Genomic DNA, 128,280 nt, shown 5'->3' on the forward strand with positions numbered 1-128,280 from the left:
ATATAGGTGATCAATCGTCTAGGATATGATGAACAGGTATATAGGTCACCAATCGTCCAGGACATAGTGAACAGGTAAATAGGTCATCAATCGTCTAGGATATGATGAACAGGTATATAGGTCATCAATCGTCCGGGACATAGTGAACAGGCATATAGGTGATCAATCGTCTAGGATATGATGAACAGGTATATAGGTCACCAATCGTCCAGGACAGATGAACAGGTATATAGGTCATCAATCGTCTACGACAGATGAACAGGTATATAGGTCATCAATCGTCCATGACAGATGAACAGGTATATAGGTCACCAATCGTCTAGGACAGATGAACAGGTATATAGGTCATCAATCGTCCAGGATATGATAATCAGGTATATAGGTCACCAATCGTCTAGGACAGATGAACAGGTATATAGGTCATCAATCGTCCAGGACATAGTAAACAGGTATATAGGTCACCAATCGTCCAGGATATGATGAACAGGTATATAGTTCATCAATCGTCTAGGATATGATGAACAGGTATATAGGTCATCAATCGTCTAGGACATAGTGAACAGGTATATAGGTCATCAATCGTCTAGGACAGATGAACAGGTATATAGGTCATCAATCGTCCAGGACAGATGGACAGGTATATAGGTCACCAATCGTCCAGGATATGATGAACAGGTATATAGGTCACCAATCGTCTAGGATATGATGAACAGGTATATAGGTCATCAATCGTCTAGGACAGATGAACAGGTATATAGGTCACCAATCGTCTAGGATATGAACAGGTATATAGGTCATCAATCGTCTAGGACAGATGAACAGGTATATAGGTCATCAATCGCCCAGGACATGATGAACAGGTATATAGGTCATCAGTCGTCTAGGATATGATGAACAGGTATATAGGTCATCAATCGTCTAGGACAGATGAACAAGTATATAGGTCATCAATCGCCCAGGATATGATGAACAGGTATATAGGTCACCAATCGTCTAGGATATGATGAACAGGTATATAGGTCACCAATCGTCTAGGACAGATGAACAGGTATATAGGTCATCAATCGTCTAGGACAGATGAACAGGTATATAGGTCATCAATCGTCCATGACAGATGAACAGGTATATAGGTCACCAATCGTCTAGGACAGATGAACAGGTATATAGGTCATCAATCGTCCAGGATATGATAATCAGGTATATAGGTCACCAATCGTCTAGGACAGATGAACAGGTATATAGGTCATCAATCGTCCAGGACATAGTAAACAGGTATATAGGTCACCAATCGTCCAGGATATGATGAACAGGTATATAGTTCATCAATCGTCTAGGATATGATGAACAGGTATATAGGTCATCAATCGTCTAGGACATAGTGAACAGGTATATAGGTCATCAATCGTCTAGGACAGATGAACAGGTATATAGGTCATCAATAGTCCAGGACAGATGGACAGGTATATAGGTCACCAATCGTCCAGGATATGATGAACAGTTACATAGGTCACCAATCGTCTAGGATATGATGAACAGGTATATAGGTCATCATTCGTCTAGGACAGATGAACAGGTATATAGGTCACCAATCGTCTAGGATATGAACAGGTATATAGGTCATCAATCGTCTATGACAGATGAACAGGTATATAGGTCATCAATCGCCCAGGACATGATGAACAGGTATATAGGTCATCAGTCGTCTAGGATATGATGAACAGGTATATAGGTCATCAATCGTCTAGGACAGATGAACAAGTATATAGGTCATCAATCGCCCAGGACATGATGAACAGGTATATAGGTCACCAATCGTCTAGGATATGATGAACAGGTATATAGGTCACCAATCGTCTAGGACAGAAGAACAGGTATATAGGTCATCAATCGTCTAGGATATGATGAACAGGTATATAGGTCATCAATCGTCCAAGACATAGTGAACAGGTATATAGGTCATCAATCGTCTAGGATATGATGAAGAGATATATACGTCATCAATCGTCTAGGATATGAACAAGTATATAGGTCATCAATCGTCTAGGATATGATAAACATGTATATAGGTCACCAATCGTCTAGGACAGATGAACAGGTATATAGGTCACCAATCGTCTAGGATATGAACAGGTATATAGGTCATCAATCGTCTAGGATATGATGAACAGGTATATAGGTCATCAATCGTCCAGGATATGATGGACAGGTATATAGGTCACCAATCGTCTAGGATATGATGAACAGTTATATAGGTCATCAATCGTCTAGGATATGATGAACAGGTATATAGGTCATCAATCGTCTAGGACATAGTGAACAGGTATATAGGTCATCAATCGTCTAGGATATGATGAACAGGTATATAGGTCATCAATCGTCCAGGACATAGTAAACAGGTATATAGGTCATCAATCGTCCAGGACATGGTAAACATGTCATGATAATGACAAAGCAAATCCCGGTCATTTGCCTTTTCATCTAAGCATTATGCCACATTCGCATTTAGAACCAAGATTCGGTTGGCTTGTTTTAACATATCCTTTACACGAGTCCGTTTTATTTAGTCCTCACCACCTGCATGTGCCGCAATCTTATTGATTGTAATTTGCCCAATACAGCCTTGAGACATACTGTACGTGGCATAACATGTATTGTCAGATTTACACAATGTTTTGCCCATAGAAATGTTAAGAAATACAGCTGTGTTGCAAAATCCCATTGCATGTCTCAGCATTCAAATATTGTAATCATATCTAATCAGACTGGAATGTGTTTTTATTAAATCAATTAATGATTGAATGCCTGTGTTAAGCAATATCAACAACTGTCGATTTCAAAATGGCACTTGATCTCATTTCCACAGCCATGGTATGCAAATTCAAGCAAAATATGATATAAACAAAATGCTAAATGTTATACAAATTCGTTGAGTAACAATTGGAATACCAAAATAACTTATAAATAGTTTAAAATGAAGACAAGAGTAGCATGGTATATGCTAATTGAACCTAAGAGAGAAGATTCATTCAGCGTACCAAAGGGTAGTCGTCATTTCATCGAAAATGAAACACTCGTAACATAATATCACCCGAAAAAAAATGCCCAGTTTAACGTCAGGCCTACGTTCGAGTACATATATAAGAGTTATCCTCCCTGTTAGCGCTGACATATATTAGATGCAGTCAGAGAACTGCGACGGACACAAGGATAACGACAGATCTACGAGATGAACTATATAAATAGATAGATAACTCACCTTGTGTGATAACAAAAAACCACAATAATAGTTATTTTGTTTCATGACCAATTCCATAGTAAGGTCATGTTTTTATTCTTCTATAATCTTATATCAATCGTCATATTTCCAAATCAAATTTCCATACTTTTTCAGGAATAAAAAGTTTTCCCAAAATCAAATTTCTAATACAAGTAGTAGTTAAAATTTCACAACTAAGTATTATTCTACCTGTAACCACTCAACAGAGAATTGTGGCATTTTTTATTCTTATTTGGAAAAAGTAGCCTTTCAATTTTTTTTCCCTCCAAATTGGTGGCGCATTGATCACTAAAGTCAGTTTTCATGACAATCAATTCATTATTGCCTGGCCGTGTCGTATTCCCTGAAATGAATGTCATTGTTGGTAGCAGGTGGACTGCTAAGTACCACTTTGAACCTGCACCTTTACGAGTGTCTATGAGACAAACGTATATGGATTGACTAAACGTTAAGAAAAGAAAAATTAATTGTAAAAAAAGAAAGTTTCTAGAAGGGTTTAGAGTGGTCTTAGATACATTTAGCAACTGCTTTTCGGTCATACATATGGCAAGTTAATTTACAATTCAATTTACATCATTTCAAATTTGATATTAGTTTTTAAACGCTGTGTATGAATTATTGAACTTGATATTTTTTTTTTCCAAATGCTTTGTCCTGTTTCTTACCTAGAAAAAGAAAAAGAAAATAAATTCAACCAGAAAATTTCAATATACGGCGGTTTGCTATTCTTTAAAGTATTTGCAGTTTTCACAAATTAATAAATCTTTTCATATTTCTATTCATACAACAGGACGAAACAATGCGTTGAGAATCTTTAGATGACTATGATGGATTTTTACATAAGTGATTGGAAAAATATCTCTTCAACACAGAGCGCTGTAAAATATCACATTGAAGTCAAGTCTGCACTAGAATACGTAATCCCTTTTATGTGTAATGTATATTCGTATTGTTCATCCGAGTTGAATGAGAATGCCGTTATAGGAATATCTAATTTGAACACTAATATGAGATAATACACGAGGTTACCGTTTTTTGTATACAAAAAAAAACTGATTAGGTGAAAGAAATGAGATAACTTAAAATGTACTGATGTGAACTATGTTTACTGTCAATGAAGCACCAATATAAGGGATAATGATATTGCAAAATGCAACTGGCTGGTATTCAATCTAATTTGTATATACGATATTTAAAGAAAAGCACTTGGATACAAATTTTACATACTAGATGTTTGAATCAAATAGTTTAACACTGTAATACTGCATACTGGGTATAATTTAGACAAGCCTGTAAATTATTACTGTTTCATTTTGTATAAAACAACTTACATGACAAACAAACTAGTATATGTATATGCATGAACAAACAAGTGCCCTGTGCTACAGTAACAGGATATCTATAATACTGTTTCCGTTATTTCGACAATTTCTAGGGAAAATACTGTCAAAACATTTAAAGCATATGAATATAGGAACGTGCTAAATTTAATTCAATGAGGAAGTTTGAATCAAACACTTACAAATCGCTATATATACGGATAAGAACAGTTTATGCTTTACTCATGGAAAGTAAAGTATCTACTTTTAAGATAGAAGAACGTAACACATGTGTGTTGTGTGACAGTAAAGATGACGTGAAGTGGTTCTGTAATGACTGTCAAGAGGCTTTGTGTGACCGCTGTAAAGAAGGTCATCAACGAGGAAAGAAGACACGGAACGATGACGTCGTACACATACAACAGGCAAACAAACATAGCGGGGCGGTACTGCAAGAGGTTTGTAAGATACATCCAGGGAAATCAAGCGATCTGTTCTGTACAGAGTGTAATGTCGTGATGTGTTCATTGTGTTTTACCCAAAAACATAAGCAACATGCATTCAAACATTTTGAAGACGAAGTTGCCTCACAGCAACAGTTATTGTGTAACCAGTTACAAACCCTGAAACAAACATTAGACCAGTTCAAAAAACATATAGCAAACCGTCAGAAAGCGAGGCAACAGTTCGAAGACAGTGCAGATATTATCCAGAAAGACGTCAAAGAACATGGGTCGAGATTGAAAGCAGAGATTGATTCTATTGTCACCACCATTCTGGAAGAATTATCATCAATAGTTGATGAAGAAGACAACATTTTCAAACAGGATGGTCTGCCTGATGAGAACAAAGTAAAAGAGATTGAAAAACTTATCATAGAAGTGGAGCAGAATTCGGAACCCGTGTCCGGTAAAGCTTTGTTTAACCTGACGGGGAGGCTCAGGGCAATTATTCCGCGTTTTGTTTTTGTTCAGAGGAGTGTTACACCGTCCCCGCCATTCTTTGTAACCGGTCAGCCTGATTCCAAACGATTAAAGGCAATGATCGGTCATTTTCAGCACGAGAATGAGAATGAATTAGAGTTATGTTACGAGAGAAAGGAAATAAAAAGTCAATGTGTGCAACTACTTGCCACATTCCGAGTCCCTGAACAAAACAGCATATTATCAATTTGTACTTCGGACGACGCTCATGCATGGTTATCAGTCAATAGATCCAGGGAAGTTGATCAAAGTCGATAAAATGGGAGAAGTCCATCAGTCCGTTCAACTAGATTTCGAACCATGGAGTCTCGCTTTGACCAACACACAAGAGCTACTTATGACGCGCAATGATGTTTCACCACTGATTCATAAACTATCCGAGGACAGACGAGTAACGACATTTGCTAGCACAAGCCCAGCAAAAGCCTGGAACATCAGTGTTAGTGACAGTGATGAGGTATTCGTAAGTACCAACTCTAGAGAAATATTGGTGCTGAACATGTCCGGGGACAGGGTCAAACAACTCTCGTGTGGTCAGGACTGGTGCCGTATTGCGTGCTTGACTACTGGAATTGTTGCAGTTATCACCGATGGTGTTTACTGGCAAAAACCGAAAATCATTGATAAATCTGATCAGGTCATACACACGTGGAGTGGAAAGCTGGACAGTGGTAAATCCATTTTACGGAAGGGACAGAATAGTATAGCGTGTGATAACTTTGGCAGAGTGTTTGTACCTGACACTTACAATAACCAGGTATACGTCCTTCCCCCGCGTAATGATACAATGGCTCTATTGGACAAGAAACATGGGATAACATCCCCAACAGCTGTTTGTGTAGACAAATGCGGGGATGTTTGGCTCGGCTGTATTGATGGCACAGTACATGTGATGCAGCTGTGAACTAACGAGAGTCAAAGACTGACAAATCAAAATCGGCGTTACAAACTGCGATGTCAAAGTTACAAGACTTTTTAAGCCAATAAAAATGCTTGTTACAAGCAGTTTTAACATATTTCAAGAGATGAAAACAATTAATGATATAGATACTATTCGGCGAGATATATGTTATTACTATATCATGAGTAGCACCAGTGACTATGCTTAATATGATTATTATTTATATTTTGATAGCTTTTTTTTCTTCTTACTAATTAAAATACTTTGAAATTGTGATTTCTGGATTTTGCAATTTTAGAAATGAATTGTATTCATGGTATTTTTTGTAAATACATTACTACTTAAAGGTCAGAATACAGGCTTCAACGTTGAATGGTTTTATTATGGAAACATGATATACGTAAATTTTGATACGGCTTCTGTTATGGACCAACATACTGTAAAATCAGTTATTTTGGCGTACACAATGTTCAGCGTTTAACCGATGAACAAATTAGTGCAATGAGGAATTACCTCACCACAAATGCTTGCTGTAGAAAATAATATAAACAAAGTGAACAAACATAAATTTATCTTATGTTATCAGTACGAAAAATGCTAGAATATAATAACCGTTGGACTTTTACAATCATTTGTTAAGCTTTTATTTTACAAAATAAATTATATATAGTTATATGAGTTGTCATGTTATGATTGACAGTATATATAGTACATGTATCATGAAAATCCTTAACTGTGTGCAAATATATGCATTTTGGTCCTAATGAGCTTTAATCGGCAACATTGTATTTTTTGATTGTATACTATCTGGTAACGGCTGAAAAATCTTTTCATATTGGCCATTTTGAGAACAGTACTAATGACGAAAATCGTAATCTCTCTCTTGTTGAACGCAATTCAATGAAACATACAATGTATATCGAATTAAATCAGTCAGACTTTGTTATCTCGAATATTTTGATAATTATAATACCCTGCTTAACTCGAAATTCAGTTTCAACACTAAACATTATTATGAAATATACTCAGTATCCCAATATCATCGTTTCAAAGTTTTGTCATGGCCCAACTGTCTTCGAGATAACGGGCTTCTACATAAGTATTATCTATTTACAATGGGGACACAAAGTAAATGATATCATCTCTTAGGAGAGTTTAGCATAGCAAGAAAAACAAAGTAGTATTATGCTATATTCATAATAAAATATAGAAATATAAAAACATAATATCAATTTTTCAGCACCGTGCTAAAATGACATTATCAAGGGACCAAAAACCGATATTCTGGTTTGAGTCCTTTTGTAGCTTTTTTCAAAACCAACCATGCCTACAATAAACATTAGACGATGATGTTTGCAAGCAAAATAACTCATATGGACACCGATTAAACAAACATATAATATATATGCTTTCCGGAAATAAACTATTATCGGGACGTGTATTACTGTGGGACAGGAAGACACCATAGTGTGTGTGTAACCGGGGCACACTTGACTTGATAGTCATACGTTTCTGATAACATTCACTGTATTAGATTATTATCTCTTTTTTTCCGGGCTCGTTCTATTAACCCTGACCTCTATTCTTGTATTCGTATGTCGTCATTCAGTTTAAACTTTCTTTTATTCAGACATTTCAAAAAAATGTATAGTTACAAAATTGAATGTACAGAAAAGGAAATAGAAACAGGTGTCTCGGACACTTATGTAAATCTATCACCTTATCATAAACAGCAAATATAATGAGGATGGACAACATATTATTGGCATATAAGACCATATATTAACATTGAATAACAAAAGTTTAAGCAAGGACTACCAGAACTACTGATGACGCGCAAGGATGTTTCATTACTGCCTGAGGACAGACGAGTGACGACATTTGCTGACATTAGTCCATTAAAAATCTGGGATATCAGTGTTAATGAAAATGACGAGGCATTCGTTAGCATTACAACAATATGTGTGCTGAGCATGTCAAGGGACAGGGTAAGAAAACTCTGGTGTAGATAGGGAGGAGGCTGTATCGTATGTTTGACTGACGGGAAGATTGCTGTGACCACTGGCGGTGTTATAAACTGTAAGTGACTGACCATCACCAACAACTTAGATCAGATGATACACACATTGAATGGAGAACTAGACGATGGTCAGAAATTACTAGAGTTATAGTATAACATGTGATGGATGTGATAAGGTGTTCGTCCCTGATCACAATTCTAACCAGATTATGTCATATATCATATGGACAAAAAACATTTATATACCCATCAGCTGTGTGTGTCGACAGTTGTGGACATGTCTGGATCGGATGTGAAAATAGTGCACTACATGTGATTCAGTTGTGAACACAAAATCAGGACATATTGGAATGTCTGAACTAATTAAAGAAAATGGAAAAGGTATTGCAAGAGTTTTATGGGCATTCTTGTTTTCGTTTTTGTTTTCGTTATATAAATCAAAATAAATAAAACAAAATAAGAGAGAAATTTAAAAATAATAAATTGTATTATAAACGTACATATTTCCGTTAACCCTAGAAAGTCTTCCGTTAAACAATGGTGGCGCATAATGGCAGTTTCCGTATATTGTTTTGCGAGGCAGCTGCGTCAATTTTCATGATTGCGCGGATCTTTTCAGTTCATATCTTCAGTCAGGCACAAAACATTGAGCAAAATAAATACGTCTACAGTATCTTTGATAAAATAAATGTATTTAGATCGCTGGAAGAGCTGTATCCTCGGAAATGTCCAGTTCTAAGCATGCGGAACTCACATGTACTTTTTTGTTTGTAAAGAAATTGCTGATTTATAATAAAATGATTTCTACACATTTGTGAAGAGTGATACATTATTATTGCGTTATATAACCTGTGGTGTTTAACTTTATTGGATGCATATTTACGAAAAATGTAAATTACTGTGAAAAGAAATAATTATAATTCATCTCTGTAGCATCTTTTCTATTCATGTAAATCTTCTAGAATCTTGAACCTGGTGCTATGATTACCTTGTTTTTGAACATCGTTATTGAAATGTTTTGTTGTTGTTTTTTTTTTAATATAATGCTAATCTTAGCATGTTCGTTGAACTTTAAATCACAACAGTTGAAATTTCAATCCAAAGTTTTTAATAAAAGTTAACTTCCATTTGTTTCTTTTTCTTTGATAAAGTTCCTGGACGTAATCAGGAAGTATTTCACTGATTTCATCAAATGATTATCTACTATAATCTTTTGATACTCTTTTCGTGTCGTATCTCCAAATAGTATGTGACAGTCGCAGAACAGGTAAAATAAACGAGCATCATTCTGATCTCAGACAAGGTAGTTTTACGTAAATAGACCCCGGTTTCTTTTACTTAAAGAAATTCGTCAACTTAATTATTTCCACAAAAATTACTAGAATTAAGAAAATATCTGTGACAATTAACCTTCCTTTCATCAGGTACCGGTCCTATGATAAGAATTTATGTAAAAGATTTTCCTAAAGCAGTTTTTTATGAAACAGATGCCAGAGAACAGAGAGTAAATCACGTTCAACAATTAAGTAAATCATATGCAACAATTAGCGATAAACAGGCCCAAACTACAGCAAAAACATATATCACATACATTTGTATGTGTTTTTGTATTACGAGGAATTAAAAAATCTGCAAAATCAAAATATTCATAAAAAGTGCACAAATAAAAATGTCTATAACAACGTGCAACAGAAATTATATTCACATTACCCATGGTTTGAGTAGGACAAGAAACACATGCCTTGTAATCAACTCCCTTTGCCAGCGCAAAGATCAATGCATTTTTTCAAAGTCTTCATTATATATAAATCAATATTTGTTTTGTCGATTGTCGAAATTGGGTACGACATTTTGTTTACCATGTCAGTAAATTATAAATATATTTTACATTGGTTTTGGAAAGGTTCACTAACGCAAAGAATAAATTTATACCAAATGCATTTGTATCCTTAGAGGCGACTAATGTGTGATCATACAGTATCGAACTCCTTCTGTCTTCAACCTAGGTCATTCAAAGATGAAATTTCTATTCTACTTGCTTTAAAGAGTTATTATCACAAAAACAAATTAAGATATTAATGGTATTGGTATGATTTTTATATCTTATCTTATAATAGTCTCACAATATGATTTATATTCAAGAGCCGATATGTATGGCGTCCACAATATCTTTCCGGAATATCATCACGTTTTCAAAGTTTTTATTTGTAATACAAGCTACCCCATTGGATATTTTTTTTTCTAAATATGATTATTTCAATTGTCATACTTTATGTATTTGCTCTATAAAACTCATGTTAGAAAAGTGTTTTTGAAGTAAGTGCTGAATTCAAGTTTGTGCGTGTAGGAATGTAATAGCCCTGATACAGCGTATTGCATACCGAGATGGAAATAAGAGAGCATTGTCGTATTGCCCAATTTTAATTCGGACGAACCAGATATTAGATATTTGAAAATAAAGCACCATTTTTAAATGTTGAACTATGAAATATCGTGATAAAGTCAAGTTGTGAATAATTGCTTTAAATGTATTGGTTGCTTTAAAGTGTTGAGGTACATCGTTTATTTCATTAATACCTTAATACTGATCTCTCGGTTTTAGTAACGTTTTCTATCAGGTATTGACCATGTCAAATATCTTTTACCATTTAAAATGAGGGCACTTCTGAGTATTTTGTGGTTTTATAACTTTAATAACATCACCATTATTCATCGATTACATTTAGCATGCATCACGTCATTTCAACATTTTTTTTTAGAAAAACGTATTCGTTGAATACTAGCATTATTTTCAGTTATAAAGCAAAGTACGGCATGTATAGAAAAAAAACAAGGCGTTTCGCTTTCTTTTAGGCATCTGAAACTATCAATAGGTCCAAAACTGTAGAGTGCACGGTAACGACGTATTGGTTTAGCGAACTTTTTAATTGTTCATTAATTCGAGTTTTGACTTGTATACTTTATACTCAGACTATGCTTTTATAAAAGACTACAGTGGCTAATATATAGTTATACATATTATTTTATTAATAAATAAAGATAACATTTCAAGGAGACAAACATGTATTGTATGCAAATGAGAAACAAGAGACACGGAAATAAGGTCACCTATTGTTTATTCAGACCTCCTTCCGTGACAGGTTAGGAAAACAGCTACATGATAATATATATCAATCCGAAATTATGCTCCTCTAGTGTTGATTTGATTCTATACGGTGGTCCTAGAGCATGCCTTTGTGTTTCTATTACTGACAATGGTTGTTTCACAGGTGTCTGGTTTCTATTGTATGGCTAGGTACACTTTACTCGTTGTTGTTCCTGCCGTGCTTGCACTTGTGGCGGATATGGTTAAGGAATGGGCTCCTGCTGACTGGGATACGAGCCTCAAACTGCTCGTGCATGACTTGTTGCTCCAACATCTGGTTTCTGGAAGCAAGGACACGGGCCTGGAGACGGCTGTAAATAGAACAATTAGGAAAAATTAGAAACAGGCAATCGTGAATTATAATTTGTTTGAATGCATGCCCATACAAATATCTAGACTTGTTTTCATTTTGTGTATTATGAAATTCACAATGAAGTGTTTATCAAAATTCAAAATCCTCGAACATGCTCCTACTAGGACAACTGTGCTATGACAGCACCATGAAATTTAACAATTAAACAGTAATAAAAGTATATCAAGCATGTAAATTTACTACTTACGCGTGCATGAGATCGGTGAGAAGCTCGTGAACGGCCTCCTCAGACACAGCACCGTGGCTGATTCCCTGTTGAACAGTCATGACGTGACGGACAACCTCCTGGTCATCACCATAAGCGTGCATGAGAGCATCCTCAGCGCCTCTAAGGTAGGCAGGGAAGGCATTTGGTGGCCTCTGGGTGTTCTGGCCATCAATGTTGATCTCAAAGTTCATGTTCATTGGCACTGCGATCAAAAGAAACTTTGAATTAGTACAAGAACGACATATTATTTACTTTTCTTTATGGGGAATATTTCCAATACATAATTATGTTTTGGTTTGTAAATACAATCTATCATTATTATTATCACATTGATTGTGACCTTGTCTGATTGAAACGATGATAATAATCCCGTTTCTAATAATTTTGCAGAAAATATGTCATCTTTATTTGGATGATCACAAGGTTATGTCATCAAATAATATGGAATATAAATAAATAAACTTGAAGTATCCTTACTTGGTCTTCTCTGCTGCATCATCATCTGCCTTTGCATCATCATTTGTCTCTGCATCATGATCTCTTGAGGAGGAATCTCCATCATGGGCTGTTGCTGTTCCATTTGGTTTCCACCCATTACCAATCCACTGACACCCTGGAGTCCCTTCATGAGCATGGGCAAGTATTGCATGGGGTTTTCCATGATTCCGGAGTTCTTTACCTTGGTCATAATAGCCTCCTTGATCTCATCCAGAGAAGATTCTGTTGGAATATGATAATATGATATGATTATGTGAAATTTATAATATTACGCTAAATATTTACATTATTTTCAATTATAAATTATATTTTGACAATGTTCTTATTGTATAACAACCTTTTCTGTTAACTTGAAACAGCGTTAAAAATATCAATAAAAATAAACACAAAAGCAGAACAAAATACGACCTAATTGAGAGAGTGTACAACGTCTTACCATCCTTGAATTCAAATCCGTATTCATTGGCAGTGTTAAGGAACTTCTTCTTGAGCGCATTCATAGCTTTCTCTGGTGTCTCTGTAAAAGAAATAACCAAAATTAAAATCTAGATGATGGTAAAAGAGCTATGGGTTGTGCTATTTCAACAAGAAATTAAGTTTAAAAGTTTAAATGTAAACCCTATGTAGCTGTATTGTACAATACATTTCAGTTCCTGACCAAAACGATGCTTTTTTGTGTGTTTTTTTACCCTGTATAGACTGTAACTTACCCATATCCTCATCAGCTACTTCGAGTCCGAGGGTATCCATGTATCCCCTCATCTTTTCCATGACCTTGGCTCTCATCTCTTCTGGAGAAGCATCCTCTGTAAGACAAGGATACAGATAATATATGGCCACCTGCATTTAATGTTTGGTCATTTTTTTTATCCGAGAGTATGCAATACTTTATTCATAATACTAGATACAGATTGGCAATTCGTACCTGTTTTTTTTACTGGATCTTTTGTGATAGGCATGTGATAGTTGTAAAAAGCTTTTAATTAAGGTAGAGATAGGAGACCTTACAGTTTTATGATAAAACTCAGACAATATTGTCATGTTTTATGTGCCGAACTCACTTTAATAGTTATCAATAAATATACCTGACGTAAAGCGTTTATTAGCATACCAACCTGGAAGTTCGAAATGTTGTCTGAGCAGAGCCTCAAGCTGGGTCTTCATGGCTTCTGGGTTCTCTGTAAAGAAAGATATGTGTTAGTCAAGAAACGACATTAAGTTAAAGTCATAAACTTAAGTTATTTTACAACTGTTATTCACTGCGTTTAAAAATCTGTATTTTGAGCTTATATTTAGCTGGACGGTTGAGTGAAATGGAGGTTTTGATAGGAGAAACAGCCAACGTGCAATGGATGGTAGGCCAGAGAAGGGGATCAACATTATCATCGACGTTGTAAACGAACCTCCATGGTATTATATAATTTTTGAAAAAATCTATGCAGCAAACCAAACACAAACATACCAGGATCGATTTCAATTCCTTCCTCCTTCAGCTGGTCTTTCAGGAGGTTTATTACTTTTGGTAGGGCAGACTTGATATCTGTGATGAATAAAAAACATAGATTTAATAATTCATGTCAACTGTTTAAATCCAAATCAAACTTTAGCTCTTTTTTGTTTCAATCTACATTAACATTGAATTAAGATTGATAAAGGAAGTAGTATAAAATATTTAAGAACCATGGAAGTCTTCGACGTCAAGGCCGAATTCTGACAACATATCCTTTGCTTGGGTGGTAAGGGTGCCCATGATGCTTGACATATCATCCTCATTTGGAACCTCCATTCCCATATTTGCGAGCTCAGCCTTCATCATCTTCTGTATACCTCCTGTCGATTAAGAGGTTTTGGTCAAAATCTACACAACAACTTCATTTATTTTTGCATCTTGTAGAGAGAGATTCTTTAATACATCGCGAGGAAAATAATAACTTGCTGTTGAAAGTAACTTCCGCGAAGAATATTAATTTGGTGTATATAAAGTAACATGCTCTCTACTCTAAAAGGATAAAAAAAACTAATGTGTATATATTTATATAAGTAAAACAATATACTATCCGCCGTGATTATATAAATTTCAATACAGATAACCGAGTTAACGATTGATTTTGCTAGTACAATATTTAGAATAACAGGGCACGAATGTTTTCTCTTATTGACTCTTAATAGTTAACTACCGTTTTGTACGCCTCCGATCATATCCTTGATTTCGTCCATGTGCTCTGGCAAATGCTTGGCGGCATCAGTGATATCCTCCTTGGAAAGACCTGAAAGCAGATCAGAATCATGATCACCGAGAAACACAGAAAACATCAGCGTAAAACCATGGAATTTTCGCCCACAAAAATAGCTAAATGAAAAATAAAACAGTTCCTAGGGGAACCTTCTTATTCAAAACAGATATAAGGTGAATAAGCGTCCTTAAATGACGATGACTGTTGATAGGACATTAAACAAAACAACAAAAACATAACAGAAACAAAATAAGGAGAAATAAAAAATGTTTTTAAGTTTGAATATGGATTTATCCAGTATTTATATGGCTTGTTAAATAACGATCATTTTGTGTTAACCTTCACTAAAAGAAATGTTACGTATTGCAGGACACCTGCCATTGAACATGTGTTCATGTGACTTACCCATTCCCTCGACCATCTCCATCATTTGTGGGGGCATGTGCTCGATGATCCCCTTCAACTCATCGGGGTCGACATCCTTAATAAGAGATGCTGAGGAAAAGATGCATCAAATGAGTTGAAATAATGTTAGAAAGCGCATGTTATTAAATGTAATTCAACATTCAATTATCAGAAGAAACACTAATTATTATCAATATTATTTTCATATAACGAACATATGGCTTAGATTTCCGTAACAAAAGGATACAACACTTTGCATCCATTCGCAATGACAAACTGGTTATTACAACCTGACTGCTATTCTTTTACTCAAAACTACTGGATGAAATAATAATATTTCTCAACATTAGGACATGAGTATGCAGAATAATATTTATTTACTTACAAATATCGTCCATGTTGAGTCCAGACATTAAGCTCTTAGCTTGTCCCATCAAGTTGCCAATGTTTCCCATTCCGCTGAGACCTCCAATCATACCCTGGATATTCTTCACTACAAACAAATATATATATATGTTTACAAATTGGTGGTGATTGGATCTGTTTGGTATTGCATCTTACTTTGTCGATTTCATGAAACTAGTGTTTCTTTTTGTATTTTGCTTGTCATTTCATACTGAAATAAACTGTGCATATATGATTAAAGATATTTAATTTAATTTTTCTCGATACCAACTTAATCTAGCAGATCGGGAGATCGAAATAAATATATTTTTTTATTTTATTAAATAAATTTAAAAGGATGTAAATATAAAACATTTTATTTTTTTTAGCTTTTATTTCTACTAATCATGATCCTCAACTGCAGTTTGCTTAGAATTATTTATCAAAACTAGTTTTAATACACTACAACAAACACATTCAAGCTCCATTTAAATCTAATGAGAAATGTGAAATTTTTGTTTAAATAAAAAAAAAGTACAAATTCATGTTTTATTTCCCTCTATGTTGAAAAATGTAAAAAAAAATTAATATTTTCAAAATTTTGAGTTAACTTTAAGGATCATTGTTTATGAAAATTAAATCGATTTATATTATTTGTTTCGTACTGGATATCAACGATTAGAGTAATGATTCACACATAGGAGTGAGAAGTCACAGTTGATTGATCAAGCCACGTGATGATCAATCATGCTGAACGAAATGTGACAGACTCCAGGAAGTGGGTTGCATACCCGGAAGTGGATACAAATGATACCGACCGCAGGCCAGGGAGATCTTAATACTTGTTAGCGCCGTCTTTAACAGTTATAATATGAATTGATATCACTGTATCAAAGCTTTTTTGGGAAATTATATATATTTATAATCAGCTGAATTAGTAAATCTGCCAGAAATAATATCAGTGCATCAGCTTCAGTTATAATAGATCTAAGAGAGGATTAAGATTTTAATCAATCTTAATTTTCAAAAAACTACATTTTGACCATTGCATATGATAAAAATAAACAGGGGATAATAATGGAGATATATGGTGCAGCAAGAGGCATTAAACATGAAATTCATAATAAAATGTTACTTACGGTCGAAATCCATGCCCATGGCACAGGCCACCAAAACGGTCAGTATAACGATTCTCATTTTGGGTTTCTGCAGGGGAAAAAATCACATTGTTATTACTAGACGACATTTCATACACAATACATAGAAATGAAACTCCATGAAAGTCAGTGTTTCATTATAAAGACATAAATTTTCCTTGTAAAGTGCTATTATAAATACCAATTGCAATTGTAAAATATATAAATATAAATAAAAATATATATATATTCGTATTTATCACAAATTTTTTAACATTACTGTTGTAGGCCACACACGAAATTAATTCCTTTGGACGAACAGAACACTCACTTAATGTGGACTTCAGTAGCTGCTCCTTAAGTCTGAGGATTGAAGGAGAAACCGCACGATTTATAGTCAGAAAGTCACGTGACGTTTGACCATCAATCATTACCGGGTACCACGGCCGGGTATACGTGTCGCTCGTTTAGACCTGTCTCTGCCTCACGCGGAAGGAGAAGGGTTTGGGAGCCCCCCAGGCAGGCTCATGTGATGTTACTCCATAGTACCGCAATGCAGTAAAGTATCACAATATTACGACGGGCCGGCGTTTTGTTTTTATTTGAAGATCGTGTATGATATAACAAACTGTAAAACTTGTCGACAATATTCCGGGTATGATATTAGTGTCAGCTTGTACCGAGAAAAGTCGTTATTTTGATAAGAGATAGTTTTCCTTAAACGGAATTTATGTAAGAAGAAAGGCTGATTGCTATTCGCGGCTATATCGCCAAGAATGGGGAAGTCGGTCTTAAGTATATTGCATTTTAAATATCGTTTTTTAACATGAAAACATAGGAAAGTCAAATCATATTCTCTTCGGTTTATGTTTTATCATGAGCTGTAATATATTCAGGATGTTTGTGAATAATTGCGCCAGTATGACAAATGCATACGGAGAATTAAAAGAAATTAAAAAAGTTAAGAAATAACATGTAATGGAAAACATGGATATTATTTACACATTACATTGTATCAAATCTCCCTTCATTTATTTTAATATGATATAAAGCATAAAAGATTAAAAGATAATGAGAAGAATTATGTATGCTATCAATATATTTTATATAGGTTGATTCAACTACCAATATAGTAGTCAATTGAATACATACATGAATACATGGAATGAAACATTTAGAGAGTCAAGGTATTAGCGTAAACAAAAACCACCCCATGAATATAATATATGTATGAAACTGCTTCTAGTTTTACAAGTATAACATTTAATTTGATAAGATTGTTTAATATGAGTCCATTACAAGAACTTTGTCACATTTCTATTTATATATTGTGCAATAATTAACAGGTGATCTTTCAAAGAACATTCACGAATTAATCTCTGAAAGGACATGTAAATAGGAAATCTAGTGATATTAGTGATAGTTTACAAGCCTATAAACCCCTACTATTGTACAATTTGACAGAACTAACTTGATCAATTCCCATGCCTCATGGGTAACCGTGGGCTTTGCTTTTGATATGTTATTTGTTACGCTGTTTGTAAAATTCAACAACAACAAAAATGAGAAAAAGGCATGCTTCGGGGGGACACAATTAGCTCAGTTGTATCTCATATATTGAGCAAAAGAGGGTTTTGCCACAAGTGTCTATTGCACACAATAGGAGCATCGGTTTAGCCAGAATTGACTTTATAATATGTATAATTACTGATTCCATTTTGACCTTGAAATGCAAATGGCGATTGTGAACAATATTACACAAATATGGCATATAAGGAGGCATTTCAAACTTCTAAAATGCTCTTATTAGACGCTATCAAGAACTCTACATATGGCAAGCAGACTGTTTAAGGAAAAAATGGTGAATATTTTGAGGGTAATGTACGCATATTTCTAAAAAAACAAAATAAGGCCCCAACTAGTTTAACAAAATGTCTTTTAAAACGTCCTTATTAGTATGATCAGATGTCTTAAAAGTATGATAAAGGAGCATTTTTATTGATTGAAATGCCTCCCTTTAAGCCAAATTTGTGTAAAATTCCTCCTTGGAAGCTTTTTAAGGTGCATGTCGGTTAAAAACAAATCCGGTCAAACGAATGTTCCTATCATATGCTAGTCACTTGTGCGTACAACAGCTAGGCTATTTTTCAGGTTTGTGTGCCTTTGAATTATTCCCTGCTACATCTTACCACATAGAAACTCTTCAGATGAAGCTGTTACCATCTACAGCAAATATTTTTAAGAAACTACATGCCCAAACAGTCATTTTTATATATCACATGACTTGTTTTGTTCAATTTCATATATTTAGTCGTGTATTGAATTCAACATTTTTCTCCTATAAAGATGGCCGTTAATAAAAACAGAAAGAGATCCCATATCGATTTTTTTATGTATTTCTAAATGCTATTATCCTCTCTGCAAGTAGCAGGTTTCAAAACACAGTTAGGTACAATCCTGTTCAGTTATGAATCACAAATAAATTGTGTTGCACTAACTGTACAATAAACTGTCATATTTCCCTTCGAAATCCGACGAAAAACATTAACTTCTCTCTATGACAATATTTGTAAGAGATTTCTGCATAGAGTCAATACCCTTTTGCAAAGTTGATGCGTTGACGGGATTCTAGAAAAACAATTATGTTATTGTATATAACCTTGTGATGAATGTTTGATACCTAACTAAAAACGTTGAACTTTTATACATGACATGAATTACTTATGGCATTATTTAGATTGTTTTTTGACACAAAAATATATTTTAAGAAAATTTGATCAGATCAACAAAACCTGTAAATATTTAACCAGTTGACCCTTTTACAAGCTACCGATAAGAGTGTCAGACTAATTTCTTTAATTACGCATGATGTAAACTTATCTGGCTATTTTTAGATCTGCTATGGCCGCATTTTGATTAAAGTAAAATATTTGGAACAATGCATGTGACATCATATAAATGTGATTTGAAAACGACACGTCATGGTTAGATTAGCACCATAATTTATATGAGTGTTTCGACATTAATTGTACAGGAAATACTTTATTTGCCCCCCGATGGGATTTTTTTTCATTAAGTTCAGAAAGCATTCGTTCATAATTAAATGGGTAATACGTTACCTTGTGGTGATGTCATATAAAAATGTGTTACCGAAATCTTGAGAGATTTTGTTTTATTTCTTTGAAGTTGCAAAAATTGTAACGAATTTTTTCATTGACATCTAATATTTTCATTGAAGTAAATGAAAACAAAATGCAAAACTATGTCAGATTTTGTTGAGATGATCATGAATCACATATGTTATGCAACGGTACTGTCGGAATTTAGTTTCCCATTGAATAAATGAAGTATATACAACTCATTGAATAGTGTCCAGTATGAGGTATAATCTCAAGAATTTTTGAGAGAAAATATTTGAACATACAAATAAATATTTCAATGTGTCTTCTTGGGGTCTCGGTAACCTGGTTAGGTAACCTATTTAGTGATGAAACATTAGCTGCCACCTGATTTGACTTCAGGCAGTAAACAAGAGCATACTATGAATGAACTGTACTCGTTACTGTACGGTAATGATAGGTTATCAGTGCTTACGGTGTGCTCGGGACCAAAGTCCCCGAGGTAGAACGAATGTTGTCACCAGGAAGTATGCTATTTTTCACAGAGAACGTCACGACAACTTCTCCATCGTTATCAACACGGACATCATACATAGATTCATTGGTGAATATCTTTCCTTCCCGGGATCAAGTACATAAGATATATGTATACATATACTGAGTTGTATTTCCATATTACTACATGAAAGTCTGCTGTATATAATTATCAAAGGGTGTCCACATCTGTTTTTAATTATTTATTTAATATATTTTATCTTTATTTTATATGTATATATATATATATATATATATAAGTATATATTAATAACCTATAAACAGCCAGATTTGAACAGAATATATTTGTTTTTACATTATATGGCATTCATTATAGCGGGTTCACAGAAATACAATGTATAACTAAGTGTTATAACTACATGGATATAGACTCCTTTGAGAACATTGGGCATGGACAGCCATAAACGAGGAACGATGGTATGTGATATTACAATGTGGTGACTAAATCCATTTACCTTAGATGAAAAGTAATAGATTGCTGTTCAGGAAAAATTGGTATAAAAATGTTATACTCTTCGGACCATTCTTAAGTGCATTCATAAATATTGTTAAAATTGTGTGCTAGTAATACATGTATTTGTGTAAGTATGTATTTTGCTTAATCAATTAATATGCAATATAATTCGGTGTTATAACATTTGGTCTACATATGCGAACTGTAAGTATTATACACTAGTGTGCGCTTCAAACTACATATGTATATTATAGTATATGTTTTCCATATGAAGTAGGCCGTGAAATAGTCCTATGCGCCATAGTATGACAGAAGTATGCACCAATAAATTTGATATGCTATATTTAAATTACAACAACGATATATTATATCCAAGGTCATACAGTAGATATGACAACATTAAATACAAATTAGAGATGCTGCATAGTCAACAAAATTATAATTATGGTCGATTATGGAACAAGAGTTTATGCAATTGTATATTTTATGCAATACCAAAAATTACATATTTACGATATCACCACCTTTTAAAAGTTTGAGTTTCTTTTTTACATTTTAAATTAAAAGCTAATACATAATTTCATCCTGAAGAAGCTAAATTGTACTCCGCTTTTACATTTACATGTATCATTATAGGGCGCTGTTATTTAAGTTTTTATTTATTGGTGTTTGATCATAACTCTTGGTTTTACAAGCAGTGTATACGTGATATACATTACACACTACATCATACAGTTGTTTCGAACTTCTAGGACGCGATGATGCTGGTGGCTAAATGTGTAGAAACCGCAAAGGAAAATGGATACAAATAATGCATATATAGCATTTTTCGTTGTAAGTCGGTTACTTTAGGGACAGGTGGTGAAAGACAAATTTTAATGTATATATGCTGGATATTAAACCATTTGATGTTTGTGATTTGTTTTTATCTAATAAATAAGATTATATAACCTTGGTTTTGATAAATATTTTCAAAGTGGGTTTATGGTTTTTGAATTTTTTTTATAAGATAGCCCGCTACATCAGATAGTCTGCAGAATGCCCATTTTAAGGTTTCAATCCTACAGCCCCCGGGGCAATATGCAAGAAATTACGGACAGTATACTGGTATTCAATGATGTCTGCAATGATTAAAAAAAGACAGGCAAAGTGAATAGCGAAATAATAATTAAGTAGATACAGTAAGTAATGAATACTACATATGGAACCGCGTCATACAGCTGTTTCGTAAAGACTCGTCAGCGATGTTAGGGGGGAATTTAGAATAAATAAAATGGACTTAAAAAAAATGTTGGGTTTTTTTTCGCCCTTTTCTCTCAAGATTATCAATACTCCACAATTTAATCAATTACAATTTTTATTGAATAATTTAAAGGAAAGAGAAGCGCATATCCATATTCCCAAACAGAACCACTATTCGGAAGAATGTAAACAATCTTGCACAATTATCTAACTCCCTTGTTTTATACATCCCGATTACGTTATCTATATTTTTCTCATTTAACAACAAAGAACATATACGTTGTATCAACTTTTGTCAACAATAAACATGCAATATAAATAATGTCCATGTGATAAATCCGGTTTTAAAACAAGTGATCACTCGAGCAAAATGCTTTGATACTTTTAGATAGCAGGATATCTTAATTCATTTTTCATATTTCGTTATACGAGAGAATTTGTTTTTCATGTTGTCGTTTATGTGGTAAATGCGGTCGATGTTTTGATTAAATATCACTTGTATTCTTTTGTTTTAATTGCTGTTGTTGTTGTTGTTGTTGTTGTTGTTACAAACGGAAGGTACACGCTTCATACATAAATAAAGTATGCAAATGGAGTCGACGTTCACGACATGGAATGCCACCTTCGCGAGGCTGTCATAGCATGAAGTTGTATCAAGGGTTTTATTCGAATATCATTCTATTCTTCGAACGCGGCATGTGTTGATTATAGAATATCTACGACGATGTTTTATCTTCCTCTTAATATGTCTATTCATTAATGTTCAATTGGAAACATGACGGTAATTATGTCAATACATAACCATCATGGTTGGTCAATAATTAATTTGTACAAACCCCGACATGAGGATGGACAGTATCATGCTAATAACTCAATGAGCATTGCTGTACAAGGGGAATTAAAATAGTGAGCAAAGTTTCATCCTTGAAATACGAATGACTGGCAAAATGTTTGCTGTTTATCAGGGCCACAGGCAATGACTCCCAATAATGTCTAAGGCGAAAAGAGTACAAAATATATTTTAGAATGATCTTTAAAGCATGTACTGCCAACTTAGTCGACCGACATGTGGCGACGTGAGGGGCAGACCGACATGAGGACGACTTGCTCACGGGGGAAAATACGGCGGTTTTGGTAACCTTAAGTTCATGTAAAGTGTACACTTACATCGCGGACATTCCACTATTCTAATACGTGATATGGTAAGAACATACATGTAAATAATTCTTAGCATGCATGTGTCCTCTGAAATCACTAAAGCAAAAATTGCGAAGAAAAGTGGTTACCTATCAAGAATGAAGTGCATAATAAATCAATGTTGCAGATTTTGTTATTTCCATAGCGCTTTTTTTGTGTATCCCTGTGGTTCATATGATGTCATTTTCTTTTTTAGTTATGTCAAATTTCAGTTAACCACATTGAAAATATGGCCGGATTTCAAGTATCATAAGCAGCTACTAAAATCATGCAATTAGCGTTCCCGTGATTCTAATTTTGACTATATATCTAGTGAGTTATACCCTTATGAGGGCTACCACTGCAGCAAATGGTAAGGAAAATGACCAGGGTATGAATTGAGATAAAAATATATAGAACTAATTCATCCATTGTACAAAATCCAGGTAAATGCTCAATATATAGCAAATTTCACTGATGTTTGGGGTCAAATACCGAATGCATCATCGCATTGTATGCATGTCATTCCTACCGGAGATGTAATGATCGTGCATGATCGTATGGCCATGTAATGCATAATTTATATATATATGTCATTTTCTGACATTAATATCTTGTACAGAAGGGTCAAATGTATTTTACCATCCTTTAAAATTGACCACCAGAATGTGGCCAGGTTTGGAAATTGGTGTTGTGATACTATGGTGTCAGTAAGAAACAAATCTACTCTGTGGTTCTAAAGATGTATCATCGATTATGAGTGGGATGCGTAGCGACGAACTGACATCGTTAACACTTCATGTCCTCTTTTATCCCCGATAAAAGGATCACATAAAAAGTACGTGGATTATTTATCAAAATAATCCCCTAAAATATAAATACAAAGCCAAGGTCAGATCTATCAATGTAGATTTATTGCATTGCTGTAACATCATATGGGAGACAAATGACAACGGTATGTATAACATATATATATATAGCATACACATGTATTATTATGATAAACGTGCAACACTGGACACGGCCAATATCACTGGGACTTACAATGTAGGTGTTGTTAATATAGGGTAAGGTTCTCATCGATCATTAACCTAGCTAAGCAGTCTTACCGTAAATATAAAGCATTCAAAATTAATAAAGATATTGCCTTTCAAAACATTTTGATCTCAAAATTTATTAATATGTGAAATAAGTAATGCAACAGCTAAAATTGTTCTCGTGTGAAAACATTGTAAATGTACCTATTTGAGCAGTATTATTATTTTAGAGATGTTTGCCTTGGAGCATCCGCTAAATGACAATTGCTCTAATTGCAAGAACTGTTGTTGTGTTAGCTATTAATCCGCTTATCTGTCCGATTTTGATTGGGCGTAAAAAAATAGGTACATTTACATTTCATTGTCGACTTGAATGAATCAGTCAGGGAGGCACGGTTTTCGAAGGGAACATTTTTAACGATTTCATTATTTACTGACTCATTTCATTTTAAAGGAAAGTTAATTTTCATTTCAGAAAACTCTTACATCGAATACCTGTGTAAGCGATGAATATAAATAAAAACTAAAAATCACCTATATCAGTATGGTACCTATCTGAAGTATGACGATTCGGGGAAAAATCAGTAGAGCTGTTAACTATAAATAGTAAAATATGGAAGATAAGGGAGATAAATTCCCTTATTTACGAAATGGAGCATCTGTAGAACAGTCACGAAGCTTTACATGTGTACAACGTGGTACAGTATGTAAACATTACAAGATGTTAGCATTAGAAATGTAAACACTCTAATCTTGTTGTTAAATATGCAGCCTTCAAAACTATATACTGTATATATACCTCCCGTTCACTTTTATATATTGTTGATTTTCTCGAAAACTAATTTTTTATAGAAAATCTTCCTTTGTAATTCGTCATAACATATTTCATATGAATTTGTTTCAGATGCTAAAATAAAGGAAGGCAAAGCGTTGAACAAATCATCTCCAGCAGTTCTGAAAGGCATCGTGACCGTGCTTTCAGGAGACAATGCAAAAAGGAACAATGAAGGCATTGTGAGAAGTTATGTATATTATCAATATTTTATCAGTATTTATAAAATATGTATATGATAAATTAAATAGTTTATGTTTATAAGTTATGAAGATGTAACGTATTGACATGTAGGTTATGTACCAATTCCCTCTACAAATATCTACCCATATTCTTGTCCTAAAAATATAATGCTTGTTCTATGTTACCATTGATTAAATAAATTATCTATCTACTTAAAACTTAAAATAAACTATCCGTCAACATGAAGTTCCTAAAATGGTTGCTATAACATCAAATTGAAGAAAAAAGATCATTTAATTTATACATGATGTTAACACTTCACTAAGCGAACATAGATATGTATAGTTTTTATAAGATAGACAATTGGGAGTCATTTTGATGATGATAACGTTAACCTTATAAACAGTATCTACTTAAAATGTACTGTTCACAGTTGGGAAGAGAACATGAAATAAGATGTCTCGTATCAATATTTATAATCAAAACCAATGGACTTGCATTTCAATTCTAACACAATTTCAAGTTTTCGAGGCAGAAAATCAAACCCCTTACTTCCAAAGAAAATTACCTGAGCTGGCACTTTTGATGTGGTAGATTTCGAATCATGTCATATAAACATCCTTATCAGTAATAGAAAGAACTTGAAAGTTATTTACTTTAATCATTCTTGTTTATCGTGGAAACAAAATCATTAACTATGGAGACAGTATAACTGCTGTTTCGGCGACCGACAGCTTACCGCGACTTGTTTATTCCCTTGGGGCGTTCACACCATACCCGGTATATCCTATATCAGAGCCAGAGTTACATGTGTATAGCTTGTAATCCTGGGGCTGACAAGTATATAATATGTGTACCTGCCCGCGGGGTCGTCACCAGGAACCACTGGTATAAATTCTTGTAAGCGCGACAGGACCTTAAACTAAAAGTAGGCGCCCCATCCCTTAATAGCACGCTCTATCATTTTCTGTTGCAATCCATCTCCTCACAAAAACTAGCTTACTTGAACCGTTTATGTCATCATAGTGCTAGCAACTTTTTTTTTCAAAACTGCTTGAGCGTCAGGGACGGTGAAAGGCTGGGTCAGTGGGTCAAGTGCGATTTAAACAGGTAAAACCATACATGTTCCCCTTCCGAGATCCAAAAATGTTATATTTTAAACTTATCCTCAGTTTCACACATTTATCCGTTTTAATATTTTCATTTATTTATTTTTTTAATTATTATTTGTTAATTAGATGCTATATCGCCGCCTTAACAGACATCATGATTAACTGAAAACAACAAAATGGTGCTGAATATTTTATACAATACCAAACGTTACATACTTTAGCTTTTACTACCTTCCAAAAGGTTGAGTTTTTTTTTTAATTCAAAGCGAATTCATAAAAAGTTGCGTCACGAAGATTTGTTACGTAACTTTCGGTCTAACGAGCGATACTTTTTTGGTTTGATTTTTATTTACACAATCTGTGTTTACACTGTCGGCGCTATAGCATCTTTGACAGTACCCGGAAGAATATATCAATCAAAACATTATAAACAGGAAGTTACAAGCTGAAATATTTCAGATTTGTATCAATTCACGTAACAACAGTACATCTTAAAGCATCGGGCAGCATATAGATTCTATATAAGTATATAGACGAACACCAATATACGCAATACTAGTGATATAACAGATAAAACTCACTCGATTTGACACATGAACAAATTAGATAATATCTCGATAATAATAAATGGTTAAAACCAGAATTAAATATGAAAATGATTGCACTAAACAACAGGTAAATATGTAAACAACGGTAAAATAATAGTAGTGAACCCAGTAAAATCATTGTCATCACACATCGACAGATTACTTTAAAAAACAAAACAAAAGTCGCCAAAATACAATAAAAAATGACTACTTCTCACATACATAAAAATTTTAATTTGAAACAATGAACGACGACCAATCATTCTTTCAATCAGATGAGGAAGGTGCATTTGACACTTTCAGTCTAATTTTGAAAAAAAATCTTTCAAACTAGAGTTAATGATCTTCGATATGTTGCAAGATATTTTTCTAACAGATTTATTCAGTTAATAACTTATGGTACAGTTTTGTATTTGTTTCAAATATTCTATATTACTGCCAATTTCGCAGTGTTTTTCTTGTTTGTACAGCCAGTCTGTTGCTTAATGTGTGCTAATTAATACAGTAAATAATTAAGTGTCGTATTAGTTTAATAAGAGCAGGAATAAGAATATGCTATTTTGAAATATCTTGATATCATCATACACTAACTACAACTGTATATGGCGAAGTCATTAAATCACATCAAGAGCAAAAATTAAAAAAAAAAAACATTCCTTTTGAACAGAAACAGCTAGGCCGTCAAAAACTGTAATTATAACGTTTCATTGTTGACTAGTTGAACAAATTTTACAAATAAATGCCCATGTTATACCAAAATCATTTCCTCTTTGTATATATATGCACATGTAGATGATAAGCTCATTAACCATATCGAATCATCACTTTTCAAATCACCACTTTTCAATCACATTTGGTATTTGCAGCTAAAATGAGGTATAAAAAGAATATTTGACGATATGTATCTTACATAATATCTTCAACGAAACAATGACCACATAATTCCTTATTAAATTTATATATCACTCGGTGATTAATTATACTAAACTGTTAATCTACTTTTGTGTGTCATATTTGGCACGTTTTCCTGATGTTCATTTTTGTTGATATATGTGATTGGTTGATATGCTAACAAAAAACTTCGCCCCATTAAAAAGTGAATAACTTAAAACAACCCAAAGTATATGTTTTATCAACAAAGTGAAAATATTATCTTAATAATAACATTACGATACTGTAAACATATACAATTTAGCAATAATCTTATGATACTTGAAACGTCCCCCGAACTTACGATTACAGTTTCTGTACATTGTTTTGTGTGAAAAGCATTGCGGTAGCACCAACTCATCATGACACAAATCTGTTTTAATTTGGTTTGTGCTATAATGTGAGTGCGCCAAATTGGGTATGCTTATAGTATATAACTATATAAGTGTTGTTCGCTGGGGTCCAGACAACACCGAATCTTTATGAATAAATAACAACAAACCGGGGTACATATGTCAGTAAGTTATACTTAAACAAAATATAAAATATAAGTTATACTTTAACAAAATATAAAATATAATAATTTATGTTTTTTATCAGATTTCAAAATAAAAATTGATCAAAGAAGCATTCTGAGATTTGCCGAAGCCGTTTAAAAATTCTTTACTTCGCCTCCCGTTTTTTATTGCAACACTTTTGGCCTATAGATATACATGTAGTGTATTTCACAAGTATCATTAAATTCATACCCAAACCTGGTATTCGCTTATGTTTTTATAATGTAATTAGTGTCTTCTCTGTAGTATTCCTATGTCTGTAGATAATCTTACAAAATCCGTTGTCTGAATATATATAAGTCGCTGAATTTAGGTACAGAAATATGATTTTTCATATATTTGTACTTTACTGGATAATATCGTCTAGGTATACGCAATCAGGAACGTCTCACTGAGACAACTGATGATCTGGATAACCGAACGGGGTCATTGTAAATAATATTCAGTTTGGGATGTTTTTAAAATAATTACATGTACTATATTAATCTGTAGGAAAATACAGCACATCTTATACACATACAATGTTTATATATGTATGAATTATACTATAAATGGTAAACAGCAAATTGTACTTCACAGACTAGATTTGTACTGAAAAAATCCCTTTATATTTTGGCAAATAGTGCGCTTCATTAAATTTGCCTTTGTCCAGTTGGCATTCATCAGCCCATAACTTCCAACTAAGAGCATTTCAATGCTTAAATAAATTCAGAAAATGCATTAAATCTATGTACTTTTCAGTAAAATTTATAAATAACTTTTGATAGAACTGTTCTCGTTAAGAAAATTTGAATTCTTTAAAATTCCAGTTTTCTAAAGGAAAATTGCTTTTTACACATTTGGCAAAATCAAATTAGCAAAAACTCTCTACAAAATCTTGTGCACGAGAGTGTTACATTAAATACATATATTTTATTTCATAATTTGGGTTTGAATTAGAATTTTACATCATTCCAGCTGAATTAAACGCAGTGTAATAAGTCTTTCTAAACGTTTGCTTTTACTCAATAACAGAATTAATTAACAAATAGTAAAGTAAAACGTTTTTAGAAAGACCTCAATATTCTACAGAGGAAAACAATCCAACTTTAAATCCATTTCACAAATTGCCCATTGTACTATTTCAGTGCCTATACTTAAGTTTGTAACACTTGTAAAGGTGATCATACATTTATGAAATGAAATATATTCAAGAATCATAAACTTTCCCTGAAAGGTTGGTAGCTTCAACTGGAACAACAAAAACACAAATTCCAATAAGATACCCATTTCATAAAATATGAAACGAACAACAGAAATTAACCTCGCCATAAGAAACAGTTGCATGTCGATACAAGTGTAGCGCCTAAAATGAGATTCACTTCGGTCACCTGCATGTATTTGAAAACCAAATTCCATTCATACCTTTATGGAGACGTCAGAAAATCTTGTAAATATTTTTTACATTATTTACCATGCTAAGAAGAAAATAAACGTTCCTAAAATGGTGGTATAGTAGTGTGAAATGAAAGATGGCATGATTGCAATTAATCCTGAAACTTTTAAGATTAGATACATTCAATGATTCATCGATACTTGGAATTTAAGAAAGATTTTTGGAATATAGGTAAAAGTGGAATGGCGGATCACCGGTTCAAGAAATCAGGCAGCACACATCACAGAATGCATGTAACAATTAAACTGACCCCAGCGATACTGGTCTCTCTCTGGACTATGTAGTTGTGTTGCACACTAAATGTTCTTTCTGTACATCACAATCAGAAATTCCATATACATGTATGTGCATTGCAACAATGATTAATATTAACTGTTCAAGGCTGATTAGATACAGGGTCACCCTGGTCTGATGGAGAATCAGGTGTGTGTTAAGGAAGAGTTTATTCAGCTGGAAGCTCACTACAACACGGTGGGGATCTACAGTGGTAGATTTATCATAAATTCCTGAAACAAAATATCCACGTTTCACTTCTAACATTCGCTGGTCCAGTAAAATGGTTGATTGTTTGAGCTCCTAATAGCACTTTTCTTCACTTGACAGCCATCTTCTCTGTAAAAATGTTATCAAATCAATGGTTCAAAGAATTTAAAAAATAAATACAAACGGATTCTTCCAGAACAAGAAAGCCATAGATTTTGATTTTCCCCCACTCATTTCGTTTAGTATATTTATCTGTCATCATGACTCTAGGGTTTTGGAACTGCGGAAGGTATCATTTAACTTTTTTTACACATTTAAACCCTGTTCTTTTAACCATGAAATGTACGTAGTTCTTAAAGGTTAACTAAATGATATATTCACAAATATGACAGACACTTGTGAGCGTCAACAGCATTGCCAATGGTTGGCTGTAGTACATACATTTTTGTACTAACAATTGATCAAGGTACACTGTAATTCAATCTGTTAAAGTGCAACTACATGTATAGGCTTGTAAAATATCACTAGATTTGCTATTCAGATGACCCCAAAACCTTACAAACTTGAATACAATTATAGTGTAGATAACAACATTTCAGATAATTTGTTTCAACAACCAGTAAGCAAATCAATGAAGCTGGTTTAAAACAAATATCAACAACATAATAATAATGTGATAATTTTCAAAGAGTTGTATTTATTTTTCTTTTATCGAATTTGTCCAAGAAGTTTAGAATAAAATCGTTAAAATATGTAACTACTTTCATCTGCCAGTGAACAAATAGAACAAGCTGGCTCAAATTTTTAAATGGCTTTATTTTTCATTTATTTTTATTTTATCATTGTTTTTCTTGAAGGATAGAATAAAATCGTGAAAATAGATACCTTGTTAATAAAATCAGCAAATTTTTTCATAACTTAAAAAGTACTGCTTTAAACATTTTTGAAAACATGGATTTTATTTTTTATTGTTAAAAGACGTATACAGTATTCCAAGTACACATAGGAAGTACCCTATTACAATTTGTTACATTTTTGATTTATTTGTCTTAATTCATGACGAAAAGCTTGCTCTTATCTATGTGAAGGTCTTGGTCTTCTCTTCACAGCCATTAATCATGCCTATTTCTTCTGTTAAAGCATTCTAGTGACTTACCTACAATATTGAGTTTACAGAGTGGACAGGTGCGGTTTTTGACAAGCCATGGGTCAACACATTTTGTGTGGAACTCATGACCACAAGGAAGAACTCGTAATTTCTGAAAAAAAAGTAGAAATAAATGTGGTTAAAAATTACACTAAAATCTTTGGTCTACGACTTCCATCCTTGATGTATATGTTCCAAAGTATTCTTAACTTTCATGAAAATTTAAATTGTTGTGATCTAAGTAATATAAAACAGCAATCTCGTCCTGCAGGTATTTGATTTTAGGTAACATCAACTCAATTAAGTCTCATTATTTTATCTTTGTCACATTATTAGATGACCTTAAATGTTTTCGTAAAATTTGTTTTAAAGATAAGGAACCAAATCTTAGTATACCTGTGAGGACTTACCACTTTAACAATATAAGAACTCTAGTAGATCCTCGCAGATGTACAGAAATAGATCCAAGAAGTTGGGGAAACAAATACTGCCTTTCCCATTAAATATACTATTTCTTAACAATTTTCTAACAGATTTATTAAATTTCTCTTGAACTATATACGTTCTAAAAAAAAGTAGAACAAAATGGCATCAAAATGTGTATAGTACTGATAAAAAGTCCTATATTTTACCATTAATATTGTAGCAGTGGGTTAACTTTACCTTTACCTAGCTGAAAAGGAACCTTCAAACCAGAATATTTCTTTCTAGATCTCACTAAATGTTAAAATATGTTTCTTATGTATTGAACATAGGATTTCCCAAGTGGTAGTGTGTCAGATTGTCATACCTGTTTGGCACACACTGCTACAGGGTAGAGTTTTACCTGCTTTGGTGTGAAGTAGTCCAAACAGATGGCACATATTTCCTGGTCCTGACTCCGCGGCCATTTCCTTGTCATCATCCTAGACAGGGCTTGGTGGGCAAGCTTTCTTAAGGCAATCTATGGATGACATGTAAGTGGATTTTTTTGTCAACACTTTACATTATCATCTTTTATCATAATAATTATCAATTTATACAATTGAAGATTTTATTTGAAATAATTAAATTTTTATTAGCTAGTCTTACAATGTTGGAATTAATGGCGAAATAGTAAATATCGTAGATTAAAGATTTTAATACATGAAAAAATATAAATTATTTCACCAATGTAAAATACCTCTTACTGCATAAATTAAAAACATTTTGGAATTACGACATAATAAAAATATAACAGGCATTGAAGTCAATAGAAGTCTGATCCTACTCTCACAATATGCAGATGATACATCTTTGGCATTAAAAGGCTCCGAGATATCTCTTAAAGAATCAGTTAATGCACTTAATTTATACGCTAAAATTTCTGGTCTTAAAATTAATGTTTCAAGAACACAGGTAATCTGGATAGGTAGTAAAAAGTTCAGCGATGATACCTTCCTACCAGATCTTAATTTGCAATGGGGCAAACACAAATTCACTCTATTGGAGATTGAATTCCATATGTCAACTTACATGAGATACCAAAACTGAATTTTGACAAAAAACTTATTAAAGTCACTACTTAAAACCTGGAAAAGAAGAGTTTTGACTCCTATCGGTAGAATCCATATTATTAAATCGCTTCTCATTTCACAATTTAACCATCTTTATATTTCACTCCCTAGTCCTGACGAACAGTTTACTTCAACCCTTAAATTCCATTCTTTTTTAATTTTTGTGGAATAGCAAAACAGATCAAGTAAAAAGAGAAATGATTTTTTCAAGATTATCTAAATGGTGGTTTAAAAAATGATCAATATAAAAGCTTTTATAGATTCATTAAAATTATCTTGGGTGAGAAGATTCTGAAATTGAAACTATCACACCCAGTACATATCTTGTGGGAATGTTGTGAACTTCAGAACTTATTAGAAAGTCTTAGAATTTTATTAGATGCTCTTTTTATCCCATTTAATTTCAATAAGCAATCTTTTATTTTTGGATTACTATCTCAAAATTTTAATAACTGTAAAGTTGACAATGAAATTCTCCTTGTTATCAAACAATATATTTATAAAATGTGATGTTTTCACAAGTCTTTAAACATCAATGGTCTGATTAGTGCTCTTAAACAATTTTATGAGTCACAAAAATTTATTGCAAATAGTAAAGGAGAAGCCTGTAGGAAAAAGTTTGAAAAAGAGTGGAAAAACTGGGGGAAAATCTCGTCACTTATAATTACCATATCTCTTTCTTCTCCAATGCTGTGGTGCTGATACCCATTAAATAAGCAGTTAATAATTACTTCCCATCTCCTATCATACAATGTATAATTTAATTTTATGTATTAAATGGTCCCATCCTTCTTTGTCTATCCCCCTCCACTAAACCTCACGCCCTTTCCCTGTTTCCCAACTGTGTGTATGTGTGTGCATGTAAGTGGTATTTATCATGGCTAGAGTTGATATGACCAACACAGAAACTGAGCCCTCGACAGGATTGATCAGGCTACCAGGAAACTGAATATGTACGTGTGTGTGAGGGTGTATGTATGTTTATCAGAATATATACACAGTTATAGGAATTTGTATGGTTTTCTATGTATTTATCTTTGTAGTTGATGATGATGATATTATGATGAAATTATGAAGATGATTAGTATGATGATAAAATTATGAAGATGATTAGTTTGATGATGAAATTATGATGTTGTTAAGTATGATGATGAAATTATGATGATGAGAGTATGATGATGAGAGTATGCTGATTTGTAAGATGATGTGATTATGATGGTGATGATGTGATTATGATGATGATGATATGATGATGATGATGATGATGAGGATGCTATTAGGATGATGAAAGATCTTAAGGATATTATGATCACGATGATAATTGCAAACCATACATTCTGGAACTGATGTGTGTGTGTGAGGGTGCGAGTGAGGTTATTATCTATTTATGTATTAAAAATGTCTTCAAAAATTAAAAATTAAAAATGCAAAAACATTTTGGAACCATTATCTCCTCAAAGTCATTTTTTGAAAAGCAGCTAAAACAATACAGATTGAAGTTTCTTCCCTATTTCTTTTTCTTTTTCACACACCTCCACATCGTCAGTCCCATTGAGGTGTCCATCTCTCATTCGTGCTTTCATCACAAGTAATAACAAAAGCAAAAAAGCCGCTGTGTAGAAAAAGTTCCAGAACTGCGCTGGATCCGCCTAGGGAGAAGAATGAACATAATCAATAAAAAAATCTTACTATATATATATATATATAATATGTATATATATGTCATAATGTCCTAAGGTATGCCTAAAAGTCATCTTGTGCATGTTTTTCTCCCCAAAAATGCATGAAAGTCTTATATTCCCAAACTATACCTGAATTTCTTATTCCTGGGTGCTTTAGTCCTAAGATCTTATTCGAGTCCATCACAGAGGTTTGAAATATCTATTTGTTACTACCGTATTTTCCTTACTTCATGCCTGAATATCTTATTGCAGCGTGTGCTATTCTTTTACTCAATCAATTTTTTGTTCCTGTTATTTTAGATAATGATTTTGATCATACTGCACAACACATTATAACATCACTATTTCCATTATAGATTTGATGTAACTTTCACTTTTAAAAAACAATGTTTAAAGCTGAAATGTGATTTCTGGATAAAGAAACAAAGTGAACAGTTTTCTTCATTCAATAAACATTTGGTAATAGTTAACATTTTTTAAACCTAGTTGTCTGAATTGTCATAAATAAAATATTTTTACAAACCTTGCCTTGGTCTCCAGCTTCTTCTTTAGTACCAAGGCAGATAACTCCATCCCACTCATGAAAGCTGCGTCCATTTGGCCGGCCGCATGTGGCCCAGAGAGTCAATGTGGGGAATTTCTGCAACAGAGATGTAGGCATTTTTCAGTTACACATACTTGAATTGACATGTTTAATCATCTGCATTATCAAAAGTTTTGATATTGGTATCATTGGTATGGGGCAGTCACAGTTTATGTTACTCGATTATACTATATTTTGTTTAGATTATTTCATAGTCAAACCCAGGTCTCATCAACCCTGAGGCTACTTCTCTTATCCAAAGATAAGATAAGTACATATATATATGTTAGCAGCAAAAATGAAATCAAAAGGCCTGAATCAACAACCATTAGTAAGAATACTTATACTTAATATGTCAATATTATTAATACATATATATATATCAATATCCAATCAAATATGAATTTTGAGCTATTTTGGGGCTGTGTGGTGGCACAGTGGTCACACACAAGCTGTCACCAAGGCCGCCAGGGTTTGATTCCCCAATCAGACATCAGAGTAGGTATATGGGGTCACCTGCCCGACCAAGTGGGTCTTCCAAGGGCACTCCAGTTCCCTCCCCCAATAAGATCCCTGGCGGGCTTCCATCCCAGCCAACATTAGTGATTAATATTAGTTGATATAACTTGTTTCTCAATTTTGTAAAATAAATAAAGTGTACAATATTCATTGACTACTACAGTGTGTGAACTGTTTTACCTGCCAATAAGCCAGTACTTTGTGAATGGTCACCTTGGCCCGGGTCTTCACCTTGCTGCAACAACATAATTATGATAGAATGATGAAACAGACTCAAATACTGTACCGCCCACAGGGGCTTGGCACAATTTTATCGACACTATAATACATACCGGTATATATATGGACTATCATTTATAAAATCATGCCACTTAAGCCCCTGTGGTACCGCCCTGCGTAAATGTGGAAATTTACACAAGGGGAAAATTTATGCTAACTATGCAAATTACATTTGGCTTTGAAATTTCTCTCACATGCACTGTTGTTGTTTTTTTTTATATATATATGTGGTATTTATGGAACATGTGCAAAAAACAAGCATGTTGGGTGTTGCTAAAGCAGTATGTCCCCTACCAGCCCCCACTAAAAAAAATACTAACAGTGACCTTGACTTTGCCCTAAAACCCTGAAATTTGATTTGTAGCTTTTTATACTGAAAAAAAAGGTGTGGTAAACTGACTGGACAGATGGACTGGTGTACGGAAGAGGACTAAACAAGAGTCCCAGAGGGCCTGTATCGCTCACCTTATTATTGTTGTTATTATTATGTTGTGGGGATCTCAACTGCTTCAAAGATATAACCAAGAAACAAAGTCAAGATTCAACATGATTGTAGATTCAACATGATTGTATTTAAATAAGTTATAAGTCCCTTGGGGTGAGGAAAGAACGGCTCAACCTGGGCCTATTTTTACATCAGGATTGTGTTCATCTCTTGATGCCCAGCAAGGCTATGTGGGGATCTGAATGGTTTCACAGATAAAACAACAGTAATAAGTCTTTAAGGGTGGGTAAAGACCCCAAACCCCAAGGGAGAGGTGTCAGCTCCATTATTTGTATAAATTTGAATCCCAGCCTCCTGGGGATGTTACCACTGAAATATCAATGTCATACATTGCTTAGTTCCAAAGAAGAAGTCATTAACATTGTTGCCAAATAGTTATAGAGGAGTCGTTTATATATCTTTAGCCGAATTGAACCATTTAGACCCACCCTTCAGCTCACCGAGGTCAGCTGGACCGTTTATAGTTTTTTGAATCCCCACCCCTAGGGATGCTACCAGTCAAATATGATAGACATTCTTCGCTTTCTTCCAGACGATTAATTATTTATATCAATTTAGCCAAATTGACCCCTTTTTGCCCTGCCCCTCAGGACCCCCAGGGGGTCAGTCCCACCATTTGTACAATTTTGTATCCCTAGCCCATAAGAATGCTACCAGTCAAATATGATAGATATTCATCGCTTTCTTCCAGGCGATTAATTATTTATATCAATTTAGCCAAATTGACCCCTTTTGCCCCTGCCCATCAGCCTCCAGGGGATCAGCCTCATCATATGTACAATTTTGAATCCCCACCCCATAAAAATGCTACCAGACAAATATGAGCGATATCCAACATTTGAGTTCCAGAGAAGAAGTCGTTTATATCAATTAAGCCAAATTGACCATTTTTTGCCCCGCTCCTCAGCCCTCAGGAGGGTCAGCCCCACCATTTGTACAATTTCAAGTCCCCCACCCAATAATGATCCTACCAGTCAAATTTTGTTCAATTCCAATCAGCGGTTATGAAGAAGAAGTCTTGTTGACGGACGGACGGACAGACGGATGACAGACGCCAGACAAAGGATGCAGGACTTCACGGTATGGCATAAGCTCACCTTGGTCCTTTAGACCAGGTGAGCTAAAAATGATACATCAATCTCAGAAATACCCTCCACATGTATAGTTTACCCATCAAATTAAGCTCTAATGGAAACAGCCACATTTCGATATGCTGTTAAAACAAGCTATACAAATTTGTAAAGTATTCCTTGTACCACATCAATGTTTATGTGTTCGTGGGAAAAGTCAATCAGTTTTTCTAATCGATGATAAACATGTTATTTGTTTCAATCGAAAAAAAATTGTTTTCAAACACAAAGCAAACTGGGATAAAATGTTTGGAATATGTCAGTCATAACTATATCTGACATAATATTCAGATATTGTGTATGAATATTAGCAACTATGAACCACAAATCTCACACTACCGGCCAGTCAAGACATGTAAATACAATACTCTAGACCCTGCTTCACTGCTGACCATGGAGAGTAGTTATCCTTGGATCCCTGTGGAGCCCGCCCCATAAAATATTTCAGGATTCAGTGGGATCTTGATATACATTTTCTTTTGAATCATAAAATATCTATCAGTTTTACCTGTACTGTCAACCTTTAGAGTTTAAATATTATGTACAGATCTTTTCATAATATTTCACATCTATCCACGTCTAACTCACCTCCTTAACACAGCCACAAAGTTAGTGATGTTTTCCAGGGACTCCACTACCACCACAGGGTAGGCCAGTAACTGCTTCACCTCAAGCTGACAATACCAAACACAATTTGTATATTATTATAAATAGTATATATCACACATTTAACAGACATCTTGCCACTTAATAACATCAAATAATAAATCGGCCTTTGTTTTTTGCTGTTGGATGTTACATGTTATAATGTTATAATTGCTGAACAAAAGGAAATATTTTCCAGTGATTATACAATTTGTTTTATAAGTTTCCAAGCTCTCATGGACTGTTAGGAATTTGTAAAGTCTCATCTTGTTTTAGTATTCAAATTTCATAAGGTAAATCTTATTTAAACACAGATAACCATTATACACTATGTACAAGTGAGCATAATTTTGATCTTTTTTGTATCACAGTGTATATGGTGATCTGCATTTTAATCAGATTGATTAAGTTGATATATTGGTTCAATCTAATCATGTGGGGGGAATTCTGAATACAATTATATCACAAAAATTATATTTCTAAAAGTAAATGATACATTCTGGTCAAAGTTTTGTTTTATTGATCATTTATTAACTTAAATCTATTCTAAATTAAATGCCAATATTCCACAGCCAAATGTACATGTACTCATCATGCGGTCTAATATCATGTCAACTGAATTGAGTTTGTTCATCATATACAGACTTTCTGGTTCCCACATTTACATACCTCTTTAATAATTTTGGGGTTCAAAGTCAAGATTATTATTGCTGAAGCTCCAAACATCAAAGCCTTCTGCATCTAAATAACAATAAAAAATGTTAGATCATTATTGTATTTTGTACATATTAGAATCTTCTGAACAGTTGTATTGACTGTTTCTCATCCCAACAGTTTGTTATTTTAAGGATTATAACTTAAAATTATTATTTTTATGACACAAAAAACAGAGGATATACTCTCAATAAATGATGACAATGAAGTTTTTTTTGTTTTTGTGTTTTATTAAATAGCTGTACAAAATCTTTATGGAAATCCATTTTTATTGACAAACTCTTTTCTCTTCGAAGTTATTAGGCTGCTGTATCAGCCAGTCAAAAGCAACATTACAAACCACGACATCATTTTATGATATGAGTTGATAACGTCAAATCAACGAAAAATGCTTAAGCAAGATTAAATCATTTATAAGCATTTTTCAGTGTCATTGATGTACAAACAAAAACGAAATCAGATATAGAGAGTCCGAACTCTTCAGAATAAGTGTTACTATTATTTTATCAGGACACATGGTTACATTTGCATACAAATCATCAATCTTTGACCCTTGAAAAAATATTTCTATATCAAAGATAAGAATAAAATGGGTGTTATATTTTTATTAGCTGATTATTTCAGCCTTGATGTAATATATGTCATGCTACTAACGTAGTATGGCTTTTCATTTATCCCTGTTACCAATGGTCATTTTTGAATTTCAATAATGTTGCATTCTTGATGCATTTTCATAGAAGTGATCTTCTCTGAATGTTACCCTTAAGCTTGGAATTTTCAAGGATGATGAATTACTTGTACTATATACAGTTTTAATACTTGGATTTTAACTATGGCACATTGTATATATATAACATCATGTAGCTCAACCTTGCATGTATGTGTGGATAACTCTACATCTACATGTACATGCATGATGCAATGTTTTGTATACTTTGCCTAGTAGCTATAGACATTTCAGAATTAGACGATGACGATGATGATGATGATGATGATGATTACTGTAGATCATAATGGAGCAGCAATACGTACCCTGTCTATGACAGAGGGACAGCCCCTTGTTGCATTGTCAGAGGTAACACTTCTCTCAGAGTAGTGGAAAACTGCAATCCAATCCCCAGGGAGACGAGCATACTCTTTCTCGTCATCCTCACCACAATCTGATGATAGCTACGCATACAGGCAAAGAAAATATACAAAACTCTAGAGATCTGTATAGCAAGTACATAATGAAATGTTTGCATGAACCATATTGTGTAATATGTAAGACTTCCGTCAAACAACATTATCCTTCCTCTGACGTTACACATAAGATTTGCACAACCAAACACTGACACATAAAATTTATGAGCGAATATATGCATCTTTTTCTCCCAAGAAAGGGTATGCGTGACACTGAAGAGTAGCAGGATATAACCAGAGTTTCCTCTGGCCCTGACACCATGTCTGGTGTAGGACATGGTGTTAGGGCCAGAGGAAACTCGGGCTAAGTAGGATGTGGCTGCGATAACGTAGCCGTAGCTATGGACGATGGACGGACAATTTCTGACAGATGGTCGTCGTAGCAGTGTAGGCAGGGTATGAACATTCGTTCTAAGTAGGGCATACAGCTGTTTACTGTTATGTTAAATATAACAAGATTAATATAACCCACGTATATTAAGAAGTCGAAATGCTCACCATATGTAGCCTTCCATCAGCCTGTTTCTTCTGTCCGACAGTTGCAAATTTACCCTGAATGTTTTCAGCAATAACATCAGACGAGTCAATAGACACAGCTGATGACGATGAGCTGTCAGATTTTGACAGCTTAGGTTGGTGACTTAGTTTATCACAAAGTCTCACTTCTATTGAAGCCGAACTGTCAGAAGCAGCAATGGCTGGAGCCAGCAGCACCATGCATATATTTATGAGCGCCCATAAAGGGTGTCGTTTGCTGTGTTTCACAAAAAACAGGAACAGCTGGAGAATGACCCAGGCCACAGCGGCCATATTTTTTGTTTTGGTTTGTATCACAACCATACCTCCACCATTAGAGAGTTCCACATTTTCCCACTTATACGTTGAATGATGAAGTGATTGGCTCTATCTGCAGTAAGTATTTGATCGAAATAGTTTTGCAGGTTATTTCTGCACGTATGCGAAATTCTATGAACATATTGCACGAATAAGCTCTGATCCGTGTTGGGCCATACAGTCTGACGTAAGTACAGTATACACCAGACATCTATCTGTCAAAATGTCCAAGTCTGCTGTGGTGTCGGGGGCCAGAGGAAATTCGGGACAGTTTTTAGGAGTCCGTAGCGAGACTTATGTCTTATTAGGTCATCTGAGTGACCCGAAGGGTCTGGATGACCTATAGTCATCATGCTTCGTCCGTCGTTGTGCGCCGTGCGTTAAACTTTTCACATTTCAAACTTGCCTGGAATGATCCTGGGATGGTCCTGACCAAGCTTAAGTGTTGTTATTTTTCGGATCGGTCCGAAATCCAAGATGGCCGCCATGGCAGCTATCTTGAAAAAAATTATTTTAAACTTCTTCTCCAGTTCCACTGGTGCCTTGAGCTGAAATGATCCTGAGAAGGTCCTGATCATGACCATGTGTTGTTATTTTTCGGGTCGGTCTGAAATCCCAAGATTGCTGCCATGGCCGCCATCTTGAAAAACACATTTTATACTTCTTCTCCTGTTCCACTGGTGCCATTGAACTGGAAATTGGTGAGGATGTTAAGGAAGGGGAACCAACAACTGTTGTTATTTTTTCTGGCCTCATAAAAATTTTGAAATGGCAGCATGCATGGTGGCCATTTTGTAACATGATTGCACAATCATGGTTTTCCTGAACAACATCTATTTCAAACTTCTTCTCAAGTTCCACCACTGGGACTCAGCACTCACTTATCTGAAATGATCCTGAGATGGTCCTTACCGGTTAAGTGTTGTTTATTTTCTGGTCGGTCTGACAAAATCCCCTGGCCTGAATTCCCCACTGAAATGAAAAAAAAAATCATACCGTATTTGACCTAATAATATAAGGGCGCCCCTACCTTTTTTTCAAGGAAATAAATCTTTGACTGAGTGTCAAAATGGTGTTCAAAAGTAAAAATTCATGTGAAATGTTTTGCTACTTTATGTGTTCAGTTTTCTTCAGCAAATGAAGTGACTGGAACACAAGTTTTCGCCACATTTTGTCTATTCCTACAGATGACATGTCAGTGCAAAACGTACCTGAAACTAAACACACATACAAATGATAACTTACCATCTTTATTTGAAGATAAAGTAAAAGACTTCATTCTTGTTGATAAATAACTTTTGTTCAGAACAGAAAGCTAGTAAAAGACATCGTAAATCAATTATTAGGTCAAAGAAAACGATGTCTGATATGATCTGGGAAATCACCTGTGTCTATAAATAGAACACAAAAGAGTTGCATTTGAACATAAATGGTGGAACACACGTTCTCTGGTCTAAAGATCAGCTGGCATGGTTTACAAGTTTACAGGAATATTCAAGTGATGTTTAAGCTTAATATTATATGATAATGAATAGATATCTTCATCTTGAATATTTTTATGACTGAATATCTTACCGTTTCCACAGCCTTGGGCATTCTGCTATAAGGTATAGTCTGTTTCATAAACTTCAGAATAACTAATCTTAATAAGGGCGCCCCCACTGTCAATTACCCGCGCCCTGCGCCCTTATTAGCTCACCTGGTGCGAAGGACCAAGGTGAGCTTATGCCATACCGTTGCGTCCGTCGTCCGTCCGTCCGTCAACAATTGACTTCTTCTTCATAACCACACATCAGAATTTGACCAAATTTGGTCAGAAGCATCCCTATGGGTAGGGGACTCAGAATTGTACAAATGAAGGGGCTGACCCCCTGGGGGCCTCTGGGGCGGGGCCAAACAGGGTCATTTTTGCGCTATTGATATAAATGACTTCTTCTCTGAAACCAAGCAATGGCTATCACTCATATTTGCCTGGTAGCATCACTATGGAGTGGGGATTCAAAATTGTACAAATGATGAGGCTGACCCCCCAGGGGCCTGAGGGACGGGGCCAAATGTGGTCAATTTGGCTATATTGATATAAACGACTTCTTCTCTGAAACCAAGCAATGGCTATCACTCATATTTGCCTGGTAGCATCACTATGGGGTGGGGATTCAAAATTGTACAAATGATGGGGCTGACCCCCCAGGGGCCTGAGGGGCGGGGCCAAATTTGGTCAATATGGCTATATTGATATAAACGACTTCTTCTCTGAAACCAAGCAATGGCTATCGCTCATATGTGCCTGGTAGCATCATTATGGGGTGGGGATTCAAAATTGTACAAATGATGGGGCTGACCCCCAGGGGCCTGAGGGGTTGGCCGAATGTGGTCAATTTGGCTATATTGATATAAACGACTTCTTCTCTGAAACCGAGCAATGCCTGTCACTCATATTTGCCTGGTAGTATCACTATGGGGTTGGGATTTAAAATTGTACAAATGATGGGACTGACCCCCCAAGGGCGTGAGGGGCGGGGCCAAATGTGGTCTATCGGTTATATTCATATAATTGACTTCTTCTCTGGAACCAAACAATGGATATCTCTCATATTTTACTGGTAGCATCACCTTGGGGTAGGAATTTGAAATTGTACAAATGACAGGGCTGACCCCCTGGGGTCTTGAGGGGTGGGGCCAAAAGGGGTCAGTTTTACAGAATTGATATAAACGACTTCTGCTCTGAAACTAAGCAATGGATATCACTCATATTTACCTGGTAGCATCCCTATGGAGTGGGGATTCAAAACTGTACAAATGACAGGGCTGACCCCCTGGGGTCTGAGGGGCGGGGCCAAAAGGGGTCAGTTTTACAGAATTGATATAAACGACTTCTGCTCTGAAACTAAGCAATGGATATCACTCATATTTACCTGGTAGCATCCCTATGGAGTGGGGATTCAAAACTGTACAAATGGTGGGGCTGACCCCCAAGGGGTCTGAGGGGCGGGGCCAAAAGGGGTCAATTTGGCTCTCTTAATATAAATGACTTCTTCTCTGAAACCAAGCGATGGATATCGCTCATATTTGCCTGGTAGCATCACTATGGGGTGGGGATTCAAAATTGTACAAATGATGGGGCTGACCCCCAGGGGCCTGAGGGGTGGGGCCAAATGTGGTCAATTTGGCTATATTGATATAAACGACTTCTCTGAAACCGAGCAATGCCTGTCACTCATATTTGCCTGGTAGTATCACTATGGGGTTGGGATTTAAAATTGTACAAATGATGGGACTGACCCCCCAAGGGCGTGAGGGGCGGGGCCAAATGTGGTCTATCGGTTATATTCATATAATTGACTTCTTCTCTGGAACCAAACAATGGATATCTCTCATATTTTACTGGTAGCATCACCTTGGGGTAGGAATTTGAAATTGTACAAATGACAGGGCTGACCCCTTGGGGTCTGAGGGGCGGGGCCAAAAGGGGTCAGTTTTACAGAATTGATATAAACGACTTCTGCTCTGAAACTAAGCAATGGATATCACTCATATTTACCTGGTAGCATCCCTATGGAGTGGGGATTCAAAACTGTACAAATGGTGGGGCTGACCCCCAAGGGGTCTGAGGGGCGGGGCCAAAAGGGGTCAATTTGGCTCTCTTAATATAAATGACTTCTTCTCTGAAACCAAGCGATGGATATCGCTCATATTTGCCTGGTAGCATCACTATGGGGTGGGGATTCAAAATTGTACAAATGATGGGGCTGACCCCCAGGGGCCTGAGGGGTGGGGCCGAATGTGGTCAATTTGGCTATATTGATATAAACGACTTCTTCTCTGAAACCGAGCAATGCCTGTCACTCATATTTGCCTGGTAGTATCACTATGGGGTTGGGATTTAAAATTGTACAAATGATGGGACTGACCCCCCAAGGGCGTGAGGGGCGGGGCCAAATGTGGTCTATCGGTTATATTCATATAATTGACTTCTTCTTTGGAACCAAACAATGGATATCTCTCATATTTTACTGGTAGCATCACCTTGGGGTAGGAATTTGAAATTGTACAAATGACAGGGCTGACCCCCTGGGGTCTGAGGGGCGGGGCCAAAAGGGGTAAGTTTTACAGAATTGATATAAACGACTTCTGCTCTGAAACTAAGCAATGGATATCACTCATATTTACCTGGTAGCATCCCTATGGAGTGGGGATTCAAAACTGTACAAATGGTGGGGCTGACCCCCAAGGGGTCTGAGGGGCGGGGCCAAAAGGGGTCAATTTGGCTCTCTTAATATAAATGACTTCTTCTCTGAAACCAAGCGATGGATATCGCTCATATTTGCCTGGTAGCATCACTATGAGGTGGGGATTAAAAATTGTACAAATGATGGAGCTGACCCCCCTCGGGGTCCTTAGGGGCGGGGCCAAATGTGGTCATTTGGGCTATATTGATATTAGCGACTTCTTCTCTGAAACCAAGGAATGGATATTGCTCATATTTGCCTGGTAGCATCACTATTGGGTGGGCATTCAAAATTGTACAAATGGTGAGGCTGACCCCCCGGGGGCCTGAGGGGCGGGGCCAAGAGGGGTTAATTTGGCTGAATTGATATGAACAACTTCTTCTTTGAAACTAAGCATGAGATATCGCTCATATTTGCCTGGTAGCATCCTTTTGGGTAGGGATTCAAAATTTTATAAAGGAAGGAACTGACCCTCACTCCCCCCGGAGTGCAGAAGGCGGGGTCAAAACTAAAAGGGGTCAATTGGTTTAAACAACTTCTTTTCTGAAACTAAGCAATGGCTATCACTCACATTTGTGTGGTAGCATCCCTATGGGGTTGTGCCAAAAGTTAATTTTATTTCATGGATTAATGCATTTTGTGACATCAAATCCTTACGTACCCATATAAAATGCCTATGATATATTGACATAGCAATACCAGTGACAAATATACTTAATCATCATTCTTGTTTCATATCTCATGAAATCCAGGTGAGCGATACAGGCCCTCTGGGCCTCTTGTTAGGTCAAATACGGTATTTATGCAATATTCCAAAAATTTTGCAGTTTACATGTACATGTACTCCTGAAAAATCTTTAATCTTTCACAATTCACCAGTTTTCTTCCCAACATGAGACAAAATCCAATCAAATGACAGCTATACATCTATACTGTAATTGTAGCAGAAAAGCATATATGTCACTTTTGAAAAGTAGTCAAAAGTGTCATTTGCTTTTCCGCTACAACAGTAGCTTATAAATATACGTATATCTGAACCTTCTTTTAACAAATTGCCATAGTTGCTATCTAATTTGAAAAGAATGATATATATACATGTATATATAATTATCGAAGTTTCATTAAGATGAGTTTATAATTTATATATTTTCTTTTATTTTCAAGTTCTGGAGAAAAAACCTATGTCAAGATCAGAAATGGAAGTCAGAGCTGTTACCTCTAATGCCAGTTCCACTGCCTTTAAGTTGCAATTGGTGTCCAACCCGGGCTATCCCAAAGCTTTACTGAAGTCACTGTACAAGTCATGGCAAGAGGGCGAGTTCTGCGACATCACACTGCACGTTGGTGATAAGAGTATCCGGGCCCACAAGAATGTATTAGCATCACTGCCCGAGTACTTCAAAGTCCTTCTTCACATGGATGTTCAGAACAGGTCTGATGTAAAACTACATGATGTAGACTTCGGCAGTCTTGAACTTCTGCTCAAGTTTGCCTACACAGGTTCAGTGGAGGTCACTGGTGAAAATGTACAGAACCTGTTTATTGTTGCTGACTATCTCCAGGTTGAGTTTGTGAGGAGGTCATGTGAAAGACTATTGCTTAAAAGTGTTGACAAAAATAACTGTGTATCGATGCTATTATTTGCTCTAAAATTTTATTTAGAAAATATCAAAAACAGATGTTTGGATTTGATTGGGCGGAATCTGGAAGAACTTAGCCAATCAGAAGAGTTTTTGTCCATTCCCTACGACTGTGTTCTTGACTTGATCAGTAATGATACTTTGATTGTGTTTCGAGGTGGTTACCCTCTCCCAAATGGCCTTAATGAATTGGCAATACTCAAAACTGCAATTTGTTATATTATGGGCCAGAATGAGAAAAGCAAAATTAATGGAGAACAAACCTATTCCCTAATTGTTGCTGCTCGTTTGATCTACATTGACTACTGTGAGTGGGAAAAAACGGTCGAAAGTCACTCTGATATCCTGTTGGCGGAAAACTTAAGTACAGTGAGGCAATACCTCCTAGATCATAAAGATGTGAATAATAAAACATTTTTGATGTCTTTACAAAACAGTAGATCACCACCTTTCTGCTGGGATGTTCGGCAAGATGAAGAAAACATAAAGATTGTTCCTGATAGAAAGAAATACAGTTTCAAATCTGAATGCAGTACCCATGCTCTTGGATACTTTCGATGATGGAACTGTTGAGACATCCGACAAACGATCACAGATTTCCAAGATAGTCATTGTCACACGATACAATGAGAGTCAGAAGGAGAACGTCATTGTAGGATTACATGTGTTTGATGGCTACTGGCATCACCATGGCTTAGAAAAAAACTCATCTGATGTGGCCGGTGTTTACGAGGTAGAACTAGAAAAAGGAGAAGTGATCGTCCAAGTAAAACTAAGGAGTCAGTCTATGATGATACATTGTTTAACATTCATCACCAATCAGGGGAGAAGCCTTGGACATTTTGGAGGAATTCTCCCGCCAAATGTTACGCTAGTACCACCTCCTAATTTCAGTGGGTATTTACACAGTTTTTCAGGGAGGGAGACAGAATATTGGAGTAATAAAGCTATTGTCTGTTTCAATGTTAACTGGGCGTGTCACAGGAACATTGACGATCCTGACTGCATAGGAAATTGGGATATGGTCTGGCAGGAATTAGATAAAGAGGAATGCGAGGACGATGAATATAGATATACATCAAGTGACGAGTACCCATATTACTTTGGAGAGGAAAGTGATGATGAATCAGGAGAGGAAAGAGAAGAGGAAGAGGAGGATGAAGATGTTGATAATGAGGAGGAGCTCGAGGAGGACAGTGATCATGATGAACAAGTGTGATGTTAGCTCAATGTTTCAGTGCTGATGTAGTGTATAGGACAGGCATTTATGCTTCTACCTTCTTGCAATTGCTGGATAATACTTTTTTGGGGGGCAAGATGGTGAAGATAACTCATTGTGTTGACTGTTGATAGCATGTGATCATGACCACCTTTAGCTGGCTACCTACTAAAATTGAAGGCCAGTGTCAAACAATGAGTGCAGGCTCATTTGGTCTATCTTCCATTTTGTGGTATCCATCAGTCATCCATACATTTTCTCTAGCCATTTCTCCTGATTGCATAACACTCCACGAACATTCGTGAAGTGTAATGAAATCAGAAGCCTAGACTAGTGGAGATGTTCATACAAATGTAGGGGGATAATATTTGCCAGTAGCATGTATGCTTGCTTGGATGATTATTTTGTTTGTTCAGATAGATCAACAACCTCGACCAACTTCACAGCAATCCTTGGGTGAAATGTTTTAGAAATTTACTTTTTATGACTTCAGAATATAAAAGATATGGTCATGATGTTTGTATATTTTTACTTTGGATAAAGGTTGTCATGTTTGTTGATATGACCTACTGTTAATGATAGGAATTATAGGGGGTTAGTCTTGTGCCACACTAAACATGTGTACTGTTGACCTTAACTCCTTTCTCCAAATTCCTCTTGATGACACTATGATGCATCTGCCAATGCCAACCAGTAGACATATACATCCTTATGTACTATGGGGAAAGAGATAAAATACTTATGATAGAGAAGACAGTTAAATTTAAACTGCCGTATTTACAATTACTTAAATAAATAAATTTGACTTATTTCCAACATATAACCCACTTGAGGGAGCAAAATATAGATTTTTTTTTTGTAATCTTTATTAATGTTTAATTAGAGATAATCTACATTGGCAGATAACTTGCATTTTACATGCTATAATTACTTCTACAGAACTGACAATTGGCAATCGTTATTGGGTGTCCAAAGTTATATTGCTCGCATTGGTAGTTAATAACTTTATACTGTACTTTGTATACATGTTGTGCGAACTGTCTTAATACGAAGTAATATACAGTAATTAGAAGAAGATAAAATATGTTATGCTGTTGTATTTACATATACGCATGTATCTTAAGTAAAAATCATATACACTAAGGAATTAAAAAGACAACACATGTTCAAATCTTTGTATGTAAAAGAAAATGCTGATAGTCTTGCTTCTTCACGAGATAGCAGGCAAACGGCATCTTCACTGAATCATAAGTAACAAACTATTTATCCTGTTGGGTATACATACAGGAAATGGCAGTAGGTATATGTTGACACCTGTTATTACACCGTCACACAGGAAATTGAGGTAAATATATATTTAATTTAGTTGATTAGTTATTATAAAGAATCAGAATCCAAGGGTTACATTCTTGATAAATATATATAAGTTATATCAACTTCTGTAGATAATATATACAATACCTGGAATTTCCCAGGAAGCCCTCGGCATATTTATCTATAAATTAGCCAGTGCCCACAAATAAGCCTCGGCATTCACCAATGTAGAATACAAAATCATTAATGTTTAAATAGTAAGCTAAAAGTGGTTCACAAGTAAGTCCTCCCCAAACTTTACACTGAAGGGAGAGGCTTATACATGTATATATAATTATCTGATACAAGGTATACAACATAAATTAAGTTATCAATATTGTAACACTATGTCATAGTATATCTTGTGATGTTGTAATGCAAGTCTAATTAAGAAAGCTTTTATTTGTGCTGCTTTAATTCTTTGATGATATAAGGATGATTTTTGACATTGTTTGCTTGTTTACATTATGTGTTACTGTTTAACTACAGTAAATGTATTCACAGTTGGATCAGACATAAAAAAAAAGTACACTTATGTACACTGTATAAGGTTTTTAGCTCACCTGAACTGAAGGTCCGGTGAGCTTATGTCATGGCGCGGCGTCCGTCGTCGTTCGTCCGTCAACATTTGCTTCAAATCGCTACTAGTTTTTATTTCCATTAATAAAAAAAATGAAGGCGTAACATATGTTTTATTATCTATCATATTATTGCACTCTTTCAATTTTGGAACAAGGTATTGCTGTACAATACACTCTGGTCAGTTAATTGTTCTTTAAAACTGGTAGTTTTGATTTTCTATTTGAAGTTATAGTGACCTTGATCTACGACCTTTTGATCTATTGATGAGGAAGCAGCGTATGAAGTTATGAAGTTTGATCGTGCCCTACTTATCTTGTTATCTAGAGACCAAATTTCTATTTGTAGTAAACATGACCTTGACCTTTGAACCTTAAAATAAATTCCATGCAAGCACTTTGAACAAAGGAAGCATTCTGTAAAGATTGAGCTAGATATAGGTTCACTTGAACTTCAATTATTGTCTGAAAAACAATTTTCTATTTATAGCTAGTGACCTTGATCTTTAAACCTTTTACCCCAGACAAGCACTGCGATGAGGAAGTGCAAGTTGGAATAGACCACTTGAACTCTAGTTAATTGTCAATTACTATAAATAGAAACTTGGTTTCTAGACATACTAATTGTAACCTTTGACCTCAAAAAATCCAAAGCAAGTACTCCTAACAAGAAACTTTGATAGGTCCACTTAATATCAGTTAATGTCCTGCAGAAAGCATTTACCATAACTTTTGCCTTTTGACCCAAGAAGAATTAACCCCTTAATCACGCAATCTTGAGAAAACATTGTGATTAGTTTGACCTTGATGTTGTAAATGGTGATCAGCAAGACAGCATTATATTGACAATATCACCTTCACATCTTTGACGGGATGAAAAGTAAGTTACTCTATATTTTCAGTGTCTAACCATATCAAAAAATGACCAGTTCTCTTCAAGTTTTCATCACAGTGCATTATCGTAATTGTTCTACTCCTTTCCTTGATGATATTGATAACAATGGAGATTTGACTTAAAATTTCACAGTAAATGTCGCTTACCAGGTGTTTTCACCATTGAAATTCAAGGGTTATGTTCTCGATGGTTATCTCCCCTTCACCCCTGAAATATGCCATGACAAAACCAAGACAGACTTCCACATTCTGATTATATATACAGCTTTCAGGAAAACAAGAGGTCCAATGGGCCTGCATGATTTGTCTATTCAGTATTTTGATGACTATTTGCCTTTAATTATGAAAAGAAATTGAGTGTTTTAACAAAATTGAATCCTATAACCTTGAGTATATATAGGTCATGGTCATTTCTATTCACAAATTTTGTCAGGTGACATCACAGGAATCCTTTGATATGGGTCAAGGCCATTTTATTTCAAACAAATCAACCAGCCAAATATGATTATAAGATTTTTGGTTTTGGAGAAGTTGTATATGTTCAAAGGAAAAAAAACAACATGGTTTGCAATTTTCAGTCAGAACAAACATAAGGGCTGCCTTGTATGTTTTGATTGTGTAGGGCTACTTTACCAGAAAAGGAGGAGATTGAGTGGTCGTAATGCTATTTTTGCATGTGCAGAATACGAACACAGCCACTGGAATTATGAGGATGAGGTATTTTATGTTAATAAAAAAGAATGGACAATTTTTATTTTGAGGAATGATTTATTTATATATTGGCACATGATGGATACAAGTATATACATATATATATATATATTAAAAGCAATAGGAAAGACTGATACAAATCCTGATATTCCTAAACTGACTAAAATCAGGAATGAACATTTTACAATATATTGAGTGGAAGTAAATATCTCATTTTAATCAAGATTGCATATTTTGATGCATTAAATGAGAAGACTCCTATAAAAATTCCCATTGTTAACATCAGCAATCAACAGTCAGTCATAATAATATATTTACTTACATGAACATAATTTTCATATATAAATCCATGAAAAATGAAATATGTACTTCATTATCATATGTTGCAATTTTATAGAATTGCACTTTGACACCAAAAGAAGTTTCTATTTAAATCCCAAACACCTTTATCATTGCACATCACTGTTTTATATGGCCTAGCAGGTCCATTCTAGGTCTATAGAACTCATTAAGCAAATACAGAATGTGGATCCTCATTATACTTGGTGATACTTATATAACTTATCATCTCTTACTTATCTGATTCCTTCCTATCTTCGCTATCTTTCTGTGTCTCTTTTTCCTTTTGTGGGCGTTTTCTTGATATTTGTCCTCATAATACCCTGGCTGTTGCAAGAATATACTTATAAACAGATACCATATTTCTATTTAGCTGGTAGCTTCAATCAACCATGAAATTCGAAATTATTTAATGCAAAAACCAATGACTGATTGGGTGGTTAGGTGGTAGAGTGGTCACATACCTAGGAGGCTGGAGTTCGATTCCCTGAATGGACATGATGGTATGGGGATAACCTGTTTGGCCATTGACTACATGGGTTTGTCCTGGTACTTCTGTTTCACCCCATATTAAGACCCCTTGTTCACTTCCATCCAGGCCAACAAGAGTGACTAATGCAAGTTTTTTATAACTTGCCTTGCAATTTTTTGTAAAATAGATAAAGTTTACATTGATATATTTGCAACAAATGACCACAATCACATTAATTTTTTAAATGTTTGTCCAGATATGAAATATGGTAAAGGTTTTTAAACATTTACCTTCCGTGCATCAAGAGGCATAAGAATACAGGAGATTTAAAAGACACCGAAGTGAAAAGGATGGAAGGGGACTACAATTGGTGAATTTGAGTAAATCCTTTATTCCATCCTTTAAAATCCTTCATTCCATCCTTCATTCCATCCTTTAAAATCCTTCACTCCATCCTTTAACAAAGACTTAAGCAAAGTTTTTAATCAGTATACAGTAACATCTGACATTTCAAATAATGAGGAACATTTTGTGGTATTTCAAAGATTTACACATGCAAAGCAGATAAATCAATATGAAAGACAAAACAGTTAGAAAACGTATCACATGCTTTTCTACTAAAGCCATTAGAACTATATTAACACTATCACATGTATATTCTTAATCTCTGTTGATATTCTGTCAAAAAAGACCATAATTCGAAAGACACACCACCTTTTGCCTCTTTTAAACTCTGCACTTCCCATACATACAGTACTGTATAGTACAGTGCTTGTATTAAGTCCAATAATAAGTTCTGTTCAAAAGGGCATTCCTTCGTTAAGAGATCAGAAACATGCACAATTTCTATTGATGAAATCTACATATGAACGATGATTATATGAGTGTTTGTTCCAACAAGCAATGAAATTTGCCCCAAAACGTACAGGGAAAAGACGTCCCAGGTATACAAATATCGTATGTCTTTGCATTAATTAGTGATACTTTGGGCTTAAATCTCGAAGAACTTTGGTTTATCTTGAGAGTAAAACTGCTGTATTAATGTGATTAAAAATTTTGCTACTTGGAAAAAATACCTATTTTCCAGTAAGTTTTATTTTGAAGACCTAAACTTTATTCAAAAAAAGGAATGCCCTTTAAATTTGACGTAGTCTTTGCATTTAGGCATGGAATCTTACCAGGCATACCTATGCTGGTGACAACATGCACTTCACAGTTTTGAAACAAAATATTAAGGAAATGAACATATGCATACAGTATATTTATAAGATATGAATAAACAAAGTGACCAATATTCACCCTCTAAATGCAGAGAAGTAAGAAAAAAAACCTGTCAAAATTGTTAATCTTATGTACTTTGAAAGACATAATGGATGAAAAACTACTAGTATGACAATAACACTTCCAACTGATAAACAGATATGAATACAAGGGCAATGTTACAGCCTGGTAACAAAAAAAAAGAAAGAAAAAGGAATCATTATAATGACATAAAAATAGACATGTGTTTTGTAGTATTCGTTACTTACTGCAGACCCAAAGCAGTATAAATCATAATCAACATTGTATAAAGCTCAAGATATATCTCAACATGACATGATATTACCGCTAGTAATAGCAGATCTACAGCATGTCCTTAAACAATTTCATGCTTTGATGATTAGAAAATAAATCCCTATACCAACTTAATGAAGCGCTCTATTGGAACAGACTTGCTTACGCCTGTCTGAAGGGGGATAACTTCTTTTATTGTTACGAGATTATTGTTTTCAAAATGAAAAAAGATACATTTTGATATTGTTTGATTCTAACAAGGCTTGAACAGCTACATAGGAATATATAGTGTCACCGATATTAAATATATTAATATTTTTCCTGATTAGTTTTAAGATCTAATATTTAACAAAGGAGTTGCTACATGATAAATATATATAACACAGCCAGAAGTAGTTTATATAGGAATATCACAGAACCACTGGTCTAGACTAGTTAGCATTATCCATAAGTGGGGATTGTTTGCATGGAGTAGTGCTGTCTGGTGATTGACGACCTGGAATCTGAGCCAGTGGGGATATCTTATGACGTGGCGACGGAGATCCATCCATCGAATCATCACTGGAGGAGCGGCTATCATTTGCAAACTGAAATATGAAGTATAAATGTAAAGAGTTTAGAATAAGGAAATAGCCATGTTTAGATGTCAGATGTATTCTTAAATGTTGAGTGCTTCATATACCTCAACAGTGTGAAGAAAGCAGATTTTAAATCCAGGGCATCCAGTTAATCCTTGAGTTTAGTAATTAAGTAATCACTATTTCTAAGAAATCTGAAGGGTCAAAACATATCAAATACACAGCTCCCTTCAAACCAAAGAGTCAAATCTCATATTGGAGAATCAAAAATACCAACAAGGGCTTTAATATTGGATGTCTTGAAAATTTCCTTAATTCCCCAAAATGTTAAAGTTTCTTGTGCTCAACTTTACACAACTGATAATATTTCACGAGTTTACACTATTGTGAAAGTCTTCACAAATGTGATTTTTTTTCTTGGTCCAAAATAAGGTCAGAAAAAAAAAGAAAATATTTAATTCTATGTTAAAATTATTCTATTATGGTAAAGCACAAAGATTCCTGTTGATATCATATCTAGGTTTGGATATACATAGGTGAGATGGTATTAGTGATAATACAATAGTACAAATCTATCCTTAGAAGAGAGACTTTGCTACAACATTAACATGGTACAAAATCATGTCCAAGATCAAGGCGCACATGTACACTAGATAATATAGCTAAAAAATCTAAAATATACTCACAACAAACTTTTTCTTCAATGCTGTAGCCATCATGGGAGTTAAGCCCTTTCCTGTTGGCCGTTTGCGTTTCACTATAGGGGTACCCCCTGGGCTTCTGTAAAAAATAAAAGTGAAATAATAATACCGGTATTGTTTTGGAGAATAAAAATGCAAAAACATTATATGTTTTGTCACCAACCAGACAAATTCATTATTCATTACAAACTTGAGTGTCAGTCAGTTTCGCTTCACATTAATGTTATAACAAAATATCTATACAATTCAATTAAAACTATTGTTAGATCATATTTTTAGTTAATGACCTTTAAAGTTTATCAGTTATCTAAATGTGATGTATATCAACATAAAGTTGTAACAAGACAACAGTAAATAAATATGTCAAAGTTACTGGTAGAATAATATCACAAAGAAAATTTTGCATTAAATTTATTTTATTTTTGACATTGGGATAAAGGTCACAGTAATATAATTGCAATACAACGAATACTGTCTGTGCGAAAATATCCACACCGTGAACAGTTTTTGGAGGCTGACTAAGCGAAAATTTCAATGCACGAAAATATCCACTTTTACAGTATCAAGATGCGAATTTACCAGTAGAACCAGTACTGTACCACAGGAATTATGCTGAGGGATATTTTGGGGCCCATAGTATGTTCCATACCCAACTGAAATTATTTTATGCTAATCAATAATTCAATATACCTCTTCTTTTAAAGAGGAGATTGATAATATTAGACATGTTCTGCTTCAGTGACAGTCATAAATTGTTTTCCTAAGATTTTTGAATACTCAAATCCTGGTATAACCAGGTATGTGGGAAATAAATATAATTGTTTACAACAAGTGCAATATGACAGGAAGAGTTTTCTTGATTTTTTCTAAGCTTGAAGTTATACAAATATTATCATTTTTACAAAAAAAAAAGTGTCAATTCAAATATGAATTATTATCAGTAATTTCCAGTTTGGCGCAAATGGAGATGAAAACACCAAAGGGCATATAAACTTGATGGAAAAAATAATAACAGCTTACCTCTTTATAGTGGTTTTCTTCAGACTGCCTTTAAAACCTAGCACTTCACTTGCAATCCTACAAAATAAAATTCTAATGCTAAATACTAAATATTACTTAATTAACAGACACTACTAATATGTGTAACCAGCTGATAAGGGGAAAAAGAGAAAATTGCAAAATGTATTTCAAGAATTTTTTTAAACCTTTTTCATCTGCAAGTACATATAATATTAATATGCAACAAGTGCACAGACTTCATACACTGAATGATATAAATGCTGAATATTGAATTTATATTTTTCTGAGAGTCTGCATTACAGTATTCAATTTTGTTATTTACCAAGTAATACTTCAGGTATCACTAGCTAGTGGCCTAACTTTCTTTCTCTATCAATCGAACATAAAAATCATTAAAATATGTCCTCTACTTAAACTTCCAGACTAAGAACATTATTTCTATCACCATGCTCACCTATCTTGAATATTTTCCTTGCCCTGGCTTATCGCTGTCTTCAGTACCCGTTGTCTTAAGTCAAATTCAGGAGACAAAGGCGTACTCTGTCTCTGGTTGTTTTCTGCTCTCTGAAAAAGAGATAGAGTGACATTCGTAGGTCCGCACTCTTGAGTCTCAATTATATTATTAAAACAAAATCCATACAATATTTTCATCAATATTAATACATACATTGAAGTCTCCCATGTCAGTTTCACTTTAAGAAAATGATTTTAAAGATTTAAATGCATTAATAAAAATCCATTCATTTCTTACTATATTTTTTTTTATTGAGAACATTGGCCTTAATAGACGTGGTATCATACCAGTGGTGGTCTAGGCTCAGCTCTCCTCAGCTTCACCTGCTGTAGCTGTTCCAAGGTCACAGAAGGTCTAGTATTGCTCTCCTCCTTAAATTGGAAAAGGCCTATTTATTTATTTTTTTCCAATGTGTAAAACTTCCAATTTATATTTAACATTAAAAAAGAGAAAAAAAGAGAATAAAATACATTTATTGGTTTTTGGTGTATGGCTGTTAAAATTAAATCTAAATGAATTCTGTATGAAATGTCAGTAACTCATTTTCTTCACTGAAGTTGTAATAATGTTTAGAAGTATCAGATCACATTTGAATGCTCTTAACTATATAGAAATAAACATTAAACATATGCAAGTGAGCAACTGCTGACGCTAAATTCCTAACAGTTTGTACCGTGTATAGAAGTTACATTAATTGGGTCTTGTTGATTACCTTGGAGCTGATTCTTCGCTTCCTTGTCCTGATGTATGTCGGGGTTGGGGTGTGTACTGGAGGAGGGGGAGGGGGAGGGGGTGGAGGTGGGGGTGGTGGAACACCAGCTAGTGGTATGGGAGCAACTGATGCCATGGGCACCGCAGAGACTGACTTCCCACACTGAGGACACCGACATCCTGAGCAGGTTCCAGGGGATAAAACTGTAGTTTTGTCTGCAGACTGAAATTATACATGCAAACCTGGTTTTCTTACAACAATACTTATGATATATGAATTACTTATCAAAGTCAATGTTACATCTGCTTTATATATATAAATATATCCAATCATGTTTTTTTCAAGACAATTTCAAGATGGCAATTTTACTTCAAGTATTTTGCAATTTTGCCAACAAAATCTTCAAATTTAAATGTTATTTCCAAGGACAAGGAGTGAAAAATCCTTTAACAACGAATTTGATTGTGTAATGTGTACCTGTTCTGGTCTAGATTCTCTCAGCTGCTGAAGTTCTCTTTCCAGGTCATCCAGCCGCTCGAACATCTTCTGGAGTTCCTCCTGGTACCAATGATGGGGAAACACCTTGTTGCGTGCTACATTTAAACTCTGGAATACACATACTCAATGTCTGAAGCATTATCTTAAAACATCAGCATTTTGCATGTATGTTGTGATAACTTCAGAATACTGACCGAAAACAAACAAATCGGTTTGTTTATATGTATGACATTACAGGTCTTTTTCTCACTGGTTTGGGATGGGGCCATTTTGTCTCAGTTTGGGAAGATTTAGAAAATTGGTGAACTGGGAAAGACTTTTCAGTAGTAAGCTGAACATTTTGGGAATTTGGCTAAGATATGAAATAATTTCAATTGGGAATGGGGCCCATTTATGACCCAAAAAAGCCCTCAGAAAAGCCCTGCTAGTAATTTATAATGTTTGGCAAAATAAATATAGCTGTTCTGGAATTAATATTATGACAACAGAACATTGATAGTTTAAAGAGGAAACTTTGCAATAGGTAGCAAACCTGTTACAATGTTATCAAATTTAGAAATTGTTTCAGATGAAACTACATTATTTGTATTGCATCTTTGTCAACTCAATTTTAAGTCTTTAAAATTTGACCATGCATATTAGGATCAAAGGCATTCTGATAATGTTTAGTGACATCTTAAACAGACATGCTATTTAGTATTTACACAACTTATACTAAGTTGTCCCTTAAAACTTTACTAGTTATCTCCCTTTTATCTGTCACAACTAGTGAAGATCATTTGCTGAAATAAAATTTGCTCACAATCATGAGCTTAACATATAAATTTTATAAATTTTAAACTTCAGATATTTTGTTGAAACTCTGTCTTTGGCATCTGTTTCATTTATAATAAAAATATGAATCAAGAGCTCAAAAGCAATGCACTGTACATAATACACTAAAATTGAATTGAACTGTTGATCATGTAAACAAATCAAACATTAATTGTCTGATTTAGTATAATAAATAAAAAAAAAAACTTCAATAATAATCAGCTGCCTGATAATTATAATAGAGTAACAAAATTAAGAGATCAAATCCCAACTGCCCTTTCAAGATAGCAGTTAATAATAGTCCAGACAATATTAAATTATAAAATTAAATAAAAATCATTGTAAAGGTTATATATAATTCATGTGACTCACCTTTCCTAGACACCGACTGCACCAGGTCAAAAGCTTACTGACACCAGTGGCTGCAGCCACAAGCTGTCCCGTCCTAAACCATGCTATTGGGTCAGGGCCGGACACGTCCACCTTGTTCCTGTATGGACTCAGACTGAAGGGCTCAAGCTCCATTTCACTGTAAATTTGTAATTGTACATATCATATGTAGATTATGCTTTAAGTTATTTAGACAATTAATTGCAATATGATGAACTGTCCATTATATCTTTTACTAAAGATTGCCTATTTTTAAATATTGTAACTGTTCCATGTTCTATGTCTATATGTGATCGTATGCAATTTACCTGTGTCTTGATAAAGGGGCAGATTGCCTCGAAAATTCGACAATTTACTTGTCTGTACTGTCGTTATTACTACTTGACATACATATATCTATTTCTAGTAATACGCATCCAACATTTGTTTGTTAGGATCCAGTACCTATATTGGTTTATACCGTTGTTATTACTTACTAGACCCTATATATATATATATTTGTTACAATTTCAACACACTGTCATAACTGGTTGAAAGTATATTTAAATCTTAGACCAGGCCTAGGTCATCCTTGATGAATCTATCATTCATAACAAATCCTATTTTTAATGATCCAATATATATGTTGATATATGTCTGGATTGTCTGTGCCTTCTAATTTTCAAATATTTATCTGCACATGATTCATTTTCTTTTTCATTGCACTCTTCATTATTTTGGAGAATTCGAAATAAAGAATTAAATGAATGAACTGCAACTTCACCAATTTGGGGATCAAGCAGTATAACAGATACAGATACTGTGATAATTAGTATTACCAATTGACTATCATGAAAAAAACATAGAGATGAGTAAATAATGAGTTATCAGCTTTGAATCCATTTATTTCAAATTCATGTTTTGCATCAGGTGCCCTTATATATAATTATCAAATTACAATACAAATCTATTAACGTAACAGTGGAGAGTATAAAGTCACCACCTAGCTCAGGCTTCGGGGAATTTCCCTTCAGAGTCTAGTGGCCATGGTAGGATGCTAGTCTTGAGAGCAAAGGTTGTTAGTTTGAGGCCCAGCACAAGCAGCGTATTTTTCATTAGTCTGTGACAGATTTTGAAAGCTATAGGAGCTCGAGATTGAAAGACATCCTTAAAGTGCGCTATATATAGAACCTGGGCTTGAAAGTTCCAAAATATTGACTCAAGACACCAGGTTTATGCTGTGGTCTCTCTTTCTATTTATTTTATGTTGTAAATATCTATATTATAATTGATTGTTAATTGGAAGTTCAGGGCATTTGGTTTCCCTACCAGTATATACAACAGATACAAATTATACCTATCGAACCTAATCCACAGGGAGAGTTGGTTGCAGTTTGACACGTGCACTGTACATGTATCACAAAATGAGCCTAACATGCTCCTGTTACAATCACAGGGGCTTTACATGTTCCTATGACCCAGAATGAAAAATTAAGCCATGAGACGGACCCTTAGATCATTAAGTATATATAATTCTTCTTAAATAAGTGATCTACAGATCTAGATCTAGTTTGGACCCTAAGGTTAATTTTGCATTCTGGATCATATAGGAAGGTCCCTGCAGTTACATGTATAATAGGAGTAGAACCAGAGACATATATAGATATCTTGATATTATGTAAACTTTGTACAGCTTATTATTACAATTTATTACATACTATACCAACTACCACTTTAAAGTAGCAGAGGTGTATCATCGACTCATATTATTGTATAGATGTATATTACATCTCGATGGTATTGGTTTTAAACCCTGGATAATGGATGTTCATTACCAAATACCGGGCCGCAAAATACCTGTGCTTATATTATGTTCTTGACACTTGTGGCTCATTATCATGACCACGGACAAACCAAGCAGTAGTTTTTCATCGATTACAGCAATCGTCAAATGATCCTATTCGAATAACATGCACCGTATGTCAAACTCGAATTTAATACATTTCATTTTACCTGTTGAAATCTTGTTTTTTAACATATCATTTTCCTATTTCGCACAGGATCTGTCTCTTCAGCTCTTCAAACCTCGCGCCTGAGATGGACGAATCAAAGCAATCGTAACAAAATGTATCAGCCAACCAAATTCGTCATAACAAAAAGCGGAAGTTGAGGTAAAATTCAAGATGGAGCAGACTGTGAACTCGTTGGAGTCGATGGTACTGATAACTTTATTTTCTCTGAAGTGTTTCCGTATTTTTATCTAACCAGTGCTTGCTTATTGATTAATGTATGTTGCGATATTCCACTGCCCTCTCATCGTGATTATATTCCGTGCTTATTAACCAATTTAACGATCGTATGTTTACAAGTTTTACTTTCATTTTCACCAAAATAAATACATGGATCGATATCGATATGAACACTGGTCCTATCCTCGTCTGTCAATACATCCAATATATAATCATGTATTGACAGACGAGGCTAGGACCTCTGATATGAACAAGTTAGATTTAAAGGCGATATTAACATCAGAACCCTTCGGATTATACAAGCCCATTAAAAATATTTGTATTTTTTTGGTCGGATTGTCGTAGTCGAATAACCGAAAAATACGACTTTTCCAACCCAATTAAATGATTTTTTAACACATGATTCAAGAGAAAATAATTTTGGTTTTTGAATTTTTACCCGAATAAACGAAATACCCTATTAAGCGTTACCTGGAATACCCTATTAAGCGTTGCCTGATTCAGTGGAATGTACTGTATATATATGGCAATAGACTGATAGAATGAATATATTATTCATATATATACAGTACCTACTCCTATACGTATATGAGGTCTTATTCCACCTGATTACATTGGTGGAAAAGTTTCCTGTCGTGTAAACCTCTAATATTATTGGAGTAATACAGTACCCTGCTTATATGTCATCCATAGCTACCTACATTATCGCAATTAATACGACAAGGAAAGTATATGACTGTGCATTTTGTTTGTAGTTCCAGAAGGCAGAATCAGATTTGAACTACTTATCGAGGAAGATAGACTTTGAGCTTGGACAGAAAAATAAGGTATATAATGGAAACACATAACATGTGATTCACAATCACATTATGTTGTGTGTAGCCTTTAGCTTGTGTGTGCAAATGTAATGTAATGTTGGTCAGTAAATGCCACATGTACTATATATACAACTGACAACATGCATATGTATACAGTCACTGCCTCCCCATTTATTCTTACAAACCCAAAACATTCAGAGACCACCTCACAACATATTTAGAGGATGAATGTGCATAGAACAGCAGAGGACTGGTCACCAGATTATGCCTTAGTACAAACATTCAACTTTGTTTAATTGACTCATGCATTCACTGGAGCCATCTACCAGACTCATGCATGCAGTAACTGTAGAAGGCAAAGAATTCAGGGATAACTTTTTCCAATTTTTGTATGTTACGTAGTCTTTACTCCAAAATTTGGGGGGTACTCATTTAGAATTAATAGAATGCACATGTATGGAAACATACTAAGACAACTGTGCAGGTAAGTTTATGTCTGCTTTCAACCTCAAATGTATTTTTAAAACCTAACACTGCTTTAGTTATGCTTTTATAGAATATTATAATGCATCCATTCATATGATATGAATGATCAAACTCTGTAAGACTTTGATATGTTATATTATGATAATGCATTGTGTATCTAATATATGTCTGTGATATGATTATAATTGCTGTATGGTACACAGATGCAAGTAACTTGTTTCATTTTAGGCAAATCCTGCTCAATTGATTGAAAAAATCTCAGAAATCAAGAAGGAATATGGTGATTTGGTTAAGGAAGCAGCATCTATACAGGAAGCTCAAAAGGTATTTATATTAGGCTTTCCTTTTGGGTTCTTTTTTTCATGGTGGATTGGACATACTGACTCCCAAACATATATATAGGCCAATGAAACAATGTGAAAAAATGGTAAGAGGGGTACTTATTTCGAATTTCGATCATAAGCTTACCCAGTAAAATACTGTATATGATTATGAATTAAAGGTGGTAATTGAATATTGGACAACTGTCAAATTTCACTCATAGACAGTTTTGGCCTCGCCTTTAGATGTCCATTCCTACTTTCACTGATTGACTCTATACTAGCCTATAAATAGCCCAGAATACAAGTTATATTTGAGGGATTGATGACATATGAAAAGTGAGGAGACATATACATCAACACAGTGATGTAAGAATGGTTGTGGTGAAGTTGTATACGCTGGTCCTGTCATGTTGTTTAACATCAGAACACATGTTTTTTCAGTCATTATGGATTTTGATGCCTGAAGGAGCTTTGCTCATTTGCATATTATCTCAACAGGTGTCAATTTTGATCCGACAGGGTTTTTTGCTTATAGTTATTTGATTACACTTTTTTTCAGAACCCAGTGTTACTTTAAATTTAATGACGAATTTAGACAAGTATGCAATCTTCCGATTTGCACTTAATTCACATTTATCAGAAAATTGTTACTTACTTCGGCCATATTATTAGCACTTTTATCAAACATTTAAGTTTACTTTAATTTATATTCTTCCTTGCAATAAGCATTTTCATAGGCTTAAAAAATTGTTATCAGTCCAAAACATCACTCAGACCGATACATGCATGTTAATGATTTAAGTATGATATCCAGCTCTCACCTGTTGTAGGATGGAATGGCCTCTTTTACTTACTTTGGTTTGAATTTGATGAGAAAACTTTAGAGTACAGTGTCAGTGTAACTGTTTTACAGGAAGCGGTGGAGTATTTCAGAACACAGTTGATGGCAGCGTGTCAGTTACTCCAAGCTCTGCAGCAACAGACTGGAAAACAGGTATAATGAAACAAGCTTCACAATCTTTAAGACCCAACAATAACAAATATTATATTATAGTCGATTGTTAAAACCTTTTGATACAAACTTACGGTTACACCTGCATGCTAATTATCATCCAGTATTAATGTTCAGCTACGTCTTAACCTATTGATCCAGTAAACCAACTCTCTGATTGTGATAATGATGTCATTTCATACTGTAATTATCATTATCTGCCCATTTCACCAATAAAAAGTTCACCATTAGGAATGTTGTTGTCGTTCAGGATGGGGAGAGACCAGAGGAGCTTGACAGATTAGAAGCCATTCTAGGTATCAAGTTACCTAGTAGTGCTGACAAACCGCTGGCTGATGGTGGAGGGGACACGGAGGAGGAGGATTCATCTGGCACAAGTACCACATCTCCTGATGTACAAGTGGAACAATCTAAACCAACAGTTTGTAAAGGTGAGTATAACACTTGTGTTAGTGTTAATCTGTACACTGCAGGTTCATGTATAAAATGTGTGTACCTATAATATGCAACAGTATAAACATGGTATGCACCACCCTGGCTTGTGCTTATGTGTACCTGTGCAATCCTGCATGTACAGGTGTGTACATTTACAGTAGTGTATAGGGGTACCCAACACATAACTTGTGTGAATGTCTCCCTGTTGTACCCAACACATAACTTGTGTGAATGTCTCCCCGTTATACCCAACACATAACTTGTGTGAATGTCTCCCCGGTATACCCAACACATAACTTGCGTGAATGTCTCCCCGGTATACCCAGCACATAACTTGTATGAATGTCTCCCTGTTATAACCAACACATAACTTGTGTGAATATCTCCCCGTTATACCCAACACATAACTTGTGTGAATATCTCCCCGTTATACCCAACAAATAACTTGTGTGAATATCTCCCTGTTATAACCAACACATAACTTGTGTGAATATCTCCCCGTTATACCCAACACATAACTTGTGTGAATATCTCCCCGTTATACCCAACAAATAATTTGTGTGAATATCTCCCTGTTGTACCCAACACATAACTTGTGTGAATATCTCCCCGTTATACCCAACACATAACTTGTGTGAATATCTCCCCGTTATACCCAACACATAACTTGTGTGAATATCTCCCCGTTATACCCAACACATAACTTGTGTGAATGTCTCCCTGTTGTACCCAACACATAACTTGTGTGAATGTCTCCCCGTTATACCCAACACATAACTTGTGTGAATGTCTCCCCGTTATACCCAACACATAACTTGTGTGAATGTCTCCCCGTTGTACCTAACACATAACTTGTGTGAATGTCTCCCCGTTATACCCAACACATAACTTGTGTGAATATCTCCCCGTTATACCCAACAAATAACTTGTGTGAATATCTCCCCATTGTACCCAACACATAACTTGTGTGAATGTCTCCCCGTTATACCCAACATATAATTTGTGTGAATGTCTCCCTGTTTGTCTCCCTGTTGTACCCAACACATAACTTGTGTGAATGTCTCCCTGTTATACCCAACACATAACTTGTGTGAATGTCTCCCCGTTATACCCAACACATAACTTGTGTGAATGTCTCCCTGTTGTACCCAACACATAACTTGTGTGAATGTCTCCCTGTTATACCCAACACATAACTTGTGTGAATGTCTCCCCGTTATACCCAACACATAACTTGTATGAATATCTCCCCGTTATACCCAACACATAACTTGTGTGAATGTCTTCCCGTTATACCCAACACATAACTTGTGTGAATGTCTCCCTGTTGTACCCAACACATAACTTGTGTGAATGTCTCCCTGTTTGTCTCCCTGTTGTACCCAACACATAACTTGTGTGAATGTCTCCCTGTTATACCCAACACATAACTTGTGTGAATGTCTCCCTGTTGTACCCAACACATAACTTGTGTGAATGTCTCCCTGTTATACCCAACACATAACTTGTGTGAATGTCTCCCTGTTATACCCAACACATAACTTGTGTGAATGTCTCCCCGTTATACCCAACACATAACTTGTGTGAATGTCTCCCTGTTATACCCAACATATAATTTGTGTGAATGTCTCCCTGTTGTACCTAACACATATAATATAACCTGTGTGAATGTCTCCCAGTTATACCCAACACATAACTTGTGTGAATGTCTCCCCGTTATACCCAACACATAACTTGTGTGAATGTCTCCCCGTTATACCCAACACATAACTTGTGTGAATGTCTCCCCGGTATACCCAACACATAACTTGTGTGAATATCTCCCCGTTATACCCAACACATAACTTGTGTGAATGTCTCCCCGTTATACCCAACACATAACTTGTGTGAATATCTCTCCGTTATACCCAACAAATAACTTCTGTGAATATCTCCCCGTTATACCCAACACATAACTTGTGTGAATATCTCCCCGTTATACCCAACACATAACTTGTGTGAATGTCTCCCTGTTATACCCAACACATAACTTGTGTGAATATCTCCCCGTTGTACTCAACACATTACTTGTGTGAATGTCTCCCTGTTTGTCTCCCTGTTGTACCCAACACATAACTTGTGTGAATGTCTCCCTGTTATACCCAACACATAACTTGTGTGAATATCTCCCCGTTGTACTCAACACATAACTTGTGTGAATGTCTCCCTGTTTGTCTCCCTGTTGTACCCAACACATAACTTGTGTGAATGTCTCCCCGTTATACCCAACACATAACTTGTGTGAATGTCTCCCTGTTGTACCCAACACATAACTTGTGTGAATGTCTCCCTGTTTGTCTCCCTGTTGTACCCAACACATAACTTGTGTGAATATCTCCCTGTTGTACCTAACACATAACTTGTGTGAATGTCTCCCTGTTTGTCTCTCTGTTATACCCAACACATAACTTGTGTGAATGTCTCCCCGTTATACCCAACACATAACTTGTGTGAATGTCTCCCCGTTATACCCAACACATAACTTGTGTGAATGTCTCCCCGTTATATACCCAACAAATAACTTGTGTGATTGTCTCCCCGTTATATACCCAATAAATAACTTGTGTGATTGTCTCCCCGTTATATACCCAACAAATAACTTGTGTGAATGTCTCCCCGTTATACCCAGCACATAACTTGTATGAATGTCTCCCCGTTATACCCAACACATAACTTGTGTGAATGTCTCCCCGTTATACCCAGCACATAACTTGTGTGAATGTCTCCCCGTTATACCCAACACATAACTTGTGTGAATGTCTCCCTGTTGTACCCAATACATAACTTGTGTGAATGTCTCCCTTTTTGTCTCCCTGTTGTACCCAACACATAACTTGTGTGAATGTCTCCCAGTTATACCCAACACATAACTTGTGTGAATGTCTCCTCGTTATACCCAACACATAACTTGTGTGAATGTCTCCCAGTTATACCCAGCACATAACTGTGCTGTGAATGCGAGTTTCAACCTTAACAGGTGAAACTCTTTAGGTGTTTGTTTGTGAATATGACTTCAGATACAAATTGTAATATCTAGTACATGTAATAGAAATTTCAGATGTGTGTAACAGACAGGGTTTTGAAAATAATCTGTTTTAATACAGTTAGCTAGCTATGATGGGTTAGAGTTCTATACTTCGAATCGATACAGAGTAGTGCTTTATTTTTATTTTTTTATTTTTTTTTGGGGGAGGGGGAGTGTCAATCTTCTACCATTTTGTTACTGGTGTTCGAACAGGTTTCTTGGTACTAAGATTTCAAAAATACCCTTTAATAGTGTCTAGCAATGTTATTTTAATGTCATTATTCAGAATTGTTTGTTTACATTTTGCATTCCATAAAAAGCAGTTTCAGAACCACAGTTGTCACCAGCATCACGGCGTGCAGATTGTTCAGAGTGTCAAGATATCACACAAGAGGAATTTGAATCTGTGTCAGAACTTGTCAGGGGCCGATGTAAACTAGCTGATGTCAATGTTGTAAGTGTATTAGAAACTCCGTTCATTATATATATCATTTGTGTTCCTACATCCCATCATGCTTGACGACACAGGCCATAACTTAAATATGTCATTTCTGTATGTCTTTAGTTTTCCTCTCTGATCTGTCTGTAGCAACAAAACAGTAAAAAAAAAAAAAAATCTCATACGTTGGTCATTCAATTCTTCATCATCATGTACAGGGCTTTTTCTGAGGGCTTTTGAGGCCGTTAATTGGCCCCATTCTAAATTGAAATTATTTCATTTTAAAGCCAAATTCCCAAAATTTTCTGTTTACTGAATACTCATGAAAAAATCTTTCCGAATTTACTAATTTTCTTCCAAGAAAAAAGACCCCATCCCAAACCAGTAAGAAAAAGCCCGAATGTTATGTGGATCAGCCTCTCTTTCTTTTTCCCATTGGCGTTCATCACAGTGATGTTTCATGTTTCTAGATAAGATTATATTGATTAGCTGCTATTTTTACGAGACACATGTTCAATTATTTTAGTTTGTTAAGTCTTTTTTGGAATACATGGACATTTTAATAAGCTTGATGATTATTTGTAGGTATATCGTGTACTCTGGAGGCATTTTAAAGAAGAAAATAACAGGTAAATACATATAACATTCTGGAAATAAATGCAAATTTAGTCTTATATATAGGTCAAGTTGAAATAAAAATCTTTCGTTTGTCTTTTGAAAATTGAAAACATATTATATCCTGTGTAAACTTGCACTATTCAGATCAGGATCTCTGCCTAACACATAATTCAAAATTGGATACATGTAATACCTGGGGTATTCACCTATACATGTATTTTATTATGAACATTATAATTACTGTTGGTCAAGATAAACCCCGCAAATAATTATACCATCAATAATGATCACCATCAATGTACATTGTATATATACATGTAAAAGACACAAATTTCTCATTTGATAGGCCTGATAAATTAGCCTTATACACAGTTACCGGTAGTTGATGACTACTCCCTTGGTATCAAACTCTGTTTCTGATTTTGTAGTAAGCCACTTAATCCGGGAGAGATGTTCAAAATGGGTTTGAAGGTGTCCGGTACGACAGGAGAGGCAAAGCTGAAGGTACTTTGATAGTTTATTAATCACAGACCAAATATGGAAATTTATTTTGGAATTGTAAGGTTTACACAGGGAGTTATTGAGTTATCTTCGACCTGGTTAATTCTGTTTGTCAGATGGAGTATAAAGTACACTGTTCACCCAATTAAACAAGAAGAGAGAAAATTTAACAATGTTTCATTACTGTTTATATCTTCCGTTTAACAAAAAAAGTTTTCTTTTGTCAGAGGAAAAATTGTAAACTATAAGATAAAGTTTGAATTTAAAAATTTCTTGGTGTCCAATTTAGTTTGAATGATATCTTTTGTATCCAAAGTAACTATATAATTTTTATATAGGGTAATCACTTTACTGTTGAACAGGTTCTACGGGCATTGAAACTCTGCACCATATCAGCAAAGAAGGAAGTCAAGCTAACATGAACAATTTAATATGTTGAATGGGGCCGACTTTTATGTCAGTGTGAAACAAACTCAAATCTGTGAGAATTCTATTTAATGAGATCTTTGGTGAACCTGGAGGTTCAGCGGTGTGATGTGAGTAAGTTCAGCCAATATTGGGTTAAACAACTCCCAATTGCAATAGCATTCAGCAGTGGATTTGAACTACAGCAAACAAAATGTTTGGCCAAGATGTTTTGTGATATTGAAATAACATTATTTTAGTTGGAACTGGGTTATCAGTTTGAAAGAGGCATGTAGTGTAGATGGATTTTAAAGTTTGCATTTTGGGAAAATTTATACATATACATATACAGTATATGATGTTCATAACAGATCATTTGCATATTTATATACGCATCCAAACATACTTTACAATAGAACAAGATTTGTCGTCACCTGTGTGAGTATTGGAGGTAAGATCATTATACATGTCTGATGAAACGGACTGGAGCAATATGTGCCAGTTTTTCTGATACTTTCAGAAGAATTTGAAGCTGGTAGACATGAACCCTTTCTAAGCAGATGTTACAGGGTATATATGGATGTTCATTGGTGCAGAATAAAATGCACCAGCGGTACCTGATAGTCATGATGTGTTCAGGCATATTTGAATGAGGGACCATCAATTGAGAGTGCTGGACATTTGAAGAAAAAAAAACAAAAAAAGTACTTAATATATTAATCAAATTCATTATTGGTGAGTTTTACATCTACATACTTCTACCTGTCAAAGGTCCCTGTAGAGTTAAATGGCGATCTAGTTTGATGAAATATTGGAGTCAATAAACATTTCATTATTAAAACCTATCCTCCTTTCCAATACATACTACACAATATTTTCTTTGCTATATTTTGTAATTAACTGATCTGCCCTCTCTCTGAACTTATATTTACACTGTAGGTTAAGTGCTAATATTGTGCAATATGGGTTACCTACACAAACACTCAGTTACATGCAGCTACCATCCCTTACATCAGCTACCATCCCTGACATCAGCTACCATCCCTGACATCTTCTAGATACAACTGTTAGTACAGCAATACATTAGCACAATATATATATGTATATCTATTTTCTTTGTGCATATGTGCTGTCAGAATTTGCAATTATCACCAGGAACAGAGATAGGCATCTGTTCATAGAGGAAATAAATTTTACTTTGAAATGTAATTAATTTTGTAATTACTTTTAATGTTGTTTTACTTAATGTTGACTTGTACATACCGGTAATAATGTTTTAATATTTTTGTATACATCGAGTTGATACTAAACTTAGTGGATGAGAATAGCTCAGTGTGTATATATCATCAAACACTATCAGTATTGTTGTTGTATGGAGTAGTCTGGTATTGTGTGAGCAGTAGTGTTTTATTAAACTATTATGAACATTGAATGCCTATAATTATACATTATACTGCCATCCATAAAAAGATATATACACAATCTTTTGACTTGTTGAAATATTATGAGCGCATCACTTGACTTTAATTTTACAAATTCTTAAAGATAATTGATTTGTCAATGACAATTGCAGATTTTTATGAAAGTAACCCACCTCACTGAAGTTTCAGGGAGGGTCAAGTTAGGAATCTATACTCCAAAAATGCATTTTCATTTAGCTGTACCACAACAATACACTAGAAATATCCCTCCCAAAATTTTTGTTCAGTGCATAGTGTATAAGAACTAATGGATGGCAGTGTAAGTATGAAAATGATCATTTAATATAGGCATACTCGTGCATTATACGGTGTACTTGAAAAAGGAATAAATGACAGAAAAAACAACCTTACTTGTGTGTTGCATTTAATTTCTTGAATTATGACAGGAAACCAATGTTGCTGCTGTTATAATAGTTATTTCCTAAGCTCTATTATCGGATGGTAGTATCTGCCTCTCCCTCTCCCCGACGCATGATGATTATTTCCTCAAAAAAAACCTGATCATCACATGCTGGAAGATGAAGTGAGCTATGCCATGTTGCTGGTCTGTCGGTCTGTCCTGGTTCAACTTTTTACTTCTTAAAACCATAGTGAATTCTCGGGTTTGGTTTGGTTTGTTTTATTTTACGTCCTATTAACAGCCAGGGTCATTTAAGGACGTGCCAGGTTTTGGAGGTGGAGGAAAGCTGGAGTACTCGAAGAAAAACCAACGGCCTATGGTCAGTACCTGGCAACTGCCCCACGTAGGTCTCGAACATTTCTCGGGGCTGGGCAGGTATGGTGGTTGATATATAAAAGTTGGTAGACGTTTCATTGCGATGTACACTGGACCCAGTAGTTCCTCTGTAGATGTACCATTGTACACTGTATATCAATGGGTGCTCCAATGAGTCAGAAAAGGATTTTCAGCATCAAACAAATATATATATAGCCTAGAATTGTGATAAATTTGTTTTACACTGGTAGTTGTTTGGAATTGGTCAAAGTTTGAAAAACAATTACCTCTACCCATATTCAAGGTCATCGGGGTCAAATACAAGGAGGTATGTTAAAAATTCAAACCACTTCAGTTTAACCAAAGGCTTGATTCATGATATTTTGAAGGTGGATCTCGGGGACAATACTGAACAAAATTTTGAAATGACCTTGACCTTAATTCAAGGTCAGAAGTAGTCGGATTTGTTAAACAAGAGGCTCATAGACCTTATTATTCACCCGAGGTCTGATATGCATATGCAGATAAGAGATATGCTTTTAAACTAACGTTTAACACATCTCACTCCTGTGACCTTGACAGAAGATAAAGGTTCTTTTATCAAAACTAGAACACTAACAGGTCAGCAAGTCCCACACTAATTGAGAAACCATCTGCCATATTGCTGAGTAAGAAAAATGTACATTTTAAAATTGTGTATAGCACTCAATTTGTTATCTGCAATTTGTTTTATCTGAACTCCAATAACAGCTAGAGTTCTATACATATATCAAACTTGACCTTGACCTTTGATTCAGTGATCTCGACCTTTGGTTAACTGGCTACTTGTTTTATTACAACCAATTTAGCTTCATAATGCCATAACAAAATGTTCATCAGTGAAAAGATAAAAATTTCGACTTTTACCCAGTGTCCTGGACCTCTTTGAACCAACAGTCTTAACCATTTTCAGTTTGCATCATGTTTAATTGTGACTGAATTTGCTTTGTCATGTCATAACAAAATGTTTTATCAGTAAAATCTTACAAAAGATACCATTTGACTTCAACCTTTGGGCCTTATTACCTTGACCTTTGAGTTTGATTTTTGACATCTGCATATGTTTTTGGTGTACTGAACAAATAATCATGACCCTTGGCCTCATGGTTATTGAGAACTTGAATGCATGTCCAGGACATTTAATTTAACGAACTTGGTACGCTTCATCCCAGCATGCTACAGGTCTAATATCATGACACTTGGCCTCTGGGTTTTTGAGAAGTTGTTTAAAATTTTTAACTTATTCCACTCCTGTGAACTTGAAAGTAGGTCTTATCAAGGTCGTTCATTTGAACAAACTTGGTATCCCTTCATTCCAGCATGCTACTTACTACTCTTATGTAATAAACTGTCAGTTGAGCAATTTTATTATCTAATATTTAAAAATACTTGTATTGTGCCAAATGTGACCTCTTCTTTCCCAGTATAAAAGGTTTTACAGGGTGACAAACAACCTACAGTAGTAAATAAAACAAGAAAACAATAGAGAGACATGATGTTTATTTGATATTCCATTTCTCCTCACAAGCATTACATAACTTGGCACATGCAAGTGCTGCAGAAAGTGGGTAGTTACTGAACGACACAGTTGTTTCGGTGTATGGCACATCGATCTGAAAGATATAAAATATTACTCTAAAAACATCAAGGATTTTTCAGTTGATTTTATGTGAAACATTTTTATTTTATTAGCTTTCCCATATCTGAAAATCTTTCATCAGATTTGTATTTATAATCTGATTTGTATTTACAATATATTTATCAGTGTTGTATAAATAGTGAATACTACTCCTTTTGTGATTCTTACTTTTTGGAAATGAAAATTAGTTTTGGGTATGATACAGTCTTTTGCACTCAGCTTATTAGGGAGTATGATTCTGTGGCTGAGTTAGTAGAGCCAGAGATTATTACACTAGAGTCCAAAGTTCGGTCGGTTGCTTAGCAAGAATTTCCTAATGTCCTTTCAAATAGATGTATGGATGTGTAGCACTACTGTTCACAAAACTGACCATAATTGCAGGTTTTCAAACTCTGACGGTCGCTTGTTTGCATAAACAGGCCATCAATTATGATCAATTTTAGCGGACAAAAATAACTACACTCCTTGAGAGATATACAGAAAAAAAATACTTGGGATTTGTGCCAGGCTCAATGCACAATGCAGAATGTGTGTAAGAAATATATAATTCTTTTGGCAAAAAGGAAACGAGAAGATAAAATACAGCAATTCCAGTACGTGAATATTATACCTATCTTCCTCCAGAGTACCTTCCCTTCACCCACCCCCTCCCAAAAAAAGACAACTTTTACCTTGCCGTGTGCCATTGCTCCGATTACAAACACTACAGGTTCATCAGCAGGGATAATCTCTTTAAGGTCAGGGCACACTTCAGCGCTGAAGGATGTCCCAATCTTTTGACAGCCAATCGGTAAATGGTCAGTCACTGGGTTTTTTATCACCTGCAAAGACATAATTTTGGAAATACTCCTTTTAAAGTCAGTTAGTATGTTTGAAGTTATTAGTTTAACATGATAAAAGTTGCTTTTTGTATTTTATATTAACAGTTTCAAATAAAAGTTTAAGACATGAAATGCTGTTAATATCTTTATAAGGTTGTAGATCAATACAATCCAATGTTTAATTTTAAATGGATGGTATCAGTTTTAAAGCATTTATCATAATACAGCGCATGACTTTATTGAAAACAAGGGCCCAATGGGCCCAAATCGCTCACCTGCAATGCAGTGATCTTTTCATATATGGATCCTGCAGTTATTTGAAAGCATGCTACAGGACCAATATAATGTCCCTCTGCACTTTGGCTTTTCACTAAAAGTCATTTAAAGATTTAAGCATACTTGATCAACGTGACCTTGAATGTGAGTCAGGGTCATTCATTTGAAAAAACTTGGTAGCCCTTCACCCCAGCATGCTACAGACCCAATATTAACTCCATGGGACTCTTGGTTATTGAGAAGAAGTCGTTTCAAGATTTTAGCTTTTTTGACTCCTGTGACCTTGAATGAAGGTCAAGGTCATTCATTTGAACAAACTTGAGAGCCCTTTACCCCAGCATGCTACAGGCCAAATATTAGGTTTCTGGGACTGTTGGTTATTGAGAAGTCATTTAAAATGTTTAGCCTTTTTGACTCCTGTGACCTTGAATGAAGGTCAAGGTCATTCAAATGAACACATTTGGTAGCCCTTTACCGCAGCATGCTACAGACCCAATATCAACTCCCTGGGACTCTTGGTTATTGAGAAGAAGTCGTTTAAAAATGTTAGCCTTTTTGACTCCTGTGACCTTGAATGAAGGTCAAGGTCATTCATTTGAACAAACTTGGTAGCCCTTTACCCCAGCATGCTACAGACCCAATATTAGGTCTCTGGGACTGTTGGTTATTGAGAAGAAGTCGTTTAAAGATTTTAGCCTTTTTGACTCCTGTGACCTTGAATGAAGGTCAAGTTCATTCATTTGAACAAACTTGAAAGCCCTTTACCGCAGCATGCTACAGACCCAATATCAACTCCCTTGGACTCTTGGTTATTGAGAAGAAGTCGTTTAAAGATTTTAGCCTTTTTGACTCCTGTGACCTTGAATGAAGGTCAAGGTCATTCATTTGAACAACCTTGGGAGCCCTTCACCCCAGCATGCTACAGGCCAAATATTAGGTCTCTGGGACTCTTGGTTATTGAGAAGAAGTTGTTTAAAGATTTTAGCCTTTTTGACTCCTGTGACCTTGAATGAAGGTCAAGGTCATTCATTTGAACAATCTTAGTAGCCCTTTCCCCAGCATGCTACAGACCCAATATTAACTCCCTTGGACTCTTGGTTATTGAGAAGAAGTCGTTTAAAGATTTTAGCCTTTTTGACTCCTGTGACCTTGAATGAAGGTCAAGATCATTCATTTGAACAACCTTGGGAGCCCTTCACCCCAGCATGCTACAGGCCAAATATTAGGTCTCTGGGACTCTTGGTTATTGAGAAGAAGTTGTTTAAAGATTTTAGCCTTTTTGGCCCCTGTGACATTGAATGAAGGTCAAGGTCATTCATTTGAACAAACTAGGTAGCCCTCCACCCCAGCATGCTACAGACCCAATATCAACTCCCTGGGACTCTTGGTTATTGAGAAGAAGTCATTTAAAGATTTTAGCCTTTTTGACTCCTGTGACCTTGAATGAAGGTCAAGGTCATTCATTTGAACAAACTTGGGAGCCCTTCACCCCAGCATGCTACAGGCCAAATATTAGGTCTCTGGGACTGTTGGTTATTGAGAAGAAGTCATTTAAAATTTTTAGCCTTTTTGACTCCTGTGACCTTGAATGAAGGTCAAGGTCATTCATTTGAACAAACTTGGGAGCCCTTCACCCCAGCATGCTACAGGCCAAATATTAGGTCTCTGGGACTCTTGGTTATTGAGAAGAAGTTGTTTGAAGATTTTAGCCTTTTTGACTCCTGTGACCTTGAATGAAGGTCAAGGTCATTCATTTGAACAAACTTGGTAGCCCTTTACCCCAGCATGCTACAGACCCAATATCAACTCCCTGGGACTCTTGGTTATTGAGAAGAAGTCGTTTAAAGATTTTAGCCTTTTTGACTCCTGTGACCTTGAATGAAGGTCAAGGTCATTCATTTGAACAAACTTGAAAGCCCTTCACCCCAGCATGCTACATGCCAAATATAAAGTCCCTGGGTCTTTTGGCTATTGAGAAGAAGTCGTTTAAAATTTTTAGCCTTTTTGACTCCTGTGACCTTGAATGAAGGTCAAGGTCATTCAATTGAACAAACTTGGTAGCCCTTTACCGCAGCATGCTACAGACCCAATATCAACTCCCTGGGACTCTTGGTTATTGAGAAGAAGTCGTTTAAAGATTTTAGCCTTTTTGACTCCTGTGACCTTGAATGAAGGTCAAGGTCATTCATTTGAACAAACTTGAAAGCCCTTCACCCCAGCATGCTACAGGCCAAATATTAGGTCTCTGGGACTCTTGGTTATTGAGAAGAAGTTGTTTGAAGATTTTAGCCTTTTTGACTCCTGTGACCTTGAATGAAGGTCAAGGTCATTCATTTGAACAAACTTGGTAGCCCTTTACCCCAGCATGCTACAGACCCAATATCAAGTCCCTGGGACTCTTGGTTATTGAGAAGAAGTCGTTTAAAGATTTTAGCCTTTTTGACTCCTGTGACCTTGAATGAAGGTCAAGGTCATTCATTTGAACAAACTTGAAAGCCCTTCACCCCAGCATGCTACAGACCCAATATCAAGTCCCTGGGTCTTTTGGCTATTGAGAAGAAGTCGTTTAATTTTTCTTAAGCATATTTGACCCCTGTGACCTTGAATGAAAGTCAAGGTCATTCATTTGAACAAACTTGGTAGCCCTTCACCCCAGCATGCTACAGACCTAATATCAACTCCCTGGGACTCTTGGTTATTGAGAAGAAGTTGTTTAAAGATTTTAGCCTTTTTGACCCCTGTGACCTTGAACGAAGGTCAACGTTATTCATTTGAACAAACTTGGTAGCCCTTCACCCCAGCATGCTACAGGCCCAATATTAGGTCTCTGGGCCTTTTGGTTATTGAGAAGAAGTTGCTTGAATGGACAAGTTGACGCCGGACGGACGGCCGGACGACGGACGCCGCGCCACGGCATAAGCTCACTTGCCCTTCGGGCAGGTGAGCTAACTAGAATTTATCACAACAGATAACAAGCCATGTTCATAGTGCAGTTTACACCAGAGCAATTAAATTTAATGCTTAAGTTGTGACAATATAGGAAAATATGATTATATAGGCTGGTGAATTATTATTCTAGTGTTTGTTTTATTACATCACTAATCTGACAGATGGGTTCTTTGGAAAGTTCTTGCTGCCCCTGTAAAACCAATTGATACAGTATGTAGTTTTGATTTACCTTGAGTAATTTCTGAGGGCCATCAGCTGCATGGATGCTGAGTTTCCGTAGTAACTGTACTGTAGGAACATGAAATGATTTTATGTTATTTACTCAAAATTTACTAGGTTGTCATTAAAAAAACACAAGAGATCAATTAATTATTTAAAATTCCTTTTTAATATTCATGCATATCTTCATTAAATCTAACAGATTTCCTAATTAAAATTCATTATATTTTCTTTCAGTACATAATATCCCAATTAAAGTATAAAAATATCAGAGGACCCAAAATAAACTAGCAATGTACTGATAACAATTCCCTTCCTCTACCTCTAGGCAAATGCCATTATTAAAGTGAACAAAAGGGGCAAGGGCCGAATCTGCAACAGAAAGCAATTTTTTTTAAATAGCCATAACTTTGAGTCTGTAACATTGACAATTGGAACATCTCACCTACATCTGCCAACAAAGGGTTTCCCATTGTTACAGTGAGAACAAAGGGCCATGATATAGAATAACAGAATCTGTAACAGTCGGGAACATAGGGTCATAGAGTGAGGAACAAAGGGCCATAACTCTGAATATGTAACAATTAGATGTTAAAATTGATTTCAATATACAATATGCCACTGTTCCAAGAGATACTCTGACCTTAAATCAGAGAAACTGGCTAAAACAAACATCTGTGTTTCACCTGACCCTCCTGTCCCTGTATTTTTGTGCTACAAACAGTTTTCTGGAACATTTTCACAAATTATTTGTCAATATTCCTTTTCTATGTAGATGTATATGATAAAGCATGATATGTAGAGCACCCACATGCATGGTTGGAAAAGACAAAATGACCACTCAAGGGAGACACCATAAATGGTCTTTATAGACAGGCATTCTTTAAAGCCAGATTAGAGAATTTTGCAAATTGAAAATCAACCTTTTCCGCGTTTCATAAGCAAAAGATATGTTCTGTGTCTGTGCAACCTTAATTAAATTTTCAAACTTGTATCATATAACATTACATTGTATACTAAGAACACTCCCCATGAAGTATAATCAACAAATTTTATTATCTTACCCATCAGTCCGCAGAACCTGTCAAACGTGCGAGGAATTCTTGTCTGTGGGTTGATTTCTATGAGGACATTTTTCTCTGTGTGGATATAGACCTGTAGCAGTCCCGCTCGATTGAGGGGACTGTCCATCAACATCAGTAAACACTGAAACATAAGTTTAGGTGGTATATTGTTCTGGCACTTAAATGACGATCATTTTATATTTCTGACTATGCCTAAATGATGATTTTGATTGGAAGGATATGCCTTTCCAATCAAAATCGAGACTAATCAACCATGCTGACATTTTAACATCACTACATTAAAGAGCCAATATAACAACAGTAATATCCATATCCTGAAACATTGTTTCTAATTACTTACAGATTTCCACAAAACCAATGAATCTGACTTTTGAAAATAACTGATAAATAATATTATAAATTTAAATATCACTGTAGATAATCCAGCACTTGAATATCAAATACTGCTTAAGCACTTATTTTCATTGGGGTTAAATTTTGTGGTTTATGTAGTATCTAATAAAAAAATATTAATTGAATCACTTGGATTACATTATATGGATTCCATGTTTTATATTCATGGGATATTATAACATCTGGACATGGACAGACCACCATCAATTATTTGATACAACATCAATATCTTCAAAAGGAAATACCAGCGATAACAACAGGGCCATAGGGCCTTAACGGTCATCTGACTCTAAATTATAGACCCTTATACTATTGTAGTATGCATTCTCTGTAGCAGGTATAGTGGCACTGTTTGCCATGGTAGCCATCTTGGAATTTGGATCAACCCGAAAAATAACAACACTTGATCAAGACTATCTCAGGATCATTTCTGGTAAGTTAGAGCTGAATCTCACTGGTGGAATTTGAGAAGAAGTTTGAAATAGGTGTTGTTCAGGAAGAACCATGATTGCGCAATCATGTTACAAAATGGCCGCCATGGCTGCCATGTCAGTTTTTACGAGGCCGAAAAATAACAACACTTTGTTGGCTCTCCTTCCTTAATATCCTCACCAATTTCCAGCTCAATGACACGAGTTTAAAATGCGTTTTTCAAGATGGCTGCCATGGCAGCCATCTTGGATTTCTGACCGACCTGAAAAATAACAACACTTCCTCAGGACCATCATAGGATCGATCATTTCAGGCAAGTCGCAGCTCAATCTCACCAGTCGAACTTGAGAAGAAGTTTCAAACATGTTTTCAAAATGGCGGCTATGGCGGCCATCTTGGATTTCAGACTGACCCGAAAAATAACAACACTTGGTCAGGACCATCCCAGCATCATTTCAGCTCAATCCCAAAAGTTGAACTTGAGAAGAAGTTTGAAATGTGAAAGGTTTACGCACGGCGAAGGAGGAAACAATGCACGATGACTACAGATCACCCTAATTTAAAAACTGTTGTGTATAATCTGCGGTAGTGATAAACAATGGTAACCTGGGCCCAGGACAAGTTTGATGCAAAATACATTATATGACAATTTCAGAAAGCAGACATTTCGTTGTTCACTTTATACCTGATGTGTGATATCTGGCCGACATTGGGCAATGTCTCTTCCGCTCTTCTTGGCGATCTGCTTATGTTTGTCACAGTTTATCAACTCAAACTGCTTTCCAACCTGTCAAAGATAAGCATTAACGTTGCAGGTCAACAAATATTTTTGTTATATGACTTTGATATTTCCTTGTCTCTGATTGGTCTAAAGGTCACTCAGAGGTTTTGACAAAAACTTTAAATTAACCTGAAAATAATGTATTCATGCGTGGTTAATAAAAGAATCCAGTTATTATATAATTACCTCAGCTAAAAATAGCCAAGGGGGGCTTCCCGTGACGCATCATATTTTTGACCAATGAAAATGCAGATAATTCATCTTCGGGTTGCAGTGATAAATCCATACTTAATGGTTTACATATTTCTGTTGATATCATAATAAAGAATAACCAGTTATTTAAATATATTTAAAAGACAGTTTGTAAAATGACTGATGAATCATTATTTTTGTTGTTGAATAGAATATTTCTTGTTGGTTTAATTCAATTTTGATTTTGGTTGTGTTTATTAAGTGCTGCATTTCATTTGTAACACAACGTTGGTGAATTTGTCCAATAACAAAACAATTATTTACCTTTTTCAGGTTAATATGAAGATTTGTCAACCTTTGAAAGGCGATAATTATCTCTTGATATTCACTCTGAAGTTATCTCCAACGTCTTATAATGGGAAATATCTCTGCAGCTTAAGTCCACAGTAGAAAGACCTAAAGACACCTATAGATTGAACATGTCAATTGCAAACTCCAGTTGATCATACCGTATATGGATTCTCCTTAAAAAGAGGACCTAAAGAAGGCTATATACAAGATGGACAACAGTACTTTCCTCATTCAGAGCACAGGGGCATTTCTTATTTCTTAAAATAAAGGTATTTCTGGCTATTTTTTAATATTAGACTAGACATGCCCTGTGCTCACAGGGCAGGATAATAAAGCAAATACTGTAGGTAGTGTCAAACCTCTAGACAATACCCTAAGATGTATAACTGTACTAACTCCATGTGAATATTGTGACAAATGGAGTTGAGGCGGGCCAGGCTTATGTATGGGAACTTATTGGTCACGAATACTACTGGATAATTTGTTTGAAGAAAAACAAAAAACAAAAAACAAAAAACGATTATGGAATAAATATGAATAAGATATAATTACAATTACTGGATTTTAGTATTACTATAGGTACGTGTATCTAGAAGTTAAAACATAGAGTTATATAGGTATTTTATAGGTATTTCTAGCTTATTTGTTTTCATAAAACTAGACACACTTGTGTCCGTGCCATGGAGGGGGGGGGGGGGGGGGGGGGAGAGGGGCTAGCTCTGTAACGTTGATTTGGAGAATCTACCTCAAAAACAAACAACGAAACGATTAGAAGCGTCAACATTTACCTTTACCGACTCCAAAGATGATTTTTCCAAAATAACGATCAATCTTTTCTCATTGGACGTCTTTGACACACTTTTGATCACTTTTTGTTTCCCTTTCGCATGCGATTCCATGGAGGCAGCCATATTGAATTACTTCTAAATTTAAAACCGGAAGCCAATACGACAAATCCGGAAAATCACGAATGTCGGGCCTACTACAAAACAAATTGTACATGATTGAAGATCTAATAGTGATGGTGTTGGGATTTTTTCAGACTTGTTTTCATGGATAATTTTTGCCACCCATAATATTAAAAAGTTCTTTCGAACAGTTTTTCAAAATAAATAATTGAAAATTCACTTTTTTAAAAAGAGTTCCATGCAACTACCTTTAGTCAATTCTTTGTCACCTACCTTTTCTCATGCACTTAAACAACTCTATATACAAATTGTGTTATCATATAAAATACAGAATTGTATAAGATTGTATATGCATTTGTAGAGCTACATGTTTAATGTACATGACAATTGTATATTGTTTTTTTTTTTTTTTAAGTCTGATTGTAAAAAAAACTTATATCAAGAGTCCCATGGGCCTTAACGGTCACCTGAGATTTGAAATATTTCAGTTAATTTAATTGACCCTTTTTGGCCCCGCGCATCAGCCCCAAGGGGTCTATCAGCACATACATGTGTATACCATTGAGCTGTCATCCAATGCTGATAATGTTAACCAAGTTAGAATGAATTCCAATAGAAATCAAACAAATTAATATACATAGTTATGTAGTCAAAAATGTGACTTCCCTATATAAACTATAGTAAAGTTTACCCCCTCTCCTGGATTATGGGCAAACGTGAGACCCCAGGGTCATGAAATTCACAGTTTTGGTAAAGCACCTTAAGATCCTTCAATCTATGAAGAGTATAGAGAAGAAGGTTTCTAAAATTTCAGTCAATTTGACCCTTTTTAGCCCCGCCCATCAGCCCCTGGGGGTCAGTCAAGGCCAACATGTGTATACCATCAAACTGCCATCACAAGCTGATGATGTTAACCAAGTTAGAATGAATTCCAATAGAAATCAAACAAATTATAGTCAAAAATGTGATTTCCCTATATAAACTATAGTAAGGTTTACCCCCTCCCCAGGGGCAAATGTGTGACCCCAGGGTCACGAAATTCACAATTTTGGTAAAGCACCTTAAGACCCTTCCATCTATGAGGAGTATTTGATTTGACCCTTTTTAGCCCAGCCCCTCAGGCCCCTTGGGGGTGGGGACCATATAATTAACAATTTTGGTTTTTGGTTGACCTTTAGCCATAGAAGCTTCCCGCTAAATTTCATTGAATTTGGTTTAGGGGTTGTTGAGAAGAAGTCAAAAATGTCAATTGTTTACGGACGCACGAAGACTTATCTCAGGTGACCTAAAAACATCTACTTCACAGAAAAGCTGCAACCTGATTAAAGCACTCTTACATTAAATTGGTAAGTTTAAAATTATTTTTGGATTTCACTATACATGTTATACATGCATGCATATATTTATTTTTTTCTCAGGTGTTCACAAAATCCTGATACACAATTCAAGTTCTCCATTATTTTACTGTACACATCGGCTTAAGGTGATCAAGAATAGTTCATCAACATATATTCTTCAATGGTTTAGAAGTTACATATAGAAGAACTAGAAAAAAAACATATTTATTCAAAGCAGAGACATAATAACACTATCTTGACATCATAAATGATATACATCCCATTAACATATGATGTCACACAATTGTTTTTTATAGAAAACAAATAGCCCAAGTTGAAATTATCCTGTCTTATATAGAAATTAATTGGAGAGTTTTCACTTACATTATCATAAATATGTTCTATTAGTTATATGATAAACAGAGCCTTACACTCTTTGCTATGTCGTTATCTAATTTATTACTAAAGTTCAATTATTTGATATCCCCACAAATCTAAAGTTTAATAAATTCCCTATAACATACACACACTTTTAAAATTCTAGAGCTATAATGTTATAAGTGATATAATCACTCAAAAGTTACTATTTCCCTATCATCCGAGTCCTTATTACATTGTTAATCTGTTAAACCAATGGCGTCCTAATAATAATGTTATTTGCAAGTGTTTACAGATTAAGCACTGTGTAGAAGAAATGCCAATCCAATTCGATCAATCCATCACCTTGTAGTCACTGCTCAAAAATAACACGAAGAAATTCTCAAGTCTATCACTAAGTTTATTACACAGGAACATATCTATTACATATTTAACAATAGCACAATAATATTTGTTGCAGTTTTCCTCTTTGACTCGTTCTCTTATGGTCATGACTGGTATTACATGTATGTGAGATAGCTCCCATTACCTTTACAGCATCATGAGTACCTTGGCTATATTGACTGCATGGTCAGATGTATACTAGGGGTCTGTTCGTTTATGCGGACAAACCGGTTCGTCAGTTTTTGAATGTAATATTCCAAACATTTCTTGACGGACCTGCAGATGACAAATACAGGCCTAATGGAAGTCTTTGTCAAGGCTGAAGGCTCGAGTGAAAAAAATATAAAATCACCAGGTCTGTCTTTATTTCATAAACAAACAACACCGGCCCAACTAGTCCAACTGTTTGGACCGCAAAAATGAAAGCAACCCACCTCAGTGTATTAATTACTAGAAAAAGGGAGATAACTAGTAATTGTTTAGAATAGACTTTTATACACAGATGTTGATTTTCATACTTGGAAATACTTTTATACTGGAGCTCCCTTAATTAACTATTAAATTTTTGATATGGTTAATTAATCCTTAGTAATAAATGGAATATCCATGAATCCTAAGCCATCTTGTCTGGATTAAATACCTTGCAGGAGCAATGAAATTATAAGCTGTCACTGGCTGAGTAAATCTGATTAAGCTGACTGAATTACACAGCTTTATTAACTTTTTAGGGATCACATAATTTAATTGGACCAATCAACACTTATCCAGCACTGGACATCATCATCATAACAAAATACTTTCTAATTATCACTTTTCATCAGAAATTACACACTAATGAAGTTTTTGTAAACTTGTTTGGCATTTAATACATTAACGATCATTTAAGTACCAGAAGTGAACCCGGCACTGCACTGGTGCTCTCTCACATATAACTTAGTCTACAGCTTCAGTTAAATTACCAGGGCCCAGTCGTTTAAAAGCTGATTAGCTTAATCACTTGATTAGTTGAAATATCACTTCTTCTTTACTTAAAAACCTGTGTGAGTATATTCCTTGAAATATAGGAAGGAAGCAATTAAGAGACTGACAAGTATTGTATAATTTCACAAAATTCTGTCAAGTTAGTTTTACCAGAACAATTTTATCTGAATTTTGAAATTGTTATACTGCGATAAGCTTGTAATCACCTTTATAAGAACAGTGCCCTGAATCATAGAACACTTCACCCATACATTCTTCTATATCACTCTAAAATCTACATAATTACTTAAACTTAATTTAAATGTTTAGAAGTACATACACAATCACATTTAGTCTGACCATGATATATATCTCCTCTGATTTTCAGTCATTGTGCAAAGAATTTCGTGTCGCAAGTAGCTTACAAATGTTGAGAGTAGATTATAAACATAGAATATAAAGCCTAATACATTTGACCTGTAATTAAACCAAAGTTTATTAACTGTCAGACTCTCTTAGACTGACACTGCCTGTTTATGAATAAGCAACATCCGTACATTTAATTCTTTTCGGTCTCTGCTATAAGGATAAATTTCACAGGATATATATTTTATAGATAAGTAGATGCAGATAACTTTACAGTATTACCTGACAATTCCTAGCAGTTCCCATGTAAAGTGTTTGGTAAATTTTTAACAAACAATCGAATCTCATCTCACTCTCGTAAAAAATAGCCAAATAATAATTAGCACATATAATTATAAGTTCCCACATCTATTAACAAGGTTTTGATTTTGATGGTTCAATGTTCTGGAAATATACAAAGCATTTGCAGCAAAACAAATACATTCTTTCATTTACCTTTGGAAACAGATCACAAATATTTCTATTTCATATTGATGGTCATCTTCTGTATTATTCTGAATTCTGCTCTTTATTTTATCCTTGAAAACAGCAAAACAAAGAACCCAACAAAAATTAGAACCACAGTGACTATAGTAATTCCAATGCCACAGAAATGTTCTATTTAATCTTCATGAACTACTTAATGAACAATTTCATGAACTACTTAATGAACAGTTTCATGAACTACTTAATGAACAATTTCATGAACTACTTAATGAACAACTTCATGAACTACTTAATGAACAATTTCATGAACTACTTAATGAACAATTTCATGAACTACTTAATGAACAATTTCATGAACTACTTAATGAACAATTTCATGAACTACTAAATGAACAATTTCATGAACTACTAAATGAACAATTTCATGAACTACTTAATGAATAATTTTGTGAACTACTTAATGAACAGTTTCATGAACTACTTATAAATGAACAATTTCATGAACTACTTATAAATGAACAATTTCACGCACTACTTAATGAACAATTTTATGAAATTTCAAGTACTACAAATAAAATGATCCAGTTTATGAACTGTTCATGAACTTTTTTCTCGCTATTCCACATGTACATGTATGAATAAAATCAGAACATTTAAAACATGCTAGACTTAACATTTATTTAAACATTTTTTCTAAAAGATTTATAAAAAGTAATGAATTTTATAAGTAAATCACTTGTTGAATGATTATTTGGAAATAAAAGAAACAAAAATGTTGATAAATTTTCAGCGGATAGTCTTTAAAATCAAATTTTGAGATAATTTTAAGCAACGTCTTGTTAAGCTGTTATTTGCAACTGAACAACGTCCATCAGACTCTGAAGTTATCCGAAGAACCAGACTTTGTCCATCGGTTGACGACGCATACTCCTTTGGTACATCTTGGGGTCACTAAGTGCAATAGAATCAACTGAGGCACGCCGCTGTTTTGATTTGTTCACATTCTTTTCCAAAGATTGCAGGATTTTGTTGGCATAAGGACAAACTGCATGGACATCGCCTGCTACTGTGTCTTGTATAAACTGCAGCATGTGCTTGATCTCCTCTAATCTGAAGAGTGTCTACAACAAAGATCAATATTTGTCCAATTAACAATCTCAACAAAAGATTAGTCTTTTACAAAATATTTTTTTAAAATCAAATTTTATTAGAATTAATTTCCTTTTTTTTTGAGAATTGACAATTCATTGTTTCATGGTCTCCCCAGCTGTTCACCGTTACAGGACTAATAAACTGATTATAGAAAATCATATCATAATAAATTCTCTGAATGAAAGCCAGTGGAAGGGATTTCTATACCTGAGGTTCGTAGGCCAAATAATAGTTATCCAGTTTTTCGTCTTCTTCTAACACTGCTTGTATTTTCTCCTCAATAACAGTTGCCAGGTGCTTTCTCGCCAGGACAACACGGGCATGGCAGACATTCAGCAGTTTCTCGTGAAATCCCATCACCATCTTTCCAAATATCTCCTCTTTGATTGGACCCTGGAGACACATGAAAACACTAAACTATATGTGAGTCAACTTTGTTAATAACTAGAAAACGTCTATAAGACATACATGCCCCTGCTGCGACTTGACACCCTCAAACACAGATTGGTGTGGATCGCATCTGTGATTCCTGAGATCAGCTAGTTACATTCCATTAGAATGGGAATGGGACGAGACTACACAGACATCGGTAACACTATCCCCATTTCATGGCGGGGGCATAAAAATATCCCAGATACCTTACTGAACAAAAGCAAGAGGTCCAGAGAGCCTGCATTGCTCACCTGGATATTTCAGTGATCATGGTAACACTCTCATTAACAAATGTCTTCCCATTTTGGACTCTGCCACTGACAGTACCATGCATGGATGTCAAGACTTTCCTTTAAATGCAAAAAGCCTAGATCTAATATCAGATTCTAGATGAAAAACATCTGAATTCTATTAAATGAATTACTTTAGTTTTTGTGTTTAACTGTCAAATATGGACATAGTCCATTTATTATTAGATTTTCCTAAAAATTTACCTTCTTGTAATTTGACGTTTAGATGACAAATCTACTGGTTTCCAATTTTTTGGAAATATTGACCATCATTACTCAACATCACAAGAACAGGAATAGAGTGTATCACTTCCTTAAAGTATTGACATAGATTAAAATGTGTTTGAAAATTTCAACATTTTTTGTCTTTATGATTATGTTACATATTCATTTAAGGATTGAATAAAGTTATGTTGAGGTGTATGGGGGTATAAACCTCAATAGGTCTTGAGACAAATTTTATGAACTGCGAAACCAGTTCATAAAAATTGTCTCAAGACCTATTGAGGTTTACACCCCCATACACCTCAACATAACTTTATTCAATCCTTATATTTATATTGTTTTGATATTTTTGTATAATATTATGTCCTTGACAAATAGGGACTTGTGCAAGTCTACTACAGAACTTACCGAAATGTACATCATCACTCTTTGTCTACATATGGTTATTACTTTCAGGATTTCTTTCGTGAACAAACTTAATAACGAATTAAACCAATATTATTTTTAATGGAATTTATTTCATATAAATATGACCACTTCTGAAAAGGAATTAAAAAATATAGTCCCCTATAGCTACTTTTAGAATGACAAATGTATTCCAACGCCGGACTTGATATAGTTCATTGAAAAATGACTTGAGTTAACTATGGTAGGTTCATTGAGTCTGAATTAAATGGAAATATAAATATTGTGCAATATCTACTTACATACTTGAGCTCATAATTTGCAGGAAATCATACTCTTGAAAATAAAAGATTATTTGACAGTGTATGGCAATTGTTTTGATGATAGTTTTTTGGATAAAAAAAGTGACCCTTGGTGTGCACCTCTATAAGTGGGCAACACTAAGTAGGCCATAGCACAGGACCCTGGGACCTTTTGAACTTTTAAGAATTTCCTCACGGGTTGTCTCTAAGGTTGCTACAAAAAACACCTGGTATTGGTCAAATTGGTTTTAGGCAAAATTCCTTTAAGAGGTCCTTTCTCCAAATTGATCACTGTCCCTTACAACCCATGGAGCTCTGTCCCTTACAACCCATGGAGTTCATGCAGACCCACTATTATACAAAACTGAGTTGCCTTCAACCAAGGAATTTGGTCAAAATCCAGTCCGTCATTCATGACAAGTAGCAACTATTAAGAAAAGTTGAAAGTTTCTGTATAATTTTATTTCAGTCAAGATAACTCTGCAAATTATTAGTAATTTTGAAAATGGACAGCTTACAGGTTAAAAACTATACCTCCAATTCAGCCCTTTGCTCAGCTAGTTTTTTCTTTCCCTTTTTCGCTTTATCCCCTAACTTCTTTTTATTATGATCTATGTATTCCATCATGAGTTGGACAAGGTCTTGGAGGGCATCAATCACAAAGATCAAATACTCTATCTCTGCTGCTCGACTGTGCAACATTCGCCAAGTTTCTGCAAGGTGTCCCCGATTCTGTTTCAGAAAAGACAAAGAATGTCACAAAGATATCCTAACTAATGAATGATATCTAGAACATGCATGGCATACCCTGATAATATTCAAACTTTATCTGGGAATTACAGTTCGATTAAACAGCATGTTCTGTACAGCTTCGATGATTCAAGGTGATGTGGTTTCATCTTTAACATTTTGATTGGTACACAATTAAATCACAATGCTCCTCTAGTTGACGGTGTTATGTATTTCAACACTATCTACTGGAATAGCTTCTGAACGGTCATGGCCATTACAGTCCGAGAATACGTAACTTCCATAATCAGCAAACAATCATTAATTTTTACCTACCTCATTCAGAAGGCTCCTCAGGAGAAGCCCTCTGTGAACACTTAGCCAGTCACATCGACGTTGACTGTCAAGGAGCAATGTCTCCAGAGACCGTTGAGCAGACCGTACATTAGCGCCGCTCATTGGATCACCTCCGTTCTTGGTACCACCATTTTGGTAGTGAAAGGCAGCCTATAACAGATGTATAGTCAAATTAAAACTTCTATATAAGTATAAATTAACTACCTTAAAAGGTAAGAGGGCTACTAAGAGCATTATTTATTAGTAAGCAGTTACAATAAAGTTGTGATAGATTGGCATGTGTGAAGCTCAGGGAGTTACTGTAAAAGTGGAAATATTCGCAGTGTGGAAATTTTCGCTTATTTCGCTATCAGTAAATCTCCACGAAAATTTCCACACGCGAATATATTAACACATAAAAATACTAAATATAAAAGATACAAGTTAGCGCCAAAAATATCTTGACCGCGCGAAAATATCCACACTGCGAACACTTTGGAAGCTGGCTAAGCGAAAATTTCCACACGCAAAAATATCCACTTTTACAGTATGTTGAGGAATTATTTATTAGAGATAAAATTTGTTGTGAAGTTGTCCAGAGAGGACAACTGTTAACATTCAGTCAGATTGTACTGTAAAGTTTCTCTCATACTCAGCACTGCTATGCCTGCAATAGCAGATCCATGTCCAGCAATCTTGTATGCATGAACATTTGGATTTCTCTGATTTTTTTTCGCTCACGATTTTTTTATATTATTATTTTATTGCAATTATTTTCCCCAATTGTACCTTCACGAATGGTGACATCACAGACAGCAGATAACCAATCATTGTGTTTAATGTATGCTAGTTATAACCAATCAAACTGGACAGACTATTTGTATTTCACAATATGGCTGGTTTAGCAACCAATTATGAAGCTACCATCCTGAGATGGTACCAGTAATGCTACTCTGTCTTTGCTTTTTTTTTTTTAGATATCCTATGTACCAAGTGTTTTAAAGTTGCCAAGTGCAGTGTCTGACCTTAACTCCTGACTGATGATCACCAAAATCTAATTTGGTGTAGAATTTCAAGCTGTGACGTTATGGTGTTAATATGAATAAATTCTGTCCAAGGGTTCAATGTATATCTTGCCTACAAGTTTTTTTTTATATCAAAAGTGGTACCCGATATTTGTGTGACATCTGTCCTTTTAATTATGAACAATGACAAAGTTCCTGGTTTTTACAGCATTCAAAAAACAGCCATTTCAGACACTGTAAATTCAGTGAACATCAGCAAAAAAACAAAAACTGTTCAAACAAAAGTTGTTTAGATGAAGCAAAAGAGGTGCAGGTAAAAGCAAATATTATAATACCAAAGTTTTATATTTTGTAACGAGCACACTCTTTTGTAAAATTCAAAGACGTCACATAAGATCAAGATTGTCTCGACTTTCCAGAGCAGTTACCAACCTAAGACAAAGTTTCAAATCTTATTCAGTTTGATATTGATAAGGAATATTAAATTTACTTTTTTCAGTCTTGGGTCAATGATAAACCAGTATTTTTACAGTTCTATAAAATTTCTTAAAAGATACTAATAGAAATACTTACTCTATCTTTTTCCATAAAAATGCTCTGATAAAAATCCAAAGGTCTGCTGACGTAGAAAAGTTCCCCTCTGAAAATGAAGAGTGAATTAATTGAAATTACAATAAGATGAAAATTTAGAAAAAATAGATAAATAAATATATAAAACAAGAGATCCCAGAGGGATCTTGGCACCCACCATTGAATGATCTTTATAGGTTCCATGTCAGATTGATCTTTTCTCTATTTTTCCCTTCCTCTTACTAATCTGTGTAAATTGAGAAACATCTCTCCAGTACTTTTCAAACAAAGGGAACTTTGAAATTTGAGATTAAGCGATAATGACTGTCTGTCGACAATGTTTTCAGATTGGTCCAAAAATGCAATACGACAGACCAAGGGGAACCTACATATGAAATTTGAGAAAGATCCCTTCAGTACCTTCTGTAAAATAGCGATAACAAACTTCAGTTGTCAAAATCCAAGATGGCTGTCTGTTGGCCATGATGTTATCTGACTGGTCCCAAAATGAAATATGTGTAACTAGGGACCAAGGGCAATCTATATATCAAATTTCAGAAAGATCCCTTCAGTTCTTTCTCAGAAATAGCGATAACAAACTTCGTCAAAATCCAAGATGGTTGTCTGTCGACCATGTTGCTATCCGACTGGTTCCAAAATGAAATATGCACAACTAGGGACCAAGGGCAACCTATATATCAAATTTCAGAAAGATCCCTTAATTCATTCTAAGAAATAGCGATAACAAACTTCAATTGTCAAAATTCAAGATGGCTTCCTGTCAGCCATGTTGTCATCCGATTGGTCCTAAAATGCACTATACATAACAAGGGACCAAGGGGAACCTACATATGAAATTTGAGAAAGATCACTTAAGTACTTTCTCAGGAATAGCGATAACAATCTTCAATTGTCAAAATCTAAGATGGCTGCCTGTCGGCCATGTTGTTTTCCGATTGGTCCCAAAATGCAATATGCATAACAACAGACCAAGGGGAACCTACATATGAAATTTGAGAAAGATCCATTCAGTACTTTCTCAGAAATAGCGATAACAAACTTCAATTGTCAAAATCCAAGATGGCTGCCTGTTGACAATGTTGTTTTTCAATCGGTCCCAAAATGCAATATGCACAACTTCATACCAAGGGCAACCTACATATGAAATTTGAGAAAGATCCCTTCAGTACTTTCTCAGAAATAGTGATAACAAACTTCAATAGTCAAAATCCAAGATGGCTGCCTGTCGGCCATGTTGTTTTCCGATCGGTCCCAAAATGCAATATGCATAACTACAGACCAAGGGAAACCTACATATGAAATTTGAGAAAGATCCCTTCAGTACTTTCACAGAAATAGCGATAACAAACTTCAATTGTCAAAATCCAAGATGGCTGCCTGTCGGCCATGTTGTTTTCCAATCGGTCCCAAAATGCAATATGCATAACAACAGACCAAGGGGAACCTACATATGAAATTTGAGAAAGATCCATTCAGTACTTTCTCAGAAATAGCGATAACAAACTTCAATTGTCAAAATCCAAGATGGCTGCCTGTCGGCAATGTTGTTTTTCAATCGCTCCCAAAATGCACAACTTCATACCAAGGGCAACCTACATATGAAATTTGAGAAAGATCCCTTCAGTACTTTCTCAGAAATAGCGATAACAAACTTCAATAGTCAAAATCCAAGATGGCTGCCTGTCGGCCATGTTGTTTTCCGATCGGTCCCAAAATGCAATATGCATAACTACAGACCAAGGGTAACCTACATATGAAATTTGAGAAAGATCCCTTCATTACTTTCTGAGAAATAGCGATAACAAACTTCAATTGTCAAAATCCAAGATGGCTGCGTGTCGGCCATGTTGTTTTCCGATTGGTCTCAAAATGCTTTATGCATAACTATGCACCAAGGGGAACCTATATATGAAATTTGAGAAAGATCTCTTCAGTACATTCTGAGAAATAGCGATAACAAACTTCAATTGTCAAAATCCAAGATGGCTGCCTGTCGGCCATGTTGTTTTTTTTGCGATAGGTCTCAAAATGCTTAGTGCATAACTAGGCACCAAGGGGAACCTAAATATGAAATTTGAGAAAGATCTCGTCAGTACATTCTGAGAAATAGTGATAACAAACTTCAATTGTCAAAATCCAAGATGGCTGCCTGTCGGCCATGTTGTTTTCCGATTGGTCTCAAAATGCAATATGCATAACTAGGCACCAAGGGGAACCTACATATGAAATTTGAGAAAGATCCCTTCAGTACCTTCTGAGAATTAGCAATAACAAACTTCAATTGTCAAAATCCAAGATGGCTGCCTGTCGGCCATGTTGTTTTGCGATTGGTCTCAAAATGCGTTATGCATAACTAGGCAGCAAGGGGAACCTACATATGAAATTTGAGGAAGATCTCTTCAGTACATTCTGAGAAATAGCGATAACAAACTTCAATTGTCAAAATCCAAGATGGCTGCCTGTCGGCCATGTTGTTTTCCGATAGGTCTCAAAATGCTTTAAGCATAACTAGGCACCAAGGGGAACCTACATATGAAATTTGAGAAAGATCCCTTCAGTACCTTCTGAGAAATAGCAATAACAAACTTCAATTGTCAAAATCCAAGATGGCTGCCTGTCGGCCATGTTGTTTTCCGATTGGTCTCAAAATGCAATATGCATAACTAAGCAGCAAGGGGAACCTACATATGAAATTTGAGAAAGATCCCTTCAGTACTTTCTCAGAAATAGCGATAACAATTTTCAATTGTCAAAATCCAAGATGGCTGCCTGTCGGCCATGTTGTTTTCCGATTGGTCTCAAAATGCAATATGCATAACTAGGCAGCAAGGGGAACCTACATATGAAATCTGAGAAAGATCCCTTCAGTACTTTCTGAGAAATAGCGATAACAAGAATTGTTTACGGACGGACGGAGGGACGGAGGGACGGAGGGACGGACGGACCACGGACCACGGACGCAGGGCGATTTGAATAGCCCACCATCTGATGATGGTGGGCTAAAAATGTCTGTAAGACATCAATGCCCTCGTTGCCACTTGACACCCCAAAACACTTTGTTGAGGATCGCATCAGCAGTTCCTGAGATTAGCTAGTTACATTGCATCGGTATGGGACACGATGGAAGAGATGCTACAGGACAGGACGGGAGGAAAAATTTGTGTTTCAAACATGAGTGATTATAAGCTTAAACTTACTCTGGGGAGTCGTCCGACAGGTAATGCAACAGAAAGAATTTCCGGACAGGAACATATCGCCATTTGTCCATCAAAGCAAAAGCCTGAAAATATAAACGCTGTAACATTTGATCTCTCACACATTTATGGAGGGAAAACAGAAACAGCTAGAGTGGGACACTTTGGATTCCTTCCACAGTAAGACACCACGCATGCTTCCGCCAGATTGTCCAAGAATGATTAATATCAGGTGATATCTTGTTAAATATTTCTGGTAAAATAAATCAAGCTAAAGTTTTCTAAATAATTACTCAACATATCTACATATAAAGTCGATGAATTAATAAGTTACTAAAGATTAACAAGTGTATATACTACACAGTGACTATAAATAAACACTGCATGACTGTCGTAGTTTTAATATGTTGTTTTATCAATTATGTTGAAACTTAATATGTATGCAAGGTGCCCCTCTCACATGATAGATATGGAAAAATGTACCTGAAACTGTAAAGGAATATTGGCACCTAATATTTTTAAGTTTTTATTATTCAGGTTTTATGTAAAATTGGTCGTTCCCTATTTTTCTTTTCTTATATTTGTCTGACAAAACATGACTTTGTTCTTCTGACATTTCTTCCCTAAGAGGAACCTACAAATAGCATAAGAAAAGACTCAGAAAGTACTTATCAATAACAAACAAACCTGTCAAAATACAAATTGACCTCAGATATAGTGAACAATTATGAAATCTTCTCCAGGCCCTAAACCTGAAATTTCTAAACTCTATATACAGACCTTCAAAACAACAGCCCCCTTGCTGTAGCAGACGTATCGGCATTCCTCCTCGAAGTCTTCTTTGTTGTCCTGAAGATCTTCCCATGACCAACGGACTTGTCCATCTCCCAGGTAGATTCCTGACACTGGAATCTTTCCATCCTTAATCAGCTGTAGAACATGTGAGTACACTGAAATGATATACATGTACATGTAGGTACAAATATAACTCTGAATATAGTATATCTGGCAAATGTTTCCAAAGAAGATTTGAGGCAGGATTGCAAAAATTCAAGACTCATAACTGATGTTTTAAGTCTTAAAAGTAGATAAAGACAAGAGGCCAAGAGGGCTTGTATCACCCTCCTCAATATGTCAGTGAATATGGGGGATTTTAAAGTAATTGCTATATTTCCAATATTGGGCTCAGGCCTCTAAGGCAATATCCACTATTTATACAAAATTAGTTCCTCTTCACCCAAGGATGCTTATTGATTGAATCCTTTCATCAGTAGAAGGATTTTAACCAATTTGGTGCATATTTTCCTGTTTGGCTCGCCCCCTCAGATCCCTAGAGGGCCAAGGCTACCGTTTATAATACACAAAATTGGGTTATCTTCACCCATGGATGTTCCACACCAAAATAGGTTGAAATCTGCAGACAGGGGACGGATGCTGTACCAAGGCATAAGCTCACCAGTCCTTTGGACCAGATGAGCTAAAACAAAAAAAAACAGGGATTACTGACATAATAACAAAATGGTAATTTTACCCACCGTACCTAAGGACACAAACATATTGATAACATTCCGCTGATGTCCTCGGGGCCCCTGGATGTAGATATGCTCATGTAGTTCTATCTCATTTAGATATTGCTGCATCTTCCCATACAGAATACTAGAGCCAGACAGCGCCATACAGATGGCCACCTGGTTAGGAAAAACAAACAGTTCAACTCCTTCATTGGTATTGAGGATACAAGTATTAAATCAAAAGTTCCAATACATGACAGCAGTTGGCCGGTAGTTTTTTTTAATTTTATTTAAATGTTATTAATATTGATTGCTGAAATCTTCTTCATTATAATAAGATTTCCTAACAAAACTATACAGAAACCGTTATCTGGTGTAAAACTTTTTCGGCAAATTGATGGGAAGGCTGAACTTTTATTACATACAGTGTATACCTGCCACCAGAATGTCACATATGGGTCTGTATTTTGTTGATGACAAACCAGGGACAATGGCCTTTTCATTAAAGCTTGTATTTCTGTGATCTTATCCATTTAGTACAGTCATAGATGGTAACCAGAGTATGTGACACATGTCCTAATTTCTTCATTTTTGCAGAATCATCAATTTTAAAATACCTGTAGTAAGTTTACAGTGGTTCATAAATACCCAGTAAGCCCTTCCTGAACTTTAAATTTAATACTAAACTTTTACACCAGGTTAGATTTTTTAGGATAAGTAATGGTATATGCAGGTCTCCGAGTTATGTACAACCTTACTGTTATCACGATATACGTTTTCTATATAAACTCACTCGGTAGGGTCCCTTGATGTGTGTAAACTTGGTCTGCTGGAAACTCTTAATGACTTCACTTAGAGGTACATAGGCGCCAGTGTCCAGTACGATCAGAGCAGTGGGACACCCTGTAGTAGAAATGAAAATACAAATATTGTAGTAGAGCAATATGAAGTGTGATATGAAGCATATTGTTGATCCTGTGTATATGTAGTATACATAATCTGGTCACATATTTCATATTTTACACATATTTCATATTTTACACATATTTCATATTTTACAACAGTGACTTTGAAAATTGGCCAAGGCTATTTGTATGCTGAATGTTTTTAGTACTCAATCCTTGTTACCTGTATACTTGATTTTAGGCATATGGGTTTTCTAAAACTTTAAAAGATGATCATTAATTTGTTTTAACATATCTGACCCCTGCGACTTATAAAACAGGTCAAGGTCATTGATATGAGTAAACTTTATATCACTCCATAGCAGGAACCATGTTGGTCAAAGATGAGTATTCTTAGAACATAAGAAGAAGATTTGCAAAGGAATGTTTTACTAATTGTCTTTGTGGAGTTAAAATTAGGTCAAGGTCATTTATATGATATGGCAAAAGATGGGTTCTCTGGCTGTTATTGAACTTGAGATTCACAAATGTGTTTTAACGTTTTGGCCCCTGTGACCGTAAAGATACCTGTGAAGAAGATTATTGAAGTTGGTTATATCTTTGACCCATGTGACCTAAAAAATAGGTAAAGGTCAATTATATAAGAAAACTATACACCACTCTGACCTAGATACCTGCTGGCAAATCATTAGACCCCTCGGTCATCTGGAACTTGAGAAGAAGATTCTGAAAGCTTTTAACATATTTGACCCCTGTGACCACTGGAATGAAGATATTTCATAGCACTTAATAGTAGAGGTACTTACTAGCCAAAGATGAGTACCCCCTGGTCTCTTAGAACATGAAGTTTCACAAAGGAATTTTTCAACCCCCTGGGTATTTGATCACTGTGACCTTGAATATAGGTCAAGTTCACTTTATAAAACTGTGTCCTAGGTACCTGCTGACAAATTATTAGGCCTCTGGGACTTGGGAAGATTCTGAAAGTTTTTATATCTGACCCTTGTGACCTTGAAAATAAGTCAAGGTCATTGGTGTGAGGAATTTCATAGCACTCAGCAGGAACCTACTGACTACAGTTGAGTGCAGCTGGGACTTTTAGAACTTGAAAAGATTCAAATTTTTGTTTTTACTATTTGGCCCCTGTGACCTGGAAAATAGTTAATATACACATGAACAACATATACAAGGTCATGAAAATACTACCTAAAGTCAGGAACTCAAAGGTATATCTGATAGTGATGAAAAACGCACCATGACAGTCCACACCAGGGATGTGAAAGACATATGTATCCCAGTCCTCAGGTTTCATGTTCTCTGCGGACCACATTCTCTCCATAATCGCGTTTGTCCGCTCAAAAAACAGGTCCATCCTTCAAATTAGATTTGAATTTATTAATATAGTTTTTTCGTTATTCAAGACAGATTTTACTAGAGTACTGACACATTAGAAAAGGACTCTGTGTCTGCCTCTAAACCTAAGCTTAATCTAAATGTTAAATTACAATTGGCTTTTTATACCTCAAGATGTTGTGCATGTAATGATTTTCTATTTACATTAACAGTGACCTTGACCTTTGACATCCATGCCAGAAAAACTATCCAAGCAATCTTAATCTTTCCCTCCTTGTTGTATCCTGGTCTGATAAATTCAATAATTGTTAAATATGAAAATGTAACCATGGAGGAGTGTTTATATATTTATTACAGTATTAAAGAACTGTATGAAAAGAGGACTGTATTCATCTAGGACAGTAGCTTCTAAGAGTGCAATGAGGTAAGGTAACCAGAAGTCAGGCCCAGACAAGTTTGTCTGATATGTCCGACAAAAGAAAGGGTCATCGATGTGATACAAGGTTATAAATGTTGAGATAAAAACACATACTTGCAGGCTGATCTACGCAGTACTGACAGAAAATGAGGGTAAGGGTTTGGAGGGAAGTGGTCATTTGTTGATATCTCCACCAGGAAGTCATACCAGACCATGTCTAGGTGAGTATCCACAACATACTGAAACAGCCAAGAAATCCTGGTGTGATCTTTTTATATTTTTTTCATGTACATAATACATTAAATCTTACAACAACATTAATTTAATTTCATGCAACAAGATAATTCAGTAAATCATTTTCCTTTAAGCCAACATATTTGTTCACCACATGTTCCATGGAACAAATACACTGAATGGCCAAAATTGATCTACGTAACAAATACCCTCATTGACATACAATGATTGGCCAATAATGTGGTATGTACCACTGATTGGCCAATGATGTGCCAAGTACCAATGATTGGCCAATGATGTGCTATGTAGCACTGATTGGCCTATAATGTGCCATGTACCACTGATTGGCCAATAATGTGCCATGTACCACTGATTGGCCAATGATATGTGTTCCACAAACATTCATATACTGATTAACCAATAATATTACATGTAACAAATACACTGATTAGCCAATAATGTTCCTTGTAACAAATACACTGATTTGACAATAATGTTCCATGTTACAAATACACTGATTGGACAAAATGTTCCATGTAAGAAATTCACTGATTGGCCAATAATGTCCTATGTACATGTAATAGATAATCATAATTAACATTCATGTATTTATTGAACCTTTATACATGTTATACAAAATGTACTTCTATTGTTTGTCCCCCAAACCATTGTATTTTTACCTTTAAAAGCACAGAGTCCTTGGCAATGAGTTTTGATACAGATAAGTTTTCAGCCATATTAGCAGCAACATCGATCACTGCAACAGACAGTAAATATATTATCCCAACATTTCATTTAATAAGAGGCCTAGATGCTTAATTTGCATCACAAATCATTAACATGGATGGTTTAACAATACTAGACTTCATGATTCATCAGATATGCTGTACAATATTTTAACAAATCTGTTCAACAGTAATTCATAGCAATGTAGTCAGAAAAATTAAGACACTTGATTATTTTCGCAAATTTGACCTGGTGATCTTGAATACAGATCAAGGTCATTTATTGTCCTAAATTTTGTTGGGTCATCATTCCAGAAACCTTACAGCCAAACATCTAAATTCTAGGTCGTGTGGTTAACCTGAAGAAGCTATTTAAAGGTTTCACCCCTGTGACCTTGAATACCAGTCCAGATAATTTTTTTCTGCAAACTTAACTGGGTGTCATCCGTGGAACTTTATATATAATATGTTGATTCTAAACATTTTGGTTATATTTACCAGATGTCATTTATAGAAAGAAACTCATGTGTATGAGCTCCGGATGGTGGAGGGACATGATGATGACGCATACACTCACCTGGTCCAAACGTCCATGTAAGCTAACGATGATGTATCCCTAGCCATACTTACTGTAAAGTTCATGCTTTTGAATCCTTTCGCTCTCTTGACCATGTATAATGTCACTGAGGTCGATATTTTTTCCCTAAAGAACAAACGAAATATATCCTCTTCAGAAACAATAACAGGAACCCTTACCAAGCATCTTGAGATCTTTACAACACAATATACAAAATATAAACTATACAAACTGTTAACAAATATATAAGATCAGAGATTTCCACCCAAATTTGTTCCTGTATTGACAAATTCTTGGAGTGACCTTTACCTGACTTTATATCAGCTCTTCTATCTATTTGGCACAGAACAGGGTCAAAGTTAAAATCAGAAAAAACATTATTGGACGTCCTGCAAATGCCCTTAAATGACCAGTATGTCACATGAAAAAGAGGTTGAAATAATTTTCCTTCTGAAATTTTTTTGACAATAAATGCTTAAAGTGACACTTTATAGAGAATATGTACAAGGTAATACATACTTCAGTGAGGATACCCACCAATGCATCTGGTCTTTGACGCAATCTTGTTACAGTTGTTTTCTCTGATGATTCCAAGCGCAAATTTTCTAAATAGCTCTGAAAAAAACACACACTTATTACCATTAGATAGTAATCTGACTCAAGGAGTATTATTGTAGGAGAAAACCAGAGAAAACAGAAAAAAACCCACTTGGTCGGGTAGTTGCAAACCTTTACCTCTCTATGTCTGAATAGGGTATCAAACACCAGCTGTCTAAATGAATTAAAAGACAAGCGAATGTTACCACTGTGCCACTTGACCACCATATGTGAAGTACACAAGATAATAAGCAATATACAAGGATGATCAGCTATGTGTCTGAGCTAGAATTGCATGACTGTTTGAAATTGTCATATGGAAACAAGACTGGAGGAATAAGTTTCTAATCTTCATCAAAATGTACCAAAGGAAATATCTGGCATCACATACAACAGAATAACAGGTAACAATAGGTATGTGTAGGACAGGTAACATTACATACCTGTACGACAGGTAACAATACATACCTGTATAACAGGTAACAACACATACCTGTATAACAGGAAACAATACATACCTGTACGACAGGTAACAATACATACCTGTACGACAGGTAACATTACATACCTGTAGGACATGTAACAATACATACCTGTACGACAGGTAACAATACATACTTGTACGACAGGTAACAATACATACCTGTACGACCGGTAACAATACATACCTGTACGACATGTAACATTACATACCTGTACGACAGGTAACAATACATAAACATTACATACCGGTACGACAGGTAACAATACATACCTGTATAACAGGTAACAATACATACCTGTACAACAGGTAACAATACATACCTGTACGACAGGTAACAATACATACCTGTACGACAGACAACAATAGGTATGTGTAGGACAGGTAACATTACATACCTGTAGGACATGTAACAATACATACCTGTACAACAGGTAACAATACATACCTGTACGACAGGTAACAATACATACCTGTACGACAGGTAACAATACATACCTGTATGACATGTAACAACACATACCTGTACGACAGGTAACAATACATACCTGTACGACAGGTAACAATACATACCTGTAGCAATGGTAACTGAGGTAAGGTGTCTCCCACTACCTGTATAAATAGGGCTTGGCAGTACCAGTTCAAACTGCTCAGGGTCTGCAGTGCCTAAAACAGAAACATCAATGTCTCAGCAACTGAGGTGTCTTTCCTTTAATACACTCTTAAGTACAAAGTATAAATGTCTATAAACACATGTTTAACTATTATCATTATTATTGATTTGAAGTGGGTATGGTCTCATTATTGTAATTTAGTTGTCATGCAATTAACATCTGAGTGCTATAAGTAATTACTTACTTATAGCAAAAGTGTTTGTGCTGATCCCCTGGACTTATCATAGGTTAAATAATGATAATTTTTATTGATGTAGAAGAAAAAGAAAACTTTTGAGACAAACTTTTTCAAGTTCCAATTGCAGTGGCGTTATAGATCATATACAATGCATCATTATGATAAATATCATTTAAAGAGTATATTAGAAATGCAATACTCTTGAATACAAATCAATTGCATGGTAATGCATGCATCTATGCTTCTGGCAGTCTTTCATCACAGAAACGCATTTTGAAGTTCATGAACTTCTGAAATGATTTAAACACACACTATGCCCTATTTATAGTCATATGATAAATATCATGGTGGGCGAGGGGTCAATTAAGTGAAATTGTGATCATTTTCATCATGTCGACCTCATTGAAGCATACACCCGATAGAACACCCAATCTGTCACATTATATTGACAAATGGTAAATCAGTTGTCCAACTACCCAAAAGGCAGATCGAGCACAAGGCACAGAGTACCATTAACAACTATCAATATACATAGACTCTGGTAAGTCTTGGATAAAGGGCAGAACCCAAAGTCTTCCTAACCGGGGTGAACACTCAACTAAAAGCCAAAAGTGAGGCAGTGTCAAGATTAGGAAGAAGAGAGTTTGTAAGAGACAAGATGAGAAAATTTAGCTACCTCTTAGGATCATGAAATTGGCAGCAGGTATAATTCTTACACTCGACCTGAACTCAGAACAGAGCTTTGTTTTTTCACTCACCAACTCTATGTGAGGAACTGCAGCAAATACATCTGTCCTCTCTGGAATCATGTCCTCTACCTGGGCAGCCATTGCTCGGCCTATAGTGATATACTCGCTACTCCTCACATTCCTGAAAGGCAGGGAATTACTGATTTTACATGATAATCATAATATATTTTGTGTAAAAGAAAATACTGCAATGTTTGAAGTATGTTACTAATTAAGATACCAGAATCTATGTGTTATGTCACTGTTTAATATTTTTTTCAGATGTTTGCATTCCTTCATAAGATTAATTACTTTTTTATGAAGCAACTATCAATACCATGGTTTTCTTTACATCTAAAACTAAATCACCAGAAAACTTATTCATTTGTGTATGACCAATCATTTTTTTCAGAATTATTGATATGTTATTGTTAAGCAATACAAAAAGGTCATCTATAAACCAAAACTGATAAAAAAAGTTTGTACAAGGGAATTAAAACTTGCTGTATTGTCACAATTTTAGGCTCTGACGGTGACATTTCAAGAAAGGGTCACATTGGCTTCAAGTATTCTTGCTATTTGTTATCTTTCATTAGGATTGATAATTTTTTGCAAAATCAGGCTGATTCAAAATTCATTGATTATATTATCATATACTTACAGACTGCTATCAAACAAATTCAGTATGGAATCTCTGTATGTAGTTAGGTGTTCCCGTATAACTCCAACCTCCTTTGTCTGCAAGGAAATAAATCAAGATTATTTTGTCTGTAAAGCTTTGTCTCAATGGCGTCACTGTAAATTTGGTAAAAATTGCAACAGATTTTATTTCGCTGTATTAAGTCATCAAAATAAATAATTTATATTCTATCAGAACTCAAAATACTGTTTCTAAAAAAAAAATATCAATGTTTCCTTTCCTCCTCAAATAACATTTATCTTGAATGGTTTCCTCAGACAGACCAGCAGCCTGCCAGGTAAAAGTACAATAGTGAAAAATAAGCAATACTTCCAAGTTTTGATTGAAAAAGGTTGTTTTATTTAAACGACATATCATATTACACACATGTTACAATCATGTAATAAACCCCTTACAAAGAATACAAATTACATTTGTTTTGTATTTATCTAAACTAATACAAAAGAGTATTAAATTTGTATAACTATTGTAGGTGAGGGGACCAAAAAACGCCACCTTGCATCAAGAGCTACTTTAAAGAAGTATATTCATATATATATAAGTATATATATAAAATGGCTCCCTGATGCAAACATTTACGCTACAGTATACAGGATGTAGAAAATGTTTACTCTCCCTCCGTTTGTTGTCTTACTTACATTTGCGAAGCCTTTGATTATGTATCGAACACTCTTGTTCTGTTCCATAAGGTCATACACGCGACCAGCGGTTCCATGCATGAAGCGATAAATCTCCATCTCTAACTTCTTGTCAATGGCATTTCTACAAATAGAATACAAAGAAAATTAAAGTCGGAGACATGAATGCAAATGTATAACTTGTAAAATTGTGTCACTGCCAAAAGATAAGAACTTAACCTGTTACCTCAGAGGTGCAATTTTCTTACAGTAGGGGTAATACTTACCTACTACAAGACATACCTGTGATATCATATACATGTACATTGTATATCCTACTTACTATTAAAATATGTTACCATGGTTACCTGTTTTTCAGCAGCAGGAGCAGAATGGAGGTGTAACAAGCATCTAGAGTTTTAGCCTTCTTCACACTCTCTGTGGCGGCTCTCATCTCTAACATGGATCTGGTCATTAATTAACACACTTATTAGGTAAATTACATGAAAAATGTCATTCAATCTCATCTAGGAATTTTGATTTAGTTATGGTTTTATCAAATATGGTATTTTAGCTAGATAGAGGTTGATGGAAGTGTGACTTCAGATTCTTTATAAACAATGACTTAATGAAAGTGAATTTTACCTTACGGCTTAAACTATGAAATTTTAGTATACAACACATTTCATTACGTAAAACTTTTAAGTACACAAAGATGTTAAGTTCCTGTAATGTTTATCCTTACAAGATGTCCAAGACAACTTTATGTAACATGAACATTCAATCTTCAATAAAATGGGTCATTTTTTTACTACAACTGTAAAATTTAGCACCTCAATAGGACATAACTAGTATTGATACAGAAAAAAGTGTATCTTTAACCTCAGATTGCCTGAAGACTGTATCATATTACCTGAGAGGTGTGATTATATGAGAAGCGTATGGACTGTCCTGAATTTCTCGAGTGCCACTGAACCCATCAATCTTGACCCGTCGAGGCTTGACAGGGTCAAAACGGTCAAATGCGTGCTCTCTGGCAGTGTTTACCTCAAGATCCTCAAGTACAACATCCTCATCCTCATCTTCATCCTGATTTCCCTTGATATCTAAGAAAAAGATAACACCTCATTATTATCATATTGGAATCTCACAGATATCAGAGTCAATGTAAAGTGCCTGGTTATTTTGATAAGATCTTACAGCATAAGTATATATTTGCATATAATACACACCTGACTTCTACACAGATGTTTTTATTAAATTTCTCAGAAAAAACAACAAGAGGCCCATGGGCCTTATCAGTCACAAGAGTTCTGATATGTATTAAGCCGATAGATGATGTTCATTTTTAAACTAACATTAAACACATATCACACCTGTGACCTTGTAAATAGATCAAAGTTTGTTCATTTGAATAAATTTCATAAACTAATTAGCAAGTAATCCAAGCATGCTAATTAACTAATACTATGACCCTAGACCACTTTGTCATTATAAGAAGAAGAAATTTTAATATTTCAGCACATTTGAATCCTTTAATTTTTAAAATATGCGAAGGTCAATCGTTTGAATAAATCTGGTAGCCCTTTATCCCAGAAGCTGTTTAAAGATTTTAAAACATGTTACCCCTGTGACCTTGAAAGTATCTCAAGATCATTATTTTGAACAAAATTGGTAGTCTTTCATTACAGCATAATACTGGCCCAATATTGTGAAACCATAGAATTAGTTATTGAGAGATGGCTAACTGCTGGACAATAAAATATCAATCACTTTTTGCTTCAATTAATAAAGATAGGCTTATTACGAGCCATGGGAGTATTACTGGATAAATATTATTATGAGGAAACAGCCTGAAGAACAGTAATATTCTAACTTCTTCAAGCCAATGATAAGGAACTTAATTAGTTACAGCGTGTACCAATGTACTTACTATATTGATCTTGTAATAAGCTCAGGCGGCTATTAATATAAGTTGGAAAAATTGTGCCCGATCCCTTTGTATATTTATGATACAATAAAATATGCTTAAACTAAATACTTGGACTCAAAGTGGAGGTAGGCTTACCGCTCTAACAGGTAAGATTTACCACTTCAACAGGTAGATTTACCACTTTAACAAGTAGGCTTACCACTTTAACAGGTAGATTAACTGCTTTAACAGGTAGATTTAATGCTTTAACAGGTAGATTTATACTGCTTTAACAGGTAGGCTTACCGCTTTTACAGGTAGGCTTACCACTTTAACAGGTAGGCTTACCGCTTTTACAGGTAGGCTTACCACTTTAACAGGTAGATTTAACTCTTTAACAGGTAGGCTTACCACTTTAATAGGTAGATTTACGTCTTTAACAGTTAGGTTTACCTCTAGACATTTGGTAATATGTCTCCTATTGGGTCCCATTCATCTCCCTAGGGTTGGCAGTTATACAAAATCCAGCCTCTTCATTCAAGGACAATTCAGACCAAATTTGGACAAAAATCTTACATTCCGAGGATAGGGAGTTTAGATCTTCATGCTATATGTTTCCTGTATAATGCCCCACCCCTCAAGCCTCAAGGGGAACCAGACTCACCATATTTGGGTAAGATCTGATCAGTCATTCATGACTAGAAGATTGTAAATATTAGAAAAAAGTTTAACTTAGCACAGATCATGAGATGACAGATGATGGATGCCATGAAATGGCATAAGTTCAGTCTTTCGGACCAGGTCACCTAAAAATTGCTTACAAAACAAATCATCTCTGTTCTTATGATCCTTCTGTTGAGCTGCCAGCCATGGCATATATAGCGCCATGTTTGCCTCTGCATGACTTAGTTTCAGGAAAACACCCTCATGTAGTGTTGCCATGGGAAACTCACAGAAACTTGTTACACTGAAATGGCAAACAAGATAGGTCTCAAATATGAAGTTTGCTGTAAAATATTAAACCATATCAGAGACGTCTTATCTATATAGGTTATAAAAATGAATTAAACAAGGTCACAATCCAAAGAAAGAAGATATTACATTTCAAATAGCAAATTAGTTAGACTAACTGTTGTGAGTTTAAATTTCTTCAACACCAATGTTTTTTATGTTATGTATCTGTATTCAGTGACATCTATGATCATAATTACTGTAATATAGCATATTTAATTAATTAATCAATTAATTAGTAAGTTATTATTATTTTCAGTAGATTAGTCTTATATGGTTTATGCTTTTAAAGTCTGTTTCTGCAAAATCATTAGGATACAGTTTGTATCAATAAATTGTTCCAAATCATAACATGTTAGTTATAGTCCATATTAATAAAATTATTGATAAGTTATTTATTGTTTGTATCAATGAAATCATTACCATGTTAGATATAGTCTATATATATTATTAAAAATTATTATAAAATAGTTATAGTTTGCATCATTGAAATCATTACCATGTTAGTTATAGCCTGTATCAATAATGTCTCCACACACTCCAACTGCAACAAATATTATGAAAAACATCACACAATTCATTAAAAACATGTAAATCAGTTACACACTATATCTATAGTTATTAAAGCATTCCTGGTAATATGTACACACTGGTATTAATTTCAATCTTACTTATCAAATAAGTTCTATCAAAATGGTTCAATATGGGTAGTAGATCCAAAAAAATCAATGTTCACATATATGATAAAATTGATGTTCCCCTTTATCTAAACACAAATATACAATAACCTTACATGGATATTGAATATGAAGTTATATGCATAAACCCTTAAGGTAGACAGACCCTTCTGTGACGTCACAGACATGAGTCCGGCGATCCGTTGATCCGGCGTCCGGCGATCCGGGTCCTTGATTATATTCACGAATAGTTACATCTGGTTTAATTTTCAAGTCAGCTGGGAGGTAAATGTTTAGGTATACAACAGGATGCGGCCAAGAGGTAAAAGGGGTCAGTTTTGTAAAACTAAAAGACCAGGTAAGGCTGATGCTTTCAATGAAGTGAGAACATAAAGATGGTCCATTGAAAACAAGGACAGCGCCGATGTATCGCCTAAGTGTGACGACCATATAACGTTAGTTACAGTCTCGGCGGAGACAATTTATATCAAGTCAGGAAGAGGTTAGAACATCTCCAATTTATGGCAATATAGAACAAGAGAACACTTCATGGCGCACGGGCCGAGCATAGTGGAGTTAGAGACTTTGGCCGATGCTCTAAAAGCATGTGCACTTTAATTTGCGGCAACCAACAATTATGTACTCCATCTGTCAGATTGTATAGGGAACGTAAGTTCGGCCTTGCGCACTTTACATGTGATATATTGTTATTCAGAATGCAAGGTAGTCAACCATATTCCAACCGCGGGTAGACACAGATCAGAATCAAAGTACTGGAAGTACTGTAAACGAACATTATTGTTTAATGCAAAATCAGTAATCTTCTAAGTTTAAAGTCGATAAATTTACTGATATTGGTTTAGGAATTAATTGCCAATTATTTGAAATGTTTGCAGCTGTTCTGATATGATTGAACACATGCATATTTCTGTAAGGTCCTGATTGAAATTGGAAGTTTATTGATCTATCTTGGATGGATGAAAATAAAATATGTCTTCTTTCTTTCGGGAAGCCATCATCAGTTATAATACAGCCAGGACTCTGTGACCTTATTGATGCCAACTTCTAATATGCACTAAATTTAGGCTAGTTCCATCGTTAGTTTAGCATATTTCAACTTAATATGATGAAACACACATAAAGAACTACTGAAAACCAAAACCAGAGCTGCTAATCAAGGCCCGGATTAGGAATGTATCCTATTGAAACTGTACTCAAGCATGTATGGTACTTCAAAACAAAAAACTTCGACTCCTTTTGTTCAGGAATCATTTGATGTTAATAAATCTTTATATGAGAAGATATACTTCTGGTATAATTACAGCATTGTACACAATGTGATAAAGAATAACAACCATATAAAGACTATCTTCATCAAATAATTCAGCAAACAGGAAAAGAAAACTTCAAGCTTCATTTTCAACTTCAAACTGATAAAGGTTACAGTCCATTCGATGGGATGACACATTCCCTATTTATTGTCCCTTTCCAATGTTGACCATCCAATCATAGTGAACCACACAGTTCAGCAATGTAATTGCACAAATCATATCCTTTAGGTGGAGAGAACAGTTTTTGGGGTGTTATAAGATTCCATAACTGTATGCAAATTTGTGAATAATTCCATATCTATATCTATATATATACCGTTCGTGTATATATTTACACATATCAAAATTGGAATGACACAGGAGATTTGCAAGTTTAAGTTCACCATCAGTCATGGGAGGTTTACGTAAAATGTTATATTTACCGGGGTAATTAGTAATTTTGATTATATATTTATCAAGCTCTATTCTGTACTTTCTACCAGTGCTTATATTAGAGAATGGACACAATTATATGTTCTCCAATGTCAAAATTAATCATATGTAAAATATTAGGGGTTTATTTGACCGAGACGTATTTAAAATGTTTGTAATCATTCGCCATTCGAGGCCTGATTGCCGTCATATTTGAATTACCAAAATGGACCTGAAATCAATATTTTAAAAAAGAGAATGATCTGTGACTTGAATATTTCATAAAAATAATTTAATACATTGTTTATTCACTTCATTCAGATCTTCAGACACCACATAATTTGTGAAGTCATATATAGAAATGTATATGAACCATTTTGTTATTGATTAATAGTTCACACAAGTAAGCACTAGATGTAAGCAGAAAGTATATGTACCGCTATCTACTGGCATGACTTTGAGTACAGTAGACTACACTCGCTTTGTGGATATTGACAGGATAACATATATTTACATACTAATTCAATTTTAGAATTGTAACTGAAATCTTGTAACAGCATGGCACAAATAGTCATCTGAACATTTGTTGTATATTGAAAAAATATTTAAGGTAAATATTAACTCATTTGCTTGACTTAAATTTTCAGTTTATCAATTCATCGATTACTCTGTGTTTGAAGTATGGTGTCTTGATTATGACTTGATGAAAATTCTAAATTAACAAATTATTAAAATGAATTTGTTTGAAAAATAACACAAGTTCCACAGCAATATTATATAGAGTATCAATCACAAAATATCAGAAGTTATCAAACTACAGATAACAATTAACCACTGAATATCAAATTAAGTGAATATCACAAGTATTTTTGCATTTGTTTTTAGATAATCCGGATATCCGTCTTTAAAAAAAAATACCTAGTAGACGTAGTGCATAGTAAACGTAGCCATGTAACAGCTGATTTTAATCAGATTGACTTAACATGAACTTAACACCGTCACAGAAGTTCGTCGCAATCGAAAATTTGGTCGTGAATTCGGTATTTTGCAAATTATTTCAAAATACTTTCAGGTAAAAGAAAACAAAAATTCTCGTAAAAATATCGATTTTGGGTCGACTATCGGCCATTTCGGTAATTCAACTCCAACGACAATCGGGCCGCGATTCGCAAATGAATAATTAATTTAAAATTCGGTCAAATAAACCTCTAATATTTTATATATGATACAATCAGGCATTGCAGAACATATATTTTGGTCAATCCTCTGAAAATAATGCCAATTTATATTATAATTAAGCCCGATTTTTCTTCGTTTCGGTATTTCCAAGTCTGCTTCACGTGTGGTCCGTTTCAGTAAATATTCTCGTCTTTGCCGAAATAAAAACAAGCTATATAATTGTTCATTTTAAACATGACAACAACTGCCAACCACACGTATCCAAAGATGTTATTGTTGATATCATCTGAATATTGCCGTAGTTATCTGTCACTTCGATTGTACACCCCATGCCAAAGTGAAGGAAGAATCGACCAATCAAATTGGTTTATTTTTGATTTCCGTAAATCTTGCAGTTACCTCCCTTACAACAGTAAATACGTTCCAAGTATCGCCTACAACAAGCAATCCCGTGCACATAGCAAGATATTATCATATGCATTTGATTTATTGGGTCATTTTCGTCAAAGGAAACTGGTATATGGAAATCGATGACAATTTTAACGCTATGACCAGTCACCCTGACCACAAATGCCACCTAATTGTAAGCCTATACATATGTACAGTTCTTTCTCGCAAACACGTACAGTAACTACAGTATAGTATGATACAATGTATCGTCTCGTATGCCGTCATTGATATATTTCTTTCTCTAAATTATAGAAATACACACCTAGTTGATAATGATGTAACATTCTAGAATATATATATTACACATTTAAGTAAATCGCGGACACATATGAAGACCTATGCTATAATGTCAGCCGTTTTGGAAAGAACACAGAAGAGCAAAACTTTCTAAACATCCGGAGACGAATGCGCCTGCGCAATAGTTGTTTACATAAATATATTGACCTGGACCGGAGTTATTCGCAAAGTTCATTTAGTCTTCTCATTTCGCTAGCGTTATGCATTTCTCAAATCGTATGCATCTTGAAAACACCTACTGAATACATTTCAACCTTTTCGGTAAAACTACTATATAAAACGAAGATGTTTTTGCAAGTAAATTATTTGAAGCGTAAGGCAATGGGGGCAGCCATATTTCATTGAAACAGACAGTAGATGGCGTATTGGTGAATGTGGCTACCATATATGGTTATATTTCTCAGTCCAGTTCTTGATCACAATAACCGAACATTAATGTTCGTTTAAAAAGGAGGAAACGCATGGGACATAAACACAAAACTTGCAACATGCATGGATGGTATAATAGATCTATACAGAGACATATATACAGAGAGATTAGTAACATCGCTATTTCCCCGTACACGTAGTGGCTCCCTTTATTCGTGACAACTCAAGCATATCCCTTATCGAGAGCGTCTTGTCTCCTATCAAACACACGCGAGCGCAGGTAAATCGGGCTTTGCGCATGTGTGTATCATAGTATTGGAACTTATTCGACATGTTCTGGTTAATTCGTCATTACGTCAGACCAAAACATCGTCATTTTAAATACACACAGAAAGCACATCGTTTTATTTTGGCCACTACAAAAGTTACCACATTAACCAAAAACTATCAAACTTATGGGATATAGTCTTATTGATCATGCATATTGTTGTCATTTATCCGTATTTTCGAAAATCCATTGGGTCCTATTCGATATGTCCAAGTTTGTAATTAAGCTGTGCTTCTTACAGAAAGTTATCTCCCTTGACTGCTCTTTTCTGGTTAAAAGGATTTTCTTAGCGCGACTATATTCGTTTCTGAGTGCGCATGCCTTCAAACCTGGATGCCCTCGCGCCAACGGGTACTTCCCAGATATAACCAATGTGCTCCAGAGATATAAACTATTTCCGTACCTTGTTACATATACTCAAACCTACGTCTTTCCTCCGAAACGGCAATGGAAACGTCTAGTAAAGGCGGCTATATCTAGTACCGAAAACAAAGCCTTACAGGATCGCATGGCATCTGATCGCGATTTTGAATTGTTTCGTGCGTGCCACTGCTCATATGGACCTTACGTTATGTGGCAAGTCGCGGAATCTCTACCAGACACCCAGATAATTCAATCGTTATGTGCAAAATTGACCTCAAGCCATGTTAGTGCAGTGTGTGTCTTGTGCAACCAGCCCTTCAGCGATGTCATCGTGCATAGCAGCTCCATCTGCCCCCACTTCAGGGAATCACGTGAACGTTTCCTACAAGATATTCTGAACGATTTTGGCCCACGTGTTTTCAACATCGTGACATGCGAGAACAACGCATCATTTGTTCAAGTCCTACTAGGCGCTAGTAAGAACATTCCATTTGATGATGATATTTGCAGGAATCGCTTCCTTATGAAGGCGGCTCGATTCGTTGTTAGCGTCACGCGCTTATTCTCGCCCTGATTATGATGCAAGTACGCGATAGTGAGTAAGCTACATAGTAGCTACTCATGGAAAGCGCGCTAAATGAACTCTTCACTTATTTTGATATTACTTTTTTTTTCTGTCGATTTTGTTGTATTCCACTTATCTCCTTTGGGAGGAAATAAAGTTTGATGATGGTTAATTCGTCATTACGTCAGACCAAAACATCGTCATTTTAAATACACACAGAAAGCACATCGTTTTATTTTGGCCACTACAAAAGTTACCACATTAACCAAAAACTATCAAACTTATGGGATATAGTCTTATTGATCATGCATATTGTTGTCATTTATCCGTATTTTCGAAAATCCATTGGGTCCTATTCGATATGTCCAAGTTTGTAATTAAGCCGCCATTACGTCAGACCAAAACATCGTCAATTTTAAACGCACACAAAAAGCACATCGTTTTATTTAGGCCACTACAAAAGTTACCACATTAACCAAAAACTATCAAACTTATGGGATATAGTCTTATTGATCATGCATATTGTTGTCATTTATCCGTATTTTCGAAAATCCATTGGGTCCTATTCGACATGTCCAAGTTTGTAATTAAGCCGCCATTACGTCCGACCAAAACATCGTCAATTTTAAACGCACACAAAAAGCACATTGTTTTATCTAGGCCACTACAAAAGTTACCACATTAACCAAAAACTATCATACTTATGGGATATAGTCTTATTGATCATGCACATTGTTGCCATTTATCCGTATTTTCTAAAAATCCATTGGGTCCTATTCGACATGTCCAAGTTTGTAAATAGCCGCCATTACGTCAGACCAAAACATCGTCTATTTTAAACGCACACAAAAAGCACATCGTTTTATTTTGGCCACTACAAAAGTTACCACATTAACCAAAAACTATCAAACTTATGGGATATAGTCTTATTGAGCATGCATATTGTTGTCATTTATCCGTATTTTCGAAAATCCATTGGGTCCTATTCAACATGTCCAAGTTTGTAATTAAGCAGTCATTACGTCCGACCAAAACATCGTCAATTTTAAACGCACACAAAAAGCACATTGTTTTATCTAGGCCACTACAAAAGTTACCACATTAGCCAAAAACTATCATACTTATGGAATGTGGTCTTGATTATCATGCACATTGTTGTCATTTATCCGTATTCTCGAAAACCCTTTAGGGACTTTTCGAAAATTGGAGATTCCCGCCGATCTTTCCTGCGTTGTGCTTGACTTTCATACTCAAAATACAAACACTTGGACAGCAAATTGTGATATATTTCATATTGATGACACTTCTGCACTTTGATATTAATAAAATTAAAGCACATAATTGGATCTTGGTGATGATTTCAAATAGAAATTATCGATAATTATGTGTCTGGTTTTCAAGTTTTCTCCAATATGGCGTCTAGTGAAGACTGAACCGAGCGACCGCAAAGGATTGTGGGAAGGTCAGGGGCCACTATGTAAACACAAGGGCAAATAGAGAGCTGCCAATCTCTCTGTATATATGTCTCTGATCTATATAAACTCTCACGAAATTTACGTTGACATTCGACAATTTTTCAAAAACTGAAACCCGTAAAATTGATGAAGATGTTAAGTGCCTTTTTACTCATATTCTGGATATATTATAAATATTGTATTTAACTGTTGGCTAATTATAAAGCACGTTTCTTGTGATCGGTCTAGGCTGGAGATTTCACTCCATGGGGAGCTCTCTACTAGGTTCGAGCAGTTTTATAAATAGATCATAACAAAAACGGACGACGGATTGACAAGCACAAATTCTTCTACTCTAAATACGATTTATATATTTATGATTGATGGAAAATACTCATGATCCTGTATCAGAAATATTTTTTGATATAAAAGGTTCCTTTTTTTCATCAGAAATCCAACAATACATGTAACACACAACAAGAATTTTATCCATATATTTTATTCATTAGTAAATGTACCATGAGTATGACACCACATGTACATGTAATTTATAAATTTCTTCTATAAACATGATTGATAATATTCTGCTGAAGTTTTATTTTTGTATGTTAATATTTTATCATCAAAGGCTCAAGAACTTGATATCAAACTGATACAATAAAGCAAAATAATTCTTTGAGGTCATGCAATCATTGTTAGGCCAAATACAATTTTAATTGTGTTTCCCCTTTCCCGACCTACCCTTGTTTTTTTCTGCCGACCCTAAAACATTTTTTTTTTAAATATTTTGAGTTGTAAATCCTAAATCACAGATGATCTGTAAATAATTGCCAGTCAAAGTCACATCTTCTGGTCCAGAAATTTGGACACATGCTTGTTTGTGGTACATAAGAGATTTGAAGATCCCACAGTCATTATTATATCAAACAGTGTATATCAAGATATGGATTACCTTCAAATAAAAAATAAATATTTTGGTCGGGAAAGGAATAAAATGAAAAAAAAAATTAGGTTTTTCCTTCATACCTACCTTATTTTTTTTGGAGCCGAAATGGGAAACACAACTATAATTTTATATGGTCTTATGTGCGCCGAGACTCTAGGCTAGTTTAGATGAAAATAAAGTGCAGAAGTCAAACCCTGTGTACCCGCCAAATGGCAAATAAATGCCATTAAAATCCAGAACAATGACGTTAAGCTCGCTGGTGTTTTAGTTTGATAGCTACGTCAATGTAAACAGTAGACCTACATGTATTACTCACGCGGACATACAGGTACTGGAATGATACAGTATGATAATATCGTTTTATAATCAGGTAGGTAGGCCTACGGTAAATCATCCTAAACATATGCAGGTTACAACTAATATCAGTCATGTATTGACAGTAAACGCGGAAGATATAAATCTTGCATTACCACAAATACTACATTATCGCATAGGTTGGAACGCTCGACACTCGACACTCGAGCAACATGTTTAGCGATGCAAATGTTCTGGCATTCTGTATCACCGATACGCTTCGTATGACATGGCGTATTAGAAGCAAGCGTCTGAAGGACCGTTAGTGTAATGTTCTAATTTTCATCCGGAAAAGAGGAAAATATCCGGAAAATGTTAATTGTGTTTGGGAAATCAAACAAATAAAATTCTTTTAGAAAAAAAGAAAGCACTAGTAACATAGATTACAACATAATTTATGAAAGAAAATGGTAAAGATTAAACAAAAAAATTCATCAATCTCAGATTTCAAAATAACTGCTCTAATTTGGTAATTTGAGCCAAACTTGAAGCAAAAGTTTTGGGGTACCAGCAAAGTAAACGGCCATAGTGTGAAAAGTAATATGGTGAGGTGTTATTTTTATTTATTTTTCTTAAAGCATACATATGAAATTTTTAATTAAGCAAAAAAAAGGGGGTCATTTTTCTGTTCATTTTTTCAGGAAAAAAATAAACGTGTATTTTTTTAATCAATTTTTCACTAAAAATAACAGGTTTTTCGTATAAAAATAGCCATATTTTGTTAACCACCCAAAGAATCTTCTCTTTTTTGATAATTATGAATGATATTGCTCATACTGATGATACAAATCAGATATAAACTTCTTTTTATGCTTTAGCTGAATATTATCGGGGAAAGATAAAATCTACCAAAATCCTTAAAAATATGGTTCAGCTATTGAGTAATACGTATATTTATGTGGCCCTGGTAGTAGAACGAACGTGGTGACATATGTTTTTTATGTGCTTTTTGTGATAAGAGCATAATTAACATTGAAATAAAAATAAAATTAAGGAGATCTATCAGAGGAAACCCGAAGGGTCGGTCTACCTTAAGCCAGCTGTATGTGGAACACAAGTAATCTGCTTTTAATTCTTTCTCACCTCAGACTATACCCAGCTAGTATTGTGGCTGGATTTTATCTTTTTTCAATAATTTAAAATTCATCATTATAAATGTTCTCTTATCCCTGTCTCCAACTTCTGATCTAAGTCTGTATCTGTCTATAATAGTTATATATGCTGGAATTAATGTATTTGTACCATGTACTCTAATGTATGTGTTTGTAATTATAAGTGTGTAATGAGGTGTGGAAGACATTCAATTCCTTCATGAGTTACTTCCCCTTAGCCTTGTGTTATAACTATATGGTCCAGAGAAATAAATTATGAGCAAACTACTTCTAAAAAAAATCATGCCTTATTTCACAAAGAAATCTTTCCTTGAAATCGTCAAATGTAATTTGTATATTTGTAAGCCCACTTATTAGGTTTAATGCAGCGATTATTTTTGGCAAAAAGAAATTATAAAGAAACTAGAAATGTTTTGGCACAACATGAATTCCCTCATTCCCCTGTTTATTTTGATCCCAACAAATTGTTTAAAAAAGCTTGCTGAAAAACTTACACTATTTTGTGACAACAGATTAACTGATGGACGGCTAACTTGATGGTCAGATGAAATCAGGGTACACAGTATACCCCTAACTAACTCCTACAGGGGCATAATAATAATTGTGACACATAAATCAGAAAATCTAGCTACCACCAGTATATGTTTGATGACCTTGACATACATACTTTTCCTCTCCTTTCTTCTCATCAACAGTGACGAAGTTGAGTCCATACTGGATCTGACCCCTTATGTATTTTGGGTAGTTAGGGTCCAGAAGGAATACACACTGGAGTGTTAAACAGAGTCAGCTTGTACAGTGGTATATCGTTGATAGAAAATTTTGGCTAATATTATTGAAATATTGTAGATTGTAACAGACAATATTTTGATCAGACTAACTCTGATTTCAAATTTAAATAGTGAAATGATTTTTCTGAGAAATTAAGAACTGAATTTCATGATTTTACATCAAATTTGTCACCACAAAATTAATGTTTGTAATTGAATAAGTGGAATTGAGATCAACCTAATTTTAACCACACAAGGATTCACATCTCTTACAGTCTCATTATATTAAACATTTATCCAGCAATATAATTGATAGGGTTTAAAAGCCTATCAACACTGTCAGACATTAAATACAATATGTAGCTACATGTACAGGACCCTACAATAAATGTCGGCTCCAGACACAGAGTGGTTCTTACCTCGATCTTGATGAACTTGTTGCCCTGTACAGTTTCTGTCAGCTGTTTCTCAAACATCTCCTAGAGATGAAATGTTATGTACATTAGATTTTGTAACATATCATATTACCAGTATACGAGAGAATTGCTTTATAAATTCGACAGAAATAATTTGAAAGGTAGTTACTACCATAAACATTTTCATTGCTAAAAAGAGTGAAACATTTAAGAACGTAAATCTAATAAACAATATATAACCAAAAGTGCAGTTGTCCAATATAAGATATAGCAAACATGGGAGGCTGGCATTGGATCTGGTAGTGATGAAAAACACAGCAAGATCTTCCATATTTGAACAGTGTTTGCATGGATCTGAAGAAAACTGTCAAAAATTTAGCTTTATTGGCAATCACAATGGGTCACTGGAGTCCTTGTCTAAAATAATAGTGGTTGGTCAGGACAATTAAAAATGCCCTTGCCCCCTCTGAAAGTAAATTAGCAAATCAGAATGCATTTATAAACAATTTGACCTACCTGCTCCTGAGAGATCCGGTCTGGCTCCCAGAACTCTTGATGACCTCCAGCTCCTGTTCCATCACTAGCAAACACATTCACGCCCAAGATTTGATGCTGTTTTGAGGTGTACATCTCATTTATTTCAATCTCAACAACCTGCACAAATTCTGTCACACCCTAATTTAAAAGAAGATGGAGGATTAATTACTCTTTAAAAGGAGTTAAATCATCAATTAGATTTGAGGAAAAATTTTTCTGACTATAGATTCAGGATGAGGTCAAGAGAAACGATTTTAAACTTCCATAGTTAAATCATAACTTATGAGATTAATTTTGTACATGCTAAGTTTTAAATATTAAACAAAGTCTTGTTGAAAAAATTTAGAGTACACATAAATGATCCCTGATAAATCAAACTGCTATATAAAAGAGCATACATGTATATTTTTATGCTGATCATTGTGATTTATTCAGAGTATAGAATGCAAAAAATGGATCAATCCAAGTATTTTAAACTTAAATTGATAAATAACGTGAATTTTGTATTTGTATCACCGTTTTAATTTTAATGTAGTTTGAGTTTACAATAATGTCTGTTATAAGAATTTTCACTGCATCAGTGGATTTGATGTAGAGATTACCAATTAAGATCTTCCCCCAAAAATACCACTTCTAGGAGAGTAATTATACATGCTATATTTAAAAATTACTCACTTTAGAACTGTCTTCTCCATACAGAACAAATTCTTTACGGATTTGTAAATGTTGAGTGGTGCTGTAAAAGGTGCCTTCAAAAATACAGGGCCCCACCACAGACAGAATCACATCAGCCTGTGAAATGTCAATCCAGTTAAAATTAATTGTTAAAAAAAAAATTAAAAAAAAAAAATTAAAAAAAAAAAATTTCACAAAGTTCATGAGTACACTAGCTGTAAAAGTGCAAGATCATGTGATCATCATCACAGTAAGGTCAGGTGATTTAGATTGCAGACTATAAGATCATGTGATCATCGCTACAAAAAATAATAAACAATTAAAATGCAATTTTAATATCATTTATACATGCTAAGGAGTAAATTAAAATACATCTTGAATTATGTAGCATATATTAAATGCTTGTTATAGTCCCTATCAAAGGGTTTCATAACAGAGTGAGGGCGCAGGGTTATGGAGGTGAAAGGTCACGCGCAGTGATTTTACTATATATACCTATTACACGGTAACAGTAGCTACCCAGCCACTGAAACAGACTGCATCACTAATGGACACAAGTCAAGGTCAGTTTGTGTTTACATCATTTTAATGTTGGCATTTATCTACCCGCCTCCTCCCCAGCATCCTCCTTTTGTTATACTATGTTACCTGTATCAATTTTGAACATTTTATGTCAACATGATTATATCATTGAATTTCTGGATATTGTATGTGGTCAATTTTTGTAACTACCTTTACATCTAAGTTTCACACATATGAGTATTTTGTTGTAACTTAAGTTTTTAGTTTAAGGTGGCGGTTTTGTATCCCCACCTTGGACCAAAGTTCGATTCATATGGTTGATTTTATGAATATCAACTTGTATTGCAAGTTTGTTTCAATTGTCGTTTAATAAATAAACGGCCTATTTCAATTCAATCTATGGGTTTAGTTGTTTGTCTTCTTTGGTCAACAAGCTTGTCATGTCCGAAGTCATGTATAAGATCATGTAATTGATCAGATTGTATGATCACATGATAATGATCACAGACTGTCAGATAATGTTACAGTATATTGATCAGACAGTAAGGTGATGTGATCTTGATCGCAGGCTGTTACATAACCATGATCATCATCACATTTACAAAGGTCACATGATCATGATATCATGTGATCAACACAACTCAATATCACATGATCTTTACCAAATTTAGCAGTGTATATGGTAGATGAAATCATTAATACTACATCCTGTGATCTTCACATGATAATCTACAAGATGTTCATTTCAGCAATAAAATCAAGAGTCATAAGATAATTAACAGAACTAATAAAGAAACAAATAATGAAATGCTTAGGTCAATTCTGACAGTAGGTCAAAGGTCATTTTACTCACAGTGTAACCTTCTTCTAAGGTCAGTTTCTGAGGATCGATGACCAGGTCGTCCACTACCCACTTAAATCGAATCAGTCTCTGTGCACTGACCACTCTAAGGATACTGGATAATCCCCAAACCATTTCAAAGTTACGCACAGTATACAGGTGGGCAACGCGAGTCTCCTTTAGACTGTTACCTGTAGGTCAAAAGATAATTAGTGATTATCTCTTCATAAGGAACTAGGACTCAGGTCTCAACCCTTAGTGACAACAAAGTCTCTAAGCTTATTACATCACACTGGAATGTTATAGATTCTGATGATGACAACTTAGAAAATAGTAAAATAAACAACCAAAAACAATGATTTCAGAAAAATACATATTTCCCCAACTTTAGGACTGGGTCAAATTCCCAAAATACCAGACAACATCCTCAGACTGAGTAAACATAAATGACAGATAAAGAAAATCAACTTTTCATATATATTTCTGTGACCTATCAGTCGGAACACTTACGCAACATGTGCTGTATTTTCTCTTCCGAAATCTGATAGAGATGAAACCTGTCAAACAGAGATTTTAAAAGACCATTATTATATATACATACAATGTACTGTACCGTATTTATGCTGAAAGATTATAATAGACTATTATTACATATATATACAAATGTAATGTACCGATAGAGATGAAACCTGTCAAACAGTAACAATTAACTAAAGAAATATTTTTGAAATTCCTGATATACTTTATATATCTAGACTTTTTTCTAGATTTTTACAACAACAGTATGCCTTACTTCTCAACATAGGGATAAATCTTTTCCGCAAACCCTGGATATGGATTATATGGGAGTTCATTCCGATTCAGGAGTATAGTAAGTAGGACCTGGAACACGGATTCGAGATCTGTTGTCTTCAGGTACTCCATAAACCGCTTCATAGTTTTGGAATCATATCCATACTTTGGCTGGTACATCTCCCGCACGATAGTAGAACCCTACAGAATTCAACAGAAATAATTTTAAACAACAAAAAAACTATCTGCTACTAGTCATTATTATGTGGCAGGTTTTAATTGTACATAGTGATATGGTCACCTTCTAGCTTCGTGTTAGGGGGAATTTCCCTTTAGCTCAGTCAGTAGAGCGGCGGACCAGTAAGCTGAAGGTTGCTGGTTCGATCCCCTGTGGAGGCACACTACTCTCTTTCCTGTTACAATTACATACCATAATGTGTTGTTTACAAAAGAATCACAGTGTATTTCAATGTATTCTGAATCCTCAGAAACATTCGCTGCTGTAGATATTTATGTACAACACATCCCTGATGGACCTCACCACTGTTCAATGATTGGTTATGTATATAAACTTCTATAATATTGTAAACTTTATCTATTTTACACCCATTACCAAACAAGTTATATCAACTCATATTAATCACACTTGTTGGCCCAGATTGAAGCTCACAAGGTGTCTTACTGTGGGAGGAAACCGGAGAAGCCGGAGAAAACCCACATGGTCGGGCAGGTGACCCCATAACTTTTCCATCTCCGATTAAGGAATTGAACCCTGGCCGCCTTCAGGTGAAAGGCAAGTGTGTTACCACTGTGCCATCTGACCAACTTCTATTTATATTTCTTTTCTGTACTTTTATATACTATATCCTCTTTTGCCACCCAAACTATATCCTCTTTGACTATCTGTTCTGTTAACATTTAAGGCATTCACAAAATATATCTATACTTTTCTTCACCTGTTCTTACAGCCATCAGCTCACAGATGAAGAGCAATTTGAACAACTGACCATCAACCAGTGACTGGCTAAAAATGTAGAACTTCGAAAAAAAATATCTGAAACTATGCAATGAACATCCAATAGACTGTTTTAAATCCTTGGGTGCAATTCTTCAAATAACAAATCACTTACTGTATACCATGAAATTTTTGTGTGTTATACTTTCTTTCATGGTTTGGAGCTTTCAAATTATTTTGGTGATACAAACTTTCGTGGTTAGCCTATGGAACACTAAAATAACAGTTATACATACAATACATGTACTTGCTGTATTTATATTTGTGGTTCCATAACAACCATGAAAACAATATACAGCAAACATTTCATGGTACTGGGTATTAAGAATTGTGAATATGTACAGCGTATATATTGGAGACAGATACGATACAATAAGCTAATGTGCATCACATTCAAGCATGTACAAGTCTACATCGTTATATAATATAAAAACCATATTGATATGTGAATGATAAAACCTGTCCAGTCCCTTTACCGAGGTATGAATGGAAGCTGTATCACGGAACAACAACTGTGATCCAGCACTTAGCTGGCCAGCAGTCCCTAGACCCGATCTTGCTGTCCCTGATAACCGTGTGGGAGGTTTCCGGCGTTGCAGCCCACCAACTGATGCTAGTTTGAATGCTGCTTTCTGCAAAATACAAAATGTATTACTTTTATCCTGCCATGTCTTCATTGTTTACTTTTTCTGCATCAAACAAGTATAATGTTACCAGGGCTTTTTCTCACTGGTTTGGGAAAGGGCCTTTTTGTCTCATTTTGGCAAGAAAATTGGTGAATTGAAAAGATTTTTTTCAGAAGAACTTGCAAATTTTGTGAATTTGTCTTAAATATGAAATAAATTCATTTGGGAATGGGGCCCATGAACGGCCCCAAAACGCCCCCAGAAAAAGCCTTGGTTACAATTTTTTCTAAACTCAAAATAGATTATATAACATCAGAAGACTTTATAAGGTTGATTATCCTACCAGTTTAATCTGTTTGCTTAATAAAATGAGCCCACATATAATTCAGAACTAATTATAGGTATCCATGGTGTAAGTAACCTCATATAAAATACAGTGAAATGCAACATAATTTCATTTTATACATGTATAAAAAAAAGAAAATAATAATGAGACATGATCCTATAGACCATAATTATAAAGCTTGATCATTCTTTATGATTTTGATATTCTAGAGACAGGTACCAGTGCAATAAATGGGCCAATTACACCCATAGTAGTCTTCCTCAATTGCTTGAAATATGATGTACACAAAATCCATTTGTTAAAGAGCGTTATTGGGACATTTTGTGAAGGAAGTGGTCCCAGAGAAAAATAGATCATAAAAGTTTCTATAAGTAGAGCAGATTCAATGTAAGTATTGTTCTTATGTTATCATAGTACAGAATATAAAAGTAAACAGTATACAGGAATTTTCCTACAACTTTTCAACTGGGTCCAGGGTCCATTGAATTAGGAATTTCTACGCGACAAAATGTGACATTGGGAAAGAAAAAATTGTGAAATTCATACAAATTTCAGTTTTTCTTTGATGAATATTACCTTTATATTACTTTTAATTTCATTTTGTTATCTGTAGCTGTGTTTTATTTTTCAAAATTGCCTTAATATAGGTCTTTGTATATAAAACATACTTAAAAATAAAATAAAAGTGACTTCAAAATTGAGAATTTTTTAGTGGCAAATTGGGAATTTTCATAAGATTTTTTTAGGGGAACAGGTCCTTTTAATGGACTCAGTCTCTATTGTAGGAAAATCCCTGGTGTATATGAGATTTCCAAAGTATTCCTCGTCTTGTCTGTGGGTATCAAAAGGTATATTATTTTTTATACCTAATATGCTATGTCAGGTTTAGGGAAGCATATGGATATGGTACATGTTATCAAACGATATTTGTCATTAACAATTTTACCTCAGAAGGATCAATGTGCAAATTAAAGAAAAATAGATACACTTAAAAATTCACACATCTGTGATAAAAAAACTTACCTTCCATTTCTGTTGTTTAAGCCCTGGTTTAGATTGAGACATGGCTTATATTGGTCAATAAAACATCAGAGACCTTCGGATTAACTGGTGGAGGGCTGATTCCACAAGACCATGTCTGTATCACCCTAAAGTATAAACAAAATTATCATTAAAACATGATAGTTTTACTACAGATTACCATTTAGAGAATATGCTTCTTTGTTTTTAAATAACTTAATTTTTCATCATATAACAGCCCTGAAATTAGCAATAGGTTCCATGTATTCTATCTGTATATTTTAGTACTCTACTTTTTAATACCTCCGGTACCTTTGTGGCTAGCTGCAGTAGCATAGCCCTGCTGTTTTGCGTTTAAATTACGACAGTAAGGGTTTGAATGAGTCTGAGCTTAGGTAATAGATAGAGCAGAATAAAAATTACAGTATTAAATCCAAAAGATAACATATGTATTAATTTATATCTAATACGGGTAAAATAACATCCATACAGTTCACGGGGGCTGCAGGGCCGAGTGGTTAAGGTTTCCCAAACACTTTATCACTAGCCCTCCACCTCTGGGTGGCGAGTACAAAACCCAAGTGCAGCAGTTGCCAGGTACTGGCCGTATAGGTCGGTGGTTTTTCTACGGTTACTCCAGCTTTCCTCCCCCTTCAAAACCAGGCACTTCCTAAAATGACCCTGGCTGTTAATAGGACGTTAAACAAAAACAAACAAACATACAGTTCATGATCACCAAATCTACAAATCATTTCAGCTTAAATTTACATTTCTGCAATATCATCCAAATCAATGAGATCCTTTCTGTCAAAATCAAGTAACCACAGCCATATTTAAATGACATGTACATCAATTTAAGTTTTATTATTGCATAACCTGAAAATGATGGTAATTTTTACCATATTTAAATGACATGTACATCAATTTAAGTTTTATTATTGCATAACCTGAAAATGATGGAAATTTTTATAAAATTTTGTTTTTGTTTTTTTTTTCCCATAATTAGATATCAATGCATGTTTAAACCTGTGATGCTTAATATTCAGTCAATGTGACCATTTCTTACGGTGTGTTCCCCGAACGCCTACATATTTAGAACAATAGACAGAGACATCAAAGGAAGGGTAATTATAGTCTGTTTCATACATGTTCTGTATTTACCTGAAATATCTTACCTGTAGAAATCAGTTGACAACTAAACTACATATTTAGAACAATAGACAGAGACATCAAAGGAAGGGTAATTATAGTCTGTTTCATACATGTTCTGTATTTACCTGAAATATCTTACCTGTAGAAATCAGTTGACAACTAAAGAAAACCATGACACTAGCATATAAATTTCAACAATTTATTTAAATAGAAAAAGATTCAAATGAAATTTATAGTATAGTATTAATCACATTGATATATAAGTTAAAAGAGCATTAGAATTCTGCAAGTTAATATATCTTTATATCTTATTTTGAAAACAACACTATGATAATCTTAATAATGTATTGAGCATATTGAGCACTTGAAATGTACATGTACATATATGCTAATATATTTTGGAATATCACTATTATAATCTTAGAATGTTATATGTTTTTATATCAATAGTTTGGTTATCCAGTCTCTGTTTAAGGACAAGGCGAGTGTGAATGTTTCTGTACCTTCAGCGCGACGTTGAATTCTAGTTATCTCATTAGTAGCCTGTATGTCTTTTAATGTCCGTATAATGGTGAAGATGTTGGGATGTACATGCATGGTGTACAATCTTTTTGAATTTCCTGTGCCAGGCTCCTAAGTGGTTGGTTGTCCTTGGTCGTTGTCGTTGTGGTTTCAAACGGTTCTGTCTCCCTCTATCCTTTTGTGCTCGGAACCTTACGTCTTTTCATTGGTGTAGTGGTACAAGTGGCAATACAGCTGCGGGGCAAACCAGTCTCCTAGTGTCGTCGTTGTATTGGGTGAAATGGAAAAGCATCCCTTGATGTTGGTCCACGGGAAGATGGTGAGGAGAGCAAACTGGTGATAATTTTGAAGTTTATATAGATACATACATGTAGCTCCGGTATTCATCTTCAAGTGTTATGCCATCCCGTAGCCAGGGCTACATCACAGCTCATCGTTTTAACTGATCTCGATCAGTAAAGTGAGCGATTTTTACCTATCAACATCATTATCTTCAGTGTTTGTGATATCAGAGAGGTGTTCAAATGAGAAAAGAGAGCCATTTGAGTATAAATTATAATTAAGAACAAAGCAAATTATTTGATTTACTTTTTGGTTTGATGAAATTGATAATTAAAGAATTATCAATGAATATTTTACAATATTAATTTCAATGAATTATTAATTAATATTTAATGCAATGTAATATTAATTAATATCAATTTGATAAATATTGATATTTATTAATTTGATAATTTCTTATTTGTTTAAATAAGTATTGACAAATATCATGTGCATATAGGTAATTCTAAAATATTATATTTTTGTCCAGTATTTATTCATTGAATATTGACCTTTGATTTTGATGAGAAATACTACAAAAACTACAGGTAACACACACAGGTAAAATACAGGTGACTTAAGTGACTTCACCAGAACAGACTATAATTACTGTACAAACATACTCAGTAGGGTGTCATTTCAAAATGTAGGCGTTCAGGGAATCAGCCTTTCTTACCCTGTCAGTTGGAATGTTAAGGCAGACTCTAAAACAATTAAGTCTGTTGTTAAGGAGACAAAGTTAGATTAGCCATACACCGATTTATTGTCTGCAAAGCTTAAATCTGTCAAATAGCAAATCCTTTGTGAAAAAAATAAATTCGGTGTTCATAACGTCATACCCAGTCCAAAATCTTACAAAATGTTTTATAAATTAGGTCAAACTCTAAGGTATACATACATTTACATATACCTCTTTATGTACATTTTGTACATCCCTCACTTTATTGAACGTGTTGTTGTTATTTACTTAATAAAACTTAGTACATACTACTCATAAAGTAATCAGCTGGTAATCTTGAGATCGATTCTTTGCAGGCCAAGGGCCTGTTCCTTTATGCGGACAAACCGGTTCTTCAGTTTTTAAATATATTTCAAACATATTGTCAAGACTCGTCTGAAAACAATATAAAATCGCCAGGTCCGTCTTGTCTTGTCCGTTGTAAACGAACAACATCGGTCCGACTGGACAAACCGTTTGGACTGCAAAAACGAAAACGGCCTTACTGTACTTACTTTACCCTTAGTGTCCCTAGTACAGTAAAGTAGTCTACGGGACTGTGACAGGAGATAGTTTGTGACAATGTGTAATGAAGTATGGTGTAAGAGGGGGATCGAATTCGAAAACAGTGGCATTTCTCTTGAAACGGTGATTCTCTAGTCAGCTAGTCAATATCAAAATAGTTAGGAAATGATTATAGACGTCCGTCTCACCTCAAAAACACTTCAAACTTCCTCCAAATCCAAACTTATAAAAGTGAAAGTTCACCCAAGCGCTTTGAAGATGATTCACA

The 128,280-nt window shown here is 35.0% G+C and overlaps 9 protein-coding genes across 11 annotated transcripts; 4 read left to right on the plus strand and 5 right to left on the minus strand.

The window, feature by feature from the left end:
* Positions 1–4,841: 4,841 nt before the first annotated feature.
* Positions 4,842–7,153, plus strand: LOC117332150 (transcription intermediary factor 1-beta-like). The gene has a single exon (XM_033891034.1). The coding sequence runs from the start codon at positions 4,842–4,844 to the stop codon at positions 5,835–5,837; it is 996 nt and encodes a 331-aa protein (XP_033746925.1). The 3' UTR covers positions 5,838–7,153.
* LOC117332151 lies at positions 5,839–6,483 on the plus strand. Its single transcript, XM_033891036.1, has one exon. It carries the CDS (start codon positions 5,839–5,841, stop codon positions 6,481–6,483), a length of 645 nt encoding a protein of 214 aa, XP_033746927.1.
* Positions 7,154–11,599: 4,446 nt separating the features above from the next.
* Positions 11,600–17,281, minus strand: LOC117332592. Its single transcript, XM_033891565.1, has 13 exons — positions 17,215–17,281; positions 16,887–16,953; positions 15,749–15,856; positions 15,364–15,453; positions 14,902–14,991; positions 14,405–14,554; positions 14,187–14,264; positions 13,840–13,902; positions 13,435–13,530; positions 13,161–13,241; positions 12,704–12,946; positions 12,206–12,428; positions 11,600–11,956 (listed from the first exon to the last, which is right to left on the minus strand). The coding sequence occupies exons 2-13, from the start codon at positions 16,942–16,944 to the stop codon at positions 11,803–11,805; spliced, it is 1,434 nt and encodes a 477-aa protein (XP_033747456.1). The 5' UTR covers positions 16,945–16,953; positions 17,215–17,281; the 3' UTR covers positions 11,600–11,802.
* A 7,040-nt stretch (positions 17,282–24,321) lies between these two features.
* LOC117332593 (RING finger protein 215-like) lies at positions 24,322–41,370 on the minus strand. Its single transcript, XM_033891566.1, has 10 exons — positions 41,005–41,370; positions 40,357–40,494; positions 39,280–39,351; positions 38,554–38,639; positions 36,232–36,286; positions 35,473–35,589; positions 34,800–34,916; positions 32,559–32,675; positions 31,742–31,844; positions 24,322–30,714 (listed from the first exon to the last, which is right to left on the minus strand). The coding sequence occupies exons 1-10, from the start codon at positions 41,344–41,346 to the stop codon at positions 30,695–30,697; spliced, it is 1,167 nt and encodes a 388-aa protein (XP_033747457.1). The 5' UTR covers positions 41,347–41,370; the 3' UTR covers positions 24,322–30,694.
* On the plus strand, positions 32,580–48,252 carry LOC117332594 (kelch-like protein 28). Of its 2 annotated transcripts, none has more exons than XM_033891567.1 (2): positions 32,580–32,688; positions 46,734–48,252. In XM_033891567.1, the coding sequence occupies exons 1-2, from the start codon at positions 32,682–32,684 to the stop codon at positions 47,768–47,770; spliced, it is 1,044 nt and encodes a 347-aa protein (XP_033747458.1). In that variant the 5' UTR covers positions 32,580–32,681; the 3' UTR covers positions 47,771–48,252. The 2 variants fall into 2 exon arrangements, with proteins under 2 accessions (XP_033747458.1, XP_033747459.1); XM_033891568.1 differs by lacking the exon at positions 32,580–32,688 and adding an exon at positions 41,376–41,418.
* A 3,764-nt stretch (positions 48,253–52,016) lies between these two features.
* Positions 52,017–61,636, minus strand: LOC117332152 (proline-rich protein 11-like). The gene is made up of 9 exons (XM_033891037.1): positions 61,548–61,636; positions 59,538–59,694; positions 58,332–58,460; positions 57,855–58,076; positions 57,430–57,513; positions 57,083–57,192; positions 56,629–56,685; positions 55,594–55,687; positions 52,017–54,916 (listed from the first exon to the last, which is right to left on the minus strand). The coding sequence occupies exons 2-9, from the start codon at positions 59,688–59,690 to the stop codon at positions 54,761–54,763; spliced, it is 1,005 nt and encodes a 334-aa protein (XP_033746928.1). The 5' UTR covers positions 59,691–59,694; positions 61,548–61,636; the 3' UTR covers positions 52,017–54,760.
* LOC117332595 (spindle and kinetochore-associated protein 2-like) lies at positions 61,622–71,715 on the plus strand. 2 transcript variants are annotated; one of them, XM_033891569.1, is made up of 9 exons: positions 61,622–61,750; positions 62,539–62,610; positions 63,316–63,411; positions 64,324–64,404; positions 64,673–64,853; positions 68,242–68,375; positions 68,946–68,989; positions 69,407–69,482; positions 69,842–71,715. In XM_033891569.1, exons 1-9 carry the CDS (start codon positions 61,718–61,720, stop codon positions 69,899–69,901), a joined length of 777 nt encoding a protein of 258 aa, XP_033747460.1. In that variant the 5' UTR covers positions 61,622–61,717; the 3' UTR covers positions 69,902–71,715. The 2 variants fall into 2 exon arrangements, with proteins under 2 accessions (XP_033747460.1, XP_033747461.1); XM_033891570.1 differs by having other exon boundaries at positions 68,245–68,375.
* Positions 71,716–73,602: 1,887 nt separating this feature from the next.
* LOC117333428 (ribosomal RNA small subunit methyltransferase NEP1-like) lies at positions 73,603–82,194 on the minus strand. The gene is made up of 6 exons (XM_033892715.1): positions 82,046–82,194; positions 80,619–80,720; positions 79,088–79,229; positions 78,034–78,092; positions 74,430–74,579; positions 73,603–73,732 (listed from the first exon to the last, which is right to left on the minus strand). The coding sequence occupies exons 1-6, from the start codon at positions 82,166–82,168 to the stop codon at positions 73,619–73,621; spliced, it is 690 nt and encodes a 229-aa protein (XP_033748606.1). The 5' UTR covers positions 82,169–82,194; the 3' UTR covers positions 73,603–73,618.
* Positions 82,195–84,259: 2,065 nt separating this feature from the next.
* On the minus strand, positions 84,260–107,329 carry LOC117332879. The gene is made up of 21 exons (XM_033891941.1): positions 107,189–107,329; positions 105,369–105,561; positions 104,824–104,922; positions 104,477–104,600; positions 103,800–103,876; positions 103,169–103,280; positions 102,132–102,224; positions 101,018–101,095; positions 100,534–100,606; positions 99,859–99,935; positions 99,059–99,183; positions 98,428–98,546; positions 97,062–97,171; positions 96,298–96,445; positions 95,538–95,707; positions 94,761–94,843; positions 91,546–91,612; positions 89,948–90,118; positions 89,417–89,614; positions 87,436–87,621; positions 84,260–87,197 (listed from the first exon to the last, which is right to left on the minus strand). The coding sequence occupies exons 1-21, from the start codon at positions 107,307–107,309 to the stop codon at positions 86,961–86,963; spliced, it is 2,661 nt and encodes an 886-aa protein (XP_033747832.1). The 5' UTR covers positions 107,310–107,329; the 3' UTR covers positions 84,260–86,960.
* Positions 107,330–128,280: the final 20,951 nt, after the last annotated feature.

This window comes from Pecten maximus, chromosome 8, assembly GCF_902652985.1.
Source record: "Pecten maximus chromosome 8, xPecMax1.1, whole genome shotgun sequence".
Classification (NCBI taxonomy): Eukaryota; Metazoa; Mollusca; class Bivalvia; order Pectinida; family Pectinidae; genus Pecten; species Pecten maximus.

Excerpts from the sequence above, each read along its gene's own strand:
- LOC117332150 (XM_033891034.1), top strand. The coding sequence starts at position 4,842 with ATGGAAAGTAAAGTATCTACTTTTAAGATAGAAGAACGTAACACATGT.
- LOC117332151 (XM_033891036.1), top strand. The coding sequence starts at position 5,839 with ATGGGAGAAGTCCATCAGTCCGTTCAACTAGATTTCGAACCATGGAGT.
- LOC117332592 (XM_033891565.1), bottom strand. The coding sequence starts at position 16,944 with ATGAGAATCGTTATACTGACCGTTTTGGTGGCCTGTGCCATGGGCATG. Across the intron at positions 14,992-15,363 it reads GGAGATGGTCGAGGGAATGG|GTCTTTCCAAGGAGGATATC; the intron begins GTAAGTCACATG and ends ATCTGCTTTCAG. Across the intron at positions 12,947-13,160 it reads CGGATTTGAATTCAAGGATG|AATCTTCTCTGGATGAGATC; the intron begins GTAAGACGTTGT and ends ATATTCCAACAG.
- LOC117332593 (XM_033891566.1), bottom strand. The coding sequence starts at position 41,346 with ATGGTTGTGATACAAACCAAAACAAAAAATATGGCCGCTGTGGCCTGG. Across the intron at positions 40,495-41,004 it reads CTGATGGAAGGCTACATATG|CTATCATCAGATTGTGGTGA; the intron begins GTGAGCATTTCG and ends CTGTATGCGTAG. Across the intron at positions 39,352-40,356 it reads GTCCCTCTGTCATAGACAGG|ATGCAGAAGGCTTTGATGTT; the intron begins GTACGTATTGCT and ends ATTGTTATTTAG.
- LOC117332152 (XM_033891037.1), bottom strand. The coding sequence starts at position 59,690 with ATGGAGCTTGAGCCCTTCAGTCTGAGTCCATACAGGAACAAGGTGGAC. Across the intron at positions 58,461-59,537 it reads GCAGTCGGTGTCTAGGAAAG|AGTTTAAATGTAGCACGCAA; the intron begins GTGAGTCACATG and ends TGTGTATTCCAG. Across the intron at positions 54,917-55,593 it reads CATTGAAGAAAAAGTTTGTT|TTTGCAAATGATAGCCGCTC; the intron begins GTGAGTATATTT and ends TTCATATTTCAG.
- LOC117332595 (XM_033891569.1), top strand. The coding sequence starts at position 61,718 with ATGGAGCAGACTGTGAACTCGTTGGAGTCGATG. Across the intron at positions 68,376-68,945 it reads AACTAGCTGATGTCAATGTT|GTATATCGTGTACTCTGGAG; the intron begins GTAAGTGTATTA and ends GATTATTTGTAG. Across the intron at positions 68,990-69,406 it reads TTTAAAGAAGAAAATAACAG|TAAGCCACTTAATCCGGGAG; the intron begins GTAAATACATAT and ends CTGATTTTGTAG.
- LOC117333428 (XM_033892715.1), bottom strand. The coding sequence starts at position 82,168 with ATGGCTGCCTCCATGGAATCGCATGCGAAAGGGAAACAAAAAGTGATC. Across the intron at positions 80,721-82,045 it reads CATCTTTGGAGTCGGTAAAG|GTTGGAAAGCAGTTTGAGTT; the intron begins GTAAATGTTGAC and ends TATCTTTGACAG. Across the intron at positions 78,093-79,087 it reads CAGGTTCTGCGGACTGATGG|TACAGTTACTACGGAAACTC; the intron begins GTAAGATAATAA and ends ATGTTCCTACAG.
- LOC117332879 (XM_033891941.1), bottom strand. The coding sequence starts at position 107,309 with ATGGCAACACTACATGAGGGTGTTTTCCTGAAACTAAGTCATGCAGAG. Across the intron at positions 103,877-104,476 it reads TAATCAAAGGCTTCGCAAAT|ACAAAGGAGGTTGGAGTTAT; the intron begins GTAAGTAAGACA and ends ATTTCCTTGCAG. Across the intron at positions 97,172-98,427 it reads CCCTGGTGTGGACTGTCATG|GGTGTCCCACTGCTCTGATC; the intron begins GTGCGTTTTTCA and ends TTTCTACTACAG.